The 140,911-nt window shown below is 39.9% G+C and overlaps 12 protein-coding genes across 27 annotated transcripts in view; 7 read left to right on the forward strand and 5 right to left on the reverse strand.

Moving 5' to 3' along the window:
- Positions 1-8,617: 8,617 nt before the first annotated feature.
- LOC114547385 (uncharacterized) lies at positions 8,618-9,850 on the forward strand. The gene is made up of 2 exons (XM_028566724.1): positions 8,618-8,990; positions 9,215-9,850. Exons 1-2 carry the CDS (start codon positions 8,676-8,678, stop codon positions 9,527-9,529), a joined length of 630 nt encoding a protein of 209 aa, XP_028422525.1. The 5' UTR covers positions 8,618-8,675; the 3' UTR covers positions 9,530-9,850.
- Positions 9,851-13,341: 3,491 nt separating this feature from the next.
- LOC114546597 (5'-nucleotidase-like) lies at positions 13,342-18,485 on the forward strand. The gene is given in 9 exon segments (XM_028565496.1): positions 13,342-13,731; positions 13,895-14,114; positions 14,342-14,530; positions 14,761-14,872; positions 14,874-14,911; positions 15,246-15,400; positions 16,065-16,173; positions 16,487-16,687; positions 17,614-18,485. Coding segments are annotated over 9 exon segments (1,521 nt in total). The 5' UTR covers positions 13,342-13,392; the 3' UTR covers positions 17,772-18,485.
- On the reverse strand, positions 18,119-35,590 carry LOC114546594 (sorting nexin-14). 9 transcript variants are annotated; one of them, XM_028565483.1, is made up of 31 exons: positions 35,320-35,590; positions 34,990-35,172; positions 34,740-34,860; positions 34,424-34,497; positions 33,938-34,016; positions 33,796-33,839; positions 33,631-33,718; positions 33,446-33,530; positions 33,184-33,340; positions 32,913-32,988; positions 32,653-32,697; positions 32,447-32,527; positions 32,015-32,129; positions 31,654-31,809; positions 31,268-31,392; positions 30,505-30,563; positions 29,940-29,966; positions 28,924-29,070; positions 28,110-28,242; positions 26,036-26,222; positions 25,351-25,434; positions 25,018-25,118; positions 23,054-23,165; positions 22,826-22,866; positions 22,509-22,628; positions 21,976-22,099; positions 21,023-21,187; positions 20,795-20,911; positions 20,598-20,689; positions 19,854-19,910; positions 18,119-19,457 (listed from the first exon to the last, which is right to left on the reverse strand). In XM_028565483.1, exons 2-31 carry the CDS (start codon positions 35,124-35,126, stop codon positions 19,419-19,421), a joined length of 2,988 nt encoding a protein of 995 aa, XP_028421284.1. In that variant the 5' UTR covers positions 35,127-35,172; positions 35,320-35,590; the 3' UTR covers positions 18,119-19,418. The 9 variants fall into 9 exon arrangements, with proteins under 9 accessions (XP_028421284.1, XP_028421282.1, XP_028421283.1 ...); XM_028565481.1 differs by having other exon boundaries at positions 18,119-19,460; XM_028565482.1 differs by having other exon boundaries at positions 18,119-19,460; positions 35,268-35,590.
- A 2,068-nt stretch (positions 35,591-37,658) lies between these two features.
- Positions 37,659-47,823, reverse strand: LOC114546596 (heterogeneous nuclear ribonucleoprotein Q). Of its 5 annotated transcripts, XM_028565494.1 has the most exons (13): positions 47,607-47,823; positions 46,388-46,466; positions 45,653-45,812; positions 43,496-43,614; positions 42,941-43,048; positions 41,535-41,648; positions 41,051-41,227; positions 40,777-40,912; positions 40,150-40,355; positions 39,860-40,009; positions 39,613-39,734; positions 39,174-39,499; positions 37,659-38,646 (listed from the first exon to the last, which is right to left on the reverse strand). In XM_028565494.1, the coding sequence occupies exons 3-13, from the start codon at positions 45,798-45,800 to the stop codon at positions 38,618-38,620; spliced, it is 1,635 nt and encodes a 544-aa protein (XP_028421295.1). In that variant the 5' UTR covers positions 45,801-45,812; positions 46,388-46,466; positions 47,607-47,823; the 3' UTR covers positions 37,659-38,617. The 5 variants fall into 5 exon arrangements, with proteins under 5 accessions (XP_028421295.1, XP_028421294.1, XP_028421293.1 ...); XM_028565493.1 differs by lacking the exon at positions 46,388-46,466 and having other exon boundaries at positions 47,607-47,820; XM_028565492.1 differs by lacking the exons at positions 46,388-46,466; positions 47,607-47,823 and adding an exon at positions 47,448-47,562 and having other exon boundaries at positions 37,659-38,643.
- Positions 47,824-53,320: 5,497 nt separating this feature from the next.
- On the forward strand, positions 53,321-54,455 carry cga (glycoprotein hormones, alpha polypeptide). The gene is made up of 4 exons (XM_028565497.1): positions 53,321-53,347; positions 53,437-53,539; positions 53,753-53,937; positions 54,381-54,455. Exons 1-4 carry the CDS (start codon positions 53,321-53,323, stop codon positions 54,453-54,455), a joined length of 390 nt encoding a protein of 129 aa, XP_028421298.1.
- Positions 54,456-55,753: 1,298 nt separating this feature from the next.
- Positions 55,754-69,024, forward strand: znf292a (zinc finger protein 292a). The gene is made up of 8 exons (XM_028566191.1): positions 55,754-55,979; positions 57,933-58,087; positions 59,035-59,113; positions 59,461-59,596; positions 59,749-59,951; positions 60,186-60,322; positions 62,206-62,347; positions 62,471-69,024. The coding sequence occupies exons 1-8, from the start codon at positions 55,830-55,832 to the stop codon at positions 68,594-68,596; spliced, it is 7,128 nt and encodes a 2,375-aa protein (XP_028421992.1). The 5' UTR covers positions 55,754-55,829; the 3' UTR covers positions 68,597-69,024.
- A 755-nt stretch (positions 69,025-69,779) lies between these two features.
- Positions 69,780-78,981, forward strand: orc3 (origin recognition complex, subunit 3). 2 transcript variants are annotated; one of them, XM_028565624.1, is made up of 20 exons: positions 69,782-70,031; positions 70,203-70,254; positions 70,331-70,428; positions 70,848-70,986; positions 71,201-71,305; positions 71,463-71,626; positions 71,740-71,879; positions 72,782-72,941; positions 73,817-73,930; positions 74,086-74,219; positions 74,437-74,500; positions 74,601-74,717; positions 74,832-74,911; positions 75,779-75,912; positions 76,086-76,180; positions 76,287-76,384; positions 76,500-76,641; positions 76,725-76,841; positions 77,164-77,243; positions 77,455-78,981. In XM_028565624.1, the coding sequence occupies exons 1-20, from the start codon at positions 70,008-70,010 to the stop codon at positions 77,558-77,560; spliced, it is 2,163 nt and encodes a 720-aa protein (XP_028421425.1). In that variant the 5' UTR covers positions 69,782-70,007; the 3' UTR covers positions 77,561-78,981. The 2 variants fall into 2 exon arrangements, with proteins under 2 accessions (XP_028421426.1, XP_028421425.1); XM_028565625.1 differs by lacking the exons at positions 77,164-77,243; positions 77,455-78,981 and adding an exon at positions 77,063-77,163 and having other exon boundaries at positions 69,780-70,031.
- Positions 77,990-81,004, reverse strand: LOC114546670 (akirin-2). Its single transcript, XM_028565626.1, has 6 exons — positions 80,809-81,004; positions 80,304-80,477; positions 79,952-80,095; positions 79,682-79,831; positions 78,754-78,825; positions 77,990-78,613 (listed from the first exon to the last, which is right to left on the reverse strand). The coding sequence occupies exons 2-6, from the start codon at positions 80,473-80,475 to the stop codon at positions 78,603-78,605; spliced, it is 549 nt and encodes a 182-aa protein (XP_028421427.1). The 5' UTR covers positions 80,476-80,477; positions 80,809-81,004; the 3' UTR covers positions 77,990-78,602.
- A 1,711-nt stretch (positions 81,005-82,715) lies between these two features.
- On the reverse strand, positions 82,716-85,715 carry LOC114547247 (cannabinoid receptor type 1B). Its single transcript, XM_028566500.1, has 2 exons — positions 85,447-85,715; positions 82,716-84,749 (listed from the first exon to the last, which is right to left on the reverse strand). Exon 2 carries the CDS (start codon positions 84,671-84,673, stop codon positions 83,246-83,248), a length of 1,428 nt encoding a protein of 475 aa, XP_028422301.1. The 5' UTR covers positions 84,674-84,749; positions 85,447-85,715; the 3' UTR covers positions 82,716-83,245.
- Positions 85,716-103,355: 17,640 nt separating this feature from the next.
- LOC114546674 (peptidase M20 domain-containing protein 2) lies at positions 103,356-113,835 on the forward strand. Of its 2 annotated transcripts, XM_028565634.1 has the most exons (8): positions 103,356-103,991; positions 104,530-104,678; positions 104,777-104,919; positions 105,767-105,921; positions 106,274-106,400; positions 106,596-106,703; positions 106,877-106,967; positions 113,472-113,835. In XM_028565634.1, exons 1-8 carry the CDS (start codon positions 103,590-103,592, stop codon positions 113,506-113,508), a joined length of 1,212 nt encoding a protein of 403 aa, XP_028421435.1. In that variant the 5' UTR covers positions 103,356-103,589; the 3' UTR covers positions 113,509-113,835. The 2 variants fall into 2 exon arrangements, with proteins under 2 accessions (XP_028421435.1, XP_028421434.1); XM_028565633.1 differs by lacking the exon at positions 113,472-113,835 and having other exon boundaries at positions 106,877-107,434.
- Positions 111,207-126,043, reverse strand: LOC114546673 (gamma-aminobutyric acid receptor subunit rho-1). The gene is made up of 11 exons (XM_028565631.1): positions 125,821-126,043; positions 119,186-119,329; positions 118,458-118,508; positions 118,242-118,348; positions 117,265-117,332; positions 116,407-116,630; positions 116,202-116,284; positions 115,436-115,576; positions 114,829-114,981; positions 113,460-113,656; positions 111,207-112,059 (listed from the first exon to the last, which is right to left on the reverse strand). The coding sequence occupies exons 1-11, from the start codon at positions 125,823-125,825 to the stop codon at positions 111,757-111,759; spliced, it is 1,476 nt and encodes a 491-aa protein (XP_028421432.1). The 5' UTR covers positions 125,826-126,043; the 3' UTR covers positions 111,207-111,756.
- Positions 126,044-126,162: 119 nt separating this feature from the next.
- Positions 126,163-140,911, forward strand: part of tonsl (tonsoku-like, DNA repair protein) — a 20,460-nt gene continuing 5,711 nt past the window's right edge. Inside the window, exons 1-28 of one of the 2 annotated variants that reach the window (XM_028566515.1) lie at positions 126,163-126,671; positions 126,762-126,857; positions 127,458-127,600; positions 127,728-127,911; positions 128,030-128,159; positions 128,351-128,522; positions 128,650-128,764; positions 128,878-129,029; positions 129,156-129,308; positions 129,600-129,725; positions 129,950-130,145; positions 130,249-130,304; positions 130,416-130,505; positions 131,775-131,847; positions 131,934-132,097; positions 133,847-133,970; positions 134,085-134,326; positions 134,863-135,346; positions 135,436-135,638; positions 136,171-136,277; positions 136,382-136,538; positions 136,874-136,952; positions 137,037-137,344; positions 138,894-139,065; positions 139,440-139,615; positions 139,762-139,835; positions 140,030-140,163; positions 140,820-140,902. In XM_028566515.1, the coding sequence (XP_028422316.1) occupies positions 126,647-126,671; positions 126,762-126,857; positions 127,458-127,600; positions 127,728-127,911; positions 128,030-128,159; positions 128,351-128,522; positions 128,650-128,764; positions 128,878-129,029; positions 129,156-129,308; positions 129,600-129,725; positions 129,950-130,145; positions 130,249-130,304; positions 130,416-130,505; positions 131,775-131,847; positions 131,934-132,097; positions 133,847-133,970; positions 134,085-134,326; positions 134,863-135,346; positions 135,436-135,638; positions 136,171-136,277; positions 136,382-136,538; positions 136,874-136,952; positions 137,037-137,344; positions 138,894-139,065; positions 139,440-139,615; positions 139,762-139,835; positions 140,030-140,163; positions 140,820-140,902 (4,218 nt within the window). In that variant the 5' untranslated portion in view covers positions 126,163-126,646. Of the gene's footprint in view, positions 126,672-126,761; positions 126,858-127,457; positions 127,601-127,727; positions 127,912-128,029; positions 128,160-128,350; positions 128,523-128,649; positions 128,765-128,877; positions 129,030-129,155; positions 129,309-129,599; positions 129,726-129,949; positions 130,146-130,248; positions 130,305-130,415; positions 130,506-131,774; positions 131,848-131,933; positions 132,098-133,846; positions 133,971-134,084; positions 134,327-134,862; positions 135,347-135,435; positions 135,639-136,170; positions 136,278-136,381; positions 136,539-136,873; positions 136,953-137,036; positions 137,345-138,893; positions 139,066-139,439; positions 139,616-139,761; positions 139,836-140,029; positions 140,164-140,819 lie in introns of both variants that reach the window. The other variant, XM_028566514.1, reaches the window with a different exon arrangement.

Consider the following 140,911-nt stretch of genomic DNA (forward strand, 5'->3'; position numbering starts at 1 on the left):
TTGTGAAATAAATTTTAAGTCTGGTCAGGAAATATATAAATTATGCTATCAGACTCAACCCCCAACAGGCATGTGCACACGCACGCACGCACGCACGCACGCACGCACACATGCACGCACGCACGCACGCACACACACGCACGCACGCACACACACACACACACACACACACACACACACACACACACACACACACACACACACCAGGACGTTGTCCATTTTCCAAACTGAAATGACTCAGAGTAATGAACCTGCTATAATATATTCTTTTCTCGTCTCAAGCTGCTGTAGCAATCATATCTCCCCTTTTACTTTTCTTCATTTCCTCATCAGAAACTTTTAATTAAAATTGACTTATCACTTACATTGCACCCAATATTCTTCAAAAATCACATTTAAACTGTCTTCATCTGTGGTGCTCAGCTGGTTTTGTTAACAGCTGGAATGTATTGTTTTAGAGCAGACCTTCAACAGGGGGTCCAGGACCCTTAGGGGGTCCTCAGAGTCACTGCAGGGTGGCCTCCAAATAATTGTCAATTTATGAAATAAAAAAAAATAAAAAATGAAATGCCTTAACATAATTCCAGCATATTATTAGCAAATATAAATCCCCACTGATGATAGGCTTACTGGCCTATAGGTAAGGTAGTCACTAAGATAGCAGCCCACAGATACAGTTAATTCCAAAGGTTCACTGTGCCATTTATAAAATCATGCCAACAATTAATATTTTAATAGCTTATGCAAAAAAAAGTATGTATGAAAGCTTTAGGCTGCCTTAACAGGTCTTGTAGGCCCAGTTTAATATGCAACTTCATTTGAAACAATATGTAATAGGGGGGTCCCTGTTACGCTCACTTTCAGTTAAGGGGTCTTTGGCTTAAAAAACTGTTGAAGACCCCTGTTTTAGAGGTTTTGAGGCAATATTTTAGAAAACAAAACACATCAACATGTTTGGCACCTTGACCTTTCAGTTGTATAATTTCAACTTAAAGTATATCATTTAGAGTAAAGATGCAAACACAATTTTACCCATAAACAGAATATGAGTGATGATGCTTTAATGAAATGGAAGTGTCATTGTCAGACACCTACGTGTGCTTAAGATATGCTTTGGAAGAATATTTATCATTTTGAACTGAATTGAAGATAGTGACATAATTAAAATGCTCTTTTACTGTCTGAAAAGCAAAGCAATGTACAAGAAAACAAAAGCGGGGTTCTTTGCTGCATCTTCAACATCTCAGTCCAAATGTTACACTTAAGCATTCTACCCCAGAAAGTAATGAATTTGAGTCCTTAAACTACTTTGACACAAATGCTTGACAGTTTGGGACTTTTCAGCATCATCCAGTTTATAAGGACAAAAAAACTACTGCTATATCAGGACCACGGACAGCTCCTCCTTTTTATCCTTATCTGTATTATAAATGCAAAACCTGCTGGAGCTGAAAAAATAAACACCTTAATTCATGGTGTCTATCATAATAGCTGATTCTGGATGATAGAAGTGCCTCATATCATTACTAGGTCTTGTGCAGTCATGTGGATGTATTTGAACATAGCACACATCTTTAGTCAACAGACTTTCATTAGGTCAGTAGGTCATGCTATTGAGATCACTTAAGATCACTGTTAATCTTCTCTACTTTAACATCTGTGACTGTCATGATGATGACACATTAAAAAGATATAATATGATAATGGACAAGGTGGAGGTGAAATTAGTTTTTTTCTAATGGGGATAGGTCAGTGTAGATGTCTGCATGAGTCTGTTTTAATCCCACTTACACTGTGATCTTTTTCCCCTCACCCAAAGACCCCAACAATTGACTTCCGTCATTACTTACTTCCTTGCTGGCAGGGCCATAGCCAAGTAATGAGACAATGAGCTGTAAGGTTATGGTTAGGGAAACTTTGGCCAGACACCAAATGCTCTAAATCAAATTAATTATTTAGTTGTTGCTATTATGTATTTTGCTAATTGACAAGGATGTGCTTAAAAGCCTTCTACACACTATAAAGAATGACATTCTGTTTGGGGAAATACTAAAATAAGAGACCATTAAATACAAAATACCCACCAAACCATTCTTAGCTGTGGCTCTGCTTGCTGTTGTTCTCAGCAGTTACATTAACCTTTGTCGTGAACTTCAGACAAATGGCAAAGCATTTGTGTCAAACAGTTGAGCGTCATTGAGAGTTTAATGTAGCATGAAGGTATCTCACAGAGGTGCAAATTAATGATGCATTCATCTGAACTCACAGTTTTAACGAATAATCTATGGCAGGAAAAAAGGAACAGACCATCAAAGTCTCTAAACAGCATTGTGCTACTGGGCAGATGAAGTTAATGTCACCCTAGAATAACAGTATCAACGTTTTTTTTGATTGATTTGAGATGCATGTATTTGACTAATGCATTCATGTTAATTGCAATTCAGTTTTCCTTCATTTAATCTTCACTTTATACTTGCAGTCATGCACATGGAAAGACATTTTCAAGCTTAATGAGCAAGAGTCAGGTTGGTGACACTCATCTCAAACACCAACATTATCCAAAAGGCATATATAAATACCATTGACACCTTAGAAAATCACATTAGCAATGGGCTTTTTCTCTGATCCCAGACAATTGCTTTTGGTGTTAATGAATTCACTATTGCATCTGTAGCAGAACACTCTCAGTAACCTTGTTGTAAAACCTGATTATAGTGTATATTTTGCTCCTGTTGGGCATACCAAATTGTTTACTTTTTGGTGAATTCAAAATGTATGTTGGTGAAGTCAAACTATGTCCTCAGTGATTTATGTGGTTGTTTTGCACAGAATTCCCCTGCAGGCAGCGACAAACCGCAATTATGCCTCTGTATCCGAGCTCAGCAGAGAGTATCGTGAGGCAGTACTCAGTGAAACAGACCCTCCTGTGAGTTCATGATTGTACCCCTTGACTGACCATGACCGTCTGGCACTGCTAATGCACGAGAACTGGGCAAAATACAGCCACCATTACCACTGTTTACACAAAAACACATGCTTGTTTCTGTCATCCTAATGTGTGATACTTTGTTTTGTTTCCTAGTTGTAGTTTTCTGTGTGAAAAGGCTTTGGTGTGAGTGACCCAGTTCAGCGGCAACAGCAGCGGCACAGGGCAATTTTTGTTATCTCCCCTCACCTCTAAACACATTGCAGCACAGCACAGTAGGTAGCTACATCCAATCTCACACTGACCCTGAAAGTCCTATTTTTAGTCAGCTAATAAGGTATCCAGTGAGACTTAAAGTCGATACATTATACCACATACAAGCACAGGGCGATTTTTTAAAACCTTTTTCTTTACAATGCAATAAATGTTACATGACTATTAAAACAAATGGTAAAGCTACATTAGCAAGAAATTAAGAGTAGACTCTTTGACAAACACTGATTTACAATTTTACACTGTTACACTTTCTCAGAGTGAAGTTTAATCAAGAGCACTTTTAAAACAATTTTAGTGGTGGCCTTTTAGTTTTTGTGGACTTCTATTTCTATCAATAACTGACAGCTGTTGAGACTGAGACCAAATAGGGCAAATGCAAATCAGGGCAGATCCCTTGTTGTTGTGAGACTCAACCCTCCCTCTCCACCTACCCAAAACTATCGCTGTAGGAAATGGCTCCTTCTTATCCAAGTGATTATTGTATGAGTTGAGACTCTGGAGAAATGACCAAGCTGAGCAGCTAGGTCAGCCATGTTTGGATCCTGGATCCTAAAAGTTATAAAGCTGTAAAAAGCAAGCAAGAAAGTGTGTATATACAGAATAAGTTTCATGTTGATGTCACATTATGCGTTGACATGCAGGTTGCATATTAAAACCCTTCACTGACTAGCCTGACAAGCCAGACCCACATGAAGATGTTGGGTCTGGGAACTCACCATTGACAGGGCTCAATCCGAGGGGCAGGATAAACGGTTGTCTTTCAAATTCCCTCTGCACGCAATAGGATAGCGCTACAACCAGGCAGAGCAACGAAGAAGGTAGCGGAGCTAGTTGATAGATTAAACTTTTGCCTTATCCGGTCGGCAAAACTCCGAACACATCTTCCTTTTTTAAGAATTTAAAAATTCTTTTTTAATTTTAATTTCCGTTTTTTGTTCTTTTCTCAAAGAAAAGCTTAACTCCAAGTCTTCCAGAGGACCGCTGTTCCCAGCAGCAGCAGCCATAAGCCCGCCCACCGACTCTATACACGATGTGATTGACCTGACCAGAGTTTGGTTTTTCCAGCTCGCAAGTCAACGGAGAGTGCCTAGGCCTAGAATTAAATTTGCTGCCGCTAGGGCGCGTCTAGATTTCTAGGCTATTCACTGACATCATGTAAAAGAAATCCCTCCATAGGTCAGTTCCATTTAGTTTGAGTTTGGTCACTTACAATTAAATAAAAAGTTAAGTGAAGTTAAGTTACCTGTGATATTTAATCAAGAAAGTTAAATAGTGTTCATAAACTTTTCACTGTCAATATGATATATTGTAATACATTAAACTTCCCAGCAGTATGTAAAGTAGTTAAAATTAGCCCTACCTCGACCAGATAGAACATTTAAAGGGGAAGAGCGCTACTTTTATACATCAAAGTCCATTTACAGTTCTTGGGGAGTTCTACTGCATATGTGGAAAAAGTTGAATAAAGCCTTTTGTGGCTCCAGAGGGAGCTGTGTGGAACTTGATAAATGTCCTCAAGTAACTATTAAGTCACTTGAGTCAGTGACCGATATGTCTGTGGTCAAATTGCATTGTGGGTAATGTTGGTGCAAAATTATAGGATTGCAATGCTAAATCAGTGGATGACTCTTTTAACTGCTTACATATTATGAATGCATTGTCATGACAATTCAATAATATACAACTACATTTACTTATACTTCTCTCTAACATGTTGCTGTTAATACCTGATACTGTGAAATTTAAAGATCTGAATACTTCCTCTACCAATGTGTATAATCTGAAGGCAGAGTACAATGACAGAATCAAATATAGGACACATGTTGAGTTGCAGAACCCATCCCACTGCAGTGTGCCCCAGCCTGGTCTGATGGCATATGGTGCGATCTGCTCCGCCAATCAGCTCCCAAAGGCCTATTGCTAAAAATGTATCGGTGGAGATATGGGCTTCTATTTACAACTGTAAGCTTTTTGGAGTTCTTTCCAAATCTGACAATTATATGAAGGAGCTGGTGCCACCATGTAGGGGACTGAGCCACTTTTTGGAGGCGTTGTACCCCATTTTTGTGAGACCCTCGCTGTGAATATTGTGTAGGTCACTCAAGTAAAGGGCTGCTCCAAGTAGCATTACAGCACACAGCTACCAGGAAGAAGAGGGGAAGAAGTGTATACTTAAATGCACTACATAGATCAGAATTACATTCCCTAAAGGAAAACATGTGACAGGAAATGAGCTAAGTAGCGTTGATGACAGCCGATGCGGTCAGACTCATTTTGGCTTGAGTGGAAGTGGCCGAGTCCATTTGGAGACTGCATGGCCAGATGGGAGATTGACTGCAGGCAGTTATGAGTTATATCAGCACTTTTAAGAGCTGGAACTAGTCCACACTTTGAGGAGGAAAACAGGGAACCGTATAATTGATTTATTAAGCCCTGGCAATGATGCTGCAGTGATACCATTGTGTCAGTCACTGAGGGTTTGTTGCATAATGCATATCATTCTCTCTCTAAACATTCACACCATGCAGCAGCAGTATCACAGATGGCCTCATTTTAACAATTAAAGGGTTACCTGGCAGTATAGATTGCAAACATTGTAATAATCTAGACATGCTACTCTTTGATATGAGGGGAAAAGGACTTAATTAGATGAGCATGAGACTTGATTTATTGCCTCCTGGAGGTAAAAGCTGTCTGAGTGTGTGTGTATGTGCGTGCACGCGTGTGCATATGTGTGTGTATGTGTCTTTACTGATATACTGTACATGTGAGGTTTGAGCACAGAATTAGGGTGATAGCGAGAGGAGGTGACCAGCCTAATTCTGAGTGGGCAAACAAGTAATAATAATAATAATAGCACACATCAGCACTGATGTGGGTGAAGGCTTGTGGAGCGTGAAAAGGAGAGGTTATTGAGCAGGACAGGCACAGAGTGGAAGTTAGGAAAAAGCATCACTGAAATTCATCACCCTGGCAGCAATATGTGCAATTCAAGGCTGTGGATAATGGCAAAACATTATATATCGTTATGTATATAATGTAAATGTAAATGTCTGAAATGCAGGGTTGTGGTCGCAGCTGCTGCTTCATTTCAAAACGGCTTTCAAGAGAGTGCAAGAACAGATGATTTATTGGGTAAACACTTCTCACCTCACTATGTATGACTTCCATCAATTATATCAGAAGGTTAACCCCCTTTATCAAAGCTGCATTTAACTCGACAGAAAATATTGTTTTGGTCTGTGCGAGAAAGTGCTTTTATCCACTCAAAGGAGCAGTAAACAGAATAAGAAAAAGTGTACAGGGGGATTCAGCGCTCCTCAAAGGCTCGAGAAACCCAATAACACTGTTTGTGTGTGTGTGTGTGTGTGTGTGTGTGTGTGTGTGTGTGTGTGCTTCAAGTACAACACCATCTGTCTAACTGTGTCAACTCCTGTGTCAAACTGACAGAACGATAGTTATGTATTGTAACTCCAGATTCTATGAGTATAGGCGCAGCCCTCCAAAGGCTATCGCTATTGGGTTTATCCCTTCGCGCAAGCGCAGTCGTGAAGATTTTTTTTCCCGCCGTTGTGTCCAGCACGGGCCTCAACTATGTCCGCAGATACTGTATATTACATAAGGGGAATCGTTGCTCTGCTCCCAACATCAGCATTTTCTTCAGCTAATGTTATTGGAGCAGGTGGCCCGAACCTCATAGAATCTGGAGTTATAATATGTAACTATCATTCTATTTCTTATAGGCTTCGCCCTCTAGTGGAGCTCTGGTGCCACTAGAATGACCGACAGATTCTCCTCCTGGATGCGTTCCAAGAAGCGAGGGATCAGAAGAACCGGGGGAAAAGTGTATAGAAGGGCTTTGGGCCAGGGTTGGTGGGAGAAAGTTCAAGGAAAACCACAGTGTGCACTGTGTGTTCTCTTGTAAGGCGAACAGATCCACTTCCGCTTTTCCGAACCTGCTCCATAGCTTCTGAACAACAGTTGTGAGAGGGCCCTCCCCTCGACATAAAGTCTGTCACCCGGTTCAAAACCCTGGGGATGTAAACCGCTTTTGAGGGACAACAGATGTCTGTGGGCCCACAGCAGGAGGCTTCTGCTATCTCTAAAAACCAGACATTGGTTTATGTACGCTGCTGCTGTAATGTCTGTACACATGACGACATGCCAACCCGCTACCACTGGGGTGAAGTGCTTTCATACTTTCAGCACTGTGGACAGCTCCAGGCAGTTTATGTGGGGGAGAGTGGGAGGTGGCCATCCCCCTCCCACTAGCTATGATTCGCACATTCCTCCCCAGCCGGTAAGGGATGCGTCCGTGTACACTGTCACGTATGACTTCACTTTGCCCAGGGGAACCCCGGCTGATAGGGTCCGGGGTTTCCCCAATATGCCAGGTCTGACTGTAGAGAAGGAGGGATGGACAGCCTTTGCCACTTGTGGCGTATTGGGTCGACGTACTGATGATGGAACCACCTCTGGTAGTTTTTCTCAGGTCGAGGAGACCCAGGGTGACTACCACGTGACTTGCCAACATCATGCCCAGAAGATGCATCACAGACAGTCGTGTGTGGTGTGTATCAGTAAGCAGGGTACGTGGTTGCTTATGGGCCCAGACCAATCAAGGGCCCGCCTGACTGGAAAATATTGATTGACAGCCAGGGCCCCCTATCGCATTTTCATTACTCGCGACCGGGCCGCAAGATTACGAATCCCACTGTGGCCATGCCAAGACCCGCCCTACAAAGCAGCTCGATTGGTTGGGGTTAGGCATTTCACCATAGTGGGGAAACAAATATCGCGACCGGGCCCTTTCACACTGTCAACAACCAATGGGTGCGCTCCCTCCAGCTCCAAACAGGAAGCAACAAACGGCTAGAGCCCGTGTGGTTTATAATTGCTATGGCGCAAGGGGGTAAGCTTTGCTTCACAACTCGAACCTCCTATGGTGCCATTTTGATGCTACAACTATATCACCTCTCGTTAGCATTCCATTGACTGCCATTCATTTTGACGTTACTTTGACAGCAAACAACTTTACATCTGAAGCGTTTAAAGACTCTATTTGTCCATTGCTTATTTCTAAAGAAACACGACAATGTATAAAAGGCTCCATTACCTTGTATCTCACATTATGGCTCTGTCGCAACGATTGTGTCATAACCAAGCGACTTACTGTCGCATAATAGAGGAATTACCGTATAGTACAGGAGAAGCTTGCAGGCAGTTTCGACTTACATTAGCTGTTTAATTACTAATGTTAACTAGCATTTTAGTTAGCAATAATTAGCCTGTGCCCATGTTATCTCCTTACATATACCTACGCTCTCCGTCTCTGCAAGATTGGGAATGATTGAGATTTCTCTTGGCACAGCTACCAGAAGACTTACAACTTTCAGACAGATTGCTCACGTCACATTTACGTCGTCTCTCTCAGTTGGAGGCTGCGCAGTAACTCTCAGCCCTCTACGGAAAAATGCTTCTAATATCCTTCACTGGTCTCAGTCCAGAGCAACGGGATCTGTTGGTCCATTCTTATATACTGCCTATTCTATGGCGCCGTGCCGCGCTACGCGCTAAAGAGGGAGAGGTGCCAATTTTCATCCCTTCTGAAGAGTGTCATCCAACAGGAGTTTTACTGGCGGATAAACGATTTGTAAAGGCAAGAAAGAGGTCGCAAGCAGCGGTAAGAAGTGGTGCTGCAAGAGGACACAGACCTGTACCAATCCTGGAGGAACTTTCATGGTTGAGCAATTTTGTGAAACACAGGCCGACAGAAACAAATGTTGAGGTGAGCTGAACATGTTTGTTTTCATTATCCTTGGTTCAATCAGCTGGTGTCTGTCTTTCCATCTGGTGTCTGGGCTGGTTGTAATTTGATCAGCTAGTGTTAAATCAGCATTATTTATTTTTCTAAAGCCTAAAGTTTGAATAGCCTAATTAAGGTTTGTTAAACCTGATTGTTGAATTTGACGTGGCCTATATATTAACGTTGATGTTTTTATATCAATCCAGACATGCAGCCCAGCGATCAAGGCTTCACAGATGTGTGGCCCAGCATCTCTAACACTTTGTGGTCCATCAGAGATGGAAGCCTGCGCCACAGATTCCACCGAATTGATGAGGTCCTCCTCACCGTGCCAGTCGACCCCACCACCCCTCGCTATCCCAGTTTCCCACATCGCCCATGCTGTTCCGACAGCGGTGGCATCCGCATCATCTCTCTCTGTGTACCCCAAGAAGGAGGAAGAGACGGATGGCACACGACGACTCTGTGGTGGCAGCACATCTGGCATAGCTCAAGGAGCACAGGAAGAAGATGTGGACTGAATTCAAGGAGAGCCAGGAGACGTTTTCACAGCTTGTGACGTCTCCTATGGGATGCTTTTTCAAAGTCCTTGTGGACATAATGGAGAATGTCAATCCACAGGTTCATGAGAGGCTCAAGCAGAAACTGTACCAGATGATGTTTGAGCACACCCAGCAGCTCCCGCGATGAATGTCACATTTCGAATGCAGATTTGAATGCACCTTATTGCTAATGATATACCTTTTATAGTCCTACTATCATTTAGCACATTTTATAAGCCTTCTTTCTTTATATTTTCTACTTTATTGTGTATATTTTAAAGTCATTATTATATTGTTATGTTATAGGCGTTATCATATTGTTTATCTTTTCATTAATAAACCATGGTTTTACGTAAGCGCTGTCTGCTCTTTTTGTGGTCAAAGACAAGTGGGTAACATTACCCAAGGGAAATGACCTGGCTGAAAAACTAGTGTGACATAATGCTCAAAACGGCATTAAGTTATAAAAACAGATAATTACTAAGTTATTAAGCTAGATACTTACAATCATACACTCTTACAGATATGCCATACACTCTGGAATGTTGATGGCTGACTTGGATACAGTTGCTAATGTGTGCAATTGGTGTAGAATAATAGGCAGCCAAGTGCACATGAGGACATATGATAACTGCTGCCATATACTCTGGAATGTTGATGGCTGACCTGGGTACAGGTGCTAATACTGTATAATGAGAGACATCCTGGTGCACTGGAGGATGCTATTCATATGATAACTGAAAAATATGGGCCACAGTATTGAAACAGATCACCTCAGTATTATATTACGTAGGCTATGGCGAAAGCTCTGCGTGGAGCTTCTGCAGAACCATAGTTCTCTCTGCTTAATATGATCTGTGCACTGCATAAGCTGATTATTACAAACACCTAATGTGATTTAGAAATGAATTTGTTTTTTAACAAAACATGAAAGGTTAAGTAGTGGCCATTAAAAAGTTTAAAACTAAATCTAGGTTTACAGTGCTCCCTTTAGCAGTTTTGTGGACTGTTGCATTGCAAACATTGCTAACTGTTGCTCGTAAAGGCTACCCACTTAGTGAGCTGCTGGCTACAAACAAATGTTCCTTTAGGATAGTCTTGCATTGCCTATAGAGAGATTGCCATAAAGAACTGTGATGTTAAGGCCCTGACGCACCAACCTGACGGCCGGCCGTCTGCAGAAAAAGCAGTTGGATTGATCAGTCAGCTCCCCGAGGTCAAAAAAGTGCCTCGGAACACACCGAAGCGACGCCAACTTGAGCGTATGTTCTGCGTGAGACGTAATACGTCTTCATAACAGCAAGTGGCACTAATCTGTATTGTTGCCCAAAAAATGAGAACCAGAAATGACGAACGCGTCACGTGGGTCTGGCTTCTCCCGAATTTCAAAGCCGAGCATTAATGCCAGCTCGTTCAGAATACAATCTCGTATTTTACGAAAATAGTTGACCGAAACGTGTGACCATGCAGTTGCTGAATCTATGTTCATTTTAGATCGACAAAGGTTAGTTTAAAAGACTTTCGTCAGATTTTAAGCAGCGTTTGTCACGCTAACACAAGTGCACTGATTCGCTAGTCAAGGGCTAGCGCTCCACCAATCAGATTGGTCATTGAGTCCGACTGCCCTCCCTCCGATTCAACATGTCAAATCGGCCAAAATTAAGGCGGACGGCCCCTCCGACGGACGACAGAACGGAACACACCGAACAGACATGAGTCACTGACCTCGCCAGACTGTCTGACGGCCGATTATCGAGTTGGTGTGTCAGGGCCTTTAAGGCCTCGCTTCTACACATGTTCTGGAATAGGCGGGGAAAAAAACGCTCTGGGTTGTTTGCATTTCTTTAAACCAATCACAATCGTCTTGGGCAGTGCTAAGCTCAGACGCAGCAACGGTGGCTCTGCAAAATGTTCTCGGTAAGGAACTTGTTTTGGTGAAAAAAACCACAAACAATATTAAATTAAATGTAATTGTTAATAGTTCACACAATACAGTAACATGACCTTTTTAAATTAGCTGGATACCTGGTTAAATGTAATTTGCTCTCATCAGTGTATCGCCGTGTGTACATTGTCTATAGCAATCCCCACCAATTGGTCCCAAAACGTCCCAGTTAGATAGCAAATGACATAAACATATTCTCATATCATATCATATCATATCATATTCCTCCTGATCTGCTGCCTCTCAGTGAACGCTGGAGGATGCTGACTTAAGAGCAGCTCTGGGTTCCTGCAAAGGCCAATGAGATTTGTTACTGAATAATAAAGCACAAACTTATTGTGCAATGATGCATGCACTTTTATTCACGATTGAGTGTTTCTATTATTGAGTTATTTTCCCTTTCTTTCTGGGTTCTTTCATATTGCTGTGTCAAGTGTTATTGATGTTGATGTTCCTCCCTCATCACTGAGAACTGTCTCTTTTTGTTTCTCACTCAGAAACTTCTGTGGATAGATGCTTATGCACCCAAATAGTCTGCACTTGTACAGCAGGGGAAACTGAAATGAAATGTAAAAAGTTCAGAAATTATTACATTTCATGACATGTCATTTAGCTGACGCTTTTATCCAAAGAGACTTACAATTAAGTGCGTTCAACCTTGAAAGTGCAAATTCCAGACAACAAGTAGTAAGTGCAAGTACATTTGATTTAAATAAGTAAAACTACAAAGAGCCATAATATTATAGATTTTTAATATTATATTATATATACACATATTATTGTCATTCCCCCTTGTTACAAGGGAAATTGTGTTTTATACTTTGTTAGTTTTTTAAAGGCTGCCACCAAAAAAGAGTCTTCACAGGCAATGTGACCTATTTTATTTTTAAAAGTACAACATTAAATCATAACAATGATTAAATCCTTGCTGTTTATGAGTCTTCATTACCATTTATTGTGATGTTAAGTTCACAGTGATTGTTAATCAAGAGCATATTTCAGCTATTACTGAATTAGTTGCCTATACTATTAGGTTATATTTCTTTTAGAGTATTTCATTTATGAGGAAAGAAATGTTTAGGTGCCACAGTGCTTCTATTTGAGTAACATTTGATTACTTTTTAGTGTTTTAGTCCCATTCTCTCCACTAAGGGGTGCTGCTGGGTTAGAGGCACTGTATTCAATAGAACCAAGACTACAGATCAGTGTGGCCACTTTTATTCCACACATTGTAGAGTGTGGTGATTCATTCATGCAAAACAGAAAACTCTACAACATACAACTCCCCTCAATAATGTAAAACATAGAACTCAGTCAGATGCTGTAGAGTTGTAAATAGTCAATATTTTGTACGTGAGCCATTATTATGGTTTTGTGGAAATTGGTGAGGAGGGTCGTGCATTCAGTATTTGTAGTAGAAGTCGCAACAGACCTTTGGTAAAGTTAAATGTAGAGGGTATGTGAAAATAGTGGCCATTAAAATATTAGGCATGAAAGATATTGGGGGGAGGATATTGCATTTTCGTGTTGAAGGGAGGGATCAAACCAAATATTAATAACCGTGTCTAGCTTTAAAAAATCAAAATCCAAGTTTGAGACCCCCTCCCCACCCCCAATTAGTTTCATTCCATCCGTAATAACCGATTAGGGCGGTTGTGGTATTTATTTCGGTATATTTGCAATCATTAATACATTATTCATATTTAAATTATGAGTTACATCTTATGAACCCTTTCTTTTTTCCAGGCGGGAACTATCTAACATTTTGTGAGCCCATGCAGCAGCCTATCTCCCCCTGTGCTAAGTTTAACACATCCTACTCCTGAGGAAAAGCCCACGCCTTGTTCATGTGCCATTTACATTCTGTAACTGGCGCCTTTTTACGCACAACGACACGATGAGCGTCTGGACGTCTCGGTGCGCTCTCTTGACCTCGCTCTGTCTCTTTCTAAACTGTTCAGCCACAGTGTCGACTTTTGAGTTGACGCTGCTTCACACTAACGACAACCATGCACGGATCGAGGAGACCAGCAAGGACTCGGGGAAGTGTCCAGCCGGGGGTCCTTGCTTCGGCGGAGTCGCCAGGAGGTTCACTAAAGTGTCGGAGATCAGGAAAAAGGAGAAGAACGTGTTGTTGTTGGATGCTGGAGACCAGTTTCAGGGAACTGTCTGGTTCAACTATTATAAAGGCGCCGAGGCAGCGCACTTCATGAACAAACTCGGTTATGATGCTATGGTAAAAATTATAACCCCCACAGCTGTAGGCCTATATGTTTTTTTGTTGGTGTTTTCCTGAGATAAATTGCTAGTATAATTGTAGATTTTGTAGTTTTTGATTAGATACTGTAAAATCACTGGAGTTTATTAGTTAATAAAATATGTGTTCTATTGTATTTAAGTCTTTTGGAAACCATGAGTTTGACAACGGAGTTGAGGGTCTCATTCAGCCCTTCCTCCAAAATGTGAATTGCTCTGTGGTGAGTGCCAACATCATAACTGACCAGACTGGCACAAAGCTCAGCCGCTACTTTCAGCCCTACACAATCCTAAATGTGGGCTCAGAGAAAGTGGCTGTGGTCGGCTACACCACTGCTGAGACACCCTTCTTATCCATGCCAGGTACCAGCATATTATGTTGTTTGATTGATGAAGATGATTTAATGTATCTATTGCCTCATTGTTGCATGCAGCAGTTCATTAAGTAATGACGTAATGAAACTAGGATTTAAGACACTATCTGGAGCTTTTTCCAGTGTGGTTATAGTTTTTTCCCCTGTTTTCTAATGCACTATAGAGGTTTTATTTCCTTTTCAGCCCTTGTTTCCATATATTCCCCTGTGTGTTAGGCCAACACTTAAAGTTTGAGGATGAAGTGAAGGCACTTCAGGTTCAGGTTGATAAGCTGGAAACCTTGGGCTATAATAAGATCATCGCCCTGGGCCACTCTGGCTTTGACGTGGATCGAGATATCGCCAAGCGTGTGAGAGGAGTTGATGTCGTTATTGGAGGACACACCAACACATTCCTCTATACTGGTATTTATTATCCTATTTTATTATGTTCAGTGAGGTTGTATCTTTTAACAGTATTTTTGTATTTAATTTGGCTGCAGAAGTACTTTTTTTTTAGCATTCACACTATGCTCAGATACTTAAACTGTGCTTCATGGATACAACAAAGTACCAAACTACAAGAGCAAAAGCATGGTTTTACCTTCACTGTCACTGGAAATGAGAAACCACTTCACTGCTAACTTTCTTGGCAGGAAAGCACCCATCCACTGAAGTGCCTGCAGGTGTGTACCCTTTTATGGTGAGGTCTAATGATGGGAGAAACGTGCCAGTGGTCCAGGCCTTTGCCTTTGGGAAGTACCTTGGCTGGAAACCCCATCCTAATGGACAGTAGCATACGTCAAGGTAGACTGCAATGAATGTCAGTAATTACATGTGGCTTAAGTTTGACTTTTCTGTTGTTGTTTCACAGAAAAAAAGATTTAACATGTAAAATGACTTGATGTGACATTTAGTGACTTGAATCGCCATGTCCGTCTGTGTGCAAGTAAATCAATAAATAATAATACATTTAAAATAATTTTGGTAATAACTGGTTCACACAGCTGTTAAAACGCTTGGACTACTACTTGTAGATTATGTAAAAAAAAAAATAATCAACTGCATCTAGTTTAATTCTGTGTCATGTTTTCATAATTCCTTTCCTTACACAAGTTTTGCTCGTTCTGTACTCTCTCAGACCCAGATGTCCTTGCTGACATTGAGAAGTGGAAGAAAGACTTGGCCCAGTATTCCTCGCAGTATGTCGGACAGACCTTAGTCTATCTCAATGGGACGTTTGAAGAGTGTCGATTTCGGGAGTGTAACCTTGGAAACCTAATCTGTGATGCTATGGTAATATTTATTCAGACAGCGTTAGTTGTTCCCTCACTCTGTTGTTTAGTTCATTAAAGCTTTAGTGCGTAACTTTTTGATATGGATAAACGTCCGTTACATTCAAGCCATTGCCAAATGAGTTGCTACAAAGCTAATTAAGACTATCAGCTCCACACAACTCTCTCTGTATTTCTCAGTCTTTCCCAAGGCTCGAGTGAAGATAATTACCTCTTCTGAAGAGTCCATCATGTTTTTTTAATCCTCCGTGTCCTCCTTGGCTACTAGCAACTGCGTGGAGGAGGGGTGGGGGCGCGTGTTCAAGTTTTGTTGTCATTACTTAGAATTCCTCATGGGGGCGACAGAAACTACGCACTAAAGCTTTAATAACCAAGACAAAAGAGAAACATTTTCTTTTTGTCACACATAAACACAATATCCTTAGTGAACGCCAACTTCCAAGTGATTGTAAACTCAGATCCTGCCTGTGCATGTTCAGCATTGGGTGGGAAGTTTTGGAATTTAAAGGGTTGTGGGTCTTTGGATGGGGCTGAGGTAAATAACAATCAGTCAATCTTTAGGGACAGTGACAAAAGGTTGATCTACACAACCACAGGAAGGCAACTCTTTCCAATAAGTTGAGTTTGACTGCTGTATAACATGTTGTCTCCTTTTGCGGTGCTAGATTTATCACAATATAAAGCATTCAAGTGAGCTGCAGTGGAATCATGTGGGCATATGTATGCTGAACAGTGGGTCTATACGGGCAGCTATTAACGAGCACTACAAAAATGGTGAGTTTTTCTACAGAAATACTGAATGCTTGGTCCAGATAAATGGATCAACAGTGAAAAAGGCATTTGAACACTCCATTCACAGATATGGAAGCATGTCTGGAGAATTTCTTCAAGTCTCAGGTCTGTTTTCTGGTCTCTGTGCTCCTCCACCAACACCTGTCTCAGTCTCCTAGAATAATATTAAGTGATTCTTTCTCTGCTCAGATGTTGTATTAAAGGAATAATACTGGTAATTACTGGAAGGTTTGTACTTATTACTGATGTCCTTAAGCACACATAACATTCCTCCTTTTCTCTCGGACATTTCTAGGCATTCACGTTCAGTATGACCTCTCCAAACCAGTGAACCAGCGTGTAGTGTCTCTGTCCATGCTCTGCACTGAGTGCCGTGTGCCCAAGTATGAACCGTTAGACCCAAAGAAGACATACACTGTGGTCATGCCTTCATACATTGTGGGCGGAGGTGATAACTTTACCATGATCAAGGAGGAGTTACTGAAGCATAACACAGGTGGGCAGCAGAGGCAGTTCAGTTATTGTGTGTGAGATAAGATGTTAGATGTTTTGAATTTGCTAAATGTATTTAATATAGTGTATAAAGACAGCCAGAAAGCAAAGTTAGTTTCATCTACTTGTAAGTTCCCTTGCTTAAAGGTGCAGTAGGTAAGCCTTATAAAACTAACTTTCTGTCATATTTGCTGAAACTGAAGCTATGTTCCAGTAGAACTACATGAAACAGGTAATTTAAAAAAAAAATCCTACAGCGAGTGCAATTTGCAAAAACCCACTGCTCCCTGTTCAGATACACCAATCAGGGCCAGGGCGTGTCAATTACTGCTCATGCACATGCATTCATTCTCGCTTGTGGGGGGAGGGGCTCAGGAGACCGTTTTTGGCTTTAGCAGAAAGGGGGGAGGGACTGAGAAGTTGTTGATGTTCAAATGTTTTGGCTAAGTCCTGGATCTTCCCAATCCTACCTACAGCACCTTTAATACTCAAAAGAAGAAAGCTAAGCAAAGAGACAGCAATTACCATGACTGCTTAAAAGCTTGCTCGCTCTCTAATGTCTCAAAGTCTTTCAAGGTGGTGCTCACTAGCAACTTTTACATTTTTAGTTACCTGTGAAACATCTAGAGAACATATTGGAAAACAGACTCGAGCAGCTGTCTGCCCTATTTAACCTTTGATCTTTAACTGTTTTACTGCAAAAAGCTGGTTCTCTGGATCAGATTCCTTAAAATTCTCAGCCAATGTTACATTCAAATGTCAAAACAGTGTAAAAGTATGTTTCAAAAGCAGATCAGCAAGAGCTCACAGAAGAAAGAGGGGAATTGTCATAAATAGTTATGAAAGGCAGGATGTTGCCTCGAGAGGAGCGCCAAGCTTGAAATATGTTACACATACTAATCAAAGCTGTAATTTTCCCACCTCTTGCAGGTGACATGGACATTTCTGTTTTGTCCAAATACATCTCGGAAATGAAGCGTGTGTACCCAGCAGTAGAAGGCCGGATCACATTCAGGAACTCGGCTGTCTTTACGGCTCGCAGCCTTGGATTATTGCTGCTGGGTTTATGTCTGTGCCTGATCCTCTGATTGACGGGAACTGCGATAAAGGGCACATTTGGCTGCTTGTAAACTCCTCTGGGACTTGGTTAACTGCCTTTCTATCTCGCTGCCTTCGCTGCCAAGGATAACTAGAAGACAACAGGATTGCAGGTTTAGCCTCAGGGTAGATTTAGTCAATGACTTAAATATGAAAACGGTAAATATGTATTGGATATTACTAATACTGTTGACTTAAAAGTGCATGTAAGTCATTTGTACTATGAATGTAGTTTTTCTTGTGAATCTAAAGGAACTGAAGTGTTATGAATGTCTATATGGTAGCCTATGAGAGTTCAAAGACTGCCAGTGAGATAATGAACAAAGGAAAAGCTGTCGACTGCTATATCTCTGCCTTTTATTACTCATAGAAATGGATGGAAACAAGCCAAAGCTTTAATGTATTCATGCACCTGAATGTGCCTATACATATTATTTTTATAAAGAATTATTGCTATTTGAGTATGTCCATCATCAAGTTACAGAAACAAATGTTTTGCTACAGCAGATACATTGTATGTATGATCTGTAAATAAGCCAGTTTTTTGTTTTGTTATGACCATTGCCTTTTTAAACATTTCCTGTATGCAGAAATATTAACACGCGCTGAAAAAATTAAATATTGAAAATGGAAATTAAAGGCATTTTCTCAGGTATTCTTTTTTTGACGTATCAAAAAAATAAATGGCATTGTGACAACAATTCATCAATATGTTTATATTATACTAGTAGTCCTGCTGTTAATGATTCTTTTTTATTATTAATTCTTTAATCTTAGTTGACAAATTGTCAACTAAAACTCAAGCCTTCTTTAAAGTGAAATTAAATTACTGTTAAAAAAAATGATATTGTGTTTCTGTTTTAAATGAAAAATTGTTGCGTTGCTAGGCAACATGTAGCTACACACTAAACTGCTGCTAAAAGGGTACATTTCGGCTACCAATTTTAAAATACTGATAAAAACTGATTGCTCTAAATCATCAAAGCAGTTTGATTTGGATGTATACATTCGTATACGTATCACTCATCACCACCCATCACACAAAAGTTTAACAATCAAATAGCCATTGGAGGCTTAATAGATTAAAGGCTATTGTCTGCTGTTTTGACTGATTTTAATGATTTTGAAATCAGTAATAATCAAAACAAAAAAAGCAGTTTGACGGAACTTTTGGCTGCAGTTAAAATGAGTTGTTCTCTTTTAGATTCTGTAAAACTGGTTCCACGGTGACTGCTTTTCCAGCTATAGGTGTTACAGGCTATAATGTGATGCGAGATGTTTTTTAGTAGTTCACATCTCTGGCAATACCACAGTGTGTTCAACAGTATCACAGTGTGAAATAGTAGAAACAAGTCATTTCTTCAAAGTTTTACTGCAATCAACTGCAGCTGTCAAACAGCACACTTTTACACTGCAGGCTTTTATAGTTCAGATTAATTCCACAAGGACCACTGTTATACCATTTATTTATATAACTTATTTTGGAGAAGCCTTGGGTTTCATCTTCTTGCTGTGCCATGTATCCAAGTCAGATACTGAACAGGTGATCTACATGTTTTAGGTAAGTCTCTGCAGGTGTTTCGGCTTAGTGTAATGCCTAGAAAGCATGTGAGCTCATGTCCATTGAAGTGTTCATTTTACATCCATGGAGCCATCACAGCGGTGTCCTTCTGCACCTGCTGAGGAAACAAAAACACAATGTAAGCACTAAAATAGACATCTCTCTGTTGTCAAATATACATAGATTTGAATACAAAATATTATGCTGCTAACAAATGACACGGGATATCCTAAAATGCATAATAGATATGACAAATTGTATTGCATCTACTTTTAGTGATCGGTCATTTGTCAGACATTATCATACAGTCATAGGTTTCACCTGTTAATTAATACCATGTGTAATAATGACATTAACACATATTATACAGATTAATAAATACATTTTTTGTCCAAATATAATCAGATTTCCCCGGCAACCCTGCAAACTATAAGCCGGTATAGATAATGGATGGATGGGTGAATGTTCAGACTCTATATTTCTTTAGAACCTAAGGCTATTATCTGTTTACCTTGTTTAGCTCAGGGAAAAGTTCTTGAATGGCGATGTCCAACAGCACATATGTCAGCTGAAGGCCAAAAAGCAGTGAAAAGCATTAACGCCAGTGATCTATATATACACAACATCCATTCCAGCAGTGAAGTACAAACATGCTGGGAAAATGCTTTTTGTGTGTGTGTGTGTGTGTGTGTGTTGGAATGTAACTAAGTACAGTACAATTTGAGGTACTTGTACTTTACTTGAGTCTTTTCTTGTCATGGCACTTTCTACTTCTACTCCACTACATTTCAGAGAGAAATGTTGTACTTTTTACTCAACTACATTAATCTGACAGCTTTAGTTACTAGTTACATTACAAATTAAGAGTTCTGCACACAAAACAGATGTCATTTGTAATTAAAGTATAGTGGTTACAAAGTAGTTATAAATATAGTTATTATTTGTTGTTATAAGTTGAGTCCAGCTGAAACGATTAGCAGATTAAACACTTAGTTGATTGACAGAACTGTTTTGATCATTTCCAGTTTTTGAAAACGGGATTTTTCTGCATGGAGTACTTTTACTTAAGTACATTTCCCTGATGATACTTACATGACATTTTCAATGCATGACTTTCACTTGTAACAGAGTATTTTTAAAGTGTGGTTTTAGTACTTTTACTTAAGTAAAGGATCTGCATACTTCTTCCACCACTGTGTATATATATATATATATATATATATATATATGTGTGTGTGTGTGTGTCCTTGTGTACCTGTTTGTTAAGAACTGGCTGTTGCAGTCCATCGAAGAGGAGGCGTACTCCTTCATACTTGGCCTCTTCTCCGATACATTTCCCCAGAAAGTCTAAAGATGAGCAGTTTATGAATTAGCAGAGTTCTCACAACTGCACATTTGTCTTGTAAGTGTAAATGTTGGCAGTAAATTGCTCTACAAATTATAAAACACTACCTGGAAGAAGTGAATGAATACCTGGAATGTAGGTCCTCATCTCATCAAATGTCCTCTTCGCCCTCCTCTGCTTGTCCTGGGCCGATCGAGGCACACTGCTCTCACAGAAAACTGTGTCTGGGAGGGCAAAGATAACGTACATCATTCCACCTCATTAAAGTAGCATGTTTCAAGGAATAGTTCAACATTCTGGGAAATACACTTATTCTCTTTTTTCTCAAAACTTGCCTCTAAGCAGGGTGATGAGCGAGACTAGCCGGTGCTCCTGGACCACCTGGTTCAGCTTGCACCGAAGGTAGTAATCTATGTAGGCTTCAAGTGTGTTCTTTAACAGGATCCTGCCACCCATTAGCAGGTGGTGCAGCCAGTCCGGGATGTGGAAGACAACTCGGCCTGACAACCATGAAGAAGAAAAAGAAGAAGAGAGAGAGGGGAAGAAAGAGTGAGTGAGTCAGTGAGTGACTGATTGAGTGAGTGAGTGAGTGAGTAATGGACTTTACAGTATGTCAGGAGTCCAGCATTGTACTTGTCATGGTGGTAATTCATGAGGGAACACCAACTCCCTACTTCTAGTACAATCCTGCAGCAATGCCTTTTATTCATTTTATTTGTATTCCTTGCTAACTGTAAAGTACTTTGTGGCTTTGTTTTTTAACTGGGCTGTATGAATGAAGTTATTACCGTTACTAGATTTACCGGCTCTGGATAGTATTCAAATACACAAACTGCATTTTTTTTCCTAATTACAATGCAACAGTAACCTTTCAAACAAACAAATTATCATATTCACAATGCAGATGTCCCATAAAGTCAATGGTACTAATAGTGTTAGTTTAACTTGAAGCTAGCTACTGTTACATACAATTTTTTTGCTGCAATGGTGTCTATCAGCTATGTGATGTTTCATGTAGAAATGCTTTTTGAAGATTTTGGTAATCACTAAATGCAAGCCTATTTATATTCTTGGTAAAAATAAAAATAAATAACACTCAGTTTTCAGATGGCTTTCGTGTAATTTTTCCAAGGTTCGGTGTCTTGCCCAGGGACACTTCCACATGTGGACAGGAGGAATACACAACTTTAATGACCGATAAATAATAAAATGAATGTGATAAACCCAATAGGTTGGTATGAACATATAACAATATAGCAATAAACAAACTCCAGGAGAACTCACTTACCCAGAAACATTAAGTAGTCATACAGCCCTTCAACGGTGATCATTTCCATGAAGTAATTCTGATTGTGCCTCTTCTCAGTCAACTCTGATCGGTTGGCGTTGTTTTTGAAGAGGTCGTTGAAGAGCTATAGGAGAGAGGGATTTACATCAGACTGACACCTATTTAAAAGCATTATTAGACCACTATTCTTCTCTTCTGTTTCAACCACCTTTTCTAATCTGAGTGACTGACAGAACTCTGCAAATATATAAATAAAATATTAAGAAATATGCATTTTCTAAATTTAAAATGAAAGTATTGTAACAAAAGTCTTTCTTCATTTTAACTGCATTCATCCCTGCATTTTGAGGCAATGGCACAATTGTTCTAGAGCTATAGATTTGGTGTTAACAACTATGAAACTAAATTTGAGCGTCAGGGACGACTAACTATACATAAAGGACAGTACAGACAGATTCATTCCTTGGCTTGCGGAAAGAGATAAAGAGAGAGAGAATATAAACCTTGGAAATTATAAAATTTGAACACCCAACCTTTTTATCATTTTCCGAGGTGGGGCTCAGGATAGTGAGCTCAGGGCGGCTGGGTTTGGGTTTGGGAGATTCACAGGAGTTGAAAAAGGACTGGATGAATGGCTCCAGATGCTGCCCTTTCTGACAGAGAAACCACAGGACACAATCTGTATAAGTGACGGTAGAATTTGTATGGACTGTGAAAGATCTAAGAAATAGACTGCTTAATTGCTGTGATGTGGAAACATTTGTATTGTAGAAAGATGAAATATAAAGAATCTCTCTCACACACACACACACACACACACACACACACACACACGGAATGCATTTCTTACCTCTTTTATCAGTTTGCTGGGAACTGACTTAATGATTTTCCCTGTGAAACATAAATACGTTATCTCAGTGATGTATTGTTCTGTCACGTTTTGCCTCTGTCTGAAACGCAAATATTATTTCACTGCAACCCAAGGTCAGGCTGTTCTAACATTTTCACACCGTGTTTGACATGTTCTGCTGTTCAAACACAATCCATCTCACTGCTCTTTGTCTCAGTCATACCGTACCCAGGTTCACATCAGGTAACATCTTGTCCAGGAACTGAGACTCCATACTGTACGGGGACAGGAAGTCAGCGAGGAGCTGACTGTTACTCAGCTCCGGGTGCTGCAGAAGTTTCTGCAAAGAAAACCCATGTAAATATACTCTTCTATAGTGGAACAACAGAGGACCTTTGTATGTTTTATAGCCTATGAACTGAATTTGTATTTTTGCTGACCATTTTCCACAGAATATAGTTTTTATTTTTGTTATTTATTTTTTAAAGATTATGTTTTGGGCATTTTTAGGCCTTTATTGACAAGACAGCTTAAGACAGGAAAAAGGAGAGAGAGGGGACGGCATGCAGCAAAGGGCCGCAGGTTAGAATTGAACCCGCAGCTGCTGCGACAAGGACTGAGCCTCTGTACATGGGGCGCACGCTTGCTAACCAGGCGCCCCAGGATATCGTTTTTTTAAGTAATTTCCAGCCTTCAAAATAGCCTTTACTGTCCATTAATTTCAGTATGCTGTAAAAATCAACATGCAGAGACTAATTTTGACATAAGTAATCTATTATAGTGAATTGTTTGACTGCTTTTTAGCCATGCTAGCGGCATGGCTCTCGTGATGGCAATGTCAGTCCATTAGTCTCAACAACTACTGGATGGATTGCCGTTAAATTTTGTACAGACATACATGTCCTCCTTGGGATGAATTGTAATCACTTTTTCCAATCTGCTTTCTTTTCGTCTAGGACTACCAATAGGACAACATTTTAATTTGTCCAATACTTTGGGTACTACGGTGACTAAATTGCTGCAAAACTAATGCCATTCCCATCAGCATCAGCTGTACTTTTTGCTAATTAGCATGCTAACATGCTAAGATTCTAAACAAGGTAAACATTACCTTCTAAACAGAACTGCTAGGATGGCTGTGTAGACTCTTTGTCTTGTTAGTTTGTCAGTTATCACCTTGTGGTGATGATGTGCCTCTGAGCAGGGACCATTTAAAAACCTTTCCTTGTTGAATTGTGCTCAAGGACGCTCCAGTTACAACACATCTGGGATTTGTGAGTCAACTGCAGAAAAATCCATAAATCTCAGAGGATCAACAATGTGCAGTTGTGAAAAGGATGTGACTTTAGTCATTTGTCTGTTTGATAGCCAAGTCTCACATCTTGTTAGAGGGTCCTTGAAAGCCTTGATCACAACTCAGAATTGGAGCTGTGATTTTAAACACTGCGGTTGCCCTCGTGACAGCCAAATGAGACATAAAGTTCATTCCTTCTCAATTTAGAACAGTGATTTAACCTGTTCCCGGTTTTGACATGTAGTGCCTTTTGTTCTTTACAATCTCATAATGATCACTTTTGAAAAGTTATATTCTGAAACTGGACGTCGTGTGTTCCTGGAACAAATGCTCCAAAATTGAGACTGTTAACCAACTTAATCTTGATGTCTGGTCACTCAAGTGCAGCCTGTTCCAGCCAGATGCTGTGAGTGGATAGATTTGCCTGGAGCACTGTAAGTGTTTGTAGGAGTGAGTATGTGTGTGTGTGTGGGCGCTCTGGGCCTGAGAAGTGGAATTAAGAAAAAATTACAGAAGTGAATGTGCACTGAACTTTCACTATTAGTTCCACTGCAAAACGTCACTCTGATCAAAACACTAGGGGTAGGGTGCTACTTTCTAGAGGACATTAAGGAGTGGTTTGTAGCCATCCCATTCTGATTATTTATGCAGAAGAAATGAGCCTTGTTTCCCACTTGAATTACCCAGTGTTTAGTTGGAAATTGGCACATGTTCAAATATGAGTTATGCATTTGCTTGACAATTTTATGAGTCGCACAGAGATTGCAGTCACAGCTGTGTGTTTAAAATATCTTCATCTCTCTGCTTTACATAATCAGAGGTTTGTTGTTCTGGCTCATCTCTAGACCCATCAATCTGTGTTGAGTGAATTAAGTGTGCTATATTCTCAGACATCTACCTGAAGGTACTCCTGGAACTCCTCTCGCTTTGATGTGAGGAACTCGTAATTCTTGGGACCGATGATTCTCTTCGAAGGCAACTGCGCATCTGGAAATGAGCCTACAAAAATATAAAAGAATTAAAAAAACATGCTTCCTTTTTACTTACAGCTAACTTACAAATAACAGTTCCATCCAAAACAAGTGCCTAAATTATGCAACAGGGCCATTAAACTAATTTGACTCCTAACATTCTGTGACTCCTCTGGAATTCCGCAAGACCATTAGGGTGGCAAATTCTTTCCAAATGACAAAAAAGGACACAGGCCCTCTAATTCAAACAAAATCCTTACCATGAAACTCAGTGAGCTTTGATTCAAAGACATAGAACTCCAGATATCTTCTGTACACAGACCAGTTCTCAGACTCATGTCCCACTGCAGAAAGGGAAAACATATGGTAAGATGAATACGCTAGACAGGCAGCGAGAGGTAACTGTTAGCTTCTGCAGCAGTCACTTACATTTTACTCTTAAATTTAGCATGACTGCATTTCGCACCAGAATGTCACACGGGGAAAATCTTTGAGGTCTCAGTTTTTGTCGATAAGATGCTTTTGTCTGTCTGTCATGCCTGTCTGGATATTTTGGGAAGCATGCTTAATTTTCTTTCTTGCTGAGAGGATTGATACTAGTCTGTCTGTACATTAAATATGAAGATCTAGCTGGCAGCCGGTTAGTGTAGTTTAGCATGAAGACTGGAAACAGCTAGTACCTAATAAAAAGTCCCTAAGGAGTTTTATATCCAAACTTGACTTTTGATTGGTGCTTACGTAAACATAAATATTTCAGGGGCTTTAAACATTTCTGTGAACAAGAGTAGTATTACACATTATTGGTCAAGTTCTTACTCTGAATGCCAAACTGTATCCTACAGAAAAGTGTGCCACAGCTCATTCCAAAATGTCGTGCAGCAAAGCAGAATGACCCCTCAAAGATGACGGTAAGTGAGACAGAAGGACGGGTCTGTGAAGCCTCACCTGCCTTCCGGTCATTGCGCTCTACATCGATACAGAACACAGGAATCCTTTCCCTCTTCACATCGTCGTCATAAAAATCAATGTATGGGATGGTGATGTTCCAGGCTGAGAGGTTTCGGGGGGTGCTGGGGGTGGACGCTGCCTCCATGGGGGAGTCGTCCTCCAGCACCATCATGGCTTCCTCCACCTTGAAAGGAAGTGAGAGAGGTTAAGGTCAAGTAGAGTAGGAAAAAATACAGGCAGGAGACTCAAGGTCGGCTCAGACTCAACCACAAATAAGGGAAATGCAAAAGCAAACACAGCATATCCCTTGAAGCTAAATACAGGAAGGGCAATTAAAGAAAAAAAATGTCCATACATTCAGCTAACAGGTCCTGTTTTACTGCACCAGCTATGGAAGACAGGTCATTATATCTGTACATATGGTTGATTTTTCTATAAACAATATTTGTAAAATGATCTATAAACAGTTAGGCACTTTCTAGAAAAAGTCATTAGGTCAGAACTGTGATAACAAAACACACTGGTTACATTTCTCTCAACCAAAGCCGATGTTTAGTAGCCTGACAAGCCCGACCCACATCAAGATGTTGGCTCTGAGAACTCACCATTGACGCAGCTCAATCCGAGGGGTGGGAACAGTTGTCTTTCAAATTCTCTGCACGCAATAGGATAGCGCTACAACCAGGCAGAGCAATGAAGAAGGTAGCGAAGCTAGTTGATAGATTAAACTTTTGCCGTATCCGGTCGGCAAAACTCCGAACACATCTTCCTTTTTTAAGAATGATTTCAGAGCTGTTCTTTTCTCAAAGAAAAGCTTAAAGGTCCCATGGCATGAACATTTCACTTTATGAGGTTTTTTAACATTAATATGAGTTCCCCCAGCCTGCCTATGGTCCCCCAGTGGCTAGAAATGGCCATGAGAGAGAGACATCATGGCTTTCAAACGAGCAAAGTGGCAGTTGGTGACCCCTCGCCCCCCCTACCCTCTCCTCCTCAATAGCTACAGACACATAAATGGCAAGCCAGCGGCATCAGGCCAGCACAGAACATGCAGGTGAATGGTTCCAGTAATCCCACTGCTCCGAATTGTGACAAAAGTGACAAAATAACGCCAACATCTTATTATCTATTTACATGTTGTGATTTGTAGAGTCACAGCGAGTACAAAAAACAACGTAACATGAGACACCGCCGTCTTCTAACCTTAAACAAACCGGGAACTATATTCTCAGACAGGCTTGCTGCAAAGCAAATCATTCTGCCCAAGTACTATATTCTTCCACCTGAGACTATAGTTCCCAGTTTGTTTACGGTTAGAAGATGGCTGTGTCTCATGTTACATTGTTTTTTGTACACGCTGTGACTCTACAAATCACAACATGTAAATAGGAACATGTTGGCGTTATTTTGTCACAATTCGGAGCAGTAGGATTACTGGAACCATTCACCTGCATGTTCTGTGCTGGCCTGATGCTGCTGGCGGCGTCAGACAGCCTTACAGCACGCACTGAGACGAGAAGGGTATGTATCGACTTGTCTAACTCTGGGGGTTACGGTAAATAAGCTAAATTCCCAATAAGTCCGCGTGTTCTTTTAAGTGGTTTGGGGTCCTTCTGTAAGTCATTTTGGGGTACAATTTGGTTTTGAAGAATTCTACAAGCAGCAATACCACAGGCCAAGCAATCGCCTGTTCCAAACAGGCACATTTTCATCGGAGGCAGATTTGGTGAACAGTGTGGCTTTCCTTTCTTTACTCACCAACACCACCAAGTGGCAACTAGCTGCAGTAATGGTGGGGAGGAGTGCTTCAGTTTGAATTTTACCTTTTATGTTGTTATTTGTTAAGCAAAAATCCAAACCGGAAAATACTTTTGTAATTACTTTTTGTTATTTTGAAGTATTGCTTTAAAGTTTACATGAATCTGAGAAATCTGTAAGAATGAGGAACACACACACAGGACAATTTGATTTGTGTTTAAATTTAGACTTTAAATGAAACTATCGTCCCATTAGCATTATAACAAACACTTTAAATCATCTAAAAATGAGAATATTTTTAGATCATCCTCACCATATCGTCCTCTCCCTCCACAAGACCATGGGATGGCAGCATGGCTCCCTCCATGGTTGTGCTCTTGAACACTCCTTTGATCTTACTGCCAATGCGACTGATCCCAAAGGACTCGCCCCTCTTTGACGTGTTCCTGCAGGCCAAACAGGAAGGTTATTAAACAATGCATAATGGAGGAGATGTGCATGGCTTCAGCAAAGCGCATGCAGCTTGAGAGAAGTGACAGGGACGGAACTGTAGAGGAAGAAGAGGGGCAGCAAGGAGCAACGTACTGCATCGGTTTCATGTACAATGGGGAGAAAAAGCTAAGGTAGCCAAACCCAAAGCCAAAATGTCACTTCACAGCCAGCTCACAGTAAAATGCCTGGTTTGTTAAAGTGCTGCGGGGCCAAAAAGCAAACAAAGCACACAGCAGTGATTTCATGAACAGATGTCTAGTTTGAAGGGGATCACCAATTTTAATGATCACAAAAATATTGTATGCTCTCTGTGTGAGTGCCTGTTATATTAAGTGAAATTAAAAAAATCACCATATGACACATGGTGATATACCCATTATCCATTATTTACCCATTACATGAGAAACTGAACATTGAAATGTAACTGCATTGTAAAAAACAATAAACAGCAGGCGAGACTTCAGCCTTAACAACACGACAAAGTTAGAGGAATTACACGTGACAAATAAAAACAGGATCCCATGCATCGGTTCCACCATGCAAGAGTCTGGCCGGGACAGGGGTCACGTAGGGGAAAGTGGACAGCATGACATCACACTGAGCTTCCTGTGACACACAGATGGACCCTGACTTACTTGGGTGATGAGTGGCGGTGGGATTGCGAGCCGTATGGGAAGGTTGTGAACGTGGACTGGGCATGGAGGGAGTTAAAAGATGCAGGTGAAGAGCTGCCAGAGGCGGTGAACATTGAGGACGGGGACTCGGGGCTCCAGTCCCAGGAACTATAAGCAGAACGGGGTCACGTCCCCATGGGCAAGAGGAGGGAGAGGACCGTGGGTCATACCAGGGCAGGCAGTACGGTGGTTACAGAATCAGAGGGGACATACAGTCACAGACACAGCACGGTGGCGGCAATACATATATGGAGTAACAGGCGGACAGACGGGCAGAGTGGAAGGGAGGTTACTAAATTGCAGACATGGAGGGAATTGAGGCTTGTAGTTGGTCAGCGTTTACAAATGGAGTGCAAGTGAGAGCCATTTTCTGCTACCTCATCTTTCTCCTTTGAGTGGTATAATTCATGCTGCTTTAAAAACTGCCTTCATACAAGATTGCTTTCTTAACCAGTTGAAAAAACAAAAACACAAAATCAACTAACATTAAGTAACCCCTGATGTTTTTGTGTCATTTTGGAAGCAAGCAATCCCTTATCTTGAAAATGTAGCAAAAAAATCATTAGGATAAAGCATACATCTTTTTTATATGGCATGTGTTCAGCAGCATCACTCTTGATTAACTTGATTAACATATGATTAATGATGACTCATGCTATGATTAACATGATAAGCTGAATAAGGTTGCTTTTCTCAATCTTCTCTCATTTGCATTTACAGCACAGGCACCAAATAAAACATATTTATGAGTGAAATTAGATTGGCGATAAAATGATATATCATTATTATATCTACTAGTGCTCATTAAACTGAAGCCCTGATTGCAGCAGGCCCATAGCACAGTTTGTTTGTTACAAAGGCAGCACGTTTCTCTGTAGACAGGTCAGGCAAGAATGAAGTGTCGTTTGTATCTTGCGTGCAGCAGCACTACTCAGCCAGCAACTGTTTTGATCAGCACACTAATGCCTTATACTCACCGGATGTCATCCAAACTGAGGCTATTTCTGGAACAATATGCACAAGGAGTTAGTGGCAGGGCCCCTTGGCCACATACACACCACACCCCGTGATAGAAACATGGCAGTCGATCCCTGGTCTCAGGGCACCTCACTTCTTATTTAAGTTCCATTATACTGCATTATACTTTTTTTTATTTCTGATTTACAGTTACTGAATTCATATTTATATTTCAGGCAACTGGCACATACTATATTCTGCCTTCACACTGCAGTGGCTACTGGGATACAGAGAGTTGTGAACATGCAAAAAAAAGTTTAATAAATTATCAGTGAACTTCAGACAGATTAAAGGAACTTGGGTTGCATGTGGATGCAGAATGGTGAGTTTTGATCACCTAGTTTAAACACTGACTCAATGTTCTGCCTAAAAACATAAAATACCAGTGAGTGTTTAAACTAGATGATCAAAACTCACCTGTATCTTCTGTCAAATACTAACTGATGAATCAATATACTGGTAAACATTATGGCCAAGCTTATATTGTTGTACACAAATACAAAAAATTGGTAAAGTGAAACCGACCTGCTCATCCTGGAATTCCTGGCAGGGGACTCTGCCCCTCTCAGAAGCTGGCGGAAGTACTGGAGAATGACATGGTAAGAGCAAATAAAGGTATGTAAATTTCAAACACAGCATATACAAATTCTGGGACAGTATGTAAGCAACATTAAAGAAAAAACTGCAGTATGTACATAGTGGCCACTTTTTGCCTTTATAGTAATCATGACTACATTGTTTATTTTGGAGCAGGAACAGGAGTGACAACAAAATATCAAATAATATCATTATTTTCCAGACACACTAGTCATGCAGGGCAGTGGCCTGCTGTGGACAATGGCTGAGCACTGGTCCACCCAGCTGTATTCAATGAAACAACCTCTGAGGGGTGAAATTCGGCTTGGCAGCTTGGCATAATGCCAGTGTCGGCTCATTGGCCAGTTGGGCGTCTGGTATTGATGACACGGCCGATAGTGGTTGGTGGCTGAGAGATCGGAAGAGGGTAGCGCGCAAGAGAGTCAGTGAAGTTCAAATTAATTCTAATTCCAGCATTTGGCAGATGTAGTTTTGTTAAATCTGACACAAACAAAATTCAAATGGTAGAGGATATTAACATTCAGTCTGTGCTAAAACAACCACATTTTGAAAGGAATGTAATTAAAAATCAGAGCATGACCGACAGCTGCAATACAGATATGAAAGAGGTGGATTCATTAAGCCTCAGGCGTGTGTTGTCAAGCTGGGTAACAGTGAGTTGAGCGATTTATTTCGAGGTGTGGACGCTAACCTCATCACTGTGACAGAACATTGGGGTGAAAACATTCTCCAGGAGGGACAGGACGTGCTCATAGGCTTCAAACAAACACCTCATGGTCTGCAGCTTCACCACCTCTGCATACGGGCCCTCTGCAACTGGGAAGTTCAACAACAACAAAAATACACACACACACACACACACACACACACACACACACACACACACACACACACACACACACACACACACACACACACACACACACACACACACACACACACACACACACACACACACACACACACACACACACACACACACACACACACACACAGACATTAATAGCATACACACTTGTCCAAGTAGGTAATTATATGCCCTTCTTTGAGAAATTGTAATTTCAGTGATTGACATACTGTTGCGTATTTCTTCCACTATGAAAGGATCAAAGCGGATCTTATCGACGCTCTCGTCCAAACAGTACGTCTCATAGATCTTCTTCACCTCCTCATGAAGCATTATCTTTTCTGTGTCAGACAGCTCTGGGCACAGTATCTTGTCATTGAATTCCTCTGCAAAGTTAGAAGAGTTGGGACAGCTCAGTCTCACTGTGTAAGGGCCTTTAGGAATGCATCACTGTGGTATCCAAGAGAGTCAAGGTTATAGACAGTCTTTAGTGAGCTCTGCTGATGCTTTCAGTCTGACTGTGAGTGGTGAGAAGTGAGAGAAGGGCTAGAGTAAGGTTGAAACCATCTGAAAGGTTTGGGACACGCTTACCGACTGCAAGGCAGAACTGGAGCACGTGAACGGCCCCTTCTTGCTTCAGAAAGTTCATAAAACGGAAGAGAAGGTCTTGCTGTTCTCTGATTTCCCTCAATTCCAGTTTCAGCACCTGATGAGAGATAACAGTGGTAAAAGAGAGAACATAAATCACAGTTAATAAAGGCAGCTTCCAACTTCTTGTTAAGCTCAGTAAGACCTGATATAGTGAGCTAAAATACTGGGTCTGCATATTGTGATGACAGGATGCACTAGATTATTATTATTATTATTATTATTATTATTAAATACAGCATCTGGCAGTTTGCTGGAGGTGGTATTTACAGTATATGTTTTGATTTGATCAGAGGTTGGCTGCAGTTTAAACATTTTAGGAAGCACTATCACTATCATAGTATTACATTCTCCTGAATCAGGGGAAACACTTACAGAGGGCTTTTTGTTGCGAATGTCCGAGTACTTTTGTAGAAAAGGAACCAACGTTGAAGTGGGCTCCATGGCTTCTTCAGGCTGGAGGGATAAAACATGTTTATGTTATTCACCCATAAATTACACACACTCTGCAGCAATATAATAATGTTTAAATACACAGAATGGAAATGACACTGCCTGTTCACGTTTCAACATATACTTACAGGGGAGTTGTCTATGAATATCAAAAGTAAATGATTCACTGTGTCCTGAAAAAACAAACAGCGGTCAGTAAATTCATACAACTCACATAGAACACTGTAAGTACTTTTGATGATCTGAAAAAGACACATAATTTGTCTTTGTTTTGCATGCTCATGGTAAATAACATGTATTGACATGCAACATAAGTAAGTATTTAGACTGACAAACTGTAGTCTAAATTTGGATTCAGAAAAGCAGCCCTTAATGTGTCTACACTCACAGGATCAGCCAAGTAGTCCATTGAAGGAAGGAAGACAGAACCAGCCAAGACTTCTCTTATCAGGAGAGTAAGAGATCTGAGAGGAGCGAAGAGATAAGGCAGCAGGAAATAAGAAAATGAGAGAGTAAAGAATGATCTACTTTTGTATAGTGTCTAAGCTATAAGACTTTCTCCTTGGGGGAAAATTAAGTACACTGATGCTGTGATGTTTTGTGCCACACTTTGACAAATATATGGAGGCACTGCCTTTATTGTCACAGCACTGAGTTACCTGCAGTCTGTAGCCTTGGGTGGCAGGATGTAAGGAAAGAGCATCTCAGTCAGCTTCCTGAGGTAGAGGAGCTCATCTCTACGACTGCGAAGGGCTACATGGAGGTCAGGACCATATTCCTCCAGGGCAGCTTGTTGAAGAAACTCAGCATTCTTTACTACAGAGGAGAGCAAGAGAGTAGAGAGGTTTGTAGGTTTGTTGTTTGCTTTTTTTATGGTAAACACAAAGAAAAGACTCTGTGGGTGATGCATATCAGCAATACCTTTCTGTCTTGCTTTGCTTATTATTTCAATGTGCTTCATGGCAACTTTAAGAAGCTTTTGTGTGATGAGGGATGCCACATCCACCTGAGAGGGAAAAAAAAGCAGACTAAAAATAATGAATGTTGTTCAGTCAATCAGCATCCCAAGATCTGAACTTACATACATACAGAGTCTAATTTGTCACCTTCTGGGTCCGGCGGACCAACACAGCTGCAAAGAAGCGCAAAGTCACTCTGAGATCGTCAACAAACGCCTCATCGTCTGTGATGTCTCTGAAATGAAACATAGTACAGTCACATCTGTCACTATATGTATAACACATTATACAAACCACAGAAAAATGGCTTACCTATACCAAGGATACACAAAGTTTTCCAGAACCAGCTCCAGAATCTTGACCCAAAAAAAAAAAAAAAAAAACAGAACTGGATTATGAGATAATTTGGTCTATTTAATTAATAATAACTTCAACTAATCCATGCATGTATTACCTCTGAAAGAGAAGCATCCACCTTAGAGGGAATGTTCAGGTCAAGCCATGGTTGATAGTTTTCCAGTAATAAAGTCGGTCTATCGGTAAATTGAAAAAAATAAAAATGTAAGCATTATACAGAGTGAAATTATAAGAATCCTTTATGACCACAAGAGGGCAGTGTAACACTTTCCATAACTTGATGATAAACAACATTGTATTATTGAGCACATTGAATGCATGTTTCTCCAATTTACCTTACTTCTTGCTTCTAAATGGATTACTTTGTTTGATTTTTACAATCTTTTACTAGCACAAGTAAATTACAGATAAAAGTCACATGGTAATATACACAGTCACATGCAGTGACCACTTACGTCTGTAGGCTTTGAGAGTTTACTTAATCAGAATAACTACTGTTGACACAAATGATAAGGTCATAATACAACACATTACAGCCACTACCTCAACTACCACTGCACCACAGCATAACCAGGTAGCTCACCTGTGCCTTTTGCATTTGATTTTTCCACAAACAGCACAGCTGTGGCCCAGTGGAAACAGCTCTTGTTGGTATGACTGCAAGAGAAGGTTAACATACTGTGGATTTAGCATTTACAACGATCCTACCCATCATTCACTGCAGCTGCAGAAGTGTTAATTCATAGGGAATTTTGTATATATCCAAACTTTCTTCATAAATCACTATAAACCCTAGATGTATTGTGAAAAAGCATCAAAAGACACAACTAAGACATTGTCAAATTGTTATGGTCAAGGCACAGACAACTCTATTTAGCAAGTGTTGCTTTCTGCGGTACCTTGGTTTTTGGTTTGATGGAGACCAAGACGTTGGGCAGCAGAGATTCAGGCCCCAAAGAGCAGTAGAAAGTGACGACTCCAGCCAGGAAGGACCAAAACACCATCATAATGTGAATATACCTGTCAAAACAGAAGAAATAAAAGGCCATTAACTTAGTAAGACATTTTAAAATATATAAAGAGAATAGAGGCCAGGGTTATATATGAAGTAACAGTTATGGGAGTAATGTACTGTTGGGGCCTAATTACCTGTTTAAAAGCACAGTAGACAGCAGCAGGACCAGCAGCAGAAAGCAGAAGACTGGATACTGTCGGCCCAGCTCTCTGAACCGCTCCAGCTTCACCCTGCGTCTTATTTTCTGCAGACAAGCCCTGATGCATCCCATCTTCGTCGCTCCGGGGAGCCTGTTACGTGCAGCCTATTGCATGTTACTGTTAATAATAAAGAAGACATCATGGAGCGACTGTCTAAGAAACTGTAACAGCGTCACGTCAAAATCATGCAATGTTGTGCTGCTTATCTTTACCTTACATGACAAGCAGATTGTAGCGATTTTATTTAGCGACACCAGCACTTACTGTAAGTGTACGGTGGATATTAAGGGCCATTTTTCATTGTAGTTCAGCATCAACACCATCATGAATTTGCAGAATAAATGCGCAGGTTCCCTGTTTATAGGATCAGGAGGCGAGGTGCCGTACACAGCTGTAAACCACAGCAGGATTAGAGGTAATTACGCAGCATCTGTGTACGTCCTACTCCGCTGTTTGGCTAATGGCTGCGGTGCTCTCGCTGTCATGTCTGTGTATTGAGGGGAAACAGTTGCTCCCTGCTTGTCAGCACTGGAGACGCGTGATGTCACCTCCGCTGCGCTTACAGCACCAGTAACCAACGTGCTACTGGCTACTGTAGTTTACAGAGAAACAAGTTTACACATATTACCTCAAATAACTGAGACTAGAATACGCGACTGGGTGTCCCAATTTAACAGAGAAGGCCGAGGTGGGAGCGTTCCTTGACCGCTCAATTTGTTAATATTTTGTTAAAAACGGACTCGAAATGCATTAGCGTTAATGTCACTGTATTGTCATTAACCCTGACAATTTAGCCAAGAAAAAAAAACACACGGAAATTAAAAATCCGTTTTTACGTTTGTGACAAGATAACGTGAAAACAATTTGAGCGTTAATCACCAATAAGCGTTAGCTAATTAGTTCACATCACCTGCACTGAGCGGAACCGTATTTGAGGTGCAAAAGAATTTTAGCGACGCCGGCCAGCTGCCCAACTTGTATTGCATGATTAGTATACAATCAGTCCAGATTTAAATGCGACTAGAGAGCTGTTGAAAGGTAGCTAAACACTGCCTACTGTAAATTAATGTTGGAGTGAAAGAAACTAGCTAGTCTTTGAAGGCTCAAGACGCTCTCCATTAGTTTAACAATTGAAAGTCCAAACTGCATTCTTTCGGACAGCCGTATGTCCTCCTCACTCGAGGTTTATGCACGTGAAAATGAAAGCCCAACAATTGACCTGCATTTGCTTCATGATTGCCTTTGGTAGTTCTATTAAAGAAACCGTTTTTTACTGCAGTATTTTAGAAATGTTATGACACCCGTCGACATTGTCCTGCATTTGCACGATAATCGGATAGTGCCATGGATGTATTAAGACCATATACTGTTAATATTAATATACAGTCTATGTTTAAGACAGAGACGGGACAGAGGATCTTGGAATAAGATAGTGCGGGCGAAGATGTATTACAACTTCCTGTTTCCCGTTACATGGAAATTTGACGGCATGCCTCCTCAAAATGAAAAGCTTCACAATTTAGCTTTGCCAAGGTATTTAGATTGTAGGCTACTGGCCAATTCTGGAATCAATCAGGTTAAATCGCTTTGTTAATGTACAACGTGTGGAAATGGTCAAAAACATACCAAAAATGAATTTTCAGTTCAAAATGGCTGACTTCCTGTTGCATTTGGGATATGGCTCCAAGAGGCTTTTCTGTAAGTCTGGATATGATACATATGCTTACCAAATTTCATACATCTAGGTAAAACTCATGGCAGGGGCTGCTTTTTTGATAATTTGTAGGGGGCAAGCCAGAGACCCCCCATCAGATGTAAATGTTACTTCTGTGATGTGCAAGTGTGCAAAGTTTCTTAACTTTTCCAGCATGTTTAGGCCCCCAGAATTGCGATTCATTTGGATTAACAGAAATAAACAGAGCAATTTTAATAGGTCCTTCACCGTCCAACGCTATCAGTGCTCGGGCCCGAATGAGTAGTTTCAAAGACCGACCGGTTGTGAATCTGAATCAAACACCAGCCGATTAATAGCTGAGCATCTGCACTGCATACAGATTTTATCCAAAGACTAAGACACAGATAGAAATCAAAAACTTTATTACAAAAATAAGTTACACTCACCTCCATTTTACAGTATAAAACAATTTATTTGCAGGAATGCAAAAAACGTTGTTGGCCATCAACAATAGTTTAAAACTGCTAACATCTTTTTTTTTTTTTTTTCAAAAGGTGGTTATGATGATTTTATTGAGGGAGTTAACTGTATAGAAAACTGGGATTGAAGAGCAGTTTCCTTTATGCTATACCCGGGAAATGGAAATCCTTCACTGCAGTATCCCTTCTACCACTACGTGACTGATCCCTCACCAAATCATAGCAGCTAACGTTAGGCACACATGCACTGGGCAATATGGCAATTCAGTCATTCAAGATTAACTTGAAATATCTTTTACAAAGTTGCTGTCTTTGGAGCTGGGAAGGGATCATTCAAGATTAACATGATTTTATATGATGAAGGACTGGATTAGGTTGTTTTACATGATGTTTGAAAATGTATTGGTATCAATATAAAAACAAACCCATTGGAATAATACAGTGGCACAAAAGGGACACTGCAGGGCTTTATTTTTGTTTTTTCATTTTTTTTTTTTAAATCAAAAGGCAGTTGGATGCCTGTGATCTTGAAGCCTTTACAAAAGTAACATTTTATCCGAAAAACTATACAACCAGTAACTACATACTCTGAAGAAGCAAGGCAGCTAATTCAGTTCAAAATAGGACAAAAGCAGGGCTTGTTCAGACTCATCACATGAGATTGTTTTGCATGCCCAGTTTGACTGTTTGCAGTGTCAGAGCTGCAGCTAAAATGACTTACATTAAGTACATTTTTCTTGCGCTGCAGCTCTTGTGCATATTTTGTATGAAAACAAGCCCTGCTTTCATCAATATAGTTTCCCTATTTACAGTACAGGCCGGGTAGTTTAGTCCTCTGTACTGAGGTAGTCAACCAACCCTTTAAAGACAAGTTCTGAAAAGAACCACTTTCATGGAATGCCTGACTTATCCATGCCAGGTGGGTACACCCTAAAAACCTGCAAATGTTCTCTGTCAAACACCCAGATCAAACGATTAAGAACATGGATATTCCGACAATAAAAATTGCGATTAGCACAAAAATATACAATAGCATCAAGCTCCTTTGAGCCACTTCAAACCCAAGAACTTAAAAAAGTGCAATTTCTTCAATAATTATTTAAAAATGGCATGTTCAGGGACAGGGAAGGGGTAGATTGTAAGGGCAATACATGGGGCCCTGTAAATCAGGGCTGGGTGCAAGGGCTTGGGGCAAAGAGGCTGTGGCGAGTATTTAGAATCCTCCGGTCATCTTTTTAAGGTGGCAGTTTCAGAAAAGGAAAAAAAAATTTAAAAAATGGGGGGAGGGGAGATGCTTCTTCTGTAAGGCTGGAATATCATTGGACCTTTTGTCGTGCTCTTTTGTTTCAACATCCATTGCAGCTTACGGTGTAACCCCACACATCAAGTCAGTACCCACTGTGACAGGTCAGGACCGCCCTCGGCCCCGTTTCCCTGCTGGACCAATGAGGAAAGATAAAATTAATACAGAATTTTGAAAATAAAATCCACACCCATGTTGCACCCATCAATCAGCATACTGACAGATTAATTAAATTCCACAAAATCTAGACTGAAGACAGTTTTCCGACTAGGTTGGGACTCAGCTGGCCCCCTTAAAAGTAAAGTATGTTGTGAATGACCTTTTTCTGTTGGCAAACAACCTGACCAGCTACTCTGAAAGATGACACCGGTTAGGGATTAGTTATGAGACCAAAAAGCCGGTGTAACTTGCAGCCTCATAATTACTATTAACATAATTTCAAGACCACCAATACCTGCGCTGTAGGTTAACCCTCATCTCCCCCCTGACCCACACAGAAAATATACATACACCAAGACTGAGCTCAGTAGCCAGACTGAAAATAAACAGCCACATGGCAAGTTAGTTTTTACTTGTGAGCAGTACTTATCTGCAATAATCCCAACCATTTGATTTTACCCACTTTGAAACTAACTGCATCACAAAGATAAGTTTAATTTACCTCTGCTTGTTCCAGGGCCTCCTCGCTGGGAGAAGCTCACTCGACCCCTCGGTGTGACGCCACCGCGGCCCCTGGTCTGACTAGCACCGCCACGGACTCCTCCCCTCGCTCCTCGTACTCTCCCAGACCCCTGGAAGTCATCATAGCCGTAGTACGGGTCATCATAGCCGCCCCGGTAATTGTGGTAGTCGTATCCATAGTAATCGTAATAGTCTTCATAGCCATAATAGTCAGGGGGGTACGAGTAACCTCCGCGCCCGCCGCGGCCCCTGCCTCTCGTGGGTGGTGGCATGTGAGGAGGCCCGTAATAATAGTATTCGTCATACCTAAAATGATACAGACTCAACTTAAAAATGGCATCCTGCTTTATATATAAATTTTTATTTGATAACTGCATGACTAAAAGGGCACAAGTTTGAGTTGCATTGTTCCCTCTTACATGTGTGTTTTAGCAGCTTGTCTCTGGGCTTTGCGCTCTTTTCTCTTCTGGTCAGGGGGCTTGGCAAAGACGATTTCAATGTGCTCTCCCTCGAGGTCTTTGCCATTGAGATCAGCCAAAGCCTGTGAAATTGACCAAGATAGTACAATTGTTGCTTCTTTTTACTGCACTTACAAACTTAAATTTAAGCTCATGATAAAGGTCTTGCAAGTTAGTCCAGTGTCAAAGTTTATTTTTTCGTCCATACCTTCACAGCACCATCTCTTTCTTCGAAGTGGATGAAGGCATAGTCTTTCAATTTTTTCACTCGCTCAAGCTTGCCAAACTGACTGAAGGCCTTTTCAAGTATCTCCTCTGTAACCGTGCTCGCTAAGTTCCTCACGAACAGCACTTTTACCTGGTAATGAAAAACACAAGGTTCAATTTATGTGCAGAAAAGGTAAATAAATGCAGCAGCCAATCATAGAAAGAAAACACATTTTCATCACATATACACACAGCAGTATGCTACTAACGACCTCTGGCCCTGTGCCTTACCTTGGCCATGACCTCTGGATCTGGGTCCTCGATGGGATCAGCCCACTCCACGGTGACCACATTTCCCCACACCTTCACCTTGCCGCTCATCAGCCGGCGGCGGGCCTGAGCAGCAGTCTTGTGGTCTTCATACTCCAGGAAGCAGAAGCCCCGATTCTTCTTCTTGTCGTCAGGCTGGTGGTACAATATGACATCATTTAGACCCTCTGTAGAGACAAGAAACAGGAAAGAGAAGTGGAGAAAAGGCAGCAGGGTGTTAACTGCATTTATTCAACAAAAATGACCATTACATCAATGGAGTACCAACAAACTACTGACATCAAAACATCGTTAGAAACATTAGAAACAAAAAACGTAAAAACAAAAAAAAAAAATTAACTACGTTTGATGTCCAATCAGATCTTAGCGGTAAACCATCATGGTAACATAAGTCACTCCAGCATGGTAATGAGGTCATCATTTGGACATAAACAGGAAATGTTTTAAACAAACTGCCAAAGCTTCACCCACCGATTCTTTCGGTACAAATCTTACAGATATAATCAAAGTTGTGTATATATGTAAATGTAGGCATGAAGCTGCTGAATGAATATTATACAGAAAGAGAAATCCAAGGATGGTGCTCACCTGTGACTTTTGCAAATTCTTCAACAATTTGATCTTTTGTTTTACTCTTGGGAATGGAGCCAACAAACAGTCTATTATTGGCCACAGAGATGCACACTCCGATGTGTTTACCTGGTCGAATTTCATTGTTGTTGCACTGTGGAATTATGGAGAATATTGTAAGTAAGAGAAGAAAAAGATACGAGAAACGTAGAATTTTGTCAACAAGTAAGCTGTGTTTTAACTAACAAATTCCATCACACCTTTTTTTTGGTCATACTTGCAGTAAACGTACCAATTTGACAGCCTGCTGTGCAGCTTCTTTAGTGCAGAAAGTGACAAAGGCGTAGCCTCTGTTCAGGCCACTGAGGGGATCCATCATCAGGCGCAAGTCCCAGATGGGGCCAGCTTTCTCAAACAGCGGAACAAGCTCATCCTCAAAGAGGTCTCTGGGGATTTTGCCTACAAATATCTGCCAGGTTGAGAGGAAAGGAAAATATGGTGGATTAGAGCAACACTTCAACTTCACATGTAGTGTAAAGTTAAGGCATAGATTGAATAAAGAAAAAAGGTATCCAGTCAGTTCTTAGCGGTAAACTATCAGTGTAACCATGGTTACTGGAGAAGATAAGTTTCATCATTTGGACACCGTATGAAACCTGAATGCACTTGGCCCATAACTTAGAACCACCAACTCCGAGTAAGTAAATACCAGTGCATTGTTTTGGCATCTTCATGCTTAATGCATGGTACAACTCAAAAAGTGAAATGTTCCGTACCTCTGTACCGATAGTGGGCTGTACCCCTGAGTGAGCAGACTCTGGTGGGGGACCTCCATACTTCCTCTGCCCTGTTGTCACATCAAGTGTGTAGCCAGTCCTCTCCAGCAAAGCCTGATCATAAGAAAACATGAAAAATAAAAGGGATACTGTTTGACAGTCCGATAAAAAAAAAAAAAAAAAAAAAAAAAAAAAAAAATGAACACAATAGACTTGTGGGAGCCTATTAAAAGCATGCAAGAAAGAACCAAAAGAAAAAAGACAAAAATTTGAATGAGTCTTATGGTTATAGAGATTAACTCTAACTTACCATCCACTTTAATAGGAACACCTGCACACCTGCTTGTGAATGCAAATCTCTAATCCGAAACTGCTGATCTACTAGAATATTCACGCACAACCATCTCTAGTTTGACACAGAATGGTCTGAAAATATCTAATGAGCAGCTGATTTTTGGGTGAAAATGCCTTGTTGATGGTAGAAGTCAGGAGAATGGCCAGACTGGTTCTAGCTGATTGAAAGGCAACAGTAACTCAAATCGCACTTGTTACAACTGAGGTATTCAAAAGAGCATCTCTGAACCCACAACACGTCAAATCTTGAAGCAGATGGGCTACCGCAGCAGAAGACCTTAACACGTGCCACTCCTGGCAGTTAACAGGTAACTAAGGCTACAGTTGGCAGGGGCTCTCCAAAATTGGACAATAAAAGATTAGAAAAACCTTGTCGCGTCTGATGAGTCTTGATTTCTGCTGCAACATTTAGATGGTAGGGTCAGAATTTGGCGTTAATGTGAAAGCATGGATCCATTCTGCCTTGTATCAACGGTTCAGGCTGGTGGTGGTGTGGAAACTTTTTGTGGCAGACTTTCGGCCCATTAGTACCAATTTAGCATTGTTTAAAACACCACGGCCTACCTGAGTATTGTTACTGACCATGTCCATTCTTTTATGACCACAGCGTACCCATCTTCTAATTGCTACTTCGAGCAGCATAACGCACCATGTCACAAAGCTCAACTCCTCTCAAACTGGTTTCTTAAACATGAATTCACTGTACTCAAATTGCCTTCACAATCATCAGATCTCAATCCAACAGAGCACCATTGGGATGTGGTGGAATGAGAGATTTGCATCATGGATTCCAACAGCGGACAAATCTGCAGCAATTGCGCGATGCCATCATGTCAATGAGGTCCAAAATCTGAGGAATGTTTCCAGCACCTTTTTGAATCTATGACACCAACAATGATGGCAGTTCTGAAGGCAAAACCCAACAAGGTGTACCTAATAAAGTGGCTGGAGAATGTATATTTCCACACTGAAAAGCATTGCTTTAGCATTCCCACATTTTGTCCCAAGCATTAAAACAGATACAACTTTCTGAATTTAGGACAAGTTCTCACTTTGATTTTAGCTTCATCTGGTCCTTTATTGGTATCTGACACTTTGGTCCCTTGTTTCTCTCTTTGTCTGTAGGTCTTCATCACGCCACAAAGAAAGGCACTTTTGTTCTGAAAAAGAAAAAACAAATAAAACATAGTACTACCAAACATGTAAATAAATCCTTAGGACATCTTCTGATTGACACAAAATGAACGTTAGACAGGACAATGAAAATCTGTCTCGTAGATAAGCTATGAGCAATTGTGCAACCACAATTCAACTTCAGACCACTGCACAGAGGACAATCATCCACATCGTCTGAAGGAATCAGAAATGAAAGATCCAAGCTATCTAAACCAGTGGTTCTCACTTTTACCTTATAACTGAAAAACACTTAAATGCCATTTCAAATGTTTAGAATCTCACTTATTTCATTCACCATTCATAGTATAATATTTTTTTTATTAAAATGAATGTCCCCCCCCTGCAGTACTCCAAAGTACCCCTAGGGGTATGCGTACCCCCATTTGAGAAACGGTGACCTAAACAATACACCAACAGTGCCACATGCATACCTGAACATGTGAGAGGTCGCTGTCCTTAAATTGCAAGAGGACTTGCAGAGCACCTTCCTCGTTGAATTCTTTTAGCGCTTCAATTGCTCGATCATCTAAGTCACTGTGTGACACCAAACCTGGAGGAGGGAGGGGGGAAGACAGAAACAATGAGCTACTATCAAGAAAGACTGAAAAAGTTGTCATTACTAACTTGTTATTCAAAACACAATGAAGGATCAAACAAGCATTTGCAGGAGAGTAATTTTGCAACAAATATTTCACTGTGTAGCGGATAAATAATGATTACTAACGTTACAATTGGGAGGGAGGAGCGGGAACAGCCTAATCTAAATGGAGCTGTATTCAGTAGTCCGGCTGCACTTTACTCTCCAATCAGCGACAAGTTTTTTGCAGAACTAATCACAACAGATGTGACAGTGCAACTCGATATGCCAGTGCCCCTCTATACTGTGGCTGGGAGTTTCTAATGAGCCAGTCTGCATTCTCCTCTATGGAGGGGTGATCACCTGTCCCAGGCAGCCACACACCAGACAGCTGCTGCCATTGTTTCTGTCTCGGTCCCATCTGGCTGAAAAGGCCAGACCAGTACTTTGCTAGATCTGACCGACCAAACAAGTCCTAAAATGACCCCCAAACTTTGTCACTGCAACTCGCCCCATACAAACTAGGGGTGGGAATCACCAGAGGTACCACGATACGATATTATCACGATACTTAGGTCACGATACGATATTATTGCGATTTTAAACATATTGCGATATTCTGCAATATATTGCAATTTATTACCTTTTTTCCAACTTCATTATTATGTCCCCAAAGGAAAACTTTGTCAACATCTGTTTGTTCATCTCACATGAATTTTATTGCTGTAAAATGTGACTGTCAAGCTGACTAACTAACCAGCACTTTAATGAATATGTTATAAATGTTGTATACACCTGGCAAACTGAACTGTTTGCATTTTTAATTAAGGTGGACTAGACTGTAATACCAACAGGTATGCACTGCTGTGCTACTACAGGTATTTTTTACAATTAAAATGAGTACAAAACGGCGTGACGGAGTCACGTACCTCGGTTCCGGTGTTTTTAGCAAGTGACAAAATTCTTCATTTTCCACAACGTTGTATGGACGCAGGTCTTTGCACATGAAGTAGGCGATGGCTTGAGTTATTTTCTTAGCTCGCTCTGATTTGGGAGGTAGCTTTGTCAAGCTAAGTGTGTCCAGTGTTGGTTGGTTTTTCGGCGGAGCTGGTTTAGCATTAGCTTTACCGTCCTCGGCTAACGCTAACTCTGGATGGTGCCGTGTGAGATGAGCCCTCATGTTTGTGGTATTCCCTGAGTATTTTATTTGCATACGACACTCCTTGCAAATCCCATGTCTCATGTCCATCTCAGTTGTCCCCTCCTTGTTAAAAAATCCGAAAAAAGTCCAAACACTTGATTTAAACGCAGATGGTGCATTTCTGATTTCTTTCTCTGACGCTGCCATGTTTATTTTATCTACATCCTCCTGCACGCTGACAGTCACCCCGCTGACCTCACCAGAAAACAAACAGCGCCATCTGGTGGATGGAATAAGCAATTGATTTCATTATTATACTACCAAAAAGTTAAATTCTGATGTGCAATTTAAATAATAAAATATCGATACTTGGCGCCTGTGTATCGATACAGTATTGCCACGAGAAATATCGCGATACTATGCTGTATCGATTTTTTCCCCCACCCCTAATACAAACTGGTAAAAATCTGACCAGAGCAACAGGGATTTAAGTTGTGACTGATATTGAACTTACACCAGTTCGTTCCTCTGCAATTTTATAGGATGCACAGAAACTTCATGGAAATGAATGGAGAGACAGGCTCACCAAGACACTCCCAGGGAAACGACAATTCATTCGCCCTGACACCAGTGACCATGCAACCATATTGGGAATGCAAATGCTGCAATCATTTACACATTTTGACAATGGTAAAATGTAATTTAATATTTTGAAGCACTGCAGTACCCATTTTGGTAGGAAACCACAAAAAGTTGCTTCATGATCCCAATTCCCCCATTCAAAAAGGTGATAAAATGACAGTACATGCAAGAAATTGATAAACAAAAAATGTGCATATTTGATATGCAAGTATATTCATTGTGCCTTACCTGCTATGTAAATTTCATCTAGTTTTTCAGCAACTTTCTGTGGTAAACCAGCTTCTAATAAAGTCTGGAAGTGCTCAGAATGGGTAACTGCAGCAGAGGTGTCCATTGGTTCTTCTGGACCATTTCCATTAATATGTTCTGTGGCCATGTCTCCAGAAATCTGTGTAAATGCAATGAGCCAAATTAATCCTGGGTCAAGGGCAAGACTTGGGATGGGTTCAGAAAAGTGTAAAGTCTCAGACTTATCAGGGAAATCAAAGAAAACATGGTTTGGCCATTTATGATCTTAAGATACAGAGTGACTTTTGAATTAATAAGCACAAATTATCAATAAACAGGAGATTTTGCTGTGTGCAAAACAAGTTGTCATGGTTGTGTGGTCCTGTACAGTCTGGAGACTTTACACTATCCTGACATAACATTTGCAGCTCTCAGCTTGCATTAGGTAGAAGCCCAGAAAACGTGTGTGTAGGCATTTGACAGATGCACGCAGGACAGACATTGCACATACCAAATTCCCCACAGAAATCAATTGAATGACATATTGTTTTAAAATTAAAAAAAATATACTGGGTTTGTGTCCATGTGGCAGTATTTTCCATTCTGGTTTGTTCTGGGTTAAGAAGTTTTTGCAAATGGTGCCAAGTTCACTTGTTAACGCCTGTATCACAGCCCTCTTCACTGCTTGTGTAGACGCCTTGTCTGCTTTGGTCTCTAAATTACATGTTAACTTACCTTCTCACTGCTGACTTCAGCACAGACTAGATAGCTGATACACGTGTTCCATCAGAGAGTGAGCCCTGGTTTCCGGTATCTGACCAATGAGCAAGTATGCACCCTTTAGCATTTTGTTTCTTGACACTTATATTGTGACACTAAGCTGACTTAAATTGTCACGTTAATGGCAAACTCAAAAATTACTTCCCATTAGTTTTTATCGACAGACACTTAGGCATGAACTTATGCAAACAGCAATCTAGCCGCTTTCTGGTCACATTACTACCGTTATATCCGGCAACGCTGGGAAAAACGTGGACAGCAATCATAACTTAGCTAACCTTACCCTTTATCTAATAATATCAGCATCTTAAAAGATATCTTGCAACTGATATATCGTGATGTTAGTGTCTGTTAATTAATTTCATTATATCGGTAAACACGTGCTTTGTCTAGTTAAAACATTTTTGCATCGTTGAAAGTAACTAACGATAGCTAACATTAAACCCCTCGTGCAAATCAATCTTGCATTTTGAACATGCAAGGTTAACAAATCTAGAGAATACATTATGTTTTAACCGACGTTAACGGTAACGTTAGATTTAGCGGGGAGGGACTGACTCGCACACGTTGAGGCTAACGTTAGCTAGCGGGCTAGTTTGCACAGCTAGCTAATGTTATAGCAACCAAGCTAACTAGGGACCACCATCGGGTCAATAACATGACGTGCTAGTATGCATATGCATCCAATATCATAAGATAGTAGGCAATGAGCATGTCATGTTAGTACGGTTGTAACGCGGCATCGCAAATTCTTGCTAAGATAACTGATTTTTACCAGCTAGCCTCTGTTAGCATACGATGACAATGAGCATGTCATTTCCATGATCTGTCAAAATAGGCTACCTTAAGCTAGCATGCTAATTCGAAAGGAATTTCAGTGAGGCCATTGTTACAACATCATTTGTCGGTACGGACTTCATCAGTTGAAAAAGTATGGTTTTTAAAATGAATTGGATTTAACGAGGCCTTGAGAGCTAGAGGTTTAGCCTGCTAGATGCGTGGTTTGTCAACGTGCCGCCATATAGGAAGAGTCCATTTTCAAAAAGCCGGTCTGGAAAACTCGTTCCCAACCACCACCAGTTTCCACATTGTTTGAAACAGCACCGCACGATTTAGACTTTTTAGCAATCAATTAAGCAACAATCACGTGACAAAATAGTAGCATTCGCCCTACCTGCCGCTGGATCACCAACGTGTATGGTGTTGATTATTTAGGAAGATAAATGTGATATTTAAAAGACAGAAAAAGTGTAAAACTCCCGGCAATGATCCGGCTTCAGTCATTCACTCTTGATGATGTAAAATGGCTGCCACGTTCACGCCTCGAGTTTTGTCTCGTCGATGGGGTTTCTTGGACATCCCTGCACGGGCTTGCCTTGTATGCTTTTACAGAAGAGCAGCCAGCAGGTCATTCAAAGCATCCATCATAATTACCGTACTAACGACGAGTAATTTCACGACAACCGTACCATTTATGTGACGGATACATGTTGGCTAATAGATCAGTTAAAAGCATAGTTACAGAAACAAAACATTGAGACTGAAAGCCAGAACTCTGAATTTCAATAAAAATGTCAACAATAAAGAAATAAAACAAGCAAGTAGCCTATCCTACAATGAAATAAATTAGCCTAACATTAATAATTTATATTAATGATCTACCACCTCCATTAATAATGATAACATATGTTAAACATGGTCAGTATTCCCAGACAAAATGTTATCAAATGCCAGTATATTTATATCTAAAACTATATACTGTGTGTGCGACCATAACAGACACTGAGTGAGTAGGCCTACTGAGTATTTCAGGAGTGTTTGACTGAAAAGTAGTGAGGTAGATCCCACTTTCCGCCACACAGTGTCCCTCTTCTCATTGATTTAACATGAATCTGCTACATGAACAAAAGAATAGGACAGAGTAGGCTAGGCTATGTGTATAGAAAACTAGGCTATGATTATTTGCTTGATACAACAGATAGGAACATAAGGGGCAAGGGTTTGCACTACTGAAGAGTATAAAGTTTTTATAAAAAATGTTTTTACTGATTTTGTAAAATATTCTCTGCAACATGATAGGAAAGAAAAGTTGTAGTTGTCATTGTGCATGCATTGCAACCTGGATCAGATTAAACCGTTGTTACTTGTGTCTATGTTTGTTGCATATAATCTAGTTTGTAAAACTATGTTATTTATTGTCAACATCATACTATGGGTTCAAAGTGACTGTCAACTGCAAATTTTCAAATTCCACTTGGGGGTATCTTTTTAAATTACAATTGTTGGGTTCACATATTTGTGATAGTCCAAGGTTAATACATGATTACATGTGTCAGTTTTGACAATACTTACCAATACATGGCACTACAATACAAATACAATTTACAATACCTTTTACAATACAAATACATTGCAGTGACAATACAATGGTATGAATTTGGCATGGGCTATCTGCTATTTTCATCCCAGCTAGAATGAATCATGGGCTTAATGTTTGGCTCAATGCTGAAATAATAAAACTTTAGCAGGTAACTGAATCCAACAACCCCCACAGGTATAGAGCATTAGCAGCTGGAGGATGATGGCTGGAGGATTTTGAATAATAACTTATGCAGCTGTTAAGGAATAGAGCTACAGAATGATTGGATGTAATAATAATAATAATAATAATAATAATAATAATAATAATGTTTCACAAACAAATGAAACTTACTTAACAATTAAAAACATTTTGAATGACACAAGAAAAAAAAAAAAAAAAAACAATTGCAAAGCTTAACAGAAGTAAAGAATAAATCAAAGGGTAAAATATCAAAACTAAATACACAACAACTTACAGTTTAGTAAAAGCTTTGAGAAAAAGCTTTGTCTTCCCTGTCCATATCAGCCACAGATTGTTTTTTTTGTGATCCATTTTTTATATCATCCGCAGATTATTAAAGACCCCAGAAAACTCTAGAAGTGGAGTTCATAACAATGTCTATTTTGAATTTATAGGACTACAATAATTTTATTGCTCATGTCTGTGAAGGCTCCTCAGAGAACAAAAATAGCTCAGACAGATCTTTTATAAAACAATTGGTACAGAATGTTTGGCATTGAGCTTTAAAACAAATAGGCTGCAGCCAAGACTGTAGAGGACATCTTCTGTACAGTTTTTTAGGTATTAGCCAAAACTCTCTCTGCAGAATTAGTGATCCTAAACTGCAATAAGAACTATAAAATATAACTTAAAAAATAAAACTTTTTTGCCATAAAAACTCAAATGAAGATCCAGTTTCTCAAGTCAGTTATTTTATTCTATTTATATATTTATTTCAGTCTATTTATAGAGGTATTACCAAGATAATTAAGGTTAAAGTATTTTGAGGGTTTAAGAAGTGAACAAGGTCTTTTATTGGCATCAATATTGCCTCTTTAACCTAGAGTAAATATAGTATTACATATCAAACTGATATAGCTGTTGATGTTTGTTTTTTGTTTTTTATTTCATTAATATGACCATCTTGGATATGCATGCTTATTAAAACGATATGACTTTCTGTTTGTCCGTCTCTGACAATGTCTGCTTGTTTCTAGTGATATACAGTAAGAACCTCTGATGGCCAGCAGAGCCACTGTGTTATGGCTCTTGAATGAGATAAAGGACCATAAGTCCCTATATTACAGACCTCTCATGCCACCGTGTGGAGAGAGTGTTCCAAGCAAAATGATCTGTCTCCTGAACAGCAAAACTTTGATGTCTAAGATGTATAAGTGTGTATGTATGCCTGTATGATGTGAAATTGATCAATTCTTAAAGTTTTATGCAAAAATGGTGCTTTCCTTTTAGGAAAAACAATTCATATTTCAGAATAGAAAAACATTTTGTATAGATGCAGCAAATAAGATGGATAGTTAAATTTTTGCACTGGTTCGGAGTGCAACATTTTAAAATTTGCAAAAGGCAAGCATGCGTGGCATCTTCTAGTTAGTTTTTCAGATCAAATATACTTTAAAGACAGGTGCAGACAAAAGATATGCCAAACAAACCTTCTTCAACAAATGTATTGTCTAACAAAGATAGAAATGTCTGTTTATTTGTATTATTCCTTCTTTTTGTTACTATCGTTTCACTAAAGCTCAACATTGAGGGAAACATTTCCCAGAGAAACAGATAGATTTAATTTTATACCAAAAAGACTAACTTTGGAAGCTATGCACTTTATTTGATTAACTAAGTTTGCAGAAGCTTAGCTTCAGATTAACATTTGAATATATTTTTGGTCTCCTATCACGGCATCTTCTGGTTAGTTTATCAGATCACATATAATTTAAATATACCAAGGTCTCTTCGCTAGTTAAAACTCTTTTATTTAATGAATATTTTTAGTTGGCCCTCAGTTTTGGGAATGTGCCACGATCATAAATATGCTCGGACTTGATGGGTTTCAATCTTTATTCACTTGTATACACTAAATATTCTGATTAGCTTCATAGCCAAGAAAACTACAGATCTAAGCTAATAACGTCATTTGTTGTCTGGTGTCACTGACCTATTGATGCCAGGGCACCTTGGCTTTGAACTGAGCCTGGCTGAGAATACAGACATGACCTGCTAACTTCACAGTGTGTCCTGTGCTCTCTCCTCAGTGACCACGTCGACACTGGAGCCCCTGAGAATATAGCTGACGTGTTTCACCGAGCGTGACCACGTAGGCTATTCAATTTACTCTACACCTAAGGCTTTCCACATCTCTGTGGTTCTCAACCTCATCCATCCCGATCAATGTACCATATAAAAAGAGAGTCTGAGCTACCTGCAGAACATAAAAAAACTCAAAACCACTCTTTGTTTTTCATAAATCAGGAGGCTAGAAGCAGGTCAATGAGAGAATACAAATATATAGAAGGGAAGCTGCACATGTCCTCAAACTAATCCTCTGTGCTTTTACTCTCACCTTTGGTGTTTTTTTTGTCAATGAACTATTGTTGGGCTCTAATGTACAACATAGTTTCCGGTGTCTTAAATACTTCATATCTCATATCTTAAACATACTCACCCAGGTCAACTCAGTCATTGGTCCACTCCATGATGCTTTCAAGTTGTTATTTTAGACACCGCTGCAAATAGCCAAGTGTGACGTTATACTGTATAAGAATATAATGTGATTAAAAAACTGTCAGATCTTGAGCAATGGGATGTTATTCATGTTTATCTGTTGATGTTTGAGATTCTGTTTTTATGCTTAAACATGAATGTTTCAGTAATAGGCTTATTGTGTCAGCTATATTTGATTTACAGGACATTTGGTTCGATGTTGATAAAATGACATGTGCCATAAAGCAATAGCACACAATGCAACAGCCACTGATATCAATCTTATCAGCAGGAATGAAATTTGGTACAGTTTATTAAACAGTAGGGTTTACAACACAATATTACAAAGAAGCAAGAAAACAGCCAATAGAACATCTCATCTTCCGCACTTATTGAATTACGAGTCTTAGGCCAAGGATTTATCACCAGCACAACCAAGGAAACAGAGCATGGGTACTTATGTAAACAGACCAATGAAATACACAGTAAATTCATATTCATCCTTGACATTTCCGATGTTGGAGGCGGAGGCGAAGATGGATACTCCTTAACAACTATCAGATATCGCTCTATTTAGTCATAACTTCTTCCATCCATCAATTCCTCCAGTTTTGAAAAAGCCTGCAGCACTGACATTAGTTTTGCTTCAACATATAGTGTAAAATCATGGGTAAAAAGAACACACCCATAATAAATAATTGATGTAATGTTTTATTAAAGTTTAGTTAGATTTATTATCTCTCTTTTTAAATACAATTTGTTATATTTAAAGCTATGGCGTACAGTATGGCATTATTCCAGTAGACCCTATAGAGTTCAAAACCCCCAGGTGTGATACAGGGCACCAGTATGCATTACATAATATGTACAGTATTGCATGTATTGACTGATGCAAATAATGGTTAGTGTGCAGATTATGCTTTGCAATTAACTGATAAATTGTTTAATCAATTAAACATCCAAAAAATAGTGCAAAAAGGGACATCACTTATTTTGTCCAACCAAATTTCCAAAACAGAACAATATTCAATTTACATTATATATGATGAAGAAAATCAGCAAATTGTCACATTTGAGAGGCACACAGGATGTTTGACATTTTTCACCTTATTTGGCTTTTAAAAAAAATGACCAGTTATTCATCAATTATTAAAATAGTTTTGTCTATTGACTAATCGATGAATCCACTAATCGTTTCAGCTCTGAATTTATGTAAAGATTTCAATGTCAGATTTTTTGTGTTACGTTGAGATTAACTTTTGTATCATTTATTTAATTAATTTAATTAATTATAAGCAGCCACTCATTGGTAGATCAGAGCCTTCACCATTGCCATGTCTCTCTGAAAATGTACACCTATTTAATTAGATTTTACCGGGTGAGATTTTAGCATTACACTTTTACACTCTTCATAAATAAATAAATTAAAAACTCTTTTAGGCCATGTGCAGCCTAAAATGATCTTTATGCAGTAAACTGAAATTCCCAAGAAAAACTCAAATGACCCTCCATTTGCTGTGACATGACAAGTAATAACAACTCCCAGTTACCAAGTAACTAAAACCCAGGGATTAAATGCAGCATCCATAGTCAGGATGGAAGGATGATGGAAGTATGTTTTGGCTTTCCACGATTTGTTCTTATCATTTTGTCCTTTAAAGGGATTATGAGAAAGGTAGCAAAGAGGTCAGTAAGATCATTGATAAGGTTGGTAGGTTTCACCTAATCCGCCAAGTCGCCACAAACTGAGGGACACAGGTATAAAACGACATGAAGGGAAGCAGGAAGCCGTCCTGCACAGAGGCACAATGAAGGGGCAACTTTCTTTCAGCATTGTAATACTCTATCTCTATCGCTGACTTACTCATGCTTTGATTCAACAGATTTTTGATTGACCATTTTTCTTTTGTCTCTGTATTAATAGGTAACTGATACAACCACGATGGGCTCAGTGAAATCAGCTGGACTTTCTATTCTTCTGTTGTCTTTTCTTTTTTACATAGCTGATTCTTACCCCAACATTGACAGTAAGATTTTTACAGATACAAGTACTAATGTGTTAAGTACTCTTCTCATAAATCTAGTACACAAAACAAGGATTTACTATAGTAAATTAGCACCATCTGCTTTTATTTATCTTTGTTGACAAAGATTGTACGCTGTGCTTTAAATCTCAGATGAATCTCAAAATGTCACTGTATCACAAGCTGTCCATGATCAATAGCATTGTCTTTCTCCAGTGGGCTGTGAGGAGTGCAAACTGGGAATGAACAATCTTTTCTCGAGGGATCGTCCGGTCTACCAGTGCATGGGCTGCTGCTTCTCCAGAGCGTACCCAACACCTCTCACGGCCATGACGAAAATGGAGATCCCAAAGAACATCACCTCGGAGGCAACATGCTGTGTTGCAAAGGACTACTATGAGGTACAGGTGCAGACAAAAGATATGCCAAATAAACTTTTCTTTAAATAAAAAAAGATAAAAATGTGTGTTTAAGGAATGTTTCAAAAGTATTCCTTTTTGTTACTATTGTTTTACTGCAGCTCAAAATTGAGGGAAACATTGCCCAGTGAAACAGATAGATGGAATTTCATACCAAAAAGACGATATACACTTAATTTGATTAACTAAGTTTGCAGAAGCCTATTAGCTTCATACAAACTTTTGAATACATTTTTGCACAAAACAAGGACTGTGGATTTTGTCCCCCATCACCTACACTAAAAAATCAATTAAGGAGGGGACCTTTTAATGTCTCTTCACACTGCTAAAAAGAGCATTTGATTATACATATTTACTTCTTTAGATTGATATGACTTTGTTAATAATCACTATTGTGTCTTTCTCTTCATCTGTGCATCTTTCAGATAGAGGTGTACGGCATAAGGGTGAGAAACCACACAGACTGCCACTGCAGCACCTGCTACTACCATAAGATATGAACATGCTGGGAACTGGAAACAATTCTGCAGTGCTCGGCTTGGCAACACATTTTGTTGTTCATTTGTTTTAAATTGTATGCTCATGTGTTGCCAGATAATATTTTTTTTAGAAAGTCTGTGTCTGTGTTATTAGCCTACATTCTTGCATTGTTATATGATTAATTGTAGCTTGAAAAGCAATTAAAATGTGCATTCCAGATGTTGCATTCTCATGAATGTGTCTGAAATGCATGGGATTGGAGTGTGTGTGTGTGTGTGTGTGTGTGTGTGTGTGTGTGTGTGTGTGTGTGTGTGTGGGAGCAATTTTATAGGTGTGTTACAAATCACTAAGTTGCTTTAGACAAATGTGTCTGCTGAATTAATGTAATGTATGGAATAGTAACATAAGTAACTGTCTGAAAGTGAAAATTGACTTTGAGGTTGATAAAAGTTTTGTGCCATGTCTGACTAATCAGAATTGCCAAAAATATGTTGTATCTATCGTAGCTATTAAACAACAGAACTGAAATTGAAACAAACATTGAAGAGAAGTCATTAAAATGCTCCAAAAAAGGAAAAATGATTAGCCAAGTTTAACTTTAACAATACCATGACAACTGAGCAAACTTCATCTGCTGATGAATGATGGAAAAACTCCAGAATTGCTTCAGAATTGCTTTAAATGCTTAAATCATTTTATGAGTGTGTAGATGGTGATGTGTAGAAAGTAGGGTAAACCCATGTGTGTATTTGTGGAAATAAATTTAGCCACAGTTTGATGGTAATATAAAACTTCAAGAAGTCATACGTAGTAAGTATACAATAACCAGTGATATTTCGGCATCACTGTTTTTTAATGCTCCTAATAATTTACAGACAATCATCAATCATTAACACTTTTACGCCATTTATAAAGTAACATGCTAGGTTTGGGTTGCCTTAACCAGGAGTCTTTCAGCTGACTGATCCCTAGTGAAGTGGCTGAATCAGGGATGTTGTTGGAGCTTACAAGAAAGATAAGAATATCGTGTCTTTGGGATATTGGAGGTTGATTAAAATGTTTGTGAAAATATAATAGATTTTGCTTCATGTTGGAGGTTGATTGTCTAATGATGCTGTGCCTGGAGGTGACCTCAGTATCTTTGGAGTCTTCAGGGGAATCCAGTAGTCCAATCATACTGATAGCTGATAGCTGATGAGCAAACATTTCACGTCCAGTCTGTTTGCATTTTATGTCACTGTAAGGCCATGGATGCTTTGTTGACATCAGGGGTATAATACATCCATGTGTATGTGGAGCACACTGTGTGCTCTCCCTTCCCCCTCTGCGTGCGCGTGCGTGTGCGAGTCTGGCAGCGTAACATCTGTGCGTACGCGGTCGTGATTGTTGTGAAGATGGCGGAGGGGGAGACAGAGAAGGAATATGACACACGGAAAGCTATCGATGAGCTCCGAGAGCGGTTCCAGGGTTTGACCACAGCTTTGAAAGAGAGCTCGAACTCACCGTTGGAAGCCTCTCTGCATTTCTGCCAGGAGTTTTGCCAGGTTAGCCCGTTCTCCTGCTGCTCATCCCGGGGAGCCTGCAGCCCCTCTGGCTTCCTGGCCGAGGATGCGCGTCTACGTTTGCTACAACAATGTAGCTAAGGGGCTAGCTGCCTAGCTAGCAGCCTGGCATTTCAAGATGGGGAAAAAAACTCCTCCGTGATTTTCAGCCATTTTCTCAATGATGTTCGTCTGTGGCATGAACTTATTTGCAAAGTCTGACTATGAGTGCGATGAGAAGTCACATCAATGTGTGCGCGGCGTGCATGTATTACTCGTATTTTCCAGGCCAGATCGCTAATAGCAAATGAATGTTGCTAGCTGGTATGCAGGGTCCCCCTGTCCTGTGCAGTGGTCATGCTGTGCAAAAAATGGGTAGCTACGTTAGCGAGATTTTACAGAGCGATTGCATTGATATGCACTGAATTATACGCTTGTGTTCTCCGTGGAACATATCATCCAAACGTTTTAACGCTGCATCTCCATGCTGGTTTAGGTTTTAGCTTAGTGTAAAAAGGGGTTACTTTTGTGAAGCGGTTTTATTGTACGGAAAGATCAATGATTTTTTTTCCAAGGTGCTAGCCCAGGCCTTTTGCACTAATTAATCCAGCTAACCACATCAGCGGAGATGCTTATTACGGTCATATAACCAGCACAAGCTAAATATGTTATATTGATGTCAATGTTATAGCAACCGATCTTCCTGCAGCTGGCGGAGACCGTGATTTAAAAGGGAAAGTGTGGCAGTGGTCATTGACTCCATTACACATCCTTCTTATTAATTTGCCACGAAAATATCAAGCGAGGTCTCCGTTAAGATGATATCACACTGATACTAACTGCAAGGATTACGGCCATTGCACCACATTAGTTTTTAAGTATTGGTTTCTTTCTATCCCACATTAACCGGCAGTGAGGAATTCATTCAACTTAAAAGTTATTTGAGTAAAAGGGAACGAGCCTCGGGCTGCATGCTGTAGTTGTGAGCAGTTAATTCATGATGGAGATTTGTTTCGTAAGAGTACAACTCTTCCATGGTACATCGGAGTCATTCAGGATGAAATTGATCTGTATCAATATTTGTGTGTTGATGGAATTGAGGGAGTTTTCATTGATTTAGGTTGGGCGTTTTTTTGTGCTTGGGTGATAGGGAAAAAAGAGGGAGGGATTAAAAAGTTATTTTTTTGCAGAGCCACACATAACTTAGGTGCTTTTTTGTCTTTGTGTGTACATCTTGGCTATATTATATAATCAGTATATAATAACAGTAAATATTGATCCAAATGTATTTTTTCCCACATCCTTGATAGTGGAGAGTAAGACTTGTATTCTTCATCCAAAAATTAGCCTACATTTTGTCTTTTACCACCAAGGTCAACATTTTCTTGGCTTATATTATTGTTAAAGGGGCATGGCTAAAGTGTAATTTGTCTATACAACTGCTGAGCTAAAGAAAGTATATACATACATCTTAAACAAGGACAAAAACTACTTTTTATACTTAACAAATAAGCAAAATAGGGCTAAATCCTAACTATTATTTTTGTTTTGAATTATTGATTCATCTGTCGGTTTTTAGATTAATTGATTATTTGCTAGGTTTATAAAATGTCAGAAAATAGTGAAGAATGCATGTCACAATTTCCCAGTGGAAAAAAAGGTAATGTCTCCAAATAGTTTTTTTATCTAGGCAGGTGCAAAAACATTTACAATGAATGAAAAGTTGTATATTCCTCACATTTGAGAAGCTAGAAACAAAGAATGTTCTGTATTTTTGCTTGATGGAGGACTAATTGTTTTCTTTGTGCTAAAGAAATATATTAGTTATTTATACATATATTTTTTACAAAGTTATATTTTTATTTTCCAGGTATTTTTTCAGCCTGCTATTCTATACTATGATGCCTTTAAAACAAGAAAAAAAGATTCTAATTGTAGTATTTTTATGTTTTCCAGGTCCTTGTGGAACATGCTGGTCGTTGGAAAACTGATGAGGATCCACTGCCTTTGCTGGAGGTCTACACTGTGGCCATTCTCAGCTTTGCTAAGGCTGCCTCCTGTCTCTCCTCCGAATGTGAAAACGTGCCACTCCTACTTGAAAAGTTATCACTGTGAGTAGCAACTCCAACATGGGTGTCACTGGAAATACGTTTTACTTAAAATCCTGTGTTATTTTTCGTATTCTTTCTAACAACATCTTCCCTATTAACTTGACCCGTAATATGTGTAACACATTAATGACACACAATGAATTTTATGTTGGGGAAAGCATCTTCATTAAGTCTCAAGTTTCCTGTAGTAGTGTAAAGTTGATTTGGCAAATAATGGGTTACATGGTTTAGACCTAACATTAGACCTAACATTAGTTTGCTTTGCAGTTCCACTGGTGTAGTTAGTTTTTTTTGGCCAGCAAAAACAGACAGCGATCTTACAAGAAAGTTGCACAGTACTTGACAATAATAATTAAACAAAACACACCCACATCCCAAAGAAAACATTTTAAATAATAAAAAACAGTATATAGGAACTACTGCACTATTCACACAACGCTCTTGAGGTAGTTATGAAGGCAAAGTCCTTGCGGCTGAATAGAAATGTAGGCTGCCTTTGGGGAGGTACCTACTGGGGAGCTTCGACATATTTGGGATGAGCTACAGACTATACTTTGCACATGGAGATGCAGTGCACACACAAAAGGAAGATAATCTGATGCAACAATTATTACTGTCAAGGACGTAACATATTTTGTAAATAATTGATCACAATTACTGATCTGGCCACTCTGAGCTGTTTTTTATTAATACCATATGAAAAACAAAAGGGACTATTTAATAACACCTACACGTACACCTGAATCGATCCATGTAACTAAAGTTTCTCTCTTGCTGCCTCTGAGTTACACCCACATTTCTCCTGTTTGTCATCCAAAATGCCACACTGACTTTACAGCACCACACTTTGTGAATAGTTATTCTTGTATGGTTACCCTTAATTTGTGGGATGTGTGCACATCCTTGACCTAAATGTGGCTTTAAAAATGAATGTGTTGGATTCACAGGAGCTGTGTGGAGCTGCTACTCTTACTGCCCCAGCATGTCCCTGGTGCCTTATGGGAGGAGTTCCAGTCCTCTATGAAGGTCAGTATTCCCAAGGACTTTTTCTGAGGCTGTACTTTGCAGTAATAGCCCTGAAAAGTTATTTAGTAATTTGAATGCATTTGGTTTAGCTCATCATTGAAACACAATAAATAAAAAAAACATATTAGCTGAATGTTTGGATCTGTGAGTTCTCTTTACAAGAATGACATTTCATGAAATGTTCATTTCGCTGCTGTTTTCGAAGAAATGTAAACTGTTGAATGCTGACACATTCACTACAGTGACATTGTCATAACAGTTATTTTATACTTATGACTGTCTAACGTTTAGTATGACTCACGTTTTGGTAATTAGGTTACTACATCTTAATTTATCATCCATTGCAGTTGGCACACAGCCTTTTGCAAGAAAGTGGGAGCACACAGCTTTGTCTGCTCTCAGTTCTGGCGCAACAGGATGGCGTCTGGTCCAACACCACACTAAGCAGCATCCTGTCCGATCAAACCCCTCAGACTGAGCAAGGTTAGTTCTTATTGGGTTTGAACATGCTCCATGCTGACTTGTAACGCTGTAATTGCGTGAAATTATAAATGTTCAATGTATTATAATTGTCTACATCTAATCTGCAGTTTCTTACCTTTTGTCTCTGTCTTTTTCTACTTTTTGTTTCTTAGTTCGTGAGTATCTTGAGTTGGAAGGTGCCACGCTTCTGAACATGAGAATAAAGCACCTAATCAAAGTGGACAGCGTTGATAAAGCTGCTGTCCTCGCAAAGATGTGTTCGGAGTATCCGGGATATGAAGGAAAAGGAAACTTCAAGCAAACCTACTTGCTTTGCATCTGCATTGCAAAAAGTCAGGAGCAGCTAATGGAGGAGGTAAGAAATGACACACAGAAACAGTTCCTTGTACGCAAAAGGTTATTATATTTAACACTTGAAAACTTGAACTGATCAGTGATGGTATATGAAGTTCTTTTTTCTTATCATATGCGCAACAATTACAGAAATCCAGTAATCACTCAACACTCGTTTGATATTTAATAACAGAATTTCCCAACAGTGTTGTCATGTGTCAGATAGTTATTTGATTTCTCTCTCTCTTTCTAATAGATTGCGTCAATAGACTGTAAAGATGCTCTTGAAATGATCTGCAACTTGGAGTCAGAAGGAGATGAGAAAGGAGCTCTCTGCTTATGTTCTGCCTTTCTCAAGCGACAGCTTCTTCAAGGAGATGTTTATTGTGCCTGGTAAGTGTTGCAGTTTGTTTCAGATTAATACTTCTAGAAAACACACACAATTAGTCTCAGGAATACAGTGGCCATGGAACAAATATATTATACAATTTTACTTTTATCCATGAAGCAATCTCTGTAAAAATCATGTGCACAAAGATACCCTCACTGTTGAGCATATTGCAGAGGCTGACTCTGTGTTTGAAGGTCCATGTCTCTTAATAGCTTAGTACTTGAGGGAAGATGTGCATGGGAATAAATTACTCACTGTCTTTGATACAGCAATGGTTAAAGTAAAATACACTTTTAGATTTGTGGCCATCTGTAATCTCAATATATGTACTTTTTTAAACACTTTATTTGTACATTTCCAGTTATTACATTAAACAATCATATTCTCTATCTTACAAATAATCATAAAAAAACAATCCCAAGAAGACAAAGACAGACCTAACCTAAAATCAACCTGATAAACTTGTCACAGACCGACAGGAGATGAAAAAAACAAAAAAAATTGAGCAAAACAAAAGAAATAAAAATAACAACAAGTGCACCTAACATTCGTTATGACAGGATCGACCAAGGGCAGGTTTAAACATTCAGAGTTCCAGTTCCAGACCAGGTAAATTGTTCACATAAGTCATCAGAGGGTCCCAGGTTTTGTGGAATCTGTTGATGGAACCGTTGAGGGTACATCTGATTTTTTTTTTTCCAGCTTAACATTCTGCATAATGTCCCTGATCCAGTGGTGGTGTGATGGAGGAGTAGCAGCCTTCAATTTACATAAAATCAAGCGTCTAGCTAATAAGGAAGAAAAGGCAATGACCCTCTGTAGATGACAAGGGGGAGCAGATCCCGTTGAATCAGAAAACCAACCGAAAATAGCAACCAAGGGAGAGGGTGAGATGTTATAAGCATAAGCATTAGAGATTACTTCAAAAAAGGATGACCAGAAAGAAACAAGTTTCGGACAAGACCAGAACATATGACAGGAAGTAGCTGGCGTATGTTTACATCTATTGCATAATGGGTCTACGTTCGGAAATATTCTTGCTAATTTGGCTTTTGAGAAGTACAACCTGTGTAACACTTTGAACTGTATTAAAGAATGTCTGGAGCATATGGAAGAAGAATGGACTCTAGTAAGAGCCATGTCCCATTCCCCATCAGGGACAGTTGCGCCCCCAAGTCATTTTCCCACTGTTCTCGAATATGTGAAATAGAGAGGTTGCAGCTATCCATGATATGGGAATAAATAAATGATATTGTTCTCTTAGTCAGCATATTGACCCGCAATAGGGAATCCAAACAAGAAGGAGAGGGGAGTGTAGGGAAGTTAGCAAACTTTTTATGAGTAAAATCCCTAATTTGCAAGTATCGGAAAAAATAATTATTTGTCAGACTGAATTTTCTGGATAGTTGTTCAAAGCTAGCAAAAGTATCATTAACATACAGGTCCTCAATACTATGAATGCCCTTGTCATACCAAATTTTGAAGCCATTGTCCATTAGGGATGGTTGGAAAAGGTGATTGTGTATTATTGGTGAGTGAATAGAAATACTTTGAATACCCAGACACCTTTTGAACTGATTTACGATGCGTAGTGATTGAGTTACAATTATATTATCCTTAATATTATTAACTAGTGATGATAGAGATGCGCAAAGTAAAGCAGGGAGGGAATGTGGGCTGCTTGTAACCTTTTCAATCTGGAGCCATGCAGGGATCCTATCATTCCAATCTTTTAACCACAGAGAGATGGCATTAAAATTTGCAGCCCAAAATCTATGTACTTTTTAATTTCAAATAGACTAATCAGAAAAAGAATCGGAAAATGAATCAATAATGAAAATATTTGTTAGTTGTTTTTAACAGTTGTGTTTGTGATGTTTTGCAGGGAACTCACACTGTTCTGGAGTAAGTTACTCATGCGTTTAGAGTCGTCAGCTGATGCATTTCTTGGACACAGCAAAGAGATGGCTCTTCTCTGTAGAAGCGTCTGTCATATTCTGTTTCTAATCAAAGTCATCCAAAACGAGGTAAACACAAATTTGTAGCTGATAGCAGAACCATTACACATAACTATTTACACCAACAATGACTCATATGGTACTGCATCTGTAAGCCCCTTGGCATTTATGTTACTTTTTTTATTTCCGTAGGTTGGAGAGGTGGGGCTTCCAGTGTGCGTTGAAATGTGCATTCAAGCTCTGAAAATGACATCCAGTGACCATAAAGATGGCAAATCCACCATCTGCAAGACTATTTCCTGCCTCTTGCCAACTGATCTAGAGGTTAAGCGTGCATGCCAGCTGACAGAGTTCCTCCTCCAGCCTACCGTTGACTCTTATTATGCTGTGGAGTCACTGTACAACGAACCTGACCAAAAGCCTGAGGAGGACGGGAGTTTACCAGTGCCCAATTCTTTACGCTGCGAGTTACTGCTGGCCTTCAAGACACAGTGGCCTTTTGATCCAGAGTTCTGGGACTGGAAAACACTGAAACGCAACTGCTTGGCACTGATGGGAGAGGAGGCAGCTATTGTGTCATCTATTGACACACTCAATGACACAGATGAACAAGAGGTGGAAAGTGCACTTGGCAAACTCCCTGAATACAGAGACCTGGAGGATTTTCTGCTAACCACTACAAATGAACTCAATGAAATCACGGATGAAAGAGAAAAAAACAGAGAGGCTAAAAAACTTCGGGAGCAGGGTTTTGTGTCTGCCCGGTTCAGAAACTGGCGCGCATACATGCAGTATTGTGTTTTGTGTGACAAGGAGTTCTTGGGTCACAGAATTGTTCGCCATGCGCAGAAGCACTTCAAAGATGGAGTGTATCTTTGTCCAATTTGTGCTGACAGTTTTGAAACTAGGGAGGTTTTAGAGCCACATGTAGCATCACATGTAAAGCAATCTTGCAAAGAGAGACTAGCTGCAATGAAAGCTGCTAGAAAGGTAACCAAACCCCCTCAGTCCCCTAAAAGTCCATCGAAAAATTCAAAAGTTGCTGCTAAGGTGAGCATTAGTCCTGTTAAAATTGAACCTCAAATTGGTGACCAATTGGCGTCTCCTGTTAAGATAGAACAAACTACATCTGACACAAATATAAGTCAAGACTGTTTCTGTCCTGTCAAAAACTGTTCCAAGGCTTTCAAGTTTTTCCGCAACCTCATGGCTCACGTCAGATCTCACAAGGACGACGAAGAGGCCATGAGGTTTTTAGAGATACAAAAACAGAAAGTGGTGTGCCAGTATTGCAGACGGCAGTTTGTTAATGTCAGACATCTTAATGATCATTTGCAAATGCACTGTGGCACTAAACCATACATCTGCATACAGTTGGATTGCAAGGCAAACTTTAACTCAAATTCTGAGCTTCTCATGCATAGAAAAACACATCCTGAATTTAAAGCCCAGTGCATGTTCCCTAACTGTGGCCAAGTTTTCAGTGAGGCCTACCTGTTGTATGATCACGAGGCGCAGCATTACCTTACCTACACCTGCCAAACAGATAACTGTGGCAAAATATTCTACTCACAGTCTCAATTCTTGTCTCACCAAGAGAATCATAGTACAAATGATGCAGTAAACAATTTGCCCATTGCAAATCAAAACCTTCCTGAGACTCCAAAAGTAGAAACACCACCTGAGAGCACCACAAGCCTTGAAAGGATTAATACAGACGTATATATGAAGGAGGCATCAATGGTAAACACATCACCATGCAGATTACCAGAGCTTGCTAAAGAAGCTGTTACTGTGAGAGTGAAACACTCGATTGAAAGAATGCTGAATTCTGCAGCACATCCTGAAATGAAAGAACCAGAGAAATGCTACACTCCGCTGACAAACCCCACTTCAGCACCAGCTGGTGTCAAGTCAGCAACAGAGGCCCCTCATGTGCACCATAATGTGGCTGGGCAAGGTGAGATTCCACCAGGAAATCCTTCACCAAGTCCACTCATCCCTGTGGCAAGTCAACAGGAAGAGGGTCTTAATAATGTACAAGGCAATGATCTTCCAAAAGTGATTCCACAAATAATTTCTCCAAGTCAAATCAAGACAGAAATTCCTTGTTGGGTGCAAGGATATCCTTCCAGCACTGCAACTGTTGGCAATGAGGAGAACCTGCATTGCTGCCCATATAATGAATGTACAAGGGCATACAGTACAAACAAAAGTCTGTCTAGGCATGTAAAGAAGCAACACCCTGAAATATTTGAAGATTGGAAATTGGCAAAGAAATATAACAAAGTCTCCAAAATTACAGCAAAAAAGGTGCCAAGTCGGCCAGCTTCATCCAATCAGACTCAACAAAACCAGGGGAACAGGCTGTCAAATCAGCCAGGAATACTATGCAACAAACCTGGGATGCAGCAAATGGATTTCCCAATGGAATCTTCAACCTCACCTGCCCAGTGTTATCCTGGATCAATGGAGCCTGTGCCCATCACTCCAATGGTGAACCCCACACTGTACCCGCCATGGGGAAGCCCAAATATTCCCAGCGGAATGATGCAGTCAGACATGTCCCAGTCATGGTCTTCACCTCCCATGAATAACTGCTATCCAGATACCTTCAACATGAATGAGTACCCCCCTCGGAGCTATCCTCAATGGCAGGCAGACCCTTATCAAACCACAGCGTCTCTCCCTACTGATAGAGATCATTCAATGGCAGCTATACATGGTCCTTCTATGTCACACGCTCCTTCAGATTCAAGTTTGATGTCTCAGTATGTGTCCAGTTCATTGATGCTTGACAATGGAGGGCAAATACATAACGGAGGGCATCAGTATGGACTAATGCATCCAGTAGTAGTCAGTGGAGACAGCGTAGATGTGGGAAAAAGGAGTGCAAGTATGACAGGTCAGTTGGATAATGAAAACAGTATCTCCACAATTGATAGCCTCCCTGAAGGAAGTTACCACACTCCGTATACTCAGAGTGAAAACTCTTGTCCTACTCAAGACTCGTCAGTTGATATTCCCATGAAATGTCTGAGCCCAGAGGTCGAAGTTGCATCAAAAGCTACAAATGAAATAATTAAAACAGAGATTGTGCCCACTCCTGGTTATGAACAGATGGACAACTCTGTGGATGGCATGCTCAGTCCAAACAGTGTCATTCACACAGATTTCCCTTACGAAGAAGACTGTCCTAGTGCTGACTGTGAGCCTACCCCCTCAGATGAAAAGGCTGGTGACCCTGACATGCAGAAAGGAAAACGCAGCAGGTTGAGCAAGCGAACCAAATGGCCAGCCATCATTAAGGATGGCAAAGTCATCTGCAGGAGATGCTTCAGGGAGTTCTCAAGCACTAAGTCTCTTGGGGGTCACTTATCTAAACGCTCGCAGTGCAGGCCTGTAGATGAAATCGACCTAACAGCTGATCTGCCAACATCTTTTCTTGATTTTCTCAATGACCCCCATGTCCCTGATACTAACGGAGCAACATACAACATGTCAAATGGGGATTTCTCACAGGAATCTTGTAGCTTGACCACTTTGACTTCACCCATGGTGTTAAAACAGGAGCCCCAAAATTCAAATATAATGGACTATTCAAACACCACATCTGTTTCCCCTGAAATCCAGCAACAGAAAGTCGGAGTGTTGGCTAATCAAGCCCTCACTGTACCTTATCAAGAGGATCACTTGATGGAAATTTCACATGCCTTTCAAAGGTTGGATTTGATTGAGGCTGCACAAGGGAAGATGCTGAGTGCTCTGTCGTTAGAGCAAAATGTCAGTCATTGTGATACAGCCCACAACATTGAAAAAAGTAAAATACTGAGTAAAAGTGATGACAAGCCCTCTGAAAAGATCCCCAAACCATTTAAATGTGACCAGGATGAGTGCGAGTACTCATTTATGACAAAGGAGGCGTTATTCAAACACTTGTGTAGAATGCACGATTACTCTAACGACATGATTGAAGAACTAAAAAAAACCCCATCCAAACTGTCTCCATATCCTTGTCAGATTTGCCCCAAAACATTCACGAGAACGACCGGTTTAAGAATTCACTATGAAAAAGTCCATCGATTGTCAAAGGCAGAAATGCAGAAGCTAAGGATCAGTGCTCGAAACAGGCGTGCATTTAGACTGAACAAAGATGACGTGTTTAGCCGTGTGACCACTGATGCCAATACCAGTCGCACGACACAATCTGCGGTTGTATTACCTGCTATAAAACAAGAACCACTTGACATTGCAATTGCACCTCAAACAGACAATGAGAACAATCCAGAAGTTTCTCAAATCCCTTCACCAGGAGATGTAGTTAAACAGGGCTTCATGCCTGAGGTTTCAACTGTCGCACAACTACCACCACCTCAAAACTATATGACTGATGGGTCGTTCTGTGAAGTGGCACCATCGGTTCTTGAAAAAAGTAATCTAGAGCAACCTATAGTGGCTGTTGTAAACAAGAGTCCAGATGTGAAACCGAAATCCAGTTTACAAGAGAAACTCAGTCCGGTTGGCAAAGCAAAGGAGCAGCACGGACGATCAGATGCATCCTTTAGCAAAGTAAACGAGCCAATGTCCAGCCCTTCTTCTACATCTGCTTCATCCTCCCCAGAGAAACCCAGCAGCTCCAAAAACACACCAACAAAGGATGAACACCAGAGGCAAGAGAAACCTCAGAAAAGGTTGAGCCTCAAAATGTGTGAAACAGACGCCTACAGTCCATATAGACCATATCGCTGTGTTCATGAAGGATGCACTGCCGCATTCACCATCCAGCAAAATTTGATTCTCCATTACAGGGCCATGCATCAGGCATCCCTGCCTCCCGGCAAACCTGAACCTGACACCGAAAAGACAAGCGTTAATAATGGACAGGAGAGCCCTCAGAGCATAGACAAAGATGATGAAGTCAGGTGCCAAGTGAAAAACTGTTCACGGGTGTTCATGGGAATCACAAGGTTGGTGCAGCATTACCTCCTACTTCACAAGTTTACCCGTGACAAAGCCACTGCCATGATGGCGAGCATGACCATAGGGACTTTCAACTGTGACCGGCCGGAGTGCGCTCTCCCCTTCAACTCTGTGGAAAAGTACATTGAGCACATTAAGAATTACCACAAGGAAATCGCAATCTCTGAGAGCGGCTCAGTTGACCCAACTTTCAGGTGCGAGTATGAAGCATGTGACCGCGTTTACACTACAAAATCAAACCTCCTCCGTCACCTGATAAAAAAGCACGAATATGTTTATGATCCTAAAACAAGTGACGGAAGACGGACTAAATCAATTGGGCTCTTCCCAGGGGTTAACGGGAAAGAGAACGTTGAGAACAAGTTCAAAGTGAAGAAGAAAAACACTAAAAAGAAAGAGGGGAAGTCCATTGAACACTGGACTAGTTTTGGAAAGCCTACACTAAAATCACACGATGAGGCATCAGCCATGTGCACCAAAAAGTCCGCCCTGCAGTACCCATGCATGATAATAGGCTGTGATGCAGTGGAGCGGGCTGAAAAAAGTATGTTTAAGCATTACACCACTCATGGCCTCACAGAAAGATACATTGAAGACCACAGGAGCCAGTTCATTTTCTGCAAAAAGTACTCACGCGCCAGATTCAAAGATTCAAGCAAATCAGAGGGCGCGTCAAGCTCTGATTCTGAGGAGACACCGCTAGATGATGGCGAAAAGCCTAGTGACCAGAAAACAGATGAGCTGGTGGATCAAATAGGCCAAGAAGACAGCAAGCTGTCCAACGATGATAGTGCAGAATCTCAAGCTTCCACTGGGACAGACGGTGGAGCTAAAAGAGGCCGCCCCAGAAAGCCTGCACATCCAACACCAGCTTGTCCGGAGAGGATGCAGACCCTTAGGAATCGTTTGACTGTTAACAGTTCAAGAGAGAACTCAAATCCTGGTACCCCTACAGCCCAAGAACAACGTGACGACGGGGTTATGCCAGGGTCTTTCAAACCTTTAGGACTCGAGGACTCTTTCCTTAAGTTCTTGGAAACCGCAGAGTCAACCCACTCTTCCAAACGCAAATTAAGTGACAAATCTAGTTCTGAACTGCCGTCCAAAAGACAACAAACTAACAAACAGAAGTCTGCAATGAAAAGTAAAATAACTGATGAATTCAGAGGCTGCGAGAATCTAATAGACTTCAGAAATCCTCTTAATCTCAAATCTGTGAGCAATGTCAAAATTGTCATGGATAAAACATTTTCAGACGGTGCTGATCTTTTGCTAAAGCAGCTACAAGACATGAGGCCAATAGTCATAATAAAAAAGTGGCTTTATAGCCGATCATAGCCCGATAGTTAGTTTTCAACTCGATCTCACTCAGGATTTGAGAGGTTATGCTGCAGAATGGTTTGTTTGTTAATGCATCAGATTTCCAACTGTTAACAGTAATGGTCACAGTTAACGATAAAATGGCCTATTTTGTACTTAATGAAAAAATGTCTTGGATGATTTTAAGTATGTATGTTAGCTATAATAACCAGGTAATCGATAGGGCATAGATTTTAGATCATGTTTGTATTTATGCTTAGTACTGAAGTTTTTTTTTTTTCTTTTGCTAAATGGAGACTTTTAAAGAAAAACTGTTTTTATATATCCCTATGGGATTTCAAATTCTGTTTGTATTTATTTTATCCTTTTTCAACACTAGTAGACCTATCTGTAATATTTACATGTCTTCCACAAAGTGTTCAATAAAATGTTACTGGTTTTTGTAACATATTGTCTGCAGATCTTTTTTGTGTTGCAGCGTTTTTCATATCGTATTTGTTTACAGTAGAGTAAATTTGATAACAACTGGACTTAATTTGCATGAAAATAAAGGACATTCTTTGTACAAATTCAGTTTTTTATTATCTGCATAGAAACCACCAGAAATCTTTCGAGTGAAATTCTTGTTCCAAAGCATGTTGTATTCAAATCACTACAAATTAATTTAAAACATGTTTTTATATATAGTACATAAAAAGATAAAAATATGTCTGACATGGTGTAAGTATAGACACCCAAACAGTATACAATATGCACAATGCTAACTAAAGACAGTAAATATTAAAAAGGGGAAAATGAAGTCCCTGTTTTTTGAGACCTATATTGTAGTATTCACACACTTGACAGATATAGCTAAATATTAAATATGACATAAATAACTAAATACAGACAAGTTAAACTTTACATCCTGATATAAATGTTTAAAACGAATAGTATTAGTTATAACCATAGACTGTATATTAACAGTCTATGGTTATACGTAGTATTGTGGAGCATCACCTTCACATGCTTGTCATGAATATGAATATGAAACAATGCAACAGGAAACCTGCAGAGAGGCCACAACAGGGAAACCAGGGATGCTTTAAAGGGTCGGGAGTGTTCAAGATCAGCAGTGTTTAAAAACCGCCACCGCCATTAAAACTACGGAGAGGAATAACGCAATTAAACTAAACTAAGTTTAAAAACTTTAAGTCTCATTTGTCATATTTCATTTGGTTATGACCGCGTTAATCATGCCCGATAATTTAAAACTTGACCCATCTATGAACACGCGCGCTGAACACAACCCTTTCCGTAAACGTCACATTGGCGGGAAGTAGTAGCTAGTTTGTCAAACCGTTTATATAGTTACTGTCTATGGTCAAACCGAACTGTCTCACTTTTATCCAGACGGAAATATAAAACAACCGTTAACGTTTCATGCAAGATGTCTACTTCATCTGTGTCCAAGGTAACTTAGTATTCTGACGTTATGTATGTTTCATTTAACGTTAAGCTTCATAAACCTCATGAAACGAGCTTGGCAGTCGTGACACAGCATGGCCAAATCAATGTTTCATATATTTGTTTATGTTCATAGTTAACTGGCACTGTTTGTAACTTATGGCCGTTGATATTTCAGGGCTGCTTTGTTTTTAAGCCAAGTGCAAAGAAGAAAAAGACACTCAGTTTGGGTGAGTTGTATTCATGTTTACAGGAGAGTATCCTCACTTGATAGGTTGCTCTTACCTTGATGCTATTTCTCCACAGCGGATTATTTCATCCATGGCTGTGAAGGTGCTGAGAACAGTGAAAAACGATTCAAACTTTGTCAGGATCTATGGGACCAAATTAAAACGGACACAGAGGTAACAACAGATATTCATCTCAACAGAACTTACAATAAAAGTTGGTTAAAGGTGGTATTGTTGAACAATGGAGTTGAATAGATTCACAAGATATATTTCTCTGGTATGGAGGTGCCATTATTTGTTAATGTTACATTTTTATACAGTATAATCATTGCACTGAACATGTATGTCATGTTTTGGAGCTTTGCGAGGCCCATTAGTGGTGTCTCAACAACTTATATGATACAAAGCCAAAACAGTGTCACAAAAACAGGACATTCCACATGCCCATCTGTGATTATTTTTAAACAAACCCTCTAAAGGCGATGGTAAACAATGGCGTTTAAATAATAGCCTCTAACAGGGTCTCATAAACAATTTATAGATTTGAAATTGTTAAGTAAATAAAGTCTAACATGTTTTTTGCTGCCTGTAAGGTTTTACAGGATGAGCTCAACAGGAACATCTTGGACAGCTTGCTGGACTTCACGAGGAAGTGCTCAACCACTCGCCAACACAGTGACTGGGCATCACAGATGAGGGCCAGTGAGATTCCCACAGCGGCTCTTGTGCTTGGTATGTTGTTGACGAGGCAGTAACACATATGACATTTACTGATTGATCATTCAAACAACAGCCAATGTAGAACGTAATGGAAACAAATTATTCCCGATTGCTTTATTTTTGACCAGTCTTGTGGTATGCCTTGGAGTTTTTTTTTTTTTTTTTTTATCATAATCTAACATAGATAACAGTCATACAATTTGTCTTCTTTTGATATCCTCCATAGGTGTGAATGTCCCGGACCATGACATGACCTTCCAGAGTCTGTCTGACCTGCTCCAGCAGTCTGTTACTCCTCACGTGGCCTCTGTACAGGCCAAAGAGTGCGGAGGTAAGGGACTCAGAGGATCGCACTGCCTTTGATTTTAAAGAAACCTTACTCTTTATGTATCTAAGAATAGTACTGGTTGCAGCTTAATAACTATTTTGTCATGTACACTCGTTACAGTTTGTGCTTTCAAGTTTTTCTGTTTGTTTTATCATTTCAGCATTGAAGCATTTGATGAAGAGGGTCCTGGAGAGGTTGATGGGCAAAGCTGTGACTGTGGATGATGAGGAAGAGGAGGAGGCTGAGCAGACCAGTGCTCCGCTCCACAAGAGCGTGCACTGCTCACTCAGTACACTCTGTGATTGGTACAATACAAAAACAAAGGTGGGACCATAAAGCATTACTACTGTACATGATTTTACATTTGCAGTTCGTTGCATGAAAAAGAGTTTGATCATCTAAAAAGCACGTAAACCAATTTTCCCTCTTTACTTTAGAAATCCAACACTGGTACTCCTGGAAAGAAACGTAGTTCTCCTGTCAGAGACGGTCCGCAGCAGCCTCCCGTTGTAATTATTTTCAAAGATTTAGAGGCTTTCAACCCTAGAGTTCTTCAGGATTTCATACTCATCTGCAGGTAACTAGAAAAACAATTTAACGGTTTCCTTGTAATTTTGTAAATGCTTCAGTCTCCTCCTGTTTATGTTATTACAATAAAACGATCATCATTTAGATAGTTAGCTCCTTTATTAATCCTTTACAGGAAATTACAGTGCCACAGCAGCTTCAAGACAAACATAACATCACACATTTCCTCAAATATCTTCCATACCTAATAAGTTAAAATACAATAAATAAATACTACTACCATAAGTGCATAGTTATTTCTGTGCATTATAAAACCTTGTAGCCGCTGGTAAGAAGGACTTCCTGTATCTCTCAGACTTGCACATTGGTGCAATCAGTCTCTGACTGAAGGTGCTGATCACCTTCAGGTCGTGGAGTGGGTGTGCATGGTTGGTCATTATTGTTCCCGGTTTGTTAAATGTTCTGACCTCTGCCACCTGCTGGACCGTCTGTAGTTCAGCCCCGACCACCGAGCCGGCCTTCTTGATCAGCTTGTCCAATCTGTTTCTGTCTGCCGTACGGACGCCTTCTCCCCAACAGGCCACAGCAAAAAACAGAGCACTGGCCACCACTGTATAATAGACACTGCTCAGCAAGGTTTGGAAAATGTTAAATGACCTTAGCCTCAATAGAAAATAAAGTTTGCTTTGTCCCTTAAGGTACACCGCCTCCATATGGCTCCTCCAGTCCAGCTTACTGTTAAGCTGTAAACAAGTTTGCCTTTGCTGGCACCTTATCTTACACCTAAACCAGTGTTAAACCAGTGTCCTACCAAGTGACCCGCTGAGAAAAAGTTAATTCATCACCTTGTTATGAATATCCGGTCTTCTATTGATACAGTTTGTATTAGGCTTTGTAAGTTGAAATGTCAAAACAGTATCTCCATGAACATGTTCTCCATGGTCTCCTCAGCCGGTACATTGAACGTCTTCCCCTGATGTTCATCTTCGGTATCGCCACGTCACCCAGCACCATCCAACACATGCTGCCCCACTCTGTGTCCTCCCTGCTGTGTATAGAGCTCTTCCAGTCCCTCTCCTGTACACAGCACCTGGCCACAGTCATAGACAAGGTAGTTTTTCACTCTCGCAAACAGTACAGTGCAAAGGAAATACTTTCAGGAAATATGCTGGAGACACTCGCATCATGTTATGAGCTTCCTGAACTGAAAGCCTTTCTGTTAATCTCTTAGCTCACATTTGCCAAGCTTCCAACCAATGTTGTACTATTAAAGTGTTAAAACCTGTCATATTTGAGGTACTCATGCTGGTTTTACACTGCATTGTAAAAAAATAAAAAATACTGGGTATTGTACAACATCTAATCATGGAAGATGCTGAAACAAGTACAACTGTTTCAATTGAGTTTTTCTTACTTCTACATTTTGAAAATGAGCTCCCTCCCTTTACTTTTTTAACTTTAATGAAGCACAAAACCTACATCTTTGCTGCTGTTCTGCATTATTGAGATTTCATTAGATGATTTAAAATTGCCAAATCCAAGATAATACATATACCTTATTTGTAGAATGTGTTTAATTGAAATCTGTATTATTGATCATGGAAGCTATATTTTTTTTTTTGCAGTATGTTCTATTAACATGTGACAGATTTGGCTACCTGGGTTCATACAGGTGATATACACAATTACATGATCACCTGTGCCATATAATATAATCCATAACAATTATTAACTTTGTGAAGCTTGTACTCTTCACTTTGTTGAGGCTGTGTAAAGGAGATATGGGTTCAACACTATTATCAATTTTGAGACTGAAACTTGTTATTTTGATTGTTCGTTTACTTTTAGTCCGTACAGATACAAAATGAATATAAGAAAATTATAAGAAACAAGTTTTTTTCCAACCAAATTATTTATTAAGCTATTGTGTCGGCTTAAATGAAATCCATGGAAGGTTATTGTAATATGTGTCTTGTCTGTTTCCAGTTGATCCTGACAAAGCAGTTCCCTTTTAAGCTCAACGGTAAAGTGATGCAGGTGCTGATCAGCATCTTCCTCTACCATGACTTCTCAGTGAGAAAGTTTATCAAGGGCATTCAGGTACAGAGTAGCTTGTAAATACTTTGTCTCTTATCAGTACATATCCTCTGTTTGTCTAGTTCAGATACACACACACACACACACACACACACACACACACACACACACACACACACACACACGGTAAACAAACTTTCTGCTTTGTCTTGGTGCAGCTGGCCCTGCTGGAGCACTTTCACTCTCAGCCTCTCAGTGTGCTGTGCTGTAAGAAGAAGGATGCCCTGCTTAATGTGATGCAGCTCGATCACCTCGACTTGGAGAGGATTAGGGACCTGCTGTCGTTCAAGAGGTTCACACACACATTCACTGACAATTTGGTTTTCACATGTGCAATGACTCTTAGTGGACAGACAACGTGAAACTGTAAATATACCATTTAGTTTGGCTTCAAGCAGTGAACACACAGGCAACTTTGAAGTTTTTTTATGTGGTTTAGTAGCCTGTATGCATTAAATTGTTTTAAAACTGAGCCTTTAAATCAGGTCTAACCTGTGTGTTTTTCCCAGGTATTTAGAGAAGCAGGAACCTCAGGAACAAGTGGATCTGTTGAAGGATGACACTCATTTAAAGGTGCATTCTTTGTTTTATCGCTACACCTGAGGCATTGGTCAACAACGAGTGCACGTACCTGGACAGCATCTAATGCTTTAGTTTTTTTTCTGTTTTATAGGAGGTGTGTCAAAAGCTGATAAAAGACCTTCACAAATATCACAAGAACTATTATCCCATCCTGAGGTGTCTCCACACTCTGACCTCATCCTTACCTCGGTACCCCCTCGGAAAACAGGCAAGAAATAACTGCTTAATAGGTGTAAAACTTTCTTGTTAGTGTTGAAGTTTCAGTTTCAGTTTTTTTTTTCTAACTGGCTTGATGTAACACTGAATTATCTGTGTGTTACAGATCAGAGAGCTCCATTTAATATGTCTGGAGAAGAACGTATGGGAGAGTGAGGATTACCAGTCAGCCATGAAGCTTCTGAAGTAAGTCTGGATATTTAACCTGTATATCAACAAGTGGGACTAACAAAAGGATGATAATTAGTCTTCACTAGACTCAAGGCACTTCGATAAAGAGTCCTTCAGTTTTAAATGTGTTATAACGGTGTCTCATTTGTAGTAGTCTCGCTTTGCCAGACCCTCCTCCAAAGCGTGCTGGAGGAGGGTCTGGCTACTCCATATAGCATACCGGGATGGGAGGAAAATGTGTTCTGGTTTAATGGCATTTCTTTAAACCAGTCACAATAATCTTGGGCAGTGCTAAGCACCGGAGAAAAGCCACAGTGCTGCTGCAAAATAGGCTTGGAAGGAACTTGTTTTGATGGAACGTGTACGTTTAAAAGTTGTTTTAGTCGTGCAACAGAAAACTCAGATTGGACAGATAGTCTAGCTAGCTGTCTGGATTTACCCTGCAGAGATCTGAGGAGCAGTTAACCATAGTCCTCAGAAATCCACCGGAGTTTAAAATGCCAACACAAAGGAAGCCCAAGGCAACGGATGTCCGGCCTAAATGAGTCAAATGTGGCGGATTTTCCGGCGGCAACGGAGCAATCCCGGAAGTGGAACGTCATGGATATAGTACATTTGTACTATGTTATGCAGTACTTCTTCCTTTCTAGTCTAGTCTTTATTTACACGTTACTGCTAGATGGCCACATATTCAAGGACTATTGCTCCTCCTGATGGCCAAATAGCCATTAATATACTGTACAGTAAAATTGTACCATTTGTTGTTTGACACTGGCTTTTAACTGTGAACATACCAGACTTTAGTCCAAAAACACCCCAGTCTGAAGTTAGGCACTCAAGCTGTACCATTCAAATTGTAAATCTCCTGTGCTTTTGCTCCAGGATGCTGGCTAAAGATGAGCTGATTGCTTTGCTACAGAGATGTGCGGAGATTCTGCAGCCTGCCAAGTCAAAGAAGATAAAGAGCGCTCTTGTCCAGTTGGAAGACATAATCGCCAAATTTAAGCAGTTGGACAGTAAGTAGTAAAAATGAAGTAGCGCGCCCACATGTTGTCATTCTCTGTTTATAGATTCTTACTTTCCCTGATTTTGCGTTCACCCTGGAAAAGTCTCTGTTCTCAAATAATTATTACTGAAGGTAATGGATATGCAACACTCCTTAAAATGATCTTGTCTTGTTCTTAAACAGCAGTAGCTGCTGAACCTCCCCCCACTGTGGAAGACAGTATCACCTCCCCACTAAAGCATCTTCAAAAGAAAACTGATCTGGCCCAACTGCAGAAGGTTTTCATGGTTTTATGAAGAATGTTATCGTCACAGGATTTCTGTGAGGAGATTCTCCACCTTGCTGATGTGTTTGATCCATAAATTGTCTGGTTACGTATTCTAGACGCTGCTGGAGATGAACGAATCTCGGAGATCCAAGAAACTGAGTCCGTTCGAGGTTCTGCGAAATGAAGCCCTTGAGTTCATTGACAGCTTAGTGAAGTGAGGCATATTATCTTCTTGCTCTGCTGAAAGTGTAACGATTTTTATGCAAGCATTAAATTACATGAATATGGTAGAAATTCTTCTTCGGCTAACATCTCTCTCTCCCACCTAGGAGTCACCTGTCTCCCCCAGAGTCTCAGATACTGAATGAAGTTTGCTACTACGCTTCTTCTGCCACTGTGCGACGCCACCTCAACGCAACACCTCGCACCTCCATTCAGGCTGCACTCAACAGTCCCTTCTATTATCTTCAGGTACGTGTCTTATCAAGTGTCTATCTTAACATGAGGAGTAACTGAAAGCAATGAAAGTACTTCATCAGAGCCTCTTCTTCCAGAATGACCGCCTAAAGACTGAGGATGGGACGGTCTCTAATGCCGCACCTGATATCTGCATCGTGTACAAACTCCATCTGGAGTGCGGCAGGCTGATTAACCTTTACGACTGGCTGGAAGTGAGTTTATATACAGAATAATTTGATGTTTGTCTAATAATGTAAATCAATCATTTTATATTTGTCTAATAATTTAATTCAGCTGAATCAACCAACATCTTTAAGGAAAAACAAAAGATGATAATGTTTATGCAGCGTTCCATTTTAACTTACAATACTGGCACCTTTGCCCTACAAACTTTGATGATTGCTGATTTGATGGTTTGTTTTTCATTCTGCAGAAGGCTTCATTGATCCTGAGGATCACTGTGTCATGTTATTGATCTGAAAATCGGCCTAGAATGGACTGGATACTGACATGAATAAACCTGTTTGTTTCCAGGCCTATGCCACTGTGGTTTCTGCTGCTGAGGGTAACGATCCAGATTCTGACAATTTCGGGAAAGTGGATGAGGTCAAACAGTATCCTTCCGTAACTTTATCTACGAACATGTTCCCCCCCCCCCCCATCATGCTATACCAACATTTTATTACTCCCTTAATGTCATAATTGTTTGCTCTAGGGACATGTAACACAAGTTAGTTCATACAATATAGTTACATGAGGCGATTTTACTTTTGGCCAGAGTTTAATACTCATTTGAGACATGTTGTTCCTTAGCTTGTTTTCTAGCGCTCGTTTCATCCGAGCTGTGTCAGAGCTCGAATTTCTGGGCTTCATAAAGTCCACCAAGCAGAAGACTGACCATGTGGCTCGACTCACCTGGGGAGGCTGCTGACCGAACCCAAAAAGAAACCATGCACACGTCTTTAACGTACACCCGTGGCTGCAGTCTCCCTTCATTTAAGCTCTTATCGAACTTAACTTGGATTGATATTTTGTACTGCATTTTCCCCTTCTAATAAAACGTATGGCAGTAGCGTCTGATAATCAGGGTGCCGTACACGTTTTTATTCTTAGCTGCGCAATGAGCAAAACCCATTGTACCTTTTAGAGATAGTATAAACATATCAGACACTGGATGTTCAACAAAACAGTACAAGTATCTGAAGTGATAAGATTCTCTAGAAACTTATCTTGGTATGGTTGAGCCAATATGTTCCTATACTGCAGGCACAGCATAAGTATAGTATGCATAGTATACCGTTCATTGATAACCGGTGTAAGATATAACTACCATAGAAATGAAATGTCTAACATGCATCAAAACAACTTAGAAGATTTTTATTGTTTTTTCCCCAATAAGTACATTGGTTTCAAAGTAATACCGGCAAAACAAAAGTCAAAATAAATAAAACACTGGTAGGAGAAAAAAAAAAAAAAATTTCATTGATCAATAATCAAATTAGCCCATTTTTTAAAAGCAATGAACATGAACTGCAAACATATTCTCTGTTCTGCTGTGTTTCTTCCACTGCCTCTCAGATTGACCAGCAAACCTTAAGTAAAACTCTTGCACTGCTTTATCATATTTACATGTAACAAACAAAACGAGTGACAAAGCCTGGAATGCTGGGAATCATTACAAAAGTGAGATAACTGTAGATACACGTACAGCAGGAGGAACATAGGCCACTGGTAGAGAAAGGATCCATTCATTTACATAAGGAAGCACCTAGTTGCTTACAACAGAGAGGTAACTGACAACAGCTTTATATAGAAACCTTTGCCCAAAGACAGAAATATGGCACAGTAAGAAAAGTTTCATTTAAACTAGCTAAACTGAATCTCTTAATGAGGTTTTTCTTCTTCTTTCTTGAGATATCACATGATAGCTTGCAGCCAGAGAAGGCAGTCTTGCAAAGATTTCTGGGCCACACTCAGGAAACATCTGGAGAAGAGGGAGATAAAACAAAAATACAGAAACCAGACTTGTTACTTTAAACTTCAAAAGGCAGAGCAAAAACCAAGATCCAATACTTTTGCACAGAGTATTGCCAGTGAGACAGGAATGTGGAGGAAATAACTCACAGCTTGCTGGTTGCTCCCCGAATCGTCGCATTAACTGATCATGTGTGAACTTCACAAAGGTGTCATATTGTTCTGAAATGTTACAGGACAGGAAATGAGAATTACTATTGTACAACTCAACGTAAAACATTGTGCATTAGTCTTTTATATTATCATTTTCCCAGAGACTTGTCTTTTAACTATGGTACAGATCACAAACTTACTAAAATAAATACTACTAAAAACATATTTACTGGGGTCAGGAATCAATCTATTCTCATATTCAAGTCTGGCTTTGTGAAGTAAAATTACAGCCAAACATTTGCCTGTTACAGTGTCATTATTTTGAGGATTTGTTTTCCTTGGTTAACTATACACAGTAGGGCTGTGCAATTACGATTTTGGCTCCTAATGATCACAAAAAGAATAAATTGCAAAAAAACAAACATTGTTTTGCAAGTAAACTTATTTTGTCTTGTGTTCTGAATGAAAAAAAAGGTAAAACAGGAAAATTATGACCGTTCAAGGTGTTTTCACTGTTGATTTGTTTAACTATAATAATTGCAACATCTTTCCAAAAGTTAATGAAAAATAAACAAAATAATAAAAATGTATTAATTTGTTTTTACAGCTTAGTCAGACAAAACACTTAAAACATGACTTTGGGTTAGGCAATTATAATTTTATAGATTTCATTTTGAATTTAGTACTGATCATCTTTCACAATCAAAAAAAACAAACAACTATACTGCAAAGATAAGTGCATTAATCAATTGACAGGAAATTGACTAACAGCAATGTTGCTTATCAACCAGCAGCAGCAGCAACAAACAGTTACTAGTTCCTGCTTATCAATTGTAATGAAATAGGATACCTTTAGGTTTTGGACTGTTGGTTGATTTGTGATGTTCTGAGTCATAACTCGCTCAATGTGTAGCTAGCTACTAACCTGCCAGTTTTGAAGTCATGGTCTCCTCATACTCCTCCCGCACCTTCTCTTCCCTTTCTTTCAGCAGGCGTTCACAGATCATTCCAACTTGTCTGAGGGTGAATAATGGCTGTTCTTTTCTAGTAGGAGAAACGCTTCCAGAGGATGTTCCTGTACAAATCAAACAAAAACCTAAGAATCAAGGCATGTGTGGTATTTCTGGTTGCCTTTGTACATGTCACAGTCATTCCTGAGCAGCCTATCCTGTAGACAGTGTGTTACTCAACCAACCTGGCATGCTGGAAACATTCATAGTAGACGACTGGGATGGGGACCCTGGAGAATAGCCGCACTCTGACTGATGGTAGCCTCCATCTAGATGCTTCCTCTTTTGAATGCGTTTGTACTCCTGCTTGATGCTGTTGAGGATTTGTTCTAGTGGGACAAAAGAAAAGTAAAAAAAGATATAACTAGGGGGCTACAAACAGCTGTCACGTTAGGAGTCCACAACTACACTTTAACATTAATAAGCATATTTGTCGTCTGGTTTGTTATGTGATTTGACGTGTTGCTAATGCATCTCAAGCCCCTGGCTAGCCATCAAGCAGGCCAACCTTGCCAACATTGGTAACGATAATATTACCTGCTCTGAGCCTTGACGACGATTCCCCAAATGGCGAGGGCTCCATGCTAAGGTACTTCCTAGGGGATGAGGACGATGGGGACACGGGGATGCATCTTCTTCTTTTAGGGGACGTAGGACTCATCAGCGGATCGAAATCCATGGTCCTCTTCAGGGTGGCTCCACACGCCATGACTTCAGTTTGTTTAAGGGTGAGGGGGTGCAAAATACCGAAACAGGACAATAATGAAGCGATAACATGATTTCAGTTAACTGCTAACCATGGTTATTCTTTGACACGATTGGCTTATTACAGTGCCAGTAGTTCTGCTAAAATAAATTCCCTTCGCTGAAGAATACATGCTATACATACTGCGCAGCTGAGGCTTTAAATATTTGCTAACAAGCTAACGCTAGCCGTGCTTGCTAGCCAATAATCAAAAAGAAAACAAAGCTAACGTTAGCTTTGGCTTCCGTTGGTAGAACAGTGCGCTCTGGTGAACATTTGAATTAAACTGTCTCTTACCTTTACGGAGGAAAGCTGGTCTGTTCAGCTGCGATCAACAACTCGTGTTGTTCTAAAAGTTGCTTCCCAAAAGTTGAGGTGACGATCCGCCGGCTGCGGGCCAACTGTCTGGGGAGCTAGCTAACGCTACTTAGCTGCTTGTTTTTGATACGGGTCTGTCGGCTTCTCCGGTTTGTGACGTCACGTGCGAACTGCGCTGCAATGAGTTGTGGGTCATGTAGTAAAACAAAACAAAGTAAAAGATGAGGAATTAAAGGTTTATGTCGTCCTAATTATAGCCTACATTTTCCAAAATTCACGTTTTGAATTTAATTTGGTTACATTATAGCCGCATTATACTATTCGATAAACTACAACTACATATATCTGTATGATCAGTATCAGTCCATCCATGGGAATAATAAAGACAATGGATTGTCTTGGATTAGCCTATGTCTCTTTTATTTCCACAGGAGGGCAGTGTTACACAGTTGACTTCGCTTTATGATGCAGTGGATAAAATCTTTATTCTCTACACAAAAGTATGTTTATTTCTTAGTAGCTTTTTAGTTTAGTTTTTGCTTTTTTGTTGTTGTGAGGAATATTTTCATCTCTTAAGGCCCAAAAGTCCTCAAGTTAAACAAATACAAAATTCTTCTCTGAATGAACTGCTTATTATTTACGTCCACATTTAGACAATATTGACTAGGCATTACAAGTAGTGGGTCACAGGTAATTGCCATTACTTGTACTTATACCTGCACTATATATTTTGCCTACTGTATTGCTGTAGCCTACATGTTCATACTGTATATATCTTAGCATACCCTTTACTGTATAGTCTTGAAATTGCCACTATACTTTTGTACAATACTGTACAGGGTCCCCAATTTTTATTTTTTAGCACTTCTGGTTAGATACTAAACCACACTTCGATGTCTCAGTACTTGTACTCTGTGCAATGACAATAAATGTGGATCTAATCTAATCAAAAATCCAAAACAGTCTGGCCCACAGCAATAAACACACAGTCACACACACTCACACTATTAGCCACAGGTGCAGATGTGAGGGTTTGCTGATTTTATTGTTTTATAGAGAAAAAAAGACACAAGATATGTTGACAAAAGTGATGAAAATAGACACATTTCATAGATTTATTGAATACATGTCCTTGCTTTTACACACTGTTATGAGACACAATGGCACAATGGATGCTTCACATAAATACCAAAGTGTAGCTTCCCACAAAATTCTGTAACTGGTTTATAAGCACATATGTCATAAGCAGCAATGTAACATTCCCAAATTACTACAGACTGAAGTTCCAAAAGCTGTTCATATTCAAAGTTGCCTCATCATTTTGCTTTGCAAAGTACAAGTTTAAAACAAACAATAAATAAAGTAAAATAACAAAAATCTTACAATATCATGGTCTTACAAAAGCATCAGTAGCTGATTTCAAATCACTAATGGGATGCTGATTTTACTTACAAGCAGTGTGCTGTCATAAGAAACTGACATTTTACATGACGGTAGACACATTTTCACCTTGCATTACTGCCACAATATTCCTATGATGTGAAAAAGAAAGGAAGTGCCATATTTTCTAACTTCTATCTGTAACTTTATGCCCATTCAAACCACAAAGGTGACAGGTCAGAGTGTTGTGCTTGTAACTGTTGTTGCAGAAAAAACTTGTACGGCTATATGGTATTGTTTACCGAATGAAATAAGATCAAATTGGCATTGTCAATCAGACTTGTGCAACATAACAAACTATTTCTCCGAAACAAAGTAAAGAGATAATGCACAGTAGAGTCTCGTCACACTGCACCTAGTCTATATCGACAACGTTTCATTTACGGGATTGTTCCGGTGCCGCCGGAGGTTCAGGCTCCCTCATTTTCTGCCGGATGTCCCTCTCCTTCCGCTTTCTTTGTGTTGGCATTCTAAACTCCGGTTGATTCAGGAACCTCCTCCGAGCTAGAACTGAAAATCTAACTATATTTATCTTTTTATGAGTAAAATTCTCATCACATATCCAGAGCTCGCCTCCCTACATGCACATTCCACCAAAACAAGTTCCTTCTCAAGGCTATTTTGCAGAGACACAACACCGTACCTGCGTATGGCGCTTAGAGCCGATTGTGATTGGTTAAGAGAAATGCCAATAAACCAGAGCATGTTTTTCTCCCATCCCGGAATGCTGTGTGTGGACTCGGCAGACCTTCCTCCGCAGCGCTGTAGAGGAAGGTCTGGAAATGCCAGACTACACTATACCACACAGTTGGGTAACGTAATATGTCAATATTACAGATTTCAGCTTAAAATCAACAAAAACTCTTCAGTTCTGTATCTAAGTCATTTTTTGGCACATTTCACAGTAACAGAAACCTGCAGTGCACTGGGAGGGTCGGGGCTATTCTACAATAACTTTACAGTTATACCATATTTCTTAGACTGGCTCTGCAGTAGAAGTCTCAGTCACTCCAGAAACGGTAACCTGGGCTACTTTTATTCGATTCTTTACACAACCGGCGTCATTTTTCCCCACCCCACCTGTTGTGCCTCTCACACTCCTGCTGTTCCAATCACTCTCTGCGCTGTTGTCCAGAGACTGCGTCGTTCCCTGGCACATATGGCAGATGTTGAGGAAGGCCCTGCGCAGGTCTTTGCTCCTCATGGCGTAGATCACAGGGTTCACGGTGGAGTTGAGCAGGGTGAGCATGCTGCAAAAGGCAAACACAGTCTTGATGAAGTCGTTCACCTTCCCAAAGAGGTCGTAAACCATGATAGCTAGAAGTGGGCCCCAGCAGATGATAAGGGCCACCAGGATCAGAACCAGGGTTTTAGCCAGACGGAGGTCCATCCGGGCCTGGTCGGGCCTCACCGTCTGCACTTTGGTCCCCTCTGCGGTGTAGACAATCACACTCCTCTGGGAGCTGCGGCTCAGCATGCGGACAGCATGGTGGTGGGACTTCCAGAGGATGAACATGTAGGCGTAGATGATGAACAGGACCAAGATAATTGTCATCCCGATCCAGAACATCAAGTACTTCTGGTCGATTAGAGGGAAAATATCCGAGCAGACAGAGTTGAGACGCTTGCAGTTCCACCCCAGCAGCGGCAGCAGTGAGAAGACGATAGAGATGGTCCACATCACACTGAAGGCAATAACTGCTTTAGTCTTTGTGACGATGCGTTTGTACGACATGGGCCTGTGGATGGAGATGTAGCGGTCAATCGCAGTGAGAAACAGACTGCCAACAGAGGCGGTGAAGGAGGCGATGACCCCGGCCAGCTTGAAAAGGAAAATATTGGGGCTGTCCTTCCTGTGGAGGACGTGGAAATCCAGGAAGCTGTAGACAAAGATTATGCTGCCTATCAGATCAGCCACAGCCAGGCTGCCTATGAAGTGATAGGAAGGCCGAGATCGAAGCGTCTGGGAGTGTAGGATCACACACAGCACCATGAGGTTTTCCAGCACTGTAAATGTACCCAGGGTGAGTGCCAGGATGGCGACTGCGAGCTGCTGACTGGGTGTCAGAATCATAAAACACTCCATGTTGTCCACAAAGTCCTCCCCACACTGTGCCACCCCTCCGCTGAGAGAGGTGCCATTGCTCAGCAGAAAGTCTGTTACATTTGTTGGGAAAATGGGAGAGAGGCCACTGTAAATGACCTCCTTATTTCCAGGGACGAGTCCGGGAAAGGAGTTACTAATCGAGGCAGAGTGAGGCTTCTCAAAGTGGAATCGGTTCTTGATTAGACTCGAGTCAATGGAGGCGTCGTTGTAGCTGGCGTCGTTTGAGCCAAGATACTGGACACCTGTTGTTAATGTACTCATTGTGGTGCCTGCTATCCTTTGCAAAGCCGACTTCATGGCTGGTTTGTGGCTGTAGAGATGCTCAGTAGAGAGGTATGTGGTCTAAAAGCATTACATCCGTGCAGAAGGAAATCTATGAAGAAAAAAAAAATTCCCCATAAAGATTGTAATAAGTTATTCATTACTAAATTCATCGTATTACATTAAATTCTTAAATTGTTTGAATACACAATGTAACACTCATAATTAATATAGCGCAAAATGAATTTGTTGCTGGGAGATATTTTGGGGAATCTGTGTATCAGCCAGCTGACTCCAGAGCAGATGCATCCCAGACAATAGTGGGAAACTGAACAGTTGATGACAAACCTAGGCAGCCTCAGGGGAAATCATTGCCTTAAGTATGTAGGACGGACAGGCTTTCTTATTAATTAAAGCAGGTCAGCATTAAGCTGTTTTGTTTCCTCAATAATCATTGGATTAATTAGGCATCAAGGGAGAAAAAAGATAGAGTGCACATATCTGTCCAATTATCCATTTACATTTTGATGCCAGTAATGATGATATTAAGTACTAACAGTTACGTTTGCATGAAGGTTTTGGAAAAAATACATTGTTTGAAGAACAGAAACAGTGTTGACTAACAACTATTGCAAATGCAATAGGCCTACATTAAAATAAAGTCTTTAATGATGTTTCTAAATACAGTTTGGATCCATGCTAAAGTATTGAGCAATAACAACAACGTAAGCACGACTAAATAAATTAGGATAACACACAAATTAAAAACTATCACAATATAAAAATCAATAAAGAAATTAAAAACGTACCTTGATTTTCTCGTCAGAAACATCTTAGCCATGATGCAAAAAAAATAAAATAAAGATTGTCACTAAACTGGGAGTAAACCAGTCTGTTGTCTTCACTCTCTTCACCAACAGTTGCAGCTACTCCACAAAGAACTGGAAGCCAATGGGAAATTACAATTGCTGTTTTGACGATTTGGGCTGACTCCCTGGATACTTTCAATGTCAAATACAGTAGCCTAAAGGCGAGCAGGCAGTCGGTGAAGAGAGAGAGAGTGTGTTTGTGGGAGCGGGCGCTGTTAACACTCCTTTTTGTGCGCGTGCTGGTCACGTGGTCTGATGTGTTTGAGCGCAGTAGGAGTGTAGTCCATCCCTGAGCATCATACACGTGTGCGCGTGTGTATGATGCTCGCGCGCGCGCACACACACACACACACACACACACACACACACACACACACACACACACACACACACACACACACACACACACACACACACATATTTATGCAAGACCAAAGCCGCTGTTGTAGACAAGACATGAAGTCCAGCCTTTAACCCATGTGTTTCAGTGTTTAGTGTCCCATATCTAACATTTTTCTCTCTTCAAATGCTTGCATGCTTGTTTCTCACCTGATTAAATAGAAATGGCAAACCTTGTCAGTGTACAGAATACAAAATTAGGAGTGCTACTACTGATGAAAAAAATGGAAAAACAAAAACAACTTAAGCAAACAAACATCCACAGCCAACAACACAGGTTCAAACATAACTAAATTAATAAATTCAATATGATTTTGTACTAGAATAAGTTTGTATTGCACAAGAATACATGTAAATATTTCACTGGTATTAATTACACTATAGAATAAATTTAATTATTGCACTACTATGAATGTAATCACTGCACAAGATAGCCTACAGTGGATCGCCCTCATCATCATATTGCACATTAGGGGTCATTGGATGCTTCTAGTGATGTGTGCTTGTGGCTCAGGGAAAGAAACTGTTCTTATGTCTGGTGGGTTGTGCTTTGATGGACCTGTAGCGCCTGCCAGAGGGCAACAGGTCATGGAGGTGTCCGGGATGAGAAGATTAAAAGATTTAAAGTATTGAAGTGGTAACCCCTCCTTTTGCCACAATTATCATAATTCATTGTTTTTATACCAAATAAGGAAATATTTGTTGTTGTATATGTTGCATGAACACATATATATTCATTTTTCAAGAAATGTACAGTATGTTAACCCACACAGTCACATTTTTCATGTTTTGGGTCAAGTAGATGTCAGTTTCATTTTGTTTCTTTATTTATAAGGACATCAACCATGAATCAACATTTCTGTAAATGTGCCAGTGTCAGCCAGCTGGTTCATTTTCAACTGCAGTCATTTAGTGAGATGTTCTAAAAACCACAAAGGGACAGACTAAGAAATACAGTTTAACTCCCTGTTATGAACAAATTATTATATAACTTCAACAACAGAAATAAACTTATTTGGGAGGGGCAGGGTTGTGTAGAAAGTATACTGTTGACATCACTCACAGATCTAGAGCATTTAATAGTTAATTGTATTTAACCATGTTTTACAGCTGGGTCTGTGATACTGTAAACATAAATAATGCATAATTAATTATTCTAAAATTAGAAAAAGGAATTTCAAAAAACACTGATTATCTTGCAAAAAATTCTGATTATCCATATCATTCAAATATCACAGCACAACATCAATCCCATTTACCACGCTTACATGTTAATGTATCAGTAAAGACAAACTAGTAATAGGCTATGAAACATAATGAGTCATAATATCAGTTTGAAAATAGCCTTTCTGCACAGTACTTTCACTTTTGATATTGAAAGTACATTTTGTTGTGGATATTCTTGCATGCAGGACTTTTACCTGTATAACACAATTATATACATTGTAGCGTTGCTGATTTTAAATATGTGAATACTTCTTTAATTACTGCTTTTGTAGTTTGTTACAGTGTGATCATGCTGATAGTAAAATAAAAATAAAAACGCCATACAGAATAATCTTTGTGCAATTTTAAAGCCACAGTCCTACTAAAAGTCCATTCTAAATATTCTCCACTATTTATTTATGTACTGCAGTTGGGGGTCACATGCATGAGTCCTTTTCCTGTCCTGCCCAGCTGCACAATTATTTCCACTATGCACTCCCAGCAGAGCTCCCAAATTACATGTATCTTGTTGTGGAAAATACATGACATTTGGCGATGCAACATTATGGGAAAACAATGAAAGACTTTGCACATGATGCCAGTGCTTCCAGTTTTGGCAGAACAGAAGAGGCAGAAGCAGATTCAAGCAGCTATTGATCACTTAAGGCAGAACACTATATCCAATATGTACAATATATTTTGCACAGACAGTGTAAAATATTACACTGAAATATCTTGTTAATGACTGTTGTTTGTTGCATTCATTTATAATTAATTCAGATATATTTAAAGCGACTTCTGTTTTCCTTTTGATCAAGATAAAGTTTGTATGTGGTTGTGGCTTGAAAGCAGCATCTATTATCTCTCAAAGCAGGGTGGCAAGGGAATTGCAATCCACATCCATCATAATAATTATCATCAATATTTCAGTGTCATTCCCACCAAAGCATCAGTGAACAAGGGAGAGATTTCAAAGACAAAGCTGTCTGTGCTGACAAAAGGCTTCAACACGATTAACTAACAGTGATTTGTAGAAGTTCAATTTTTTCTAAATCCTCTCCCAACATGTTGGCCATGCAGATATGGGAGGCTGCTGTTGTTTCATGTCCATCTGTCTCTGGTGGTGAATATTGCAAGTGATTTACAGTTATATATTTTTTGCAGGATTTCTGACAAAAAGCAACATAATGCGTCTAATTTAATATAGATCCTTTTTCCATTTACAGTCAATTGTTGTTTGAGTGGCTACCCACATTATGAAATCGTTACTTTCGGTCCACACAGGCTCGAATCCTCCAAAATAGACAGATTCAAGCGATACACTTACATGCAAAACATGTGAATGAAAGTAAATTTAGCTATTGCACAAGAGCATTCTGAGGGTTACTTATTTTGTGAAATCAGAGAGCAAGAAGCATTTTACACACACAGTATGTTCCCAGATGAGACTCTAAAGCAGGCTGTCTCTGATGTGTTTGTGTCAAGGGGTTGGAAGATGGGAGAGAATGGGGAGGGAGAGAATGGGGAGGGAGAGAGGGAGCGAGTGAGGGAGGGAGGAAAAGATGCATAAATAGAGAAGGGGAGGAGGTTGTGACTGTACACTAAACTAAACACAGTCTCCTAATCGACCACTTCTATATTCTGTTCCTTTCCCAGCTGGAGACATGTCTTACTGTAGCCACGGTTGCACAGCAGAATGAAATCAATTCATCAATTCAAATAACTTCAGCAAAGAGAAAAAGACCCAAATATAACATTTACCAAAGTCAATATTGTTTTGCACGTTTCTCCATCTCGTGCACAGAAGAGTGGTCTGCATCATCGCCTATCATCAGTCATCAGACTGATAGGCGATGATGAATCCAACAATTATGTGTATCAACTTGGCTTCATTAGGCAAATCAAAGGTGTTTATTGATGCATTTTCCCAAAGACTTTTTTTAATTAATTGAACAAACTCCCCACCCACGAAATGACATCAGAGAAATAAAAAGAGGAGTAAGTAAAGTGTGGGAGTTTCCCATCATGTTTGTCTACTGCATCATATTTTCAGGACAGATCTTCCTTGCAGGGAACAGCATAGGAAACAGCTTCCTTACAGCACAGCAGAGAAGAGGAAAAAGTTGTGACTTAATGCCTTCTATGACTGAATTTCTTTCAACTGTCTCTATCAAAACATCAAACATCCTGGTAATAAAAGACAGACTAAATACATTTAAATTGTCAGTGTAATTAAACGCACTTCTTTTATTTCTGATGAACAATTAAGCAAGTTGATCAGCTGCAATGCATGAATTTCCGTTGGAGACTGGGGCGGATTTTCTTTCTACAGAATAGAAAGACTCACAGCATAACGGTCAGTGGGTAGAATCTCCTTCATGCACCATTTAGTCATGTAAAGACCGTTTTTTGTTATCTCAGCGAGACACAGTGGTAATCACAAATATTTAGCAGGTGGTTCAGTGAGTGCTCACTTGTGCAAACACTATGCAAATGAATGCTACAGGCACAGATGAATTACTCAGGCAGCAGAGCTTCAAATCACAGCTCAGATTATCTGTTTCTCTCAGTGTTATTTCTCATGGTTTTCAGGAGGAAGAGTGATTCGGTACCTACAGTAGTGTAGCCCTGTGGCCTCAACCCAGAATAGCCTGATCTGGAATCACCTTGCAGTGCCATTGGCTGATTCAGAGCCAGAGAATAATTCATTTGCCCTACACCCAGCTGTAGAGCTGCAGAGACTGACAAGAACCCCGAATGGACCTGACTGCCATGAGACCAACGGTCACATGTAATCACATCTGTCAAGAGGAAGAAGAGTTGTGAAATAGAATTTATTTTGAGCTGTTCACCTTGTCGTTACTTTTATACACGTCTTACTTACTTCAGGAGTGGTTTCGGAAACAAGCAGTGATTCTTTTTTTTTATATGTCTTGTTTGCCTATGTTGACATCCAGCAGATAAGGAGCAACATAAGCTCTCATTTGGAGTCATGCTTCTGGCCACCTGATGAAGTCCAATATTTACTCTCTTTTTAGTTCTTTTTTGGTCTCCACCACCTCCTGAGGGTATCTTTAGCTGCTCCACTATGTTCCCCAACTTGTGTATAACTTTGTATACCATTTGTTGCTGGGAAGGTTGTCAAGGCTTTATTTACTGAAAACATGTGCCTGCTGCATCCAAAAATTATGATGTATGAGAGAAGTAAGAGTGAGCCAAAACAGGAAAGTAGCCAAAACCAAAACTATGAGATGAAAGATGCTCTGTAGGGCATCTGTATCCAATGTTCATATAAAATATTGACTATAGCTGCTTTTAATCCTTACTAAATTAAATATTTTAAGTGCTGTATAGCTGGTTTAATTCTTTAGCATATTGCTGGTGTTGCCATTTTAATGGAGAGATACAATGTGGAATGCAGTGGCTTTCTTTTTCCACAAAATACTGAATACTGAATGAAGAAAGGTTATAATAATTACTAAAAAGCAACACTGATCCAGCATCAATTAAACAATCAAAGAACATTTCATTACAGATAAAGATTTATTGTGCAAAAATGGAAAAGATATGCGTTACAGACAATATTTGGAGAAAGTGACACTTCTTTTGAGGTGAGCTATGTGGCAGCACAGTGGCTAGCTAATGCTTATATTTTGCATCATATTCAGGTATTCAGTTTGAACTGGAGTCCTACCGAGCACGGCCATGAAAACTATTCATACCCACCACATAGTACTTATCCATTCATCTGCTCACTCCACCATGTTTATTCTCCTATTACTGGCAAATGGATCGAGCAAACAATTTCAGAGTGAGCTCAGATCCCAGAGGAAGGTATTTCATCACAGAGATACATTAAGCTTTTAGCTTTATCACAAGGTAAAAAGACTCCACCACAATTAAGCTGACATTAAAGAACAAAGAGTTGGAATTGGTTTGAGATTTGCTTTCTTATGTTTCTTGGTCAGTTCAGAGGTGTAACATAAGTCTATATATTACATATTTTCAAAATATGCCTTGGTTCTGGTGCAAACATGCATTTGTTTGCATGTTGCAGGAAAGGCTAAATATTTAAAATCTAGTACACATTGTCAATCATTCTAAATGTATTTGTGGTAAGCAGTAAAGAGCAATTTGACTTGGTTCTTTCTTGATGTATGTTGGCAAATGTTTTTCCTTATTACACATGGGGCATTAGTATTGACTGTTGGTCAAATGTGGGTTGTGTGTGAACTCATCAGTGTTTAGAGGACAACCAAAATTGACTCATGAGAGAAAAAAAAAGCTTCATCTGATAAAACTTTTTCTTCTCAATCTTTTAATATTTGTCGTCCTCCCTTGAACTTGCTATTACTGCCTCTCCACTTTCATGCATAAAAGCGTTTCTGGCATATTTATTGTGCAGTCAATTATGAGAAAATCATTTGATCCAAAAATCTATAAATGGCATTCTGGGCAATACAGCAAAGCTACAGGAGGTTGAATAAACCCTCAGGACAACTGTATGCCGAGACCTTTTTAATAAAAGGCTGGGGTCAAAGATGAACATTAGTGGCAGATGACATTTAAATACATCCAAACCAAGTCGGGAAAGTATCTGGTACGCCATCACAGAACAACCACCACTGCAAGAAATATTACTTGTGATTTGTTTTGTTCTTATTGTGTAAAAGCAGTGTGTGATTCATGTGAGGTTAGTGGTCTTTAAACCAGAATTAACTTAACACTATAAATGCATAAAGTGAGTGTCATGTGATTGTAAGTGTAAATTATAATTTTGGGAAATGTTTTTTTTTGTGTTTTCTTTTTTTTTATTTCACAATAATTTCATGAAGGTAGCAAAATATGATGTGGTACTAATTATAGAGAAAACATAGAGACACACTTGGGAAATCGGTTTTCTTTTACTTACAACTGATTCCAAGTTACAGTCATTCCCAGGAAATTATTAGGAAATTATCAGGAAGTAATGGGCCCTTGTAATAAGCCTTTATGCAATTTTGTTGTTGTCCACAAAATCAGCAATGTTGACAGATAAACCAGGAGCATTGTGCCGGGGGAGGGCTCTAGGCTCGACACATCTTTATAGGACTACTTTCAACACAAACCATTGTGTGTTGTTGTGCCTTATTTATTGCAGTGCTGACACATGCAGGACTGTAAGATTGCTTATTGTTTATTATTGTCATTTTCACACATCCTGGTGTACTGCAGGGTCATCAGTTGGACATGAGCTGATAATGACCATAGTATGATATCTGTGGACATCAGTAAAGTGTCTGTAAAGAAGCCGGTTTTGTCAGCTAAAGACAGATTTGATTATAATCCCTGTCAGGTAGAGCTCATATCTCCCCCTCCTCAAGCGATCACAGCCATCTGGGCTGGAAAATAGATTGATGGCCACAGAGCATAAACAACCCTGCTGGCAGCCAGCCACCAGGCTAAACTTGGCGAACAGAGACAACTTCTTCACTTTATACCTATAACCCCCCCACACTTCTTATCACTTCACAGCTTGCGGCTTAATTGACTCACTCAGTCAGCACTGTATTACAGAACATATCAGTATTGAGAATAAAATAAAGTAATTTCTAACTTTTAGCTATTCACCTTTTCACTACTCTCATCTTGATCTAAGCTGTAATTTGTCTGCAGTGACTTTTGCCTAATGGAATAAATATGTTTATGGGCTACTTTAAAATCTTAGTTTTTCTTTGCTTTCACTGATTAGTTTGTTAGTTGCAGCATTAGTATTTATTTCTCCTCCAACCCTCGAGTAATAACAGTGAAGCCCTGCAGAGAACGATTCTTCTGTGACAAGAACAATTATCAATCTTATTTCTGATTTACAAGATGAGAAGATTATAAAAGGTGTACCGTTTCTTTGTAAGTAATTTAGGTGCATCACCATGGCGACACTGCTGCACAAGGTCACCTGGCTTACCAGTGTGTGTGTGTGTGTGTGTGTGTGTGTGCTTCTTTGTGTGGATATTTGTGTGTTAAACAGTGCAGAGACTCTGAGATGGGACAAAAGAAGTAATCCACAGTTGGTTTGATCACAGTGTATTTGAAAAGCAGTGGATGAATGTGTTGCGTTCAGGTACTGTTATTATTTGGGTTGTTTGGGCTTCAGGCTAGATTGCTTTTTCTTTGCTTATTGATGCTGTGTGCCAGTTGCCAGTACTATTTTTGAGGGATACATGAGAGTGACACATCAAATTGTTATGCTTGCCACTGTATCAGTCTGTGTGGCTATTTAAGGTCATGGTGACAATTTTTTTTTTTAAACTTGCTTGCATAGAAATATATCCAAATATTTCAGTGTGAACTTCTTAGGAAAACGGTTATAAATCTTAGCATTTATATTGTTCTTCATTTCAGATGACATTTACTATAATCTATATTTTTAAACTAGCAATGGATTAAATGACTCTTATAGAAGAATTATCATACAACTCTACAGTTCACCTTAGCTTTATGGAGCATCTTTTAGCATCTTTCAGCTCATTGTTTAGATTTTTTGGCTTCACGGTTTTGGTTCACTCTCACTGCGGTTAGTGTAATTTCTTCCAGTGAAAAAGCTTTAAAAACCCACTGTACACTACCTTCTCAGCACCAAACAGCAGACTGACACAGTTAGCAACTAGCTGGTAAACATAGCAGAGCATTTAGCAGCTAAAAAGATGGATATATTTTTACAAGAAGACCAAAGCAGAGCTAAACGGAGGGTGAATATTGGACTTAAGTTCATCAGGTGGACAAAACTGAAAACAAATGGTTTAAAGAAACGTTGAATGTAGCAAACATTATGCAAACAGGAGTAAATCAGGTATTTGTCGAGGATCATTTTTATCCACATATTTGATGCTTTATGTGAGTATTTATAGCATCAGCATGGTTTATGTGAAATTCAATCAAAATAAACCACAGTACCCATGTTCATTGAAATGAAGGAACACAGTGCAACAGTGTGGTTCATAGCTTTTAGATGACAATGGAGCATTATGGCACAGAAGACTAAATCAGGTTTTGGCTACAAAGTGAATACTAGGAGGGTCAACTTATTGTTGGTTTAATTGGTCTTGTTTTGATGGTATTTGTTGACAATAAGAAAATTGTAAAATATTGCAAAACTTAATCTTTAATTTTTGTTATACGTCACAAAACATCTTTCTCAAACATAAATACACTGTCTTGTTGTGTCTGCAGCCTCTTCTCAGAATATGAGTAATGTCAGGAGACGTGTTCTATTAGTTCTGGCTCAGCAGTTTAACCCAGTTTTGGGTTCATGCAGGTTCAACCCTCATCAGTCTCTCTCAAATGCACGTTTGTGGATGAGGTCAAAGGTTATGACCACCAGAGTCAGGAGTTCATTGTTAAGTTTTGATTGATTAATGACGTGTCATGCAACAACACCTGTTCCTACAATGAAATCAGCATTTTATCTATTTCATTTTCTAATGATTCCAAAATTCAGATGCACTGAAGCTTTCTGTGCATTTAACATGTTTGTTTTGCCAAATGTGTGTGTGTGTGTGTGTGTGCGGTGTGTGTGTGTGTGTGTGTGTGTGTGTGTGTGTGTGTTAATGTTGGAGAGAGTTAATGTTTGGAGGTCTGTGGTGTCTGAGAAGGTGTCTAAATTATTTCTTTGATGTATGAGCTCTGGGAGCTTGGGACAGATATTACATTATTAAAGCCGCCAGGTTTTGGCTATAATCATTAGAAGAAGTAAATGTATTAGCAGCGATTTCTTTTTCATCTTGTCTTTGAGGTGTCATTACTGTCCAAACAGCCAACTGATTCTCTTCTAGAAAGCTAACATTTACACTGTTCACAAAATAAAGGCTAAAGTATGTCCATCATTTTCATAAAATATTAGAGGCATAATAATGCTATCTACAAAGAAAACTTCAAAAGTTAAATTTATTTGAGTTTGTGTTTTGTGCTACTGCTGCTTACATCAACAATGCTTCTATATGTATCAAAACTACATTTTATTCATTCGCAGAGTTTTTTGTATTGGCAAAATACAACAGCCCTGGAAAATAGCCTCAGTGATGTTGAAAAGAGATGAATACAGGGGAGTTGGAAGCAGAGTGGCAGGAGGTTGGATGTTGGTTGGATGTGTGTGAAAGCCTCACTGTTTGAATCTCTTATGTTTTGTAAGTTGTTTACCTTGAAGCTGAAAGCAAACAAGAAGTGTGAGACAGCATCCTAAAATGCAAAAATGTGGGCAATTACCAAGCCATACAAGGCTGTTCAATCTACAAACGCATACAAAGAACATGACTCAGATTGAGAAGTATAACCTGAGGGTGGTGAATGTGCTCGGCAAATGTAATAGTGATCTGCTCACATGTTGATATTTCTTGTGTACAAGTTTAAACTTTGGCCTTTTGATAGCGCATAAATAACCACAAATAACCTTACTAAAAATGCCAAGGCAATTCTGGCCATGCAGTAGTTGAACTGAAATCATCATCTTTAAGCTTTTCTGCTAACAGTATAACATTATATTTTACCTTTATATTTATCAGGTGCAAATGGAAATTCACAGAAAACATCTCTACATCACCAAATATATGAGGATTCACCTTCTGAGGACCATGAATCATATTCACACAAAGTTGATGGAAATCCGGCCATACGTTTTTCAATTATTAGCCATTAACCAAGGTTTTGTTTTGTCAATGGGACCTTACAGTGAGGCTAAACAAAAGATTAAGGGGTCACTGAAATAATTACAATAATTATAATTAAAATAATTTAATATTCATGTGAATCTGACTGGCAGCTGTTAATATATTTCGCTGTACAAATGGACCACTAGATGCTACGGTAATTCTTTGAAAACAATAACATGCAATACTGTTGAAATGAATGTATGTCATTTAAGGCAATAACACAAAAAATAACAAATAGTAAATTGCTGATTGTCTACTCACACATACCAACAAAGTATATGCATCACAACAAAAAAGATGGCTGGGGTGCAATATCATTTGTGATAATATCATTATAACAGAGGAAATGCTATAAAAAGACACCAATAATAATAATAATAATAGAAAAAGACATAAAGAGTAACAATCTGGAAGATAAATGAGCCGACACATTTTGTGTATTTTTTTTATTATTTTTTTTAAATCAAGCTGTTATTATGCTATTTTCTGTAAGGATAATCAGGCTGTGAATGGCGTCCTGTGGTGAGAAACCTTGTCTTCACATCCTGAACGATGATTGTCTGATTGTTTAAGGATGAGTCTATGATAGTAATCAAATGGCTGTTGAGTGACTCTTTGTGTAAATTAGAGCTGCAGTAATTTACATTTGAATTAATATTGTATTCATCTAAGGTAATCTATTGCAATTTAAACATGTTTAGCCATTTATATATTCAGTTTATAAATACTGCCATCATGCTTGTAAAGGGAAAATACATTTGATAAATGCTATTGATTCATGTTGTTTGAATCAACAACAAGTTGAGGACAATAGAATGTCTAAGTTGAAACACAATATCACTCAGACACACCGGGCTGTGTTTAATCTCCATCAAACATAATATCAAAACAAATGGAAAATTCTCATGAGCAGAAGAGCTTGAGACTATCTTCTACAAAATCAAATTAAACAAAAGCAATTTCATGATTGCACATGATCTCACTCACAACTATTTGGTGTAATTCATGCGTGTAAAGATGTCACTTTTCAGTTTCAGAAATATGACCTCTGGGCCTGCCGCGCGCATAGAAGCATATTATCTTTGTAGAATGAAATTAATCCAACTTTTCAACTTTTATACTTACTTAAATGCAAATCACACCGCTGAGGCAAGCAGAGGAGCTTGATCGATGAGATTCAGGTCAAAATGCCAACTGTGGGTACTGTCGTCTTACAATGAGTTCAGTCTCAAATATTAATCTTGTGCTTGCCAGTATGATATTATTATCTGGATCAGCCATTACTGAATATGCTCATATAAAAGAATAGTTCAACATTTTGGAAAAATACGCTTAAATATTACTACATATCGGGAGCGGTATCAATCTGTCACGTAACTCTCTGCAAGAAAGTGTATTTTCCAAAATGTCAAATTATTCCTTTAGCCCACTATTTAATATCCAAGCTTATCCGTAGGCTACAGGATTTTTTCGAAAACTAATACACTACAAGTGTCAGAAGAGGGCTTACATCAAAGCTGGTTTCATTTAACCCTGCAACAGAGGAACCATCGGAAAAACAACAGTGTGTCTGTGTCTATTATAGTACAATAAATCCAGTTGTATCAGATGGGGTTTCATTTTTTTAATACTTAAGTATCATTCACGCACAACAGGTCACGAGAGTCTGAAAGGAATACTAAGCATGTTCATTATTCAGGAGTAGCTACGAATCCAAGAGAGCCATGGCAATCACATTAGTCGATAAACACAGAGGACAAGGAAGACAAGTTCCCGCGGGAGAGCATCCAATTAACACTCAAGCTTTCTCCCTGACATGATGGCTGGCTCGAGAATGTGAAGAGATGGAAGGACAGGCAGAAAGAGAGAAAGAGAGAGAGAGAGAGAGAGAGAGAGAGAGAGAGTGCTCAGGCACATTCAGGGAAATTCAGAGACGCATTTGTTTCTAAAGGTGAAATATACAGTATGTTCTCTGTGGGAATTATGGTCTTTAGGTACAAAACAAATGCACAGAAGACAAGAAGTATTTACATTTGTTTTCTATATGTTTTTTTCTCTAGTGTCATCATCAGGTTGACATTTGTGATTTTAAGTTTTTAGGTGTTACATGATTTTAAACTATTGGAAGGATTGCCATTCAATTTCTATCACACATGAATGTGTTACAACCCCTCAGGATGAATTGTTATAACTTTCGTGATTCCTTAACTTTTAGTCTAGCGCCATCATCAGGTCAAAATTTAAATTTGTCCAACACTTTGGTTTATGACCAAATACTTGCAAATAAAATGGATTTTTAGCGCTTATTGGTAAATTATAGTATGCTAACACTGAACATTACTTACTAAATAGTCTCTATTGACGCCGTTTCACTACCGGGATTGTTCCGGTGCCGCCGCAAATTCTGTCGCATGTCCCTCATTTTGGCTGGATGTCTGTCACCTTCCGCTTTCTTTGTGTTGTTTGTGTTTAAACTTCGGTGGATTTCTGAGGACTATGGTTAACTGCTCCTCAGATCTCTGCAGGGTAAATCCAGACAGCTAGCTAGAGTATCTGTCCAATCTGAGTTTTCTGTTGCACGACTAAAACAACTTTTGAACGTCCACATGTTCCACCAAAACAAGTTCCGGAGGCTATTTTGCAGTGATGATTGTGATTGGTTTAAGGAAATGCCAATAAATCAGAGCATGTTTTTCTGCCATTCCGGAATGCTGTGTGGACTAGCCAGACGCTCCTCTGCAGCGCTGTGAAGGAAGGTCTGGCAATGTGAGACTACCTACTAAACCTCAGCAAGACTCAGCAGCATTGTCATGAGTATGTTAGTATGCTGATGTTAGCATTAGCTCAATGCACCGCTACAGCATGGCTGTAGACTCTTAGCGTTACTCTGTCAAGACTAAAACACACAGGCAATCACTGGAACATAACACAGACCAATATTATTTTTATAAATAATTTTGAACATGGTATGTGCACTGACTGATATATTTCACAGAAAGAATGATAATAAATTATACTTTTAGTACTTTGTCTTTTTATTCTAATGAAAAAACTGCCCAGTGTGCAGGCCTAATTAGCAGCTCCTCTTGTGTTTTGCTACACAAATACTGTCAAACCTAACGTTGATTTGGACGCAGGAGTTTCCCTCCTGCCCCTTTGAAAGGGTTGAAACTGATATTTCTCTTGTGCTGTCTCATACCTTTTCACTATTAGAGACAAACACTGATCCCTAATTGATCCCTCAGTCCTCTCTGCAAACCTTTGGCCCCCTAGTCATCTGGAATCACCCTAGTCTATGTTTTATTCAAACGGTTTTCTGCTCGGGGCAATTATCAGATATGGGAGATCCTCTGAAGAGAAGGAGGTGTTTCTTCCCTCCTCTGAAGCAGAAAACTTAAATTAATCCTGCCCCCTCAAGAATTCACCGAGTGAATTTTGAAGACTACAAATTAAACATATACAGTGTACCAAGGAGGGTATCAACCTTTCAAATGCAATACATGTGGGTCGTATGTAAATCAGGCAAAGCTGTGGTCTGTTTTGCACAATCACTTTATCAACTGTCACTGGGTTTACCTTTTCAACAAGTCTCCTCCTTTTCAACTATAGCTTCCTCTATCAAAACACCACCCAGCAGAAAAACTCAGGAAGAGTTCAAATCTGCACTCCAGCTCCACTTTGCACACACCCTGCTGAGCGCGTCTCCTCTGTGGTTAGAGGGACTACTCTCACTGTTCAACACACTGCCCCCAAAGGGTGATGTTATAAGGGCAGATAGCAGCCTTTTCAGCGCCGTCAAACAAAGAAAGGGCACTGCTACAGCAGCACTGCCTCTGAAGCATCGAGGGCAGCTGTGTAGACAGACAGGAAAATATACGACTCGGACTGAAGACAGAGAAAAATGTGTTCTGTTCAAACAGCAATCTAGGTTTTGTATTTTGGCGAGACATTTTCACTTTGCACTGTGTGGATAACAAGATGACATCTCTTTTCCCAACTCTCCTGTTTGATTTTTTGCTCCTTTATTTTTCTGCACAGCAATAATGCAAACTAATCACTTCCTGTCCGTTGGAACCCAAGATGAGAAAATGGGTCCCTGTCTGTGTGACAGAGGATTTTTTTCTAGGGTGTTAGTAACAGCAAATGTGAAAGCTTTTTATGAACTGGAAATGACTTGAAGCAGTGATAAACTGTATACTTTTAAGGATTTCAAAGACACTGATGTATATGAAAATGTGGATTATTGCTCTCAAGACGCCACTGTTTAATAGAATTCACATCCATAAGCCCTGACCGTGTAAAACATAGTTGTTTTTTGGTGGGTTACTATTATTTAGAGAGCAGGCTGAAGCTATGTTCAATCATAAACCATCACAAAAACATGAACAAATGTTGTACAGTGCCATCCCACCCCCACTCCGCCTGAAGATGAGAGACGACTTGACAAACCTGAGGTGTTAATGTATTCTAGCTCCGAGAACGCAGAGGCACACTGTGTGCACTGATGTGACATTAATGACAGAAACAGGACTGTCAAGTTACACATGCACCCACACACACATGCACTCACATTTCTGAGGCCCTCGGGTGATATTTTCCAACTATCAAGCAGCTTGCTGTGCGATATCGAACGTTTGCAGGATGGATTTTTGGGGGACTCCTCTAAGGGTGCATTTTGTTTGACAGTGATGCTGACAGGACAGAGCAAGACGACTAACACTTTGTCAGTTTCCTTCAGTCAGCTGGAACCTCATGTTTAAAATCAGGCTCATCAACAAATTGTCAGGGTTCATATTTGTCAGGTTGGAAAAAAAATAAACTGGTATAGTTGAGACTAGTATGAAAGCTGATTTATGCCAGAAAAGAAATGTTGACAAAATAGTGATTACAAATATTAAAATGCTAATGGTGTATCAACATTTTGAATTACTAAGTGAGATAAAAAGTCAAAATTGTAATATAGCCATTTCATATAACATGAAACTGTGCTGCTGTGTCTGCTAATCATTTCATAACAAAATTAATGGAACTATAAAAAATTAAATACATAAAAATGCAGCATGGTTTGCAAAATGTTAGCTGGACGTACCTTGAACACCTCCTTAGGGAGGCGCCCAGGGGGTATCCTTACCAGATGCCCAAACCACCTCAACTGGCTCCTTTTGACGCAAAGGAGAAGCAGCTCTACTCAGAGGTCTTCACGGATGACCCTATCTCTAAGGGAGATGCCAGCCACCCTCCTGAGGAAACCCATTTTGGCCACTTGCACCCTGGCACTAGCAACATTGTTTGTTTTATCTCCAGACATGTGCTGTCATCAGGAGCGCATCCATTCATTGTGACAAACCAGCCTTCCTTTAGGGCCTCATGCTGTTGTGACGCCTGCATGCGAATATCACAACTCTTTCATCACTTCAGCTGGGTGTGATGACTAGTAACCCAAAATATCTACGCTGCTTGGAATATTATTTTTTTTTAATGTATGTATCATGTGGAGGTTTTATTTGTTGCATCACTCAGTGGATGCAATCGCTTTTATTTCTGCCTTTAGGGCAGTTATTTTTTTTTCCCCTCCTCTGAGCTGATGTGGGTTTTATCAGCAGCACCTCTATTAGATCATCAAACTCTCAATGTGATGTGCTATTTGAAACAATTATCTTGTAATCAATAAAACCATTTTAAACCAACTTTCATGCAAAAAAAAAATCCAAGTTTTGTGGAAGCACTGGCTGATGTTGTGAGGCCAAAAGCATGTGTAATCATGTGAAATTTAACACATGCTCACAGGCAAATCCCTCAATAAGACAATGGAGTGACACATGGATGCCTCCCTTCTATGTCACTTAATTGATACACAATGGAGAATGTCGGTGTCACCGGCGGGGCGTAAAGTTAGCTGACAGACAGGCCATGTCAGATGTCAGCTTGCTGAGCGCTGTTCGACATGTCTCCTCCTGTGACTGACAACCGCCCCCAATTAACCTCCAACTCAAATACAGACAGAAAACACATACAAGTACACCTGCTCTCTCTCTCTCTCACACACACACACACACACACACACACACACACACTGGGTGTGTGACAGCTGTGGAGCTTTGTCTTTATTCATTCGGCGCTAATTGACCTTGTTTTACAGAGCTCTCAGTTCATCCTCAGCAAGGGGAAAGCATTGTTTGCTTGCTGCATGTGTAGTCATCTGAGTAGCTACAGGCAATACATACATTAATAAATAAATGCAATATGCTCAAGATAATTGTAAGGTTTTTCTATTCATTCTCAATGCATTCAAATGTTCAAGGTAAAACGTGAAACACAGCAGAATACTGATTTATTTTCACGGCTAATTAAATGCAGAAGCATTTGCGGAAGCAGCCTTCCAAAGTATGTCACTCTGGGTCCCTCTAGTGTGGTAACAGACAGATGGCACAAGGATTTTAATCCCAGTCTCTATTTATTCTCATTTAATACATAGGCCTGACAGAAGGTGTGATTTATTATGTAAAGTAACACACAGTGTAGAAGCATCATATGTGCACAATATTTCTAGTTTGCGTTATCTTCACAATACTGCATTAAAGAGGAAGAAGGCAGCGTTGCAGTGATAGAAGATTTACAAAAGCAAAGGGCAAGATATTAAGATATAAGTCACAAAATGTAAAGAAAAGCATTGCAGTACCAATCTCATATTCCTTTTGATTTGAAATATATTGCCTGGTGCCCTTTTTAGTTCAATTAAAGTGAAAGGCAGGAGCACAGTAGCAGATCACTACTATCAGCAGGTGGTAGAAATACCACATAATAAGGTGCTGTTATAAAACCAACCATACAAGAAAAATGTGGAAGAAATAACAAAATAACATACATTTGTTATGGGTTGTTTTATATAGCTTTGTTACATTTTAACATTTCACAAGATTTGAAAAGCATGAAAGGAGCTGTAGCACAACAAACTTTGTACAGATGCTAAGCAATGACCTACACACTTAGGCAAATGTGTACTGTAGGCCTACAACTAATTGCAGCCCTACAATAACGTTCATATAGGGTATTATTTAGCCTGCCTTCATTCATATAAATGGGCTAGACAGCTCAATTTAGAGGTACTTGTACTTTACTTGAGTATTTCCATTTTATCCTACTTTATACTTCTATCTATCTATCTATCTATCTATCTTAGCGCCACTTTTACCAGCTGCAACATCAGGGTTGCCTTATTGCATTAAAGTAATTTAATATATGTTTGCATAATGAGCTTTTTTACTTTTGGTAAAAGTATATTTTGATGCCAATACTTATGTAATTTTACTTGAGTAAGTTTTGAAATGCAGTACTTTTACTTGTAATAAGAGTATTTTTACACTGTGGTATTACTTTTACTTAAATAAATTTGATCTGAACTACTTTTACCACTGATTGCAGGACTGTTAGATTGCTTAGTTTTAGCTAGGTGTAACCTACCTAATAAACGGTTAACTAATTATGTGTATGTCGAACCAAAGCCTTATTAGAGATTTTTCGGTCGAACTATGCAAAGCAAATTTACAAGGATCAAACTATTTCCGGTTCCGCCCACTCGCATAAGGGCCGAATGGTGCCAAATTCCAGATGAACAGCAGATTAATGTTGCCAATAGATCTTCGTGAAACACCAACGTGACAGAGAGAGTGAACTAAATACATTATTTTCTAAAGCAGAATCACGAGTGCGCAAGGTTATTGATTTCTGAGCTGCTGACTCCCGCTCAGTAGCCTACACGGTGAGCTGAGATAACACCCAGGACTTTCCGGTCCCATGGAGAAACGACAGCTGATGAAAGACGTCCTGCAGCGGTGCATAGACAGACATAAAGACGAGCTGCACAGTTTGAGTCTGGACATTTGGAGCCGACCTGAACTTGCCGGAAACGAGACACACGCGCACGACAGGCTGGTCCGCTTTTTTTCTCAGGACCAGACATGGACGGTAGAAAGTCACTACAAATTACCGACCGCATTCCGGGCCAGCTGGGGTGCGGTCGATGGCGGGGAGCGGGAGCAGCCGGGGCTGAACGTGGGGTTCCTGTGCGAGTACGACGCGCTTCCGGGCATCGGGCACGCGTGCGGGCATAACCTGATAGCAGAGGTTGGAGCTGCCGCAGCTTTGGGGCTGAAAGCTGCTTTAGAGAACCAGACTCAACTCCCTGAACCAGTGAAGGTAACCAGGGAACAGCCAGACGTCAAACTTTGTCCTTCAGTCAACTCCTTTGATTCATTTTAACAAAATGAGACTCAGTTCCTTCAACAGACAGCAGACAGAAGAAACATTTAGGCTACATTAGCCTATAGACCATAATATTAATATACATACATTTATTTTTATTACATAGATGGCCTGATAATAACAAGTTGTGTGGATGCATCCTGGCTACAAGAGGTTTTCTAATATGAAGATATTCATTTTTAGTTTTTTTTAGTTTATTCTTTACTTTAAAAAAAAGTTGTCAACATCCCCAATGACATTTCTGTGAGTCCAGAAACTTGACATTTGCACTTCCAATAATTAACCGAGACCGTAAAACTCTTTGTTTAGTCTAGGTTATAGCTAGTAAGTGGACGTTGAGTCAAAACCACTGTAGAGTGAACTTCTACCTCTGAGCTGAAAGCAATTGACTTTTTTGACCAGTCAGGCTGACTGACACAAATGAGCTGATGTGATGATGTCAAATGACTGAATTAAACACTTTTTCTACCAGATAACAGTTCTGGGAACTCCTGCAGAGGAGGATATAGGAGGCAAAATTCAATTGATCAAGGCAGGAGCCTTCGCTGACATCGACCTTGTCTTCATGGCTCACCCAGCTCAGCAAGACGCTTCTTTCCTGCCCTGTGTCGCAATCGTTGAGTAAGTTCCTGTTCAGATAATTTATAAATTCACAACTTGTCCTGTGTCCTCTAACCTCTACATATTTCAGATAACCCTTAACATGCTACATTACACAGTGTGTCAGTGAAGTACCATGGGAAGGCATCTCATGCTTCTGCATACCCTTGGGAGGGAGTGAATGCCCTGGATGCTGCTGTGCTGGCTTACAACAATCTCTCTGCACTCAGACAGCAACTCAAACCAGAGTGGAGGATTCACGGTAAGGAACAGGCAGAAACTGTGATCAGCTGAGCTTCAAAGTTCATTCCAAACAATCTCTCGTCGATGAGAGGTCCCTAATGTACATGGAACATTTATACATCTACAGTTCCATGACAACCGAGCAGCATTCATCTGCCGACACACTCATTGAAGAAGAATAGCAACCAGAGGGTACAGTGTGCGAACTAAAGGGGGAGCCAGGGGGAGGTTTGCTCCTGTTTATAAGACATGAGCTCACCTGAAAACATGATTTGGGAAATACTGGGGGTTCGCTAAAATATTGACAATGCTATTTTTGCTACAGTTTCTATTTTTGTTGAATCTTCATCATCGTGGATCATGCGTATAATATGGCTATTATTTAGGCATGAGGGTGATTCATCACTTATTCGTTTTAATTAAGATACTGGCATGCATGCTATTCTTGCCACCACCATTTGGTGGAGGCATAATATAAAAAATGTCACTCCCTTTAACTCAAAAATCAGAAACGTTCTTAAGGTGTGTGGAGGTTTGATGTGGTCATCAAGTGATTGGTATATATCAGATGTGCTGACATTAAGCAAGGAGGCCTACATGGCGGGACATCAAAAGTCACGGTCCCCCCACACATAAAAAAAAAGTGAGCATCCCTGAAAGCCATGGTACAGTTTGCATACTGAGAGGGTATCTATGTCAGGCAATCTTTCCAAGTATCTGTAACGTATTTTCATCTGGCTTTTCAAATGTAGAGGGATGTTTTATATCTAATGGAAATCAGAAATAACACAATTGAACTGGTATTTTTTTTTTGTTATGGATGCATTTCTTCTTATCCTCCATTGTGTCCATTTTCTCTAATACAGGCATCATCAAACATGGAGGGGAGAAGCCCAACATTATCCCTGCCTACACGGAGTTAGAGTTTTATCTGCGTACGCCGCTGGTTAAGGATCTTTGTGACCTGAAGGCCAAAGCTGAGGCTTGCTTCAGGGCAGCTGCTGTTGCCACTGGCTGCCAAGTAAGCTTACCTAAAGTGTTTTCTTCCATTCGCTTCCCTTTGGCCCAGATGTAAGAAAAGACCATGTACGTTTTATATAGCTGAGAAATTCAATGTCGGAGTTACCTCTGCTGTTATACAACATGCCCTTTTTTTTAACATGTTCCTGTAATTATGCTCTGAGTGTTATTCTACTGTTACATAATTAACCATTAACTCCAGGCTGCTTTTCTCTTGCGTCTGTACTTGCTTAAGGCAGATTTAACACATCACAGAGCATGCATTGGGCTCCATATTCTGTTGATGTATGGTAGTAATCTTTATTTTTGTAACAGAGATTTTATGAATGACGGTATACTTGTGTTGCCTTCAGGTAGAGATAATCTACCCAACCGATGGCTATGATAGCATTCTGCAAAATGCCACACTGGCAAACCTGTATGAAAATAATGGAAAAGCTTTGGGGATCCAGTTTCCAGAGCAGCCAGCCAACTTCTCTGGTATGTGAAAATAAAAAATAAATCATAGAAACAGACATATTTATCTCTTACTGTCCCTGGTTTGTGCAGAAGAAATGTAAAAAAGTGTATCAGCAGAACAGCAATCTAGTGTTTTTCCCACAGGTTGTCTTTTTTTTGTTGTTCACTAAATCAACAAAGAATCATTATTACAGAGTATTTATAATTATCTGGCAGGTTCTACAGACTTTGGCAACGTATCATTCATAGTTCCCGGTATCCATCCTTTCTTCTACATCTGCACCGACGCGTTTAACCACACTGAGGAATACACCGAAGCAGCAGGTACGGCAACTCGGTGGCTATTGAGCAGATGTTGTTTCTCGTGATGAAATTGAATTGCACTATGATCAGACAATTTCAGCCATCGTTATCTTTCCAGGTCACTCGGCTTGTCTGTTTAGTGTCTATTTGCTTAGATGCTTTATTTTCCTTCTCCACTTTTTTCCCTGTGCCAGGAGCTGAAAAGGCCCAGTTGTACACCCTGAGGACAGCCAAAGCCCTGGCTATGACAGCTGTGGATGTAGTATGCTGCCCTGTTCTGCTGAGGCAAGTGAGAGAGGACTTTAGACTAGCCAAACTGAAACAGGAGAAATGACTAGAAAGCAGTGATACAGCCTGGACAGCTCATAAATGAAATTACTTTAATAATAAATATAGTACATGGGCTTTAACTCAAGAGCACATATTGGCATACAGCAATTCCAGCAGTTTGTATGGTTAGCGTTGGAGAATAGAGCTGTAAAACTATAACTCAACAAGGGCCTTTGCAAATCTCAAATGCCACCTTCATTAGGTTGGACGAGCTCATTCCCACTAGACTACTACTAACTGGTGCTCGCAGAGGTTCAATACCAACATGGGTACCTGTTTTTTCAGGTTGTGTGGTGCCAGGAACTGGAAAAAGTTACCTTTGCACACGCCACAATTTTAAATAGAAGGCTTAGGAGAAACTTACCCCGGATTTCCACTGGATGCGGAACGGCTGCGGAACGGCTGCGGAACGGCTGCGGAACGGCTGCGGAACGGCTGCGGAACGGCTGCGGAACGGCTGCGGAACGGCTGCGGAACGGCTGCGGAACGGCTCCGGAACGGCGGCGGGGTCATTAGGTTTCCATTAAAGTCAATGTGTGTATTTCAACTGGTTGCATAACTGCTGCGTTCCGACTCCGGCACAGCTCCGGCGGCCCGTGGCCCTCCATATCAGATACGCATAGCTTCTATTTTTGCCGGATGCCGGAGAGCTCCGCAGCAATTCAGCACACGGCAGATAGTGCGGGACAGGAAGTCGAGCACAGAAGCAAAATAAAACATCCGGTTAATTTTCAAAATAAAATACACCGTGCTCATGGCGGATCATATTTTCCTGCACTACACCTTGAAAACACAGCACAGAGTTGTTTCCCCTCTAGTCCTCTGGATGGAAACAAACTGTTGTTGGTTTTATGGTTCTATTCTGCGTGAATTCGAGAACTTGTGGGTCCTCGTGACTACAGCTGTCAGTCATGGCCGCAGCCGTGCCACAACAAATCTGGACCTAGTGGGTATTGATGGACTGCGGAGCACGCAGCAGACATGCAGTGGAGCCGGTCCGCAGCCGTTACGCATCCTGTGGAAATCCGGGGTAAGAAGTGTACGTTTAACATCCTAGTTACCATTTTATGTAATTTTTTTCATATAGTTTTTAGCCATGGCTTTATGGTAAAGTCTAGTGGTTGGTTGGTCCACCACTTTGGTCCAGACTGAAAATCAACAACTATTGGATGGATTAAGATGAAATGTTGTACAAACTTTCAGTTTATACAATATTCAGATTATGAGACCTACTGGGGATCCTGGTAGACTTTTGAGGTTAGAGATTTTGGTTTTTACAACTATTGGATCTTTTTTTTCAATACCTGCAAAACCTTTACATCATCCTTAGCTGTAGTTTGCATTTAGTGCTAATTAACAAATGTCAGCATGCTAAACTAGGATGTGTTAGCATTTAGCATCGCTGTGCCTAAGTCCAGTCTCACGGAGTCGCTAGCATTGCTGTAGACTTAGTTTGTCCATCCATCCATCCATCGTCATCCGCTTATCTGGGGACGGGTTGCGAAATGTTTGTATTGAAATTATTTTATTAATGATGATATAGGTATTTATTGTGTTGGTATGATGATGTTGCCCATTCACCTGGACTTTTGCATCTTTACATCAAGAACCACAATTTAAAAAAGCCTAAACTTGTAGTTGTGATTTGATGTACTGTAAATAATTGTACCAAAAGTATTGCAGCAGTCTCATTGGGCTATTCACTCATTTAGATTTCTGGGCATGCTTTCACCAGCACACAGGTCAATTGAAAAACTTGGCATCCCTTGAGTGATCACAGATGTGGTGGCAAATCAGGTTCTGGACATCTTTTATGCTTTATCATTTTCATGTCTTTCATCTGCAGTGATGACTTTGTTCAAGTTTTTTGCAAGATTATTGTGCACAAAGTTTGAATTGTCAACTTGTCCTTTGGGACGTTACTAGGATTAAAAGAAAAGTTAAAAAAGAAACATTCTTCAACATAATCCACAGTTTTGCCTGTAAGAAATCAGAAAATTGGCTTAATGATATTTATCTATATCTTTTTACGTCACATGTGAACAGTTAATGGTATTACAGATTATGCAGTTCATATGATTTGGTATGAAAGCTCATCAGCAATCAGGCCTGTGCTATAGAAAGAAGAGAGACCTGGCAGCTGGTGGCAATCCAATGTCTAATAACTGTGAAAGCTTGTCCTCCAGCACTGTTTAAATATACTGTATAAGAGACCAGGAAAATAGGATAACAATTTGGGACTGTGACTGTAGAGGTCGTTTCAGCAGATTTTAATTGACGTCTGCAGAAGCAATATTCAGAAAAAAGCATTATTCAGCCATGCATCTCAATCCATTTACGTTTCTACATACTAAATGTGTTACATGGAGATTTAAAATGTACAGTATTGTGGTTGTGTTGTCCAGCACCTAAATTCTGCTCAAGTAATTTTCACATTTTCATAAAACAAAACAAACATTTTTCCCACATTTAATATCTGTATGTTTGGTCATTTAATTGTAATAAACCACCAAAAGACATTTTTAATATATTTTTATCAACAAATTAAACTAGCAACTAACGGGTCGCAGTGAATCTCAAAGCCTCACAACACCAAACAGAGGAGATGAGCTTCAGTTGTATAAAAAAGAAAAAAAGAAGAAGAAATAGACATTTAAAAAAAGTCAATACCATAATCAGTGTTTGGGATTTACTAACCATATATTTTTACATTTGTGATTTTAATAGAATGCATTACTTAACATTATCAAATCACACAAATGCAATGCAGTAAGAGCTTGACAGCAAAATAATTGCATTGAAACAAAGATTACAAGAAATGTAACACAATCATAAAAACATGCTTTAAGAATAATTAGATTAGCAGGTTTTTAAAGAAATAGTTTCACATTTTAGAAAATGGCACTAATTAGTTCTCTCAGCCAAGAGTCCAATAAGAAGATTATCTTAGCACAAAGACTGGAAACAGGGAAACAGCTAGCCTGGCTCTGTCCTAAGGCAACCATCTGCCTGCTAGGGGTGTAAATCACACATTTGATCACAATACAATATTATATTGATTCTATGGGCAACAATACAATATTTACTGATATCACAAAGTCTGCCACAATACGATTTTTGGCATCATTCAGTTCAGGGGCCTGCGACCAAAACAAGACAATACATAAGCCCATTTAACACACTCAATTTATATATATTCAAAAAAGTAAAAATATGATTTGACAATTTCATTACTAAGCTTGTTGTTTTAGCAGTGCTGGTAGGTAGACAGAGCAGGCTAGCTGCCCCCCCGTTTACAGTATTTGTGCTAAGCTAAGCTAACCATCTCATATTTACTGTACAGACATGAGAGTGGTATAAATCTTTTTATCAAACTTTCCATCAAAATGCAAATAAGCCAAACTATTCCTTAAAGGAATACGACACCGTTTGTTGAAATAAGGTTATTCACAGTCTTCTCTATATTTATATAGGTGGGCAAACACATTTTTGTCTCAGTGCATGTATTGTCTTAGTCCGGCGGCGGCGCCGCTAGCTTAGTTTAGCGTAATGAATGGAATCCTTTGTTGCCGTTAGCATATCGTGAGTAAAAGTGACCCAACAACAAAACCTAATTACTTCGTGTGGCCTGCGTATTCACAACAAGTAAAAATAGCAATGCAGATTAAGGCGATTTCCGAGGCAGATATTGATTTGGGATTATATTGGGTGGAAATAGGCTACAGCCAAAGCACTGCTACTCGGGCACAGAGATATCGGCAGCCCGTTGAGCTCCACGGGCTGCCTGCCGCGGAGCCCCATCAATCTCAGTCAGGGCAATGGCATTTGGTTGTCCAGCAACCCAGAAACCGTGACTTTGCGCCGGCCGCAGAGCCCCGTGGGCTGCCTGCCGCGGAGCTCAGTCATGGCAGTGGCATTTGGTTGTCCAGTAACCCAGAAATTGCTGGTCGCAGAGCCCTGCGGGCTGCCGATATCTCTGTGTCCGAGTAGCAGTGCTTCGGCAGTAGCCTACTTCCACCTAATATAGTCCCAAGTCAATATCTACCTAGGAAATCGTCTAGTCTTAATCTGCATTGCTATTTTTACAGCAACAAAGGATTCCATTCACTAACTAAGGACTAAGACAATGCATGCACTGAGACAAAAATGCATTTGCCCACCTATATAAATATAAAGGAGACGGTGAATAACCCTATTTCAACAAACGGTGGCATATTCCTTTAAAGTATTTTAGTTTGCCATTGATTGTCAAGTCCAGTTCATATGCCAAGGTTAAGAAATGTGTTTTCAATGTCAGAAATCTGTTTTCAGTTCACATTTTTTGGTTTTGAAAATGTGGTCAAAGAGTCACTGCATCAAGAACTGAAATGTCGCCGAGTTAAAATGCACAGGTTCATGTTTGTGCATCTCACTGTGCAGTAAGTCCTGAGGCGACAGTATCCAAATGTCTTTCCATCACCTCTACTGATAGTTACAACATGAAGCCACATAGATTTGATGGAGTGAAAAAAAACAGCAATGACTGTCCTGTGTCAGTAGCTCATTTATAAACTCTTCTGTTTTAAGGGGCTGGGTCGAGAAGGCAATGGTCACCAATCTGTTAATGGTCCCCATGCATCTTAAGTGCAGTTTCTGGGTCTGAAAAGCATCAAATGCAATGTTATTTTCCTGCTCCTCTACAAATGAGCCAAGCTCCTGGAGTCTCATCATTAACGACTCTCACAATCTACTTCTGCATCCCTGGTTATGAGTAGATGGACCAATAGATGATGTTAAAGAGGATGTACGCTCCAGGAAACACAACCCTTGAGTACTTGTCTATGGCGTGGGTGTCTATCCAAATGTTCACATAGCCTCTGGATGGCTTCACCTGGCTTGCAATCTGCGGGTCATTCAATGACACCTGGGCCAACATTCGATCCTGGCGGCCGCCGTTCTCTGGCATCCCATAATTCCCTGTGTTGTTTATATCCATGGACCCGTAGCCAGTGATCTGGGGGTCAATCATCATCTCATCAGGGTTGCCAATGCCGCATGTACACGGCAGCTAGAGAGGTAAAAAGGAAGCTTTTGAAATCGGTTTATTGTAAATGTTACTTTCTGTAAAGTCATTAATTAAAGCAAGAATATAAATACATCAGTTTGTTAAATGTTTATAATTTCCTGCACACTCTGGTCCCTTAAATAACTTTGGCATGAAACATTTATAGAAGGATGTTTGTGCTGGAAATGTTCCTTGGGGTACATGGCTCCATATGCTGCAGCAGTTGGCAGATGAAGAATAGCGATATAGTACACAAGCTGTAGTCCCAGAATTTGCCATAGCCCCAAGAGCAGCTTAAAGTGAGTCAATTTAAAAAATATTTATCTGTTACACATAAAGTATTAATTAATGTTTCTAGCAGTTTAGAAATATTTTAATGTGTAAAATATTTTTTATATAAAATCAGGTCAACCTTGTCCTGTGTTGACTTAGAGCTATCAACATGTCTGTTTCACTACAGCCGTCTGCTTTCTTGCTTTCAATGAGAAAATATTTCATATCTGCAGCTAATATAGGATGCAACTTATATTTTATCAGTAGACCATTTTATATTTAGGAAATTTAAATCAGGATGAGAGAGCTTTAAAATCCTATATGCTTTATGGTGTTCTACCCGTGGGACGCTATGTATAACTTATAACTTATAAGTACTGTTAATTTAGACTCATATGTTTGGTCGGGGTGGACATATTTAAAAAGAACGTCCTAAAGAAAAAGAAGAGACTTTATGCACACTAAAATTTCAAGCTCCCAAGAAGAATAACCCAGATTCAATGCACGGCAGAATACACAACTAAAACCTTAAACATATGGTGTGGGGTGGGTGTTAAAGGGTTAAACTACAACTACAAGAATGCTAAGGATATGTCCTCTGCCCAGATTCAAAGCTATGTGGCTAGGGTTCAGTTTAGGGGGAAAACTGCATCAAACAAGAATAAAATATTTGTAGAACAGTTAAACTGTCTTAATAATAAATTATGAAAACTGTAAAGAATTTGCTTCCTCATTTCTACTACTACGCACTTTAGTACTTGAGTATGAGCTGGTCACATTCATTACTTACAATCTGTATGAAAAGGTGATTTAATCACTCAAGAATAAGTTGTTTTTACTGTTACAATTAAGCTTGGCACTGTTGCACTCAAACTCAGGTGAAAATAGGACGTCATTACATTCAGGCTTTCAGTGCTATAATATATATATTTTTAAGTGTTAAATGCTTAAGCACACTGTTTCTGTGTGCATACAACTAAATCAGTAACCAGAGAGATTATTACACTGGTTTGGTAATGTTAAACTGTCCATGTGAACATGTTAAAAGATGAACATTTCATAGGTTAACTGTGTTTTTAACTGCAGGTGATGAACAGCCACAGAGGAAAGTCACATAAAATAACACTTACTCTCTCCCTTAGTTTCCTCTCTTTCCTCTCCTGTACGGTGGAGAGGTAGTTGACTGCCGCATACTCTATCACCGAGAGGAAGACAAAGACAAAGCTGACCCAGAGGTAAATGTCCACTGCCTTGATGTAGGAGACCCGCGGCATGGAGGCGTTGACCCCGGTGATGATGGTGGACATGGTCAGCACTGTGGTGATGCCTGGAGTAAAACACGCAAACAGTTGAGTCACATCAGAGCGCATGTGTATCCCAGGGCTGGGAAAGTAAAACTGTTAAATACTAAATATCATAGAAAGGGCTGTACGTGAGACATTTTTCATTTTGTGTTGCCATAATATATTTTTTTTCTTCTTTTTTCCTTGGCCTTTCCCAGCAGAGGCTGACATTTTTGTGTAATTATTTTGACTGTGATACTGTTTTATGTTTTAAATGTAGATGTTGTAAATGTTTTAAATTATTTAAAATGTTTCTGTACAGCACCTTGTGCAACGTTGGCTGCTTTTAAAGTGCTTTATAAATAAATTTGATTGATTGATATTTCTATATGTGTACTGTATTTGTTTTTTAATGTTTGTTTTTTAACAGTATTTTGTTAATCACTGTAGGAACGTTCTGTAATTGCTCTCCCACCGCCACAGGAGGGTCAGAGGTCAGTCTCAGCTGCAGAACAAAAAAAACAGATATGACTGATAAATTATTTCCTCTATACACTTCAGCAGGGCACAGTTTCCTTATATGAGAGCCATAATCCAGAACTTATGTTGTAAGAGCAGACTCCCTACTCACTATTTCTGCCACCTGTTCCCAACCTGCCGGTCGGGACCCCTGAAAGGGTCACAGGAAAAATATAATAGGTCACAAGATGTTTAAAAGATAGCAAAGGGGGAAAAACAGACCATATTTCTGCTATGGATTTTCTTCCTGTGATTTATCACAGAAAGGTTTTCCTCTTCAGTCCTATAAGATATGTTCAAAAGATACAACCATGGATGGGAAATCACTCATTTAACATCTCATAGACAACCTGTGGTAATGTGCTGCAAGTTGAATGAAACGTTGTGGATATAGACTACCTTTGGACAGACCCAGGCTAGTTGTTTCCTCATGTTCCTCTTTATGGAAAGCTAAGCTGACTGCCTTCTGGCCAGCTACTGTACATATTTATGGTACAGACATGAGTGTGGTATCAATCTTCTTATCTAACTCTTGGCAAGACAACAAATATATTTCCCAAAATTGTGGGTCACAAAAAGGGGTCACTGCACTATGTTACTCTGCTTTTTTAGGAAAACTCCATTTCTCAAACTAAATCTTTTTGTAGAGCTAGATTTCTTTGCTAAGGCCATGCCCTGTAAAGGAAACTCTATCTACCTAGTGGTACCCTGGCGGGGACGGCCCTACGGTCAATCCAGAAGGACACCCAGGACAGCATGACCATCAGAGTAGCAGGGAAGTAGGTCTGCAGCAAGAAGAAGAAGATGTGGCGCCGCAGGGTGAAGTGGATGTACAAACGATTGTACCAGCCTGGGGAGAAGAAATACCATCATTTAGATTGTCATGCGTTAGCGGCTGATACACCGCACAAACACTCAAAGCAGAGGTTCCCAGCTATTGTGGCAGGGAGAGATAGGATGCAAAACCCTTTTTAGTGCTTCAGGTTGCTCTTGAGAGCTAGAAAGTGGAATGTGGTTATAAGACGGCTGCAGGGCTGTCACATTAGCTTTCCAGCAGCCCGAGAGTGGTTGGCAGTAGTAGTAGTGATTAATTTTGTTACACTGTAAGGATTACATATTTGTACATTATTCTTGGTGTAACATAAAGGACGTGTAAGGAAGACTCAATCCTTTAGTCGGAAAAGGCTTATAAAGTAAAATGAGATCCATTGAAGTTGCACGATGCACACCCATTTTTTTCCATTTGCATAATCAGTTCAGTTTACTGTATGTATTAGACGTGCTTGTGTTGTGGATTACAGTACCTGTGCTGCTGTAGAAAGCCAGTTTGGTGGTGGTGTGAAATTTCTGGATGAGGAACTGGGACAGAGATATTCTCTCGTCTGTGTTCAGGGATTCGTTGCCTTTCTTCCAGTACAACATCAGGTCGTCATCTGTGTACGCATCTGGAGGGGGAAGAAGTAAAAGTGAGCACATCTGTGATGAACCAAATCAGGACAGATTTACTATGAACAATGGTGGATGTTGGTCTGAACAAAATGTGTGCAGATTTAACAAGACAAGACTGCCATTCTAAAGCACCACCAGCCGCCCCTAGAGACTGCAATGTTCATTACACCGTCTGATTTTGAGTCTTAGAGCTTCACTAGCAGAGGAGCTAAGGGGATACTAGAGGAGATGCATGGCATGATGTATCTGAGATTTCATGAGATATCTGGTGAGCAAACTTGACATTTGGGCCTGAGGAGAGCATAAATGTAGTGTCAAAAATGGAAATGAGAAAGAGTGTGAATGTGTTTAGTAAATGTTGATAATTCTTGTATATAGTGAAACGTTTGGCACGTTGATGGCACTAGAAGAAAGGTCAGAGAGGTTGGACTGGAAAACAAGATTATGTAAGCCGATTTCACGGAAATCCAGACTTGAGTTTTTTCAGATACTAGGCCATGGGTCAAAAGGAAACTGACCTGATGGTGGTGCTTATTATATGAATCATCATGTTAGCAGTGAAAAAAAAAAGTTATTGTTTTGCTGAAATATTTGTTAATATTTTTTGATAAATCCACTCACAGCTCTCGATCTCCAGCGAGCAGGTTTGGGTGTCCAGAGGGAAGCGGCTGAGGTCCATGTTGCACATGGCAGTGACCGTGACTCTGCAGAGAAAAAGAGCAGTAGAAGCTTTTTTTTTTTTTTTTTTTGTATTATAAAAAAGAAGCCACTCGATCTCGTAGTGTGAGTTTTTGGCTTAAGTTAAGGCTCCTGTCTATGTGTTTACCTGAGACTGTAGAGGACGTTGCCGTCAGGGTAAACCCTCAGCATGACGTTATCGGTTGTGGTGTCGTGGATAAAAGAGCGCTTGGAGTGGACAAAGAACATGTCAGGAACCCAAATCTTTTTCACCAGGCGACTGTCAAAGGTCATGCTCTGGTTGTTGGTGCTCGGGAACGACAGCCGCTCGTCCTTCCAGTAGTGACGCAGGTACAGTGTCATGGTAAAGTCCTACAGGAAGAAAAGAACCTTGTACTTAGATGCTTTACATTTGTAAAAGTACCAATACAACAATGTAAAAAATACTTCAAGTAAAAGTCCTGCATCCAAAATGTTACTTAAATAAAAGTGTTCTTAGCTTCATGTACTGAAAGAATCAAAGTAAAAGTGGTGGTTGTGCTATTTATCTACTTTGTATACAGTTAGGTTGTTTAGGTTCCCAACCTAGGGGGTCGGGACCCTCCAAAGGGCCTCAAGATGAATCTGAAGGGTTGTGAGATGATTAATGAGAGAGGAAAGTAGAAAACAAATACAGTTCTGATACACAAATATGTTACTTTTCTGAGACCTTTCTCTAATCTCTTTCTGTTTCTGTGAAATATTAGATCACTTGAAACCATCTTCTTTCTGTTTCTGTGAAATATTAGATCACTTGAAACCATCTAAGACATTTGGTGAACTATCTTATAGACATCTAAGTAGCTAAGTAAGTAAAAGTGGTTTAATCTTTAGCAATACATTGTTTTTGAAATCTTTTGTTTTTAATGTCAAATCTTAACTAACTCTATCAGTTTATGTGAAGTAAAAAGTACATTTCCCTATGATATAGAGTGGAGTAGTAGAAGTTGAATACTTTCTTACTTACCATATCCACCTCAGAGATGGTGTCCAGACTTTCAACCTGAACATCCACTCCAACAGGAATTGGAGGACCTGAAAAAAAACTCATGTTAGAATAAATGCATAACACATGCAGAGTTGTTATTTTCCTTCATAGAAGCGTGTTGAGCTCCTGATTTTGGATGTGACAGTGGGTAAAACAGTCAAGGTGACCATAACAGAGACTGATTGAACCTTTAGTTTTGAAAAATAAATTTTGTTTCCAAAAAAAAACAATAAATCCCACAATTATAGAGCAACTGCTGGAGCTACGACTGTGTTGGTCTGGCTGGGATTCTACTTTTGACCTATTTTAGTCTTTCTACTCTGCATCATCCTCAAATAGTACACAAATACAATTAGGTCACAAAAATGGAATCAAAGTTAATGCAGCAGTGGATGAAATCCAGCTCTCTCTTCCTATTCCAGCTGAGACGCACTTGATGTTTGAAATTAAATGCAGCAAAAGGTTTCTGCGAGGCACACGTGGTGTGTTTTCAACAGCAGATTGTGGTCTGACATAAAAAAAAGAAAAAGACCTTCAAAGCCTCATGGCTGATTCTTCGTAGTTAAATACAGCTCTTGTGTTTGTGGTAATTTGCCTTAAATGACGAATAAAAAGATAAAGACAGCTAAAAGGATTATAAATATATATTTCATTACTGTCATTTAGTAAAACAAAAGCCTTTGTGCCTTTCTGACATGAAATGCAATATACAGTAGTGATGCACAGAAGTGAGCTGCAACTGGAAACTCCGGCACAGCTTGCATGGATGGTGTTATCTCCAAGAGCTTAATGCTTATAGTACAGTTTGACCCAAACCAATGACCACTGCACACATCTTATCCAGCTGAGCGTGCCGCCTCTCCAGCATTCACCCAGCATGTCTGAGCTATACAAATGAAACCTGTTTATTTAAAAGCACTTTAATCTGAAGTTAATCTGAACATTAATTTTCTGACCTCCAAATGCTGGCCTCATGGTGAAATCATGGTCATCTATTCTCAGGAGTTGCTCAGATTTTGTCATCAAAGATTTTGTCATGTCTGGACTTCGTTTGTAAATTGGGCTGTAAAAAAGAAAAGAAAAAGAAATGTTTTGTTGTTTTAATGTGCAAATTAATTAGCCAAAGAACCAATATTACTTTGAAAATGTAATCAAAGATTTTGAAAACTCACCTTCCGGTTTTTTGACCTCCACCCCCATCCATTCTGGTCTCTCTTCGCGACCTGATTGGTTGAAAAGAGTAATGAACACATAAATAAATGATGTCACATGTAGCAGCAGCACATATTGTCATTTCTAAGCACTTACACACATAGAAACATTTTGTCCTCTGCATTTAGCCATGCTATACACAGGAGCAGCACCTTGATCTCTTTGAAACTAAACTAGTAACCATTCACTATTTTCTAATGAAGTTTAACAGTCTAAAAGATTATTAATTATTTAATTAATCAAAGATTAAAGTAATCATTGGCTGGAGATAAATTATTATGTCTAAAGCCTAAATCTACATTGTTAGAGTAGGGGCAATAATTAAAACTTTTTTGTTTTGTTTTGATGCTTCTCACTTCCTAAGAATATGTAATACATTCGGTTGCATAACAAATTGTATCCACACATCGCACAAAGGACAAAAGAGCATTTCGTCGTCAGGAAGTTCGTCTCTGGTATCACTTTTCAAGAGGGCTGCCTCTGAATTCTTCTATTTTTTTCTCCAAAAACCCTAAAATGGATTATTAGAGTAGAGCATGCTGTGACAGACAGGGACAAATCCCTGTGACAACCACAGACATGCATCAAGGAAATAGAGAGGAAGAGAGAGAGAGAGCGGGGGAAGGATAAAGGGACTGCAAGTAAACAGAAATAAATGCAATATGAAACGGTGAGAAGAGGGTTTTACTGGCGAGCTGCAGAGCTCTCATGGGCAGTGGGTGCTACTCGTCTGTGTCCATCCAGCTGGTTCCTAATCCTCTTGGCAGAAATGCCTCTCCTCTCTCTGCACACTGTTTCTGCTCTGTCGCCATGGACCTGCATGCATGCATCGCTGCAGGGGTTGCATCAGGGTTAATGGGCCAGATTCCTGCACAGGTCATTCTGGACACATTCATATACAGTATGCAATTTTAGACTTATTTTAAACATAAATCAGTGGCATATAGATGGTGGGATGTAACTACAGTAAGTGCATTTACAACTACAAGTACTACTCTTAAGTACAATTTTGTACTTGTAGTTAAGTTACTTGAGTATTTCCATTTTATGCTACTTTATACTTTTTACTCCACTACATTTATTTGACAAGTACTAGTTACTTTTCAAATTAAGATTATTAATACAAAACATAAATTGTTTAATAAATTGTGATGTATTATTATTAATTAAGATACCTGGCAGTTTATAAAAATATCAATATTATCCCCACATTTCATTATAAATTCATTTCATTTCTAAAGTATTAAAAATATATGTATGGCAAAATAAATAACAGATATCAGATTCTGGTGTTAACTACTTTTTGAGTAAATATGTAGCTAGCTAGGACAGCAGTATGCGCCTGTGTTACTGTGGGGTGCTTTGAATTAAGATGAGTTACTTTTACAGTTTGTATGCTTTAGTTTGCTTTTATCAAATGTGCTCAAAGTGTGGCCTGTGGGTCAATGACGGCACTCAGAAACATGTTGTCCAAATCCCTAACTTGACATGAAATGTATGCATTATATTTCAATCATCTGTGTTTCATTTTAATAGTTTCACTTTTAAGCCTTGTGTTGTAAAAGGTAAAGGTAAAGGTACTTTATTTGTCACATACACGTACATGTAGCGAAATTCATTCTCTGCATTTAACCCATCCCTCAAGGGAGCAGTGGGCAGCCAATCACAGCGGCCGGGGACCAACTCCAGATCTGAGCCAGTGCCTTGATCAAGGGCACTGCCTGGAGAACCTAGTCTGCCTGTCTTCCCGTCGACATGAACTTGTTGGCCATTTCGGGTCAAAATTGAAATTTATATGAAATTATACCTCATTTCTTTCTTTAAAAAAGGCATACATTATGAATTATTATGACTAATAGTTAAGATCAGAGAATGTTGAGTGGATCACAGACTGCTATATGTCAAAGTTTAGTCTGGATACTGTTTTGAAGCCATTTAAACATTTTAAACACCAAAAACTCAATGGAAGTAATCATTAATTTTACCTGCGAAGAATGTTGTATGGGTTCCATACCATACAACATGTATCCATGTTATTTTTGGGCCATTTGGTTGAAAGAAACCCATATTTCACATCAAATTTGACCCAAGGACAACACAAGGGTTAATAGCCTGAATTTAATACACTACTCGGCTACTGCGTCAAACTTCACCCCTCTAACAAGTGTTTGCATGGAGACCAGTGGCACCTGTTGCAGGAATTACATCCTATCATCAGTGCTAGTGCTGTTTAGCTGTATGGCCGAGGAGAAAAGAAAAGTTTCAGGAAAAATGCATCAACTCGTTAAACGCTACTTGATCTAATCTCCTGGGACAGATAACTTGATCTACCTTCTGCAGACAGCTCAAGGAATTTATTGTTAAACATCATTATGAGATTACGTTCATAGCTGAAGAGCACAACTTGTAAGGATGAACAGTTCCAACAAAGCGTATCTGTCCACCAGTCAGTCATTACAAATCTCGTGAAAAGTAGTGAAACTGTAACACAGGCAAGTGGTAGCATCTCACAAAATTGCTACAAGTAGTAAGCCATCCAGTGATTGAGATATTCCTTATGTTCTGAACCTGTGAGGCCCTCAATCATATGCTGGCTCCTTAAATTAGCAGTAAGCCATTACAACTTAGAGAACCCCTGCTGTAGATGTTTATGTGGTGTGAAAAAAAGCAAAAGAGGGAAATCAGAAAGAAAGAAGCAGAATGATTTTTTTTTTTATTATCAAAATGTGTTTTTCTGTCCCAATAATCATTCAGCTCGTACTCAAAATTATCCTTTAAACCTCATGAGGGTTTTCCCCTCAGATGATTTCTTATCCCCCTCAGTGCTTGCTTCCTCAAGGCAGCGAGTGAAAAGAAAATGTAAGTAATATAGTGAAAACTCCCACAACACACGCCAGCAGCATCCAGCCGCTTCTGCAATTTCACACTCAAAGAGAGGAGGAGTGGAGTGATGAGAAACAGGGAGAAGAAAGGTTTGACTTCGGCATAAGTATATGAGATTGTACCCTTGCTTCTGGAAGAGCAACGAGAGATTGAAATTTGATCTGTATTCTCAGACTGTGTGGTAGCAGAGAGAAGACATGACATGAGAGGACTTTTAACTAGGTGATGAAAAAAACACTGGTGTTTAGAGATTACAATGCAGCTTTTCTGGCACTTGTGCTTTCTTGCCTTTTGAAGATTTTCCACACATGATAACGACTGTGCTCTTATGCTTAATGATCATCTTAATCACCTCAGGGCTGAGATGATCAATTTAAATGACTGTAATTTCACGGAGGATTGTTCAGCTTTAAAAAAGACAGCTTGAACTGTTTAAGACATTCAATAAAATCAGATTTGCCCTGTCATTCGCTCTGACAGTTTGTCATAATGTACATAAGAACCAGCAGGTATGTAATATCAAAAACATTTATGTCACTCAAATGGAGGAGAATCTTAATAGCAATGTCTCCTCTGATCTATAAATAACAACAGTTACACCATGAAAAGTCATACTGTATCTAAAGGCGGAGGGATTATATGATTTGACAGGGTTTGTTGAATATATTAATGCAAATCATTCAACGCTGATAGCATTATGAAGCGGCCACGCTGTACTTTGCCTGCTTGGGATAAATGTATCATCTTCCCTAGAGATGAATGCAAAAACTGTTTCTTACTTGAGGACCTCAGGATATAGTTAAGCTCTTTGCTGATTTTTTTGGACAGAACATTTGCATTTTGCTCCTTATTTACTTTATATCAGTTAAAGGCAAATATTCCCATGCTGCTCTCAGCACGTGTTCAGAGCCATCTAGAGGTGTTGACTTAGCTAACCATTTGCTGGTTCCGTCTTCTCAAATGTCAAGATTTGCTGCTTTTCGTTGCCTTTTCTTGGGTTTTGGACTGTTGGTTGTATAAAGCAAGACATTTGAAGACATCAACTTTAGCAAAATGTGATGGACATTAATAAACATTCATCTTTTTAAATACCTTACAGCTGTTGCTTTAAAATGTATACAAATAATGATCAAATTTGCATTTCTAATGTGCATCAAAGACTAAGGTGCTTTTTGCCTGTTTTGTTGTGTAAAAGCAAAAACAATTCCACTGCAGGTATGCAGGCTGCATCTCCACGTACTGTCCCCTGCACTAAACAGCAATGATCAGACATCTGATATTGTTATTAGAGCTGAACAGATTAGTCAATTGACAGAAAAATTAATCTGTAATTATTTTGATAATCATATTTTTTAAAGCAAAAATGGCAAATCTTTACAAGTCCTGCTTCTTAAATGTGAATATATGCTCCTTTTCTTTGTCTTATATGACAGTAAACTGAATATATTTGGGTTATTTTGCTGAGTATTTAAAAAAGAAACTTGAAACGAACGCAACATTATGCTTACTATGTCACATACACAGTAGAGTGTAGTGAAATGTAATTACTGAATTTAACCCATCCTAAGTATTGTCTACAGCATCCGGGGAGCAACTTGGGGTTCAGTGTCTTGCTCAGGGACACTTTGACATGTGGCCAGAAAAGCCTGGGAATCGGACCGCCAATCGTGTGGTTGAGGGGCGACCACTCTACCTCCCAGTCACAAGCCATAAGCATTGAGCTTTCTAAATACCAATTTCTTCACAGAAGATCAATCTCATAAAGTGTTTTCATGCCACATTATGTGCCCCCAACTTAACTGAATCATTACAATAATGATTATCAGCATTTCTAATGCGAGTCAAAAAAGACAAAGATGCTAATAGATGGTTATGTAGTGTAAAAGTTACATTCCTTCCACCACGACTGGTTAGACTGCCCCTCCACATAGTGCTCCCTGCACTTAACAGCACAGATAAAACTAATAAACAAACAAACACAAGCCTTTCTATTCAAATCCCTTCCTATGTCAAAGCCAATTCAATCAATAATATGTATTGAAGGAACGATTCCCAGATCTAGTTCAGTCCCAGACTAAAACATCTAATCCATTGAACGCATTAACAAGGCAGCAATTAGCCTAAATAATCACCTGGAAATGACATTGGCTACAACTGCTGCCAGTGGGGAAAACAGTCATTACCCAGCCTGCAGCAGTTGTGGGGCAAGAGAACACAGCATTCCCTAGTAGTGCATAAATAGATGTGGGGATTTAGGTCTTCCTCTCTCTCTCGCCGCTCTCCAATCTGCTGTCTGAATAAGTCTGTTTTCAGAGGGGGAGGGAGCAGCACAGGTGACCCAGGAAACACTGGACAACATTGTGTAAACCTCAAAAAACATCGATAAGAACATCATGAAGCCAATAAAAACATGCCATCCAGTGTTAGTCTTTGACACATCTGTGAGTCCTTTGACATTACCTGCTCTGTTTGTAGGTCTCCAGCTTGTGACCCCTCGACTGGGCCAACCTCCCAGCTGCTCCTGCGAGCCAAACACAGAAGAGCACAAGAACAGCATCCACCTGCATGGTTCACATTCCCCAGAGGACGGACCTCTCCTGTCAGTCAGAATCTACTCCCCTCAAGGATTCGGAGCACTCTGCCTTGCTGAGACATTCCCTTCTTCAGCACCGGAGCCGACAAGAGGGAGGAAAAACAGCAAGAGCAGCATCAGCTACACTGAGCTAGTCTACGGCCTGAGTGGAAAACATCCTACAGTGCTTAATCTCCACAGTGGGAAAAGCAATTTTGACTAAACCCATAAATCCTTGAGCGTCAGATGGTACAGATTTGATCCCTGCAGCGGCGGATGTCCCTGCCTCTCTGTGCTCTGCTGTGCTCAGATATCCTGCACCCTGATGTGCTCTACTCCACTTTGCACCGCCCAGAAACACCAATTCTCACAATGATGCGGTGCGCTCATCTGTAAGGTCAACGGTTTAGAGATGCAGACTCACAGAGAGGAAGCTTTGTGCCTGATGTGAAAGGCTTCTCAGCTCCTTCTGTTGTGGGATTCTCGTGTCTGGCATGTCAAAATTCTCTACCAAAAGAAGAAAAAAAAAAATAATAATGCGCTGTGTCTACTGTTTTTTGTCAGGGAACTCAGATTTGGGAATATTTTTGGATGCTCCAAAAAAATATTATACAGGTTACTGTGCAAATCCATCAGAAATAAGGCCAACAGAGTTTTTTTAAACAAGAGACCTAATTAAGCAACTGTCTTTGTAATATTCACAGTATTTTTCAATGATTATTTGGTCCTCTGTTTAACAAATACAGGACTACATACATTTAGTCTTATCATCCCCCATTTATCAATCTGCTTCAAACAATATATAAATAAAATATCAGAGGATAAATAATAGGTGCTTTTGTTTGTTTAGCGATGCATCAGAGGCTGCACCACTATTTGTCTGTCAAGACGTGTCCGTCTGAATAAGCCAATCAAAAAACATCTCAGCACTGACGTCACTGGCCATGTGTCCCTTTTTTTTAGCAGACCAAACAGTTGGATTATAAGATCATGAATTTGGGTTAGCTCCATGGACGTCAATCTGAAAATTGGTGTAAGTATGTTAAGCATTTTTTTTTTGTGTGTGTGTGTGGATCCTTCTTTACAGTTGTCCTGCTGACTGAGCGAAAGTAATAAATGCACAACAAACAATGTCCTCTTTCTTATTATAACATTTATGATTTAAACACTCATCTTTTAGTTATTGTACTGAATCACAGGGAGCCTAGTAGTGGTGTCCAAATATAATTTGAGATTTACATAGAGGTTGAATTTGAAATTGAATGAGGAATGAAAATAAAACCTCTCCCAAGCATGACATACAACAGAATTCAACTCACTTAAAATCACTTACATGTTATGTACATTTCTGATAGGGATCCCTTAAATTTTGGTTATTTAGCAATTGTGACTAAGACACAGTGAGTGGCACATCTAAAAAAATTAACTTGCCAGCGCTCCCTGGAGGCTGTTTCTGCTTGGAACATATCTTCTGTACTACATTAAAGCCCACATATAAACCAATTCCAATAGATCTGGGATAAGCTCAAATAAGCCAACTATAATGGTCATGGATATATATTGATTGATTTCTAATAATTATGAGATATTTCATTATCTGACTTACTATTCTGTCATTATTATGAGGTAGGCTATTGTAATATTTTTTTTCTACCATTTCAAATTCTTTTAGATTTTTTTTTCCCCTGCCAGGAATGGGCTCCTAACCTATTACCTTTAAATTTCTTTAAAACAAAACAAAAATCATTATCTCCCTTGCTACAGCAACAGTTCAGTTCTCCTCAATACTTAATCAACGTGCCAATGTGACATCGGGTTTAGATCTGAACATTTCCATCAAAAGTAGATCAGCACCTAAGGACTCTTACCTCATCTACCTTTTTGACCTGATTGACTTGAGTTGGCCCACATACAGTAGAGTCAGACCAGCAGCTACTCATCAACATGAGCTCTTGTGCTGTTTGTTACTTCTGTATCTTTACTTTGACATACTCCTATGTACTATAGCTTTGAGTGTGGGATTTGAATTATTTGAGTGCATATACTACAACTAGTTTTAACAAAAAGGTAATAGTTTCACCTGAGCTAACCCTTCACTAACGTTTCTATGTAGAACTACGTCACGCTGTGGCGTTACCCAATAAACGGTAGACATTTTAAAAGTTAATATAATGCCCTGAGTTTAGTCTGTCAGAAAGATAGGTGCAGTCTGTTCTCATGCTGTACATTGTCCACAAAAACGCCAACAAATCACATACGTTATGCTTAAGTGCTAAATTCTTGCCGATGGTCAGGGTTGAACACACGACCTTTCAATCCCAAGAAGCGAGGCGGGGTTTGCGCCTGACAGGCTAACGTCAGGGTAAAATACGCTTCATTACTGATGCACTGAAGTCATTGGATCGCGAGTACTGGCGGGGCAATGTAAAGTTTACTGATAGTTAGCTAAAGCAAAGAGATGTTTACTGAAATCATTACTGTGTAGCGCTATTTGATGGGACATTAAACACGATCGGTTACGTAAATGACAGCGAGGACATCAATGGACCAGAAAAAACTATCAGGGAAAATGACTGATTCGTTCATTTATGATTTGGCAATTACCGCTAAGCTAAAGTGAAGCGCGCTGCGTTGTTATTTACTCCCAGCTGTATGTTAGCTAACATAGCTGTTGCCCATCAGTGCTAAATCAAGATGAGTTCCTCCCGGGAGATTAAACGTGAGTTTCACGTTCACTTGCTTTCTGATTTGTTTTAATTGTTTACGCTGGTAGAGGATGATGTGTAAAAAATGTTTGATTACTCTGCAGAGCTGCGGAAAGCCAAGAGCAAAGCGCAGGACAGCAACAACTTAAGAGAGGAAGCAAACATCTGCAATCAGCTAGGAGAGCTGCTGTCCAGAAATGGTAAGTGGTTCATATGGCGACCATCGGGGTTGAAAGCATTAACGTGGTCCAACTGCACTAACTTACATATTGTAGCTCGTCACACTATTGAAACTACTGTCGAATATGGATTTAAGATAGGGATAAGGACGTGGCATACAGACGTACATAAGGACACAGATTAGAAATTTTTAAACAATAGATAGTAGTGATCATCCAGATTATACAGAGCAACTCATCATTTTGTGAAATATAAAGATGTGATTTCAATAAACGCGACTTGCAAACTCCGCCTGTGTGCATTAACAAACTATACATTGATTTATTCACAATGACTTCACATAATAATGACCATGCTGGTGAGTTTTAAGTAGTTTTCAATCAGCAACTTTGAGCCTCTGCATACATTTGAAGGTTCACAGTCCTACACACCGCTGTCTTCTTGTTCTGCTGCTGCCTCCTTATTGATTCAGCCCTCAGTTTGGAGTTACTAGTTCGGTCTCTGCACTTATCACAAAAAAACATCTAAATGTTTCCAGTAATGTAAAGTGTGGTTTCTGGATTACTGAATATTCTAAATCTACTCATCCATCGTCCTTCCTATTTTTGTGTGTATCTCAGGTGATTATGAGGCCGCCATTACGGAACACCAGCAGGAGTTGTCTCTCTCTGAGGTTCTAAATGATGTGATTGGACGAGCTGTGGCCCATCGTAAGATAGGCGAGTGCTACGCAGAGATGGGAAACATTGAGGCTGCGTTGAAAGTAAGTAAATTGGTCTGCATTATTAAAAATGGCTACATTGCAAGCATTTGTGGCCATTAAACCAATTCTTTAAAATCTTTACATCAGTGAAAAATGTAAGGGTTTTTATGTATTTTTTCTTCTTCAGCACCAGCGATGTCATTTGGACCTGGCCCGCTCTGTCAGAGATCATGCTGAGGAGCAAAGGGCGCTGGCCACTATTGGTCGTACCTACCTCTTCCGTTATGAATCGGACCAATCGAGGAACAGTTTGGAGCAGGCAGATGATGCCTTCAGGAAGAGCCTGGCCATTGTGGATGACCGTCTAGAAGGTCTGCTATGTGCTTTTTTACATCCTCAAGAATTTTATGGAGCATATTTAATTATCTAGTGCCTGTGCTTTTTGTATTATTTGTTTGTTCTTACATTTTACTTTGTTCTTACCACCAGGGACTGTGCCAGGGCGAGAGATTAATGAGATGAAGGCACGTCTCTTCCTCAATCTTGGTCTGGTCTGTGATCACCTCGGGGAGCCCAAACGTTGCAGCGAGTTCATCCGACGAAGTGTCTTTATTGCAGAGTGAGAGCATCCTAAATTATACTTTATTATAATGTAAAAACTCAATTAGGAAGATGGGAATTTTTCAGGAATCTTTTCTACAGTCTTACTGTTCACTGGCCGTGTAACAATAGGGACTTACAGTAAGTGTCTATAAAAAGATTATCATAAAGTATTGTTAATTGTGCTTTCTCCATTCTTATCCTGTAAAGGAAGAGTCAGCTGCTGGAGGATCTCTACCGTGCAAACTTTAACCTGGGCAACATCTATTTCCGTCATGGTCAGCTGTCTAATGCCGTGCGCTGCCTTGAACAGGCCAAAGAGTGTGCGAGGAAGATCAAAGACAAGTTCAGTGAGAGCGAGTGCTTTCACTGCATTGGCAAGGTAGGAACTCATTCTAGAGAAAGCCATAGCAAAAAAAAGTCAAATTGCATTCAACCAACTGACCCCTTTTTGGTTATTGTGGCTGTACATTTTGTAATTGGTGCGTCTCCATGACATTTCTCTACAGGTGCAGCTGTCTCTGGGTGATTTTGTAGCAGCTAGACGATCTCTGAAGAAAGCCGTTTTACTGGGTTCCCAGCAGCCACTGGACAGGCAGGCAGTGAAGAAAGTTTTCAAATATGGTGAAAGAGCAAGTTTTATCCACTCAGTCTTGTTGCTTATTTGTATTTAGTTAAAATAATTGTTTTCACCGAGATAGCTGAGCTGTTGGTGTGATTTGTTTTAAATTGTATAGCGGACCAGGGCTGTAAATTGGAGGAAGAGTTGGGGGAGGATCAGGGCAAAAGACTCAGCTCCCATCAGGCCGTGGGGCTGGCAGAGCAGCTGGGCGACCTTTACTGTAAGGTTGGCTGCTACAGCAAAGCTCTGGATGCATATCTAGCTCAGGTAAAGATTGTTTTTTTTTATGTTTACTGTAGCACCCAATATTCACTGCCTTTTTGCTCCTCTCCAATCTGAGTGTATCACATAAAAGAATGAATTGTTTTAAGCTCTGTTGTCTATGTGGTGCAGCTAAAGGGCGCTGAGGCGTTGGGAAAGCCTGCCAGGGAGCTGGCTGTCATCCACGTGTCCCTGGCTGCGACCTACACAGACCTGAGACAGCACAGCAAGGCAGTGGAGCACTATAGACAGGAGCTGGCTTTACGACAGGGCAGCTCAACTGAGGTATACATGCACTACATGGATCTTCACCCAGCATTATCTTTCTGTTTGTTTTTTTCATAGTGATATTATTTGGGTTTTATTATAGGTAAATCATGTATATAATATACATTATAATGGTTTAAGTATATACAAAATCACCAGCTGATCACCTGTAAGATTTTGGAAGATGAGCTGCCTACTAGTATTTGATTGCTGGTCTTAGTTTGGATTGTCAAACTGTCCAACATAATTTACAATATTATAACTATAAATCTTGCATGTAATTTAATCACTTGTATGTGTCTATGTAAGGAGTGTAGCACTTGGCTGAACATCGCAACAGCTCAGGAGGAGAGCGGCTGTGCCTTCGAGGATATAGACAGCAGTTACAGTACAGCCTCACACTGTGCCCACAAGTCTGGGCAGAACAGACTACAGGTGAGCTGGAATGAGCAGCTAAAAGTTGGGGAAATGAATCGGATAAGAAAAAGTTGGACTTTAACTGATTTATTTATTTATTTTTTTAAAGGATGATCCTTTTCATGCGTGTTAGCCTTTTTATAGAGCTGCAAATCCATATACTATGTTGAAGAACAATACAATACTTTGGGAAGGGTCTAAAACAGATGCAGTGTATGAACGCTCACTTTCTCTCTTAACAGAAGCGCGTGTTAAGGCTTTGGCTGGCGTCCCAGAGACGACTCGGCTCGTCGAAGGCTGATGACACTGAAGCGAGGCTGCACGAGCTGTGTGCTGCGGAGGGCTGGTGTCCAGATGGGAGCGACGGTGAGGAGGATGAAGAGGAGATGGACAACAGTGAACCTCTGGATGACAGTGATGTCGTTCTCTCAGACTCAGGTAGAACTGGCGTTCTGCCCCCCTGACCTCTCTAAACAAATGCATTTTAACATTTCCCAAAGCCATTCTGTGTTTGTCTCATGACTCTTCATGTGGTTTCTAGATGAGGATTTGGAGGGTTATGAAAAGATGGTATCAGGAAGGAGGAAGGCAGGAAGGGTGAGTCATATATTAGTTGTCTCCAAGCACTAGCAATCCTCTCATCTTTTGTGTTCCAATGTCCTCAGTGTTTTACCCGCCACTCTTTTTGTATCTATTTTCCTGCTTTAGTGGAACAAGAGGAACGAGAAGGGTGAGACGTCTCTGCACAGAGCGTGTATAGACGGAAACCTAAAGCAGGTCCAGTATCTGGTGGAACAGGTGAGGAAAACAAGATTCATCATTTTTGTTTCAAAACATAATGCAGTTTTTTTTTTTTATCAGAAATGTAGCCAAAAAACTAAAATCAAGACAAAACATGATGAAAGTCAGACAGATGACAATAAAATTCTCAGTAAACGGTAAACTTACTGTAATATACTGAGCAGAAGTCCAATAACAAAGCTTCTTGCCTCAGCTTGTTAAGTATTTACACTACCGGTCAAAGGTTTGGGGTCACTTATACATTTCCATTCCACTCCATTTTAGACAGAATACCAGCTGAGATCAGTTGCAGTTTTTATTTTATTTTTTTTAACCAGGGCAGCAGTTTTCAGATTACATTATGTGCTTACAGAATTGCAAAAGGGTTTTCGACTGTTGTAGACAGAAGTGGCTGAAGAAACGCTTGAAATCGCTTTTTGGTCTAAATGTCATACCCAAATTAAAAGTGGTACAGCTCCCATATACTTTGACACTCTGGGTTGTGCCTGATATCATTGGAAAGGTGATTGATGTGGGTGTGTTTGTGTATTTGAGAAGTGTTGTATTTTGTAGTTGTTTGGCTTTTTTTTTTTTTTTTTTTTTTTTTTTGGAAATAAAAAAATGCACAGACATATCTGTAGAAAACAAATCCTATAAAATCCATTTTTGAGTCTTTTGGCTTCTGGATTTTTTTCTGTAGTAAGCTGAGACATGTGGCTAATGCCCTGTGTTGTCTGTCACCTGTCCTATGTGTTAACAGCAGTGTATTCTAATCATTTTACAGATGTATGACTTGGACGGAAATAAAAAAACTCCATTCTAGCCTCTGTAACTCTGTCAGTAAGGCTTAGAATCACCCTGACACTTGTAACAAAAACTTGAGAGTGTTACCTTTCCAATGATATCAGGCACACCCCAGAGTGTCAAAGTATATGGAGCTGTACAACTTTTAATTTGGGAATGACGTTTAAAGCATGGATTTCAAGCATTTCTTCAGCCACACACTTTTATGTGTAAGCACATAATGTAATCTGAAAACTGCTGCCCTGATTAAAAAAACAATGCAACTGATCTCAGCTGGTATTCTGTCTGGAATGGAAATTTCTAGGTGACCCCAAACTTTTGATCGGTAGTGTACTTCACAAAAACGCATCATTTCACTTAATTTCAAGAAGAGACTTTCTCTGCTTAAATCATTCATAACAAGTGATGTTAATGAAGATGAAAGTGTAAAAACAAACCTGGATTGCATGGCCATTAATGATGTTCTGCTTGTCTGTATGTCAGGGTCACCCGGTGAACCCCAGAGACTATTGTGGCTGGACTCCTCTTCATGAGGCCTGCAACCACGGTCACTATGGTAACTCATTTTTTATTAACTGTATTTACCCAAAGTTGTATTTGTAAAAAAATAAAAAACTTTTCCATCCTCTTTCTATCATGCAGACGTTGTAGCGGTGCTGCTGGAGCGCGGCGCTAACGTTAATGATCCTGGTGGTCCCTTATGCGAGGGAGTGACGCCTCTCCATGATGCCCTCACCTGTGGCAATTTAAAAGTTGCAAGACTCTTGGTGGAACGAGGGGCTTCTGTCACCCAACGCAACTCCAAGGTGTGTGTGGCATTTTAGCCCCTGGTAAATTACAGGAGATGCTTCTGTAATAGAAAATAGGGCTGTTCGATTATGGAAAAAAACATAATCACGATTATTTCGGTCAATATTGAAATCAGGATAATTCAACACGATTACTCGTTGACATCTCGAAAGATGTTGCAATGATTGAACTTAGTAGAAAAAGTTAAATAAATCAACATTAAAAAAAACAAAACACATACAACTGTGAACTTTGCCTTAATACTTTTATTATATATTATTTATTATTTTTTCATTCAGAACACAAGAGAAAATAAGAGTTTACTTGCAAAACGTAATGAGCTAAATAATTGTTTTTCTCGATTATTCTGTTTTTGTGATCATTGGGAGCCAAAATCATAATCACAATTACATTTCGATTAATTGCACAGCCCTAATAGAAAATGATATGCTGCAGGAAAACCATTTGATCCTTAAAGCCGTTTTACAGTAGCCGCAGCCGAGCTCGCGAGTGTGACATCAAAATGACGTAGATCTCGCTGGGGCGGCAGGATTTTGAGTGCGCGACAAGAGGGTGCACACCACTCTATTTTTTTCCAGTGGTGCGCGACAAAGCGGAAACGGGAAGCATGAACGAGCTCCGGGGCAACCTGATGCCAGGAATCTCGGAGTGACTACAAGTCTCTCTTGTAAACTTACTGGGTTAAGATGAGTTCTTTTATGGCGAATGAAAGGCTTGACCTGAGGTCATTGAATCAAATCGAAGCATTGACGTCAATGCTGCTGCCATTCTGCCGTTGTTTACCTTTTTCATCTTCTTCTAGTCTGTAGAAATAGCAAAGTTGGTAGCCTTTCCTCATTAGCGCCACCTCTGTTCAGGAGAAGACTGCAACTACTATTGTGACCACCTCGCGGGAGTATAAATACTTACGGCGCTCCCATGACGTCACATTTGTGGGCGCCATGTTCGGAACGGCTGGTGTACTGAACGTTTTAGTTCGTATTATTTACCAGTAATCATTTTACAGTAATTCTGTCTATCACAGAAAGTTGCAAACTCCTAAATCGATGTTTCTGAATGTGAATTGGGCTGCTTTTACAGTAACAGAGGGACTGGTTTCAGCGACAGTGTTAAATACATGGAGCAAAACAAATAAGTTACACCGTGTGCTGAGCTGATGAAACTCAGAAACACAGCTCGATGCATAAAAAGAGACCCTTTTGTGTCATTCATGTCTTATTTAATGAATAGAATTATTATTTCTTAAGTTCAAGTATAGTGAAACCATTTCTTCCATCTTCCATCTAATTCCCTCTTAGAATAAATGTAATTTGCTCCATGGTTTTAATTTCCCCTATTATTTCTTTCCAGTCATGGAAGCATAGACGTGATTCCTGTAACCATCCTTTTCTTGTTATAAGTTACAGAGCAGAAATCTTTAAAATGTTGAGTAAATAAATATCATCCTTACACAACATTTCTGTTGATATTTTTACCAAGTAATACAAATTCCACATAAAATAATAAGAAGCTTTCTGATAATTCAATTTCTGTAATTATTCTTTTCCTAAATTGGACCCGTTTTCTGAAAAATAGCAGGTGATTGTATCTCTTCTTATTACCTAGATAGGGGTGAAAACTAACCGACATATTCACTCCAAAAGGGGTTAAAATCACTGCCTGGTAATATTTATTTCACCCCACATCCCCTAGAAAAATAAATCTGTATGTGTGCATCTGTCTCATGCTGTACCATCCTCTGACAGGGTAACACCGCCATGGACACCCTGCGTCAGTGGCAGAGGACGTACAGCAGAGAGTTGGACCAGGACACCAAGCAGGAGTGCATCGCTACAGAGAGACTGCTGAGGAAGGCGCTCGCGGGGGGAGGTGAGCTCCTTACATCATCACAACCGTTTAGCTTCGGTTTGCCTTTTTAAATATCCATTCACATTCTTCTTTTTTTTTCTTTTTTTTTACCCCACTTATCTCTGTCTAACACAGTTCCTGCTGCTCCGGCCCCAGCCAAGCCTTTCGATGCCCTGCAGGACAGCCAGCTGTTTGATGCTGAGAACTCAGAGCCGCTGTCGTCCTCTGGAGGGGGCTGTTCCTCCAGCCAAGGCTGGCGTCGGACCAACAGGAACTCCGAGGTGAATGCAGTACCTGGCAGCCCCAAACGGTGGAAGAGCAACGGCGCGACACAGCGACACAGAGCCCGAGGAACAGAGGCTGCTGTTCTCTATGGGGTAATGTCTGCCAATTGCTTATTGATATGTAGATAAAACTACTAAATACTATAATGCTTTTGTATCTGATTATGACCTTTTAAACACCTATAAACTAAAAGTTGCGACAGTGGATTGTGCAGCAAGAGGCTGTTTCAATCCTGTAGCAAACATTGTCACTACTGCTAGCTACAGTAGCGAGGAAGTTCGTCTGTTAATGGGCAAGTGTCGGTTTGAATTAATTAATTCATCATTTTGAATTGGTTAATCCATCCGTCAAGAGTCCAGGTCTTGTTAATAATTATGAAATACAATACTTTACTTCTGGGATGTACTGAAAATAATGTGATGTAATACAAATCTTTGTAGGCCATATCGCACTACTGGTTTTCCACCATACTTTCATACTACATCAGTTGCATTCTATGTGATATTAAAAGGGCCTTCAAAAGTCTTGGTTTGAACTTGGTTGCCCCTAGGGAAACCCCACCTCTGAAACTTAATTCTTTACATCTACAATTGCAGTATGTCATTTGTATGTATAATGTATTCCATAGAATAACAGCAGCTCCTCAGACGACAGCGACAATGAAAGCCCGGTTAGTCCTCTCCGGTCCGTCCGCCCTCGACACAGCTTTCCAGCAGCCCAGAGTCAAAAGGAAGTCCCAGCAATTAAGGAAGCCAACCCGATTCCCAACTCGGGTAGAGAAAGTGTCAGGGAGGCTCCCGCGCCATCGGTCTTTGTACAAGAGGAGTACCACAGTGCCATTCGAGGCTTAGGCAGCGCCAAAACTCTTCTCCAGGGTCTGTCACAGCCTCAGTTCTCCAGCACACCAGCTGTTTCTACCAGCAGCAAATCAGCCCTGGTTCCTGAGGATGAGTATCTGGCTGATGAGTGGCTGGAGGATGATTTGGGGGAAAACCAGCCGAAGAAGAAGAGGAGGCTTCGAGTAGAACAGAATGGGATGAGAAGGGAGGACACTGCCTTGTCTTCAGCAGCAAGGAGTCAAAACAGGCACTCTTACACTGAAACCTGCAGAGGTAATGATTTTTTTTTTTTTCTTTTAATTCTATTTTACTCCACATGTCTTTGCTTGTTTGACCTTCTTTATGCTTCTCTTCTCTTTCAGGTTCTGCAGTTCCTTCCTGCTCCAGCAGGAGTCACTCTCTGAATAAGAATGGCACTCTGAAGCCTCACCAGGTCAAAATGACTCAGATGCCAGGGATGGTCCGATTGGGCAGACGAGAGGTCAACAGGTCACACAGCCCCACAGTTACAGATGATGACGACTTGAGACCTGAGACGCCACCACCCCCACAAATACACATACAGGTGTGAAACAATGTCTGTATCCTGCTTTTTATTCTGATGAGTTACAAATGAAGTCAAATGTAGAAAAATGCACTGTATTATTTGCCTTGGACAAAGATAATGTACCTATAAAAGGACTCATTTCAAGTTGAGAAAGAGATTTCACATTACTTATTTTAGGACAACATTGACTGCAGCTAGACAATTATTAATGTCTCAGCATCAATAGGGGCCATAAGTGGAACATCATTTGTCAGGAATCTGTCTTTTTTCTTGATTAACTTTAGGCAGTGATGAATATGCTGGTAAATGAGAGAGAGAGACAGTCAAGAAAATGGTGCCATTTTAAGACACTGCTGCAGATTTAATATCTTCAGCTGTACCTTGAATCTAAACTGAGTTTAGTTTGAGTGTATTTGCATCATAACTTTGCATGAGTCTCAGGATTTGCAGATCTGAGTCTTGATCTAATTTCAGGATTTGGTGGAGTTCCCTTTTAAAGAAACTAATCTGTTTTGCTTATATGTATTTTTTATTTTTCAATTTATTCCAGGCTCCAGCTCAAACCTTCGCTGCTCCCATGCCTACATTACAGCCTCCACCAATCAGAATGAGGGTCAGAGTTCAGGAAGATATTTTCCTCATCCCAGTTCCGCAAAGGTTGGTGTATATATGGAACAATTTTTTATATGAATGAATGACACCAGTGATTTTGTAGTTTCTTTATTTTTTTTTATACATATCCTCATTCCACTGTGTTCCAGTGAGGCAGACTCCTGCACTGTGTCATGGCTGTGTGAGCAGGCCGCTCAGCGTTACTACCAGAAATGTGGCCTCCTGCCTCGCCTCTCACTACAGAAGGAAGGTGCTCTGCTTTCTCCCCAGGACCTGCTGCTGGCTGTCCTGCACACCAATGAAGAGGTGAGGCCAGTTTGAGGACAGGCATTGAGAAAGGTGCCTTTTTAAGGTTACTTTGACTTATTTTCACCAGGACAGAATTAAAGGGGCGCTACGCAGTTTTGGCCATTTCTTCGCTGTTTTCTCGCAGCTTCCCCTACAGCTTCGGAATAGATATTTGGCAGCTACTTTTGGCGGCCGGCCAAAAGTTGCAAGGGTGGTTTTTCCGCTCACAGGCACTAGGGGGGAGCGAGACGACCACCATTCAACTTGAAAAAAGTCCTATAACCATTCCAATGACTCCGAAGTTATGCATAGTTCCCCTTTTTAAGATGTTGTGTTGTGTTGTGTTGTTGTAGGTTCTGGCTGAAGTTTGCTCCTGGGATCTTCCTCCTCTCCCCGAGCGCTACAAGAAGGCCTGCAACAGCCTGGCAGTGGGTGAGCCACAAGCACAAATGCACACAAAAACAGAAATACACATTTTGATAACCCATCATTGAGCATGTCTTTGTCTCCCTGCAGATGAGAACAAGCGTGTCACCCGGCTGTGTGAGGTGCAGGATGGGAGCTCCTCTGTGTCTATGTGCGGCCTCAGCTTGGCTCCCTCCTCCCTCAACCCGCTCCTGCGTGCCTTAAAACTGCAGGCCAGCCTCACAGAGCTACGTATTTCCGGCAACCGTCTCCATGACAACCTTCTACCCGAGTTGGTTGCCACAACAATCACCATGCCTCGGCTTCGGCTGCTGGACATTTCTGCCAATGGCATTACAGGGGAAGGGCTGGAGAAGGCAGTAAATGCCTTAAAGGGACAGAGTCATCCTGCGTTTCCGGTAAATGGCCTAGCTGGACAAATTGGCTTTCGTTTCAACTGCTGTCATCAGCGTTGCCTTTTAAAGATAATTTGGTCCTAGAACGTCACTGTTTGTATCCACATAGTGGTGAAAATTAAATTTGTAGTTAGTTTAAATTAGATACATTAATACTATAGTAACTTTGAAGTGTACACTCACCCTTAATCACAATAAATCATATTTTCAAATAATTTTTTACTCTTAGCTGGTCAGACCGCTGCAGCGATTTTGCCTCCACCAAAGCCGTGTATTAACTGTGAGATCTGTGGATTATAGAAAATAATGGAAAGACATGCAGTACTGCTGTTGAGTTCAGTACCACAAACAAACTGCTATGCTGCTTTATTTTACGTGCATTGGGGGCAGGATTCTTAGAAATAGATATCTCAGTCAAGCAAACTGTTCTACATTTAAGGGTGGTTGAGAAAATGTTTTTGTTTCTTGCTCTCTTTTTTTTTTTTTTTTATTTGAGTAGGGACAGATACAAAAAACATAGATTATTACATAAAGAACAATCCGATGCCTGTATCACAGTGTTTATAGCCATGGTTAATTTGCAACACCTGTCCCTAGAAGGGCTTTTAACAGTTAAAATAATAAAAAAATGTTTACAGTGAAAACAATAAAATATCCAGAACCAGTTAGCAGCAATAAAAATAAGTGTAGTAAATAAACAATTCACTCGAACTCACACAGATGCACACCTCACATACACACCGCTATACATTTCATATGGCATGATCACGCTGCTGCTGCTGTATAAACCATGCTTTTTTAAAGGTGGACAGTTTAGTTATTTTTATTTTTAAGACAGTTAGTCTTTATATATGTAGAAAGCCAGTTCCACAGATTAGCTCCTTTCACAGAAAAAACATTTTGGGCAAAAGAAGTTTTACAAAATGGAACTTTACACTCACCACATACAGCAGCTCTTGTGGATCTGGAAGACCACAAATTTACAAAGTGGCTCAGGTGCAAGTCCAGTCAAACATTTAAAAAACAACTTTATGTATCTAAGATTTACAAAATTAATAAAGTTTAAGATTTTATGTTTATTTAAAATGTAACAGTGATGGAATCGAATGGGCTTTTTATCTAAACTTTTTAGGGCACAGTTATAAAGCCTCTCAATAGGCTTTAGGGTAGTTTGGCTAGCCTGGGACCAAACAGTATTTTGTTGAACTGACTTGGGTGTCAACTAGTGGTAACAATAATCTTGCTGTGATGACACATTGAACTGTGGTTTTGATGACTAATTGCTAAACAAAAGGCGGTTTTGAAGAAAGAATTCCATTTAAGTCTAATACAGTGCGTTAGTCTATTCACACTTGCTTAGAGACTGAAATCGCACCCCTCCTTGTGTTGAACACAAACACGCAAACCACAGTGTCGAAACAACACAATGCACAACATGACAACGCACGTTTTTCCGTCTGAGATTGACATGCCATCAGTTTAATATAAATTAAATTTAGTTGAGAATTCTTTCTCATGCTCATTGCTGTTTTTGCTTGTTTTCCTCTCGCAGAGCCTGGAGGAGCTTGACCTCAGTATGAACCAGCTGGGTGATGGTGTGTCCGAGGCCCTGTCCTGTCTGCTGTCCTGCTGCCCTCTGTTAGCCAAGCTGTCTCTGCAGGCCTGTGGCTTCACTGCTCGCTTCCTACAGCAGCATCGACTGCTGCTAGCCAACGCTCTGACAGGTAGCTCTCTAACAGGCAGAATCAGTGTGCTTCATGGATGTTTAGATATTAGGTTAGTTAATGGAATAGATAAAGTTGTGTTTGCTTTGATAGGTTTTAAATTAGAGTTTGTAGTGAGTGATGAGCAGAATCAATAAAGCTCTGAACTTATGTGTCCTCTGTTAATCAAATCCTTGTATTTTAACTAACAAGGAATGTTGTGTTTTTTAATTAGCTAGAAATGGAGACAAAGGATGGTATTATAGTATTATGTACAAGCCAATATTTTGTATCAGGATCCAACATAGAATCTATTTCAGCTTGGAAAAAAAGATTATTGGGGGTTTAAAAAATGAGTATATAGATAACTAAATTAATACCTTTTTATTTTTCAGGAACTCGCCACCTGAAATCAGTGTGTCTATCCCACAATGCACTGGGTTCCACTGGCTTTGAGCTGGTGTTGAAGACTCTGCCTCTCCACAGTCTTACACACCTGGACCTGTCTGCCATCCGCAGGGGTCCGGCTGATTACCCGGCGCTGGAACACCTCACCAAAATCCTGTCACAAGTACACGCACATAAATCATGTTCTTTACTCTGAACACAAACAATTGATGAATATACAAATATCATGCATGTGTGGATTGATTGAGAGCTTTAAGTGTAACTGTACCTACAGTACAAGCAAAGCAAAGAATTTGTCTTTCCTCGTAGGACGAATGTTCACTGACCCACCTGAGTCTGGCTGCAAACGGGTTGATGGACAGCAGTGTAGCCACCTTGGCTAGGTGAGCGTGTGCGTGTGCGTGTGTGTGTGTGTGTGTCACTGCATTCTTTTTTGAGAACATGCAGAATTTCAATTATCACCAAATCATAAATATGATGAAATGATGTCTTGGAAGCATGCTGCCAAAGGTCTGTGAACATCTGTTCAGAATTATCATTAGATTTCTATATTGAACTTTTTGGTTTCTCCTTCCAGGTGCCTGCCTTCATGTCCGACTCTGGTGAGTCTGAACCTATCAGGTAATCCGTCTGTTACCTCAGCAGGACTTCACAACATCCTGATCTCTCTCAGAGAGGCTTGTCGACCTTTGACCCTTCTAAACCTTCAAGGTACGTGTGTAGTAGTAGTAGTAGTAGTAGTAATAGTAGTAGTAGTAGTAGTAGTAGTAGGGGAGAAGGAAGTTTGTGTGAGGTGGACCTGGTCACCACAGACCCAAATCTTGTCAGCTGTTGATACAGTCATATGCTGCACTGTCTCTTCATGTGGCACATTATGTTTGGCACATTGTATGGGTCACTTCTTATATCATAACAAGGTAATACAATGTGTAATCAAGTGATGGTGACTGATTAACAGTAATGTAAATGCTAAATGCCCTAATACCTGTTGATACTACAACAATGGAAAGTATAGGCTCTTAACCTTGCAGTTTTGCACATATCCTGTAAGACTCAATTTCTCCATTTCTTTGCAAAAATCTCTCCAGAAAGTGCCATTTCATGGTTTATTTTTCAAAATTTTTTCACGGGGGGGACTACCCCTGGACCCCCCTAAGGGGGACAAATCAAAATCCCAATTTTACCCCTGGTCTTTAGTTAGGTCTTTATTAGTTATTGCAAAATAAACAACATAAAGTATAATTGTATTTGCTAAATCACCCATCAAAACGGTACTATTAATGGGTGCGCTGTATATTTTCCTGCTTTTTTGTCCTATGCCAATCACACCTATGCAAAATAAGCTTCCTGTGTTGCTTCCCCCACAGGTTGTGACGTGACTGGTCCGTGGGACAGTGCGGGTCTGGATGGTTTGTCAGAGCTGGTCAAGGATCTCCGTCTTTGCTCTCAGGGACTCAAC

Source organism: Perca flavescens, chromosome 20 (genome assembly GCF_004354835.1).
Source record: "Perca flavescens isolate YP-PL-M2 chromosome 20, PFLA_1.0, whole genome shotgun sequence".
NCBI classification, from domain to species: Eukaryota; Metazoa; Chordata; class Actinopteri; order Perciformes; family Percidae; genus Perca; species Perca flavescens.

Coding starts and splice junctions, on each gene's coding strand:
- LOC114546674 (XM_028565633.1), top strand. CDS start 103,590: ATGGAGAAACGACAGCTGATGAAAGACGTCCTGCAGCGGTGCATAGAC. Junction 104,920..105,766: donor ACCAGAGTGGAGGATTCACG/GTAAGGAACAGG, acceptor TCTCTAATACAG/GCATCATCAAACATGGAGGG. Junction 105,922..106,273: donor CTGTTGCCACTGGCTGCCAA/GTAAGCTTACCT, acceptor TGTTGCCTTCAG/GTAGAGATAATCTACCCAAC.
- LOC114546594 (XM_028565481.1), bottom strand. CDS start 35,126: ATGGGATGCATCAGGGCTTGTCTGCAGAAAATAAGACGCAGGGTGAAG. Junction 31,393..31,653: donor AGTGGAAGAAATACGCAACA/GTATGTCAATCA, acceptor TGAACTTCCCAG/TTGCAGAGGGCCCGTATGCA. Junction 28,243..28,923: donor CACCGCCACTCATCACCCAA/GTAAGTCAGGGT, acceptor TTTGGCCTGCAG/GAACACGTCAAAGAGGGGCG.
- LOC114547247 (XM_028566500.1), bottom strand. CDS start 84,673: ATGAAGTCGGCTTTGCAAAGGATAGCAGGCACCACAATGAGTACATTA.
- orc3 (XM_028565624.1), top strand. CDS start 70,008: ATGTCTACTTCATCTGTGTCCAAG. Junction 70,032..70,202: donor CTACTTCATCTGTGTCCAAG/GTAACTTAGTAT, acceptor TTGATATTTCAG/GGCTGCTTTGTTTTTAAGCC. Junction 76,642..76,724: donor GTCCCTTCTATTATCTTCAG/GTACGTGTCTTA, acceptor CTCTTCTTCCAG/AATGACCGCCTAAAGACTGA.
- LOC114546673 (XM_028565631.1), bottom strand. Junction 117,333..118,241: donor CATGAGGCCAGCATTTGGAG/GTCAGAAAATTA, acceptor GTTTTTTTTCAG/GTCCTCCAATTCCTGTTGGA. Junction 115,577..116,201: donor CTCGCTGGAGATCGAGAGCT/GTGAGTGGATTT, acceptor TTCCCCCTCCAG/ATGCGTACACAGATGACGAC.
- znf292a (XM_028566191.1), top strand. CDS start 55,830: ATGGCGGAGGGGGAGACAGAGAAGGAATATGACACACGGAAAGCTATC. Junction 59,597..59,748: donor AACCCCTCAGACTGAGCAAG/GTTAGTTCTTAT, acceptor TTTGTTTCTTAG/TTCGTGAGTATCTTGAGTTG. Junction 60,323..62,205: donor GGAGATGTTTATTGTGCCTG/GTAAGTGTTGCA, acceptor GATGTTTTGCAG/GGAACTCACACTGTTCTGGA.
- LOC114547385 (XM_028566724.1), top strand. CDS start 8,676: ATGCTTCTAATATCCTTCACTGGTCTCAGTCCAGAGCAACGGGATCTG. Junction 8,991..9,214: donor CGACAGAAACAAATGTTGAG/GTGAGCTGAACA, acceptor ATATCAATCCAG/ACATGCAGCCCAGCGATCAA.
- LOC114546596 (XM_028565491.1), bottom strand. CDS start 47,468: ATGGACTCTTCCTATATGGCG. Junction 41,228..41,534: donor AGCCCACTATCGGTACAGAG/GTACGGAACATT, acceptor TCAACCTGGCAG/ATATTTGTAGGCAAAATCCC. Junction 39,500..39,612: donor CAAGCTGCTAAAACACACAT/GTAAGAGGGAAC, acceptor GTATCATTTTAG/GTATGACGAATACTATTATT.
- LOC114546670 (XM_028565626.1), bottom strand. CDS start 80,475: ATGGCGTGTGGAGCCACCCTGAAGAGGACCATGGATTTCGATCCGCTG. Junction 79,832..79,951: donor GAATGTTTCCAGCATGCCAG/GTTGGTTGAGTA, acceptor TGATTTGTACAG/GAACATCCTCTGGAAGCGTT. Junction 78,826..79,681: donor CATGACTTCAAAACTGGCAG/GTTAGTAGCTAG, acceptor GTAACATTTCAG/AACAATATGACACCTTTGTG.
- cga (XM_028565497.1), top strand. CDS start 53,321: ATGAAGGGGCAACTTTCTTTCAGCATT. Junction 53,540..53,752: donor TTCTTACCCCAACATTGACA/GTAAGATTTTTA, acceptor GTCTTTCTCCAG/TGGGCTGTGAGGAGTGCAAA. Junction 53,938..54,380: donor TTGCAAAGGACTACTATGAG/GTACAGGTGCAG, acceptor TGCATCTTTCAG/ATAGAGGTGTACGGCATAAG.